General features: G+C 41.6%; 3 protein-coding genes and 1 pseudogene across 8 annotated transcripts; 3 read left to right on the top strand and 1 right to left on the bottom strand.

Annotated features, from left to right (window-relative positions):
* The first annotated feature begins 10,390 nt into the window (after nucleotides 1-10,390).
* LOC143399779 (15 kDa protein B-like) lies at nucleotides 10,391-13,020 on the top strand. Its single transcript, XM_076856758.2, has 4 exons — nucleotides 10,391-10,564; nucleotides 11,156-11,257; nucleotides 12,332-12,421; nucleotides 12,898-13,020. Exons 1-4 carry the CDS (start codon nucleotides 10,391-10,393, stop codon nucleotides 13,018-13,020), a joined length of 489 nt encoding a protein of 162 aa, XP_076712873.2.
* Nucleotides 13,021-19,241: 6,221 nt separating this feature from the next.
* On the top strand, nucleotides 19,242-19,799 carry LOC143409567 (low molecular weight phosphotyrosine protein phosphatase pseudogene; annotated as a pseudogene).
* A 6,187-nt stretch (nucleotides 19,800-25,986) lies between these two features.
* Klhl18 (kelch like family member 18) lies at nucleotides 25,987-78,945 on the bottom strand. 3 transcript variants are annotated; one of them, XM_076844820.2, is made up of 11 exons: nucleotides 78,492-78,546; nucleotides 71,323-71,347; nucleotides 47,480-47,610; nucleotides 44,929-45,069; nucleotides 42,596-42,794; nucleotides 39,367-39,527; nucleotides 37,938-38,074; nucleotides 36,188-36,425; nucleotides 32,706-32,810; nucleotides 30,276-30,387; nucleotides 25,987-29,400 (listed from the first exon to the last, which is right to left on the bottom strand). In XM_076844820.2, the coding sequence occupies exons 3-11, from the start codon at nucleotides 47,542-47,544 to the stop codon at nucleotides 29,014-29,016; spliced, it is 1,545 nt and encodes a 514-aa protein (XP_076700935.1). In that variant the 5' UTR covers nucleotides 47,545-47,610; nucleotides 71,323-71,347; nucleotides 78,492-78,546; the 3' UTR covers nucleotides 25,987-29,013. The 3 variants fall into 3 exon arrangements, with proteins under 3 accessions (XP_076700935.1, XP_076700918.1, XP_076700927.1); XM_076844803.2 differs by lacking the exon at nucleotides 71,323-71,347 and having other exon boundaries at nucleotides 78,492-78,945; XM_076844812.2 differs by lacking the exon at nucleotides 71,323-71,347 and having other exon boundaries at nucleotides 36,188-36,410; nucleotides 78,492-78,945.
* Nucleotides 78,946-79,064: 119 nt separating this feature from the next.
* On the top strand, nucleotides 79,065-143,782 carry Kif9 (kinesin family member 9). Of its 4 annotated transcripts, none has more exons than XM_076869910.1 (22): nucleotides 79,065-79,114; nucleotides 80,069-80,306; nucleotides 86,145-86,242; nucleotides 88,159-88,324; nucleotides 89,698-89,804; nucleotides 92,734-92,958; nucleotides 104,585-104,668; nucleotides 104,779-104,871; nucleotides 105,625-105,772; nucleotides 106,812-106,876; nucleotides 110,727-110,804; nucleotides 116,175-116,243; nucleotides 116,717-116,821; nucleotides 118,226-118,281; nucleotides 118,937-119,027; nucleotides 120,149-120,282; nucleotides 122,363-122,557; nucleotides 124,119-124,333; nucleotides 126,301-126,477; nucleotides 126,795-126,910; nucleotides 127,470-127,574; nucleotides 143,167-143,782. In XM_076869910.1, the coding sequence occupies exons 2-22, from the start codon at nucleotides 80,270-80,272 to the stop codon at nucleotides 143,371-143,373; spliced, it is 2,571 nt and encodes an 856-aa protein (XP_076726025.1). In that variant the 5' UTR covers nucleotides 79,065-79,114; nucleotides 80,069-80,269; the 3' UTR covers nucleotides 143,374-143,782. The 4 variants fall into 4 exon arrangements, with proteins under 4 accessions (XP_076726025.1, XP_076726045.1, XP_076726034.1 ...); XM_076869919.1 differs by having other exon boundaries at nucleotides 79,081-79,114; nucleotides 80,072-80,306; XM_076869930.1 differs by lacking the exon at nucleotides 80,069-80,306 and having other exon boundaries at nucleotides 79,071-79,114.
* Nucleotides 143,783-144,179: the final 397 nt, after the last annotated feature.

The raw sequence follows: 144,179 nt of genomic DNA, 5'->3' as shown, positions 1-144,179 counted from the left end.
GCTTTACCACTGAACTACATCCCCGGCCCTTATTTATTTATTTAATTAGTTGGGGGAGTTCTCACTAAGTTGCTAAGGTTTTCACTAAATTGCTGAGGCTGGCCTCAGACTTTCATTCCTCCTGTCTCAACCTCCAGAAATGCTGGGACCGCAGGGGTGCACCACCATTCTCATCAGGAGAATGGTCATCTTTGGGGCTGGAAGCAAAGTAGAGATTGGAAACGGGATACACAGAGGACTTTGAGGGAATTCTGAGAATGTTCTGGTTCTTGGTTAGGGCACTGGTTACAGGAGTTTATTTCCTTCAGGAAAAGAAAACAAACTGCACACTTATTCTGAACAATTTTTTTGTGTATATGTTATGTTGTTCAATAAAAAGTTAACACAAAAACTTAATTCCAGTAGATTAGGGACTAAAATGAGAAAGACATATATTTATAATTTTTAGAAGAAGATATAGGAGACTATCAACTCCAGGAGAGAAGGATTTCTTCAACAAGACAAAAACAACAATAATAATAACCAAATAAAAATAAAACAAAAAACCAAGCACCAGTAATGATGGAAGATCAATAAATTAAACTTAATTTGCATTAAGAAATCCCAGTGAGGGATGGGATTATGGTTCAGTAGTAGAGTGCTTGTCTAGCATGTGTGAGGCACTGGGTTTGATTCTCAGCACCACATACCAATAAATAAATAAAATTTAAAAATTCATCAACAACTGGGCTGGGGTTGTGGCTCAATGGTAGAGTGCTTGCCTATCACCTACAAGGACCTGGGTTCGATCCTTAACACCACATAAAAAAATTAAATTAAATAAAGGTGTTGTGTCCAACTATAACTAAAAAATAAAATATTTTAAAAAAATTAATCAGGGGACTGGGGATATAGCCCAGATGGTAGAGTGCTTGCCTTGCATGCACAAGGCCCTGGGTTCAATCCCAGTACCAAAAAAAAAAAAAAATTAATCAACAACTAATAAAAATATTTAAAAAAAAAAAAAGAAAAAAGAAAGAAATTCCAGTGAGCAAAAGACATAAAATACAGGTGCTAGCTTAAAGAAGGATCCTACCTGCCAACTCTGGGACAATTTGAGTATTAAAATAAAATAAGGATAGAAAGAGATTATAATCCATTGAATAAAAGAATATATGAATTTACATAGGTATAAATAAATAAGTGAGGGTAAAAGCCTTTTCCACTGTAAGAAGCCAACAGATAGATGACATTAGAAAATCAATATTTGGCAAGCATTTTAATAATTCAGGCATAATTAATAATGGACATAAAAATCAGTGCACTTGAGAAGTAAAGTAGAGGGTAATTGCCCAGTCCCGCAGTGTCTCCCCACAGGGCACTTATTAGTTACAAAGGGAAAAGCAGAAACTGTGTATGGAGACACCTGGCAAACCTTGGCTTAGCCAAGTGATGAGACTTAATATCACCAGCAATGTGTATTAGCCAAATGGTGAGATTTAGTATCATCAATGAGATAAATCTACATCATATGCCTTCTGGTATAATGCTCTTAATATTTTTTTAAATTTTTAATTGATTATTGTTTTTAGTTGTAGATGGACACAATACCTTTATTTTATTTATTTTTATGTGGTGCTGAGGATTGAACCCAAGTGCCTCACACATGTTAGGCACAATCTCTGAGCTACAGCCCTAGCCCAGATGCTCTTAATCTTACAGTAATTATGAAACAACATTAGACAAATGTAAATGAAGGACATTCTATGACATAATTAGTCTGTAATCTCCAAAAAATTTCAAAATTCAATGTTCTGAAACACAAAGAAGTACTAAACAGACAACAAAAAGAATATAAAACATAATATGGAATTTTTCTTCTTCTTTTTTTTTTTTTTTTTGCAGTACTGGGGATTGAAAGCAGGGGTGTGCTCTATCTACCAATGAGCTACATCCCTAGCTTTTTTTTTTGAAACAGGGCCTTGCTAAGTTGCCCAGGCTGGTCTAGAATTTTCCCCAGCCTCCCAAATAGCTGAGCTTATAAACATATGCCACCATGACTGCTCATGACATGGGATTTTCTTTTGCTTCAAAGGACATTGCTAGGAAAATTGATGATATCTGAATAAGGCCTGCAGATTAGATAATGGTGACATATCACTGTTAATTTTCTGATTTTCATTATTGTCCAGAGGTACTTTTCAATGTAGGGGAATGGTCTTGTTTTTAGGAAATAGACACAGAAGTATTTAGGAGTTAAAAGGCTCTGTTCTTCTCAAGTGTCTTGGGGCTCAGCAGGGTGTGTGTGTTATACTTTTAGAGTGAAAGAGGGAGGGGCAAATGTAAAGTGTCAACATTTGGAGAATTTGGGTAAAGGGTATGATGGAATTCTTGCACTATTGATGTCACTTTTCTGTGTAAGTCTGAAATTATGTCAGAATTAAAAGTGAAAAGAAAAACAAGACACTGTAAAGAAAGTGAACACACAAAGACAAATTGGAAAAAAATATTGCTAAGTCATAATCAAAGAAAGATTATCATCTAGAATATATAAAGAATTCTCATGGGGCTGGTGTTGTGGCTCAAGGTAGAGTGCTCACCTAGCATGCACGAGGCAGTGGGTTTGATCCTCAGCACCACATAAATATATTGTGTTCACCTAAAACTTAAGAATACAAAAAAAAAAAAAAAAAAAAAAAAGGATTCTCATGAGGGCTGGAGTTGTAGTTAGTTCTGGTAGAGCACTTGCCTCACATACATGAGGCCCTGGTTTCAATCCTCACCACCACATACAAATAAATAAATAAAAACAAAGATATTGTGTCCATTTACAACTAAAAATAAAAATATTTTTAAAAATTCTCATGAATTCTCAAGAAAGACAGCACAATAGAAGAAGAGGCATACAATTTGGACAGGAACTTACAGGAATAGCTAAAAATCACATGGAAAAATGTCCCTCTTCATCAGTAACCCCCCCCCCAAAAAAAATGCAAACACACTATACTGAAAGGCCATCTTCAGATGGTGAGTATACACCAGTCAATAGTATGTTGCATATAGTCCGTGATGGGTATGAATTACTTTCATGATCCAAATGAAATTCCAAAAATAAAGCTCTCATAATGCACACACAAAATGATAATGTTGAGGTGTTAGTGAGGATGTGGAGCAACAGGAACTCTGATCTGCCACAGCTGGAATTGTATATGGGTGCCACCACTTTGGAAACTGGTATTATCTAGTCAAATCATCACTATTTATCGCTGTGACCAGCACAGGGCTGTCTTTTTGCCCTGCAAGGAGTCCCACCCACAAACACCAGGAGTTATGTTCAGGAGAATGATTATTACAGCCCAAACAGGAAACAAACAGGTAAGAGTGTTTGCCTACATGTGCAAGGCCCTAGGTCCAATCCCCAGAACCACAAAACAAACAAACAAAAAACATTTACAAAAAGGTAGGTGGGGCGCTCTGAAGAAGAACCAAAAGAGAGGTATCATAGGGTCTTGATTTAACATCTGAGCAGCCATCTTAAGTGTTAAGTTTCACTTCCCTGTACTTCCTCTCACTGGAACTCACCCCACCCCCATTAGTGACCTACCCCATGGTACCATAACTCCAAGCCAATCCCAGAAGGACACGACCCCATGACTCTGGAAAGCCATGGTGCCATGGACCTAAACCAATCCCATGCTATTCCCACCCGCCCAGCTCTGCTGCAAGCACCCCCAGCCTCTCCATAGCGCCACAGCTCCAGCTCCAAACCCCTACCCCACAAAAACTGAGCCCCGAACACCTCACCTCAGGCACCTCTCTCCACTCTATAGAGGGATGGCCTTTATTTGGAAGCTTTGACAAATAAACCTTGGTGTGGATCTCTGCCTGGTCTCAGTCTCACTTTCCTGTGGCTTGGCAGGAGAAAGAAGACAGGAGGAGAGGGAGCTCTCCTGGTCTCAGAGCTGGCAGAGTAGGGGCCAGAGCAGGAGCACTTCCATCATATGCCTGTTCTCCCAGCTACCATCTGGGTTCCTGGAGTTTGGAAGGCAGCCCTCTCCCACAGGCCCCAAACAGTTGGGAACCTGCTCCATCAGGGCAGCAAAGAGAGGCTGCTGGGCCTTGCAGCACAGCCTCTCCCTCTAGGAGGTCCTGCCCCTCCAGAGACCTCAGAGCACTGGACACTTTCTCCTGCCAAAAGGCTCCAACACATGGAATTTGCAAATAAGGAACGGGTCAAAGACCTTTGAAGTCCATCCCCAGAGTGAAAACTGCTCCCAGGGGCTGGGGTTGGGGCTTAGCTGTATGTACGGCGCTTGCATAGCATGTGTGAAGCCCTGGGTTCGGTCATCAGTACCACATATAAATAAATAAAATAAAGGTATTATGTCTACCTACAACTAAAAAAAATATGCATATTAAAAAAATGGCTCTCAGGCTCCCGGGTATTGTCAGCAGATAACCCCAAAACCATAGTTTTGCCACAACACAGCCACAATCCTGGGGGCCTTTGGCTGCACCAAAGTCCAGCAGATTTGAATTATGGGTTTTGGAGGGGTTTTTTTTGGGGGGAGGGTGTTGTTTATTTGTTTGTTTAGGGATAGTTTTAATTCTTGGGTAGGTGACCCCATTGGACCAGTATCTGTGAAGGGAAAGGGAGCAATGGTGGATTTACTCGTTTCCTACCTAGAACAAATTCCCCAGTTCAAGCCATTGATATGGAGGGACTCCAGGGGCCTTTCAGGATTGTCAGGCTTACCCTCCCAGATTGCCTGGTGCTGGGCAGTGAGCAATAGCACAGACAAGTGTGACAGAACTTTTGAGACATCTGGCCCTTGTAGGGAGACCCTATATTCTGGCCAGCATCCCCATGGGAGAGCCAAACCCATTGGGTCAGGGTTGGGGTCAGTCTTGGGTACTCTCAGATGCCACCAAGGTCTCTGTGCCTGGGGTAGTGAAGTAACTGGTGTCCACAGTGCTGGTTTTGGAACAAGAGGTGTGTGTCTCCATGGGATCAATGTGGCCACAACTTCTTTCTTCACCTGACTCAACTTGCACATGTCCCTTGGGTAGTGGAGCAACTTGTGTCCACAATCTGGGTTTTGGAACATCAGGTGTGTGTCCCCATAGGACCAATGTGGCCACAGCCACTTTCTTCATCCCACTCAACTTACACAGGCCACTTGAGCAAGGGCTCCTGGGATCTGTGCCCATCTCCTGACCAACCCAATACAGCAATGGAAAGCTGAGGCCTGAGAAAGATAGGGGCTTTCACAAGGGTCCACTGCTGGACAGGGGGTGGGGGGGTCCTTTCTTCACAATTCCAGCCCTTATGAAAGGTGTAGCTCCAGTCATCTTTTCAAGAGAGGTGTGGGAGTCATGGGGACATTTAGGAAGAGCCCTAGGTCTCTCTTTTGAGCTTGTAGAGAGCACAGGGGCACATGTACCCGTGGAGGGACCACTCACTTGAACAGCAGCTCCTGCCTCCCACAGGTAGAGGACTTCCCTGGGTGTGGGAGGGAGGTACTATATCCAGTGTTTAGGACATCCACTGTCCTAAACCTGGCCCCAGTGGAGGCAAGTCTTAGAGAAACTTCCTGCTGGACACCTGGAATCCTGTCCTCACCTCCGGAAGCTCATCTCCCAGCAACTAGACCAAGACCAGCCCCGCAGCCTCTTCTCTGAAGGAATCGTGCTGCAGTAGATAACTCTAACTTGGGTTGAAATCGCATCATCCCCACTTGCCAGCTCTGTATCTGAACCCGGTTCATAACCTGCTGGTGCTTTAGTGTCCTCATCTGCAAAATCGGGTTAATGATGTCCCCCTTCTCTGTGTTTGGCAGAGGCAGGCACTCGTGTTTGCTAGGGGTCTTAGCTGTGCTGCAGTAAAAGCCACCACACCTGAGGCTCCCTCTGCCTCACAAGCTGGCGCAGGGTCTCCACCCATATCAGCTTTTCTTTGCTTTACAGGCAAGAAAACCAAATCACAGAGAGATTGATTAAAAAGCAGCGAGAAAGTGGCAGAGGTGGGATTTGAACCTGGACGTCGTAATGGGACTATTGAAACTGAGGCAAGGCTCACAGGCTGTACTCTGAAACGGCTCTGGGTTGACTATAAAACACAAGTTATTGAAAGATTTTTATGTAGCTATCAGAGTTTGATCATCTGAACTCACATTCCTAAAGCTTATCTGTCCAAAAAAAAATAAAAATGAAATAAAACACACACACACACACACACAGGGGTCGGGGTTGTGGCTCAATGGTGGAGCGCTTGCCTAGCATGTGTGAGCCATTGGGTTTGATTCTTGGCATATAAATAAATAAATAATAAAGGTCCATCAACAACTAAAGAAAATATTAGTTAAAAAAATCCACGTGCAATGGCACACGCCTTAATTCCAGTGGCTCAGGAGGCTAAGATAGGAAGGTTGCAAGTTCAAAGCCAGCCTCAGCAAAAGAGAGGTGCTAAGCAACTCAGTGAAACCCTGTCTCTAAATAAAATACAAAATAGGTCTGGGAATGTAGTGCAGTAGTGGAGTGCCTCTGCTACATCCTCCTGCCAAAAAAAAAAAAAAAAAAAATTCATCCACTTGAGAGCCTCCCACCTCAGCCCCCAAGGCTAACTCTGCTGCCTTCCAGCCTCAAGCCTTTGGACATGTTTTATAGTCTTAAGGTTTGATACAGTTATAAAGATAACAGGGTCTAGTCCTTATCCCTGGCTATCAGATGCTTGAGTCCTACATTTATTACAAGTTTGTGTTGCAAGTAACAGAAAAACTCACACAAATTGGTTTAGACAGTAAACCTGGAGGCCCTCACCTTCAGGCAAAGTGTGACCCAGCAGCTCAATGATGACAAGGATCTACTTCTTTCTCCCTCTGCCTTCTGTGATGTTGACCTCATCCTAAGAGTGGCCCATCTCATATCACAAGGTATCCTCTTTGTCTCATGTAGTCATGTCTCCTTTTAATTCTGGAAGGAAAGAAAGCCTTGTACTCTCGCCAAAAGTTTTGAGATGTATTCTAATCAGACAAGGTTAATCACATGCCCACCCTGAACCAATGGTATAGTGGCGAGATGGCAGGCACTTGTTGGCTTAGACTAAGTCAAATATTCCACTCAGAACCATGCAGATCCTCAAAAGGAAATCGGGGCCTGTGTAAGTTAGGTTTTCATTGCTATGACAAAATACCTGACAAGAACAACTTAGAGAGAGGAAAATTTATTTCGTTCACAGTCTCAGAAATTCAATTTGAGTTCAACCAACTTCATTAGTCTGGACCCAAGGTAAGGCAGAACATCATAGCAGAAGGCAAATGGCAGAGAAAAAGTTCTCTACTCTTGGGGGCAGGAAGTAGAGAGAGAAAGGGGGAGGGGTCACAAGGAAGATGAACCCTTCCAGGACATGACTCCAGTGACCCATCTCCTCAGTCACTCCCCACCTGCCTAAAGGACTGATTAGGTCACAGCTTTCATAATCAAATCAATTCATCTCTGAATATTCCTGCGTTAACCTAGGAGTTAATCCTATAATACCTCAAATCCACATCACAACAAAACCTCATTGGAAGGGAAAAGAAGTAGGGGAAATAGATGCCCCTCCAGTCTCCTCCAGTTTTCCTGCCAACTGGTTTTCTAGACACGGTTCAGTGTCTCCCAAGCTGTCTCTACCATGCGAGACTCCAGCTGCTGTCAGGGGGCTCTCTTGTTGACCTGTCTCCCTGACTCTCCAACCTTGGGTTCTGGCTCCAGTCCTCTAAGGCCATAGAACAATCTGGTTGTCTTGTTTGTTGTCTTTCAGAAACAAAGTGGTGCATGCCTGTGATTTCAGCGACTCAGGAGGAAGGAAAAGAAAAGAAAGAAACCAAGAGGAGAATCAAGGTCTTCTTGTTGTTCCTCTCCTCCACGTCAGGACCCCCAGTTTCCCATTATTCTACAGCCAGGTCTTGGCTGTGTCACTTGAACAACTTTCCCAACTTTCAGGGGCCTCGTTTCTTCATCTGTCAATGCTGGAGATAATGTGAGCTTCTCAAACTGGTGGGAAGCCCTGCATTAGAGTCTGCAAAGTCCCCAAACGAAACACAATGCAGCATCTAAAACTTTTTTTTTTTTTTTGGCAGTTCTTGGGACTGGACCCAGGACCTTGTGCATGCTAGGCTAGTGCTTTACCACCGAGCCACCCCAAATCTTGATTTTACTGGAGTTTCCCGCTCCCAAGGAAATACAAAACATCTGAAAACACTTATGGACAATTCAACAATAAAATAACAAATAACTCAATTTTAAAATGTGCAAGCTGGTCACGGTGGCATGAACCTGTAGTCCCAGTTACTCAGGAGGCTGAGGCAGGAGGACCACTTTACTCCAGGAGTTTGAGGCCAGTCTGGGAAAATGTGAGAGGACGTCTCTTAAAAGAGCAAATATGCAAAGGACTTGGGGTAGATATTTTTCCCCAAAGATATACAAATGGACAATAAGCACATGAAAAGATAGTCACCTTCATTAGTCATTAGGAAAATACAAATACAAATACAAATTGAGGGGCTGGGGATGAGGCTCAAGCGGTAGCGCGCTCGCCTGGCATGCATGCAGCCCGGGTTCGATCCTCAGCACTACATACAAACGAAGATGTTGTGTCTGCCGAAAACTAAAAAAATAAATATTAAAAAAAAATTCCCTCTCTCTCTCTCTCTCTTTAAAAAAAAATACAAATTGAAACCACAATGAAATACAACTTGACTATTCTTAAAAATATTTTGTTTTAATTGTAGTTGGACACAATACCTTTATTTTATTTTTACGTGGTGCTGAGGATTGAACCCAGCGTCCCTCACATGCTAGGTGAGCGCTCTACTGCTGAGCCACAACCCCTTTTTAAAAAAGAGATAATAACAAGTGTTGACAAGGAATGTGGATTGTATTGGAATCCTCACAGATTGCTAGTAAGAATGTAAAATAATACAGCCTCTTTGGAAAACTTAGCAGTTCTTTAAAAAGTTGAACCATGGGCTGGGGTTGTGTGTGGCTCAGGGGCAGAGTGCTTGCCTAACCCACATGAGGCACTGGGTTCAATCCTCAGTACCACATAAAAATAAATAAAATAAAGGTATTGTGTCCATCTACAACTAAAAAAAGTTAAACCATAGAGTTATCATATCAGAAATTCCACTCCTAAGTGTAGATCTAAGATAATTGAAAATATCTCCACTCGAAACCTTGTACACAAATATTCATAGCAACATTATTCACAATAACCAAAACATGAAAACAACCCAAAGGTCTATCAACTAAAGAATGAATAAATACAATGTATTATATCTGTACAATGGAATACCATACAGCCATAAAAAGGGATAAAGAGGCTGGGTATGGTGGCATACCCCTGTAATCTTAGTGACTTAGGAGGCTGGGGCAGGAGGATCTCAAGTTTGAAGGCAGCCTCAGCAATTTAACAGGGCCCTAAGCAACTTAGCAAGACCCTATCTCAAAATAAAAAGGGCTAGGGATGTGGCTCAGTGGTTAAATACCCCTGGGTTCAAACCCTAGTACCAAAAAAAAAAAAAAAAAAAGGAATAAAGAGTACTCCATACAGATATGCTACAACATAAATGAAACAAAAAAACTGTGCCAAGCAAAAGAAGTCAGAAACAAAATGCCACGTAATATATAATTTCATTTACATGAAATGCCCTAAGTAGGTAAATCATAAAGACAGAAAGTAGATTAGTGGTTGCCAGAGCCTGAGGGAAGAGAAAAGAAAAGAATGAGTGCAAATGGGTGCAAGGTTTCTTTTGGGGGTGATGAAAATATTCTGAATTGTACATTTTAAAAGGATAGGTCTGGAGCTGGGATTATAAAGCATCACATACAGGGCCTAGAGTTCAATCCTCAGCACCCTCCCTCAAAAGGGGGTATGTGTGAATTTTATGCTACATGAAATTTATCTCAATAAAAAGAGTTTTACTAACTTGGAAAAAAGATCCAGTTGCAGATGTATTATGGAATAGAATCCAAGTTCCATGTGGGTAATATCTTTGATTCTGGGATCAAAGCAGATCTACCAGATAGAGACAGCAGAGACCTGTACTGGACTCTCTGAATGGACCTCTTGTGGCACAAGTGGAGAATCAAAGCCCAGAGTGAAGGGTCTGTGTCCAGCCACCACAAAGGTCCCTTGCTCCAGTTCAGGGCTCTCACCTCACTCTAGGCCCTAGGCTGTTGCCAAATCTTCTTGTCCCTCTTGGCCAATGGTATTTCATAACATTGCCCAACACTTGGTTTCTAGCCAAGGAAAGGATTAGCCCCCCTTTCAGGAAGGCCTGAGCCTCATGTGTCACCAGAAGCCTTTAGGCAAGGTCCCTGAGTAAGACCTAAAAGGGGCTGAAGGTGGCAGTGTGTCAGAGAGGAGACAATGGCAGGGGCCTGGAAGGCACTTGTATTGGTGGTGGGCTTCGCAGTAGTGTCCTGTGAGGCCCATCGCCGTCTGAGATATGAAGATTTCGTCAACAGGGCTGTGAACATCTACAATAGGGGGCAGCGGGGAAAGCCTCTCTTCCGGCTGCTGGAAGCCATTCCACCTCGGTTGGTGAGTGTCTGTGGGCTCTACCTGGGAAGCAAGCACCAGGGGTCATATACCCATGAGGCTGATGGGCAGGCAGAGTGCCTGGCACAGGCACAAAGTGCGTGGTTGACATCAGCTATTATTATTATGTTTCTTCCACCTGAAGGTAAAACCAGATTATAATCTCAGCCTGACCACTGCCTGGCTGGCCAGTTTGGTGTTTCATCCAGCAGGGGGTCAGGTCCTGGGTTTGAGGGAATGTGAGAGCCCTTTCAAGTGGACCAGTCTGGCCTTTGGGGGTTTCCAGCTTTCCCATCTCAGCTGTTGTTAGCTCTCTCAGGCAGCTGAGGGTCAGAGCAGGGGTTCTTGTTCATATTTCACAGGCAATGATATTAAGAAGCAAAGGTAGGAAGGTCATATAGGTAGTGAGTGGTATTCTTTGGATTTCTTTTCAAAAGACTGCACACCTTAAATCTGCTGATTTAATCTTAACAAGCCCCAGGTTTGGTAGCAAGTGCTAAGTCCCAGTTTCACCATGTCACCTTAACCTCTCTGTGCCTTCATTCCCTCATCTGTAAAAGGGAGATGGTCATGAATTTTCTGTTGTTTCTTTAGAACTTTACCATCAGGATCCCACTCAACTTCACCATTAAAGAGACAGTATGCATTTCCACCCCAAGGAGCCAGCCACAAGAATGTGCCTTCCGGGAAGGCGGGGTGAGTCTCATCCCTCCAACTCCCAGTCTTGGGTGAGGGGAGAGGCCCTCTCCTCTCTTTGGCTAAACGGGATACTGTCTGCCTCCATGCATCTCAACTGCCCACCTTTCCAGAAGTTTTGAATGTGGAAGCCTTTTTCAAAGTCAGATTTTCCTTATTGCTTATTTTTCCTCCAATATATTGTCAATCCTTATTACAAAAGCAATATACCCTAAAAAAGAACAAAGCATGACCATAGTCCCCCTCCAGACCACTGCATTTATTTATTTACGCTATGAGGGATTGACTCAGGGGTGCTTAACCACTAAGCCATATCCCCAGTCCTTTTTATTTTATTTTATTTCATTTTGAGGCAGGGTCTCGCTAAATTGGTGAGGCTGGCTTTGAATTTTTGATCCTCCTGCCTTAGCCTCCTGAGTCTCTGAGAGGGGCCACACAGGACACTATTGCCAAGCAGGCCTTCCCTACTGTGCCAGGGGAGACCACTGCTTTTTTTTTTTTAATATCTATTTTTTTAGTTGTAGTTGGACACAATATCTTTATTTTATTTATGTGGTGCTGAGGATCGAACCCAGGGCCTTGCACGTGCTAGGCGAGCGCTCTACCACTGAGCCACAACCCAGCCCCGAGACCACTGCTTTAAAAGAAATAAATTGGAAAACAACATTTAAAGTCTTATTTTGGTACTTCACATTTAAAAAAATTTCTGATCAGCAACCCCCACTACCCAGGGACAGTCACTAACCGTTGATGCATCTTCCTCGGTATCTTTTTTTATGCACACATATATTCTAAACAAACACGGTTTTCCTCTAACTCACGGATGCCTTTTCCCGTTTAATAACGTACCTGGACTTCCCTTATTTTCATGGGCATCATCTACTCCGTTGGGACCTTCCCAGCGATGGCCCCGCACTCCTGCTCTGGCTGGTGCCTATGGTGTGAGGATATCTGGGGTTCTCACGGGCTGGAGCCGTGGGGTTGGCGCGGGTGCGGCTCGCCCTTGGGGGCCGGGCAGGGGCGCTGTCGTGGAGGGTGGCTGGACCCTTACAGCTCCCGCCCGGCTCGCCGCAGGAGGAGCGAACTTGCACTGGAGAATCCTCGCGGCGGAGGGTGAGCTTCTTGATCCTTACCTGCGACAGGGTCTGCGAGAACCCGACACAGGTGAGCCATCGGGTGGTGACAGGGACAGCAGGGGCCGACCACAGGAAAGCCGCGGTCTGGATTCCCTGTAGGTACACCGTCCCCTAGGGCTGGCTTTGTCCGGGTGCTACCGTCACCGCGGCGCAGCCACGTGGGTCACTGGCGCAGCGCAGGGAGCCTCGGGGAAACGGGATCCTGCTCTGGCCCATCAAGCTCTAGAGTGCGAGGAGGAGGGATCCGACTTCCTGAGAGATAGTCGTGGCCCTGCGCTCCGCCCGGGAGATCCCTCGAAACTCCCCTATTCTCCCCCAGGCCTGCCCACGGCCTCTGGGCCCGGCGGGTGGCGGGTGGGAGCCGGGGCGTCTTAGCTGCATCACATGCTCCCCGCCCGTGCCTCAGTCTCCTCTATCCCGCCTTGAGGGAGGGCCCCGGGCAGGGCAGGAAAGAGGACGATCCATGACAGTCATGGTGGTGACCATCCAGCATCGTTCCTGCAGGTCAACAGGGTGATACGTTCTGATGATGACCCTGTTGAGGATTTCCTGGGCAATCTGCCGCCTGCGGCCAGGGAAGCATATGAGAAAAGCCAAGTACGACATCATCTCCAACATCCTGAGTAATTTCTAGGGCTGACGAGGACAGCTTCCCCTACCCCACTCATCCACCTCCCTCTGCTGCCTTCGGCACCTCCTTCCTGTACAGTCCAGGGTGCCCCCTTGCGGAGCACCCCCAACCCTGAGCTGAACACTGCACTGTGCCTTTGCACACTGCTTCTCTCTGCCTGGACTTCCTGCCCCTCCTCTGTCTGTAGGTCCCACTAATCCTCCAAGGCATAGCTCATAAGTTACCCCTTGCAGGAAGCCTCCCTGCTCTCCCAGGGCAGAAGTGGACTCCCCTCATCCCTTCACTCACAATTCTCAAAGCCGTGTTGGCATTATCTGCTATATTCCCAGCCAGCTGGCTGTGGAGTGAATTTCTCAATGAGATGCTTCTGGTGTCCTTGGGAGGGCAGTTTCTTTTGTGCAAGACACCTAATACCCTTGCTTCTTGCCCAGTTACTGTGACAACCAAATGCCCCTTCACATATCCAGACTCTTCCAAGGAGATCATATCATCCTTGAGAAGAAAGGGTGGGGGTGTCAATAAAAAGTTTCTGATATAAATGACTGAGTGAATGAATAAACTCTTAGAAACTGGACTGAACTGGATGAACTGGGGTGAGGAGATCAGTGAAATTGGGCCCTTGGTGGGGGGTTAGGGAGATTTGGAATCCCTAAGGTCAGGGCAGGGTCCATGGAGAGAAATGGAGAACAAGGACAGAGGAGCCAGGAAGACAGAGTAGTTGGCCTCCAGCCTCCTCATCTGCCTTTACTTCCTTTATGCCGCCAACTTTATCACAAAGCTTGTCAGAACTTTTCCCTGAACCCTGACTTGTATATCAGTGCCTCCTGGACACTTCCCTGTGGAGGTCCATGGGGAGTCACACTCTCAGTATTTTCCTGCAGCCTACCCCTAGCATGCAAGTGTTTGCTATAGAAATGACTTAATGAAAACTCTCTCTTTCCAGGGGCTGTGGTGTACAACCCCTTGGGGACATTGGATTTTTAATAATGGGGGCAGCAAGATTCCTCTTTGTGAAGCATAATAATAGCTATCATTATCTGAATGTCACATTCCATAAGTGTCTCATTTAGTTCTCAGTACTGTCTTAACAAACTATACACATCATCTGCAACTTTCAGTGAGGAAACCAAGTCATGGTTTCCTCATGGGGAAATTGGTTCACTGCCTATAGCCCAAACTCTAACTCCCTTGCCATCTAAAACCTGGTAACACCCACTGGTGGGTGAGAGGAGGGATAAGGGAGACAACATATAGTGACCTGGAGTAGTGTTACCAAGTGGGCTGAACAGAATAATCTGAGACCTTCAAACCCTATTCCCCATGGTAGAGAAAATGGTATTTGTCATCCTCCTGCCTCAGCCTTCCAAGTTGCTGACATTACAGTTGTGCACCACCATGCCTGGCCAAAACGGGCAACTTAATAAAACCCTGTTTCCTGTTCTCATTGGAGTCTGGAATCCAGTGTCCTTCATGAACACTGTCAGTTATGCCCAGCAGATGTGAAGTCAAATCCTTTCTTGCTCTAAAACTTCCAGGTTAGGTTTCCTTTAGTTTCTTGAAGATTAAGTAAAATTTTGCTCCAAATTAGAGCCCAATTTTATTAAAAGCCACAAAATAAGATCTGGGGCGGGGGAAGGGGCACAGAAAGAACAAGGCTTGTTTGAATTTAAGCTTTAAGAGGTATGAAATTTTATCAGTTTTGTTCACTGCTTTAGCTCCATACCTAAATTTCAGCATTTGTTGATTAAAAAAAAAAAAAATCTGGCTCTGGGTTAAATCCCTAGCATTTCAAGACAATAACAAAAACAAAACAACAAAACAAAGAAACAAAAAAAACTTTAGGGGCTAGGGATGTAGCTCAGTGGTAGAGCATATGCTTAGCATACACAATACCTTGGGTTTAATCTCCAACACCACCAAAAATAAAATAAAATAAAGATCCACAACAAATGATAAGATTTGATATCATGAATAAATCAGTTTTCTTAAGATACATAAATGTAATGCATTAGAATCCACTAGACTCTTAATAGTGTTTGTTTTTGAAAAGAATAAAAATAATCTTAAAATTTACAGGGAAGAATATTTGTTTAAGAATAGTAAGAAAATTGTGAGAAAGAATGAGTTGGGAAAAAGTGACTGTGGCCCAGAAGGGGTAATAGAGGGTCTACTGAAAGAATAGGAAAACCTAGAATCAGGTCAAATATATACAAAAAGGAATATACATCCAAAACAGCAGTTCCATCAAATATGGAAAGGGGATTTTTAACAAATGAGGAGGCTTAACTTGTTTATTGCTGCCTGGAGACAAAATAAATAAATAAAAAACAGCTGAAAAAAAATTCTAACTGGATTTAAAGAATGATTTGTTAAAAACAAAACCATAAAATCTTTCAAGAAAATCAAATGGGGGCTGGGGATGTGGCTCGAGAGGTAGTGCGCTCAGCTGGCATGCATGCGGCCCGGGTTCAATCCTCAGCACCACATACAAACAAAGATGTTGTGTCTACTGAAGACTGAAAAATAAATATTAAAAAATTCTCTCTCTCACTCTCTCTTTTAAAAAAAAGAGAATCACAGCCTTTAGGGACAGGAATCCCCTGTGTTTCTCCTTTGCTAGCAAAGCAATAAATCTTAAAAAAAAAAAAAAAAGAAAAGAAAATCAAATGACCCAAATCTGGAAAAAAAGAGAAACTCATCTGAGGTTCACTGGCAGAAAAATACACCCTGGGACATGACATGGTTTTTAAAATGGATAGCTGGGCATGGTGGTGCACTCCTGTAATCCCAGAGACTTGGGAGACTGAGGCAGGAGGATTGCAAATTAGGGGTCAACCTTAGCAATTTAGTAAGATCTTGTCTCAAAAAAAAAAAAAAAGGACTAGGGATGTGACTCAGTAGTTAAGTGCCCCTGGGTTCAATCCCTATTACCAATAAATAAATACATAAATAGATGGATGGATGGATTAGTACTTGGCAGAAGGTATGGAGAAGATGGAAAAAAGCTTTCAAATATGGATATGCAGACATGTATAAACAGATGGTTTGCATGAACATGGGAAGAAATAAAGATAGTATATTGTGTTAACAAGTGGAGGCTACTGATAAAAATGGCAGGAGAACAAGGAAAATGTCAATAGGAAAGTAAAAAGTGGGGATTTGGTTTAGCAAAGCAGAATTATGAGGCATATTTCTGCGTTTATGTGATATGTGGAGGTATGTTTGGGGTAGGCATGTGCATATGCATAGAGGAATTAAAAACTGCAAAACAGCAAGACTATGCAACATGAAGACACATGTCTGTGTCAAATGACAAAAGAAGGATCTTGAAGTTCACCCATGTGAGAGGACCAGTGATCAGGTTTCACACACCCAGACTCCAGCACAGAAGCTGATCCTCACACCATGGAGAACACAATGCATTTGGAGCCCACAGGTCACTTTATCATCCCAGCCAGACCTCCACCCTGGGACCCAAAGCCTGATATGGTCAGAAGAGGTTCCTCTACTTGGGAAATGACAGAGCAGACCTTGGGGACCCAGGAGCCATAGTGAGAATCAGTGTTCTGCTGCTTCTGAGTCATATTTGACATTCAATTATCTTGCATATACACAGTGTGTGTGTGTGTGTGTGTGTTACTGAGGATTAACCCCAGGGGTACTTTACCAATGAGCTACATTCCCAGCCCTTTATTTTTTGAATTTTGGGACAGGTTCTCATTAAGTTGCCCATGTAGGCTTCAAACTTGTGATCCTCCTGCCTCAGCCTTCTTAGTTGCTGCCATTACAGGTGTGCACCACCATGCCCAGTTGAGTTTTATAAATGGAATCATACAGCATACACTCTGCTGCCTGGCTGTTTTCACTGCGCATCATAATTTCATGATTCACCCATGTGGTTGTATCAGTAATCTGTTTCTTTCATTGCTTAATTTGGACATATCACAATTTGTTACCTATTGATATTTTTTTGCCTTTTGTTGAGTGACATTAAATGGGTCTACTCCTCTTTTAGTTTGTTCATCTATAAAATGTCTCTTCAATCAGGCTGTTGGGAGGATATGAAGAAATATATATATTTACAAAGAATTAGGGAGAACTCTGCTTGGAATGGAGGGACTAAGTACCCCCAAACCCTCTGTCCCTGGGGCCACACATCCTATCTGTTAGGGGAGATGTGTCTCAACTGTCCCCCAAATCATCCCCAATGAACAGGGCCTGAGGCCCTGGGAAGCCACTGCAGGGGTCTTGGCATGCTATAATTTGATTTGCAACTTTATAATTCCACTCTGGTTATTCTGCTGACTAGAGACTGCAGCGGGTGAAAGGGTGGACATAGGGAGACCACTGTAGTAATCCAGGTTCTAAGAAAGATATGATGATTTGGGGCTGGGGTTGTGGCTCAGTGGTAGAGCACTTACCTAGCATGTGTGAGGCACTGGGTTCAATCTCTGGCACCACATAAAAATAAAAACAGATAAATGTGTTCTATCCATCTACAATTAAAAAAAAAAAGATATGGTGTGGACTAGAGTGGAGGCAGAGGAGAGAACTGGATTTAAAATAGGGGTCGGAGATCTAAGTCGTGCCTTAGCTGTTGAGAGGAAGAAGAAGAAATAAGTGACTCTCATCTTTCTCCCCTCCAAAACCCACTGCTGGGTTTCTGAATGAGTAATTGGGAAGGTAAGAGCTACATGATGAAGATGGGGAGCACCAGGGTTGATAAGGGTTGAGGGTAAGGTCAAGGTTTTCATTTTGAACAGGTTATAGTGGGGCATATCTAAGAGAAAATAGGAATCTCTGTTGGTCCAGAAAAAAGACTTTAGACCCCTTACATACAGGAAAGGCTGATATTATCTAGGGAAAGCATATGGGGTGAAATCTGAACCCAGGGATAAACTCAAAGGTTTCTTGTATTTGGAAATTAAGAAAAAGGTGGAGTGGGCAAGAGTGGAAAACAGCAAGATAAGTACCAGAGAAGGGAGAGAAACAATGTGAGGGTTTATAAACAAGCTCTCGATTTACTTAATCCCTGCTAGTAGGGCAAGAATCTCCCTAACTATAAGGATCCAGCTTCCTTGGAGAAGCAGGTGCCCATTCTCAGGGAGACTTCAAGCAAATAGAAAAATTGAATCGGAAATTCTAAATCTCATCTCAATGATAGAGACCCAGGTGGCTTCATTGGTGAATGTCATAAAATATTTTAGAAAAAAAATCCTTCAAAAACTCTTACAGAAATAAGATAAGAAACACTTTCACATGCCTGTAATCTTAGCAACTCAGGAAGTTGAGGCAGAAAGATAGTAAGTTCCAGGCCAGCCTCAGCAGCTTAGTGAGGTACTAAGCAACTTTGAGAGACTTGGTCTCAAAATAAAAAAATAAAAAGGGTTGAATATGTAGTACAGTGGTAAAGTGCCTTTGAGTTCAATCCCCAACACAGGTTATAGTGTGTGCGCGTGTGCGCACACACACACACACACACACACACACATACACAGAAAAAGAAAAAGAAACACATCCAACTCATTCAGTGAAGTTAGCATTACCAACTAAAGACATCACAAGAAAACTACAGAAAAAAAACCTGTTGTGAATACAGATGCAAAAATACTTCACAAAATATTAGCAAATCACATCCAACATCATAAAAATCCCCAACTAAGTGGGATTCATCTCAGAAATGCAATATTGGATCAACATCTTGAAAACTAATTAATGTTATAACTATATGAACAGGCTAACGGACAAAAAACACATCACCTCCAAGATGAAGAAAAATCTTCTGATGAAATCTAACACCCATTCTCAAAAAACTAACAATAGTATGAAACTTTCTCAACTTGAAAAAGGTAACGAATGGGGGCTGGGATGTGGCTCAAGCAGTAGCGCGCTCGCCTGGCATGCGTGCGGCCCAGGTTCGATCCTCAGCACCACATACAAACAAAGATGTTGTGTCCGCCGAAAACTAAAAAAATAAGTATTAAAAAAAAAAAAGGTAATGAATGAAAATTCCATAATTTAACATCAGAGTGAATGGTGAAGGACTGAATGTTTTCCTCCCCAAGATTAAGAACAAGTCAAGGATATTAACTTTTGCTACTTCCAGTCAACCTTGTATAGGAGGTTCTGTCTAGTGGAATAAGGCAGGAAAAATGAAAGATATCCAAATTGGAAAGAAAGAAATAAAATTATCTTTATTAACAGATGATATGAGTGTCTGCGTTTGAAGATGGCGGAGAATGGTCCTAAGTCCGTGCTGTTCGTGTGTTTGGGTAACATTTGCCGGTCACCCATCGCAGAAGCAGTTTTCAGAAAACTTGCAACTGATCAAAACGATTTAGACAACTGGAGGATAGACAGTGCAGCCACATCTACCTATGAAGTGGGGAACCCCCCTGACTACCGTGGGCAGAGTTGCATGAGGAAGCATGGCATCCCCATGAACCACGTTGCCCGGCAGGTGACCAAAGAAGATTTGGACACATTCGACTATATATTGTGATGTATGGATGTATGGATGAAAGCAACCTGAGAGATTTGAATAGAAAAAGTAATCAAGTTAAAAATTGCAAAGCTAAAATTGAACTGCTTGGAAGCTATGATCCACAGAAGCAACTCATTATTGAAGATCCCTATTACGGGAACGATGCTGACTTTGAAGTGGTGTACCAGCAGTGTCTCAGGTGCTGCAAAGCCTTCCTGGAGAAGGCCCACTAGGACCACCTGCCTGCTACCAGCTGGGGACGCTCCCTATCCACGTTCTGCATCCTCATCCTGCGCTGCCACTCCTTTGCCCCAGGCCCCACCTGCCCCTTCAGCTGACTGTTTTCTCTGACCTGACCTGACAGATCATTGTAGGTGGAAACCAGCTGTGTCTACAGAAGAATCAATAAAAATGTTGGACTCAAAGACAGTTTGTAGGGTTCAGTGAGAGTTCTTAGACTAGTGGAGCCTTCGCTTTGCCTTGATTATGCTAGTGGAGTGAGCAGAGAGAAAAACAGCCCCAACCACTAAGTACAAACACCCGAAGGCCCAGGTTAGTCTCTGTGCCCAGTAAGGTTGGATGGCTGGGTCTCCCTGCAGTGATTGTGTGTGGCTGGCCAGTGCCTCCAGGGCACCTGTGCTCATCTGTGTATCCAGAGTCACAGTGACCCTGTCCATAGCGGCTCTCCATGGTTGCAGCAGGTGTTTCAGCTCACACACACACAGTGCACATGATAGGAGACAGACTGATGGGATTGATCTTTAGCACCTTTAGTATTTGTTGGGTTTTGTCTGATTTATTTCACAAAGTCAGCTTATTTGCTCTCATTTGAGCTACTTTGTATCCAAAAATTTAATTATATCTGGAAAGGACACTTGTATGCTATGTATCCTATGGTTGGTTGAGGAGTATGTTTGTTTTATATGCACAGGTAACTCAAATGTAAATTGGCTTAGGTATGAAAAAATAATTTAAGCAGTCAGTTATGTTGGTGACCTTAAGTATTGATATGTTAATAAATGTTTCATGAGTATTTAAAAGCTATAGGCAAATACAGGTAATTTCACTATTATCTCAAATTCACATGGATATGTCAGAAAAGATTGTTTTCAAAATAAACTTGGTAGTTATAAAAATGCAAAAAAAAAAAAAAAAAAACCAGATGATATGATCAAGTATTTAGATGGTCCCAAGGAGTGTACACACACACACACACACACACACACACACCACACAAAAATTTTAAAAGATGAATGGACAAAATTTCTATGTTTACAGAAAGCTTTATATTGTCAAGATGGCAGTTCTCAAATTAATCTATAAATTCCAGTGCAATATCTATTAAAACCTCAAGGGGATGGGGGTATAGTTCAGTGGTAGACCATTTGCCTTCCATGTGTGAAGTCCTGGGTTTGATCCCCAGCACTGTAAAAAACAAATATACAAAAAACTCAGAAAAGACTTTCTGTAGAAACTGACAAGCTGATCATAAAGTTTACGTGGGAAATCAAAGTATCTAGAAAAGTCAAAATCATTTTGAAAAAGAACAAAATTGAAAGCCTTCAGCTTTATGATTTAAAGCCAGAGTAATCAATATTACACAATTATGAACAGGCATATAGATCAATGAAAACAGAAATGAGAGCCAAGAAATAGCCCTTATACTTAGGATCAACTGACTTCTTTTTTAAAAAAATATTCTTTTAGTTATAGTTGGACACAACACCTTTATTTTATTTATTTATTTTATGTGGTGCTGAGGATTGAACCCAGCATCTTGCATGTGCTAGGTGAGTGCTCTACCGCTGAGCCACAACCCCAACCTCTGGTCAACTGATTTTGACAAAGGCACCAAAGCAATTCAATGGAAAGTATAATCTTCACAACAAATGGAAATTCACACATAAAAAGATTAGAGAGTTTCCTTATACCATAAACAAAAAAATAATTAAAAATAAATCATATATCTACATGTAAGATTGAAACTATAAAACTTCAAAAAGTTAAGCTATTACAAACAAAAGCATAATGTGATAAACTAACTTCATCAAAGTTAAAGAAAACTTTCACAATTCAAATTGGGCCCAGTGGTGCACATTTGTAATCCCAGCTACTCAGGAGACTGAGGCAGGGAGATGGAAAGTTCAAGGCCCATCTGAGCAATTTTGCAAGATCCTGACTCAAAGGGCTGGGGATGTAGCTCAGAGGCAGAATGCTCCCAGGTTCAATCTCCAGTACCAACCCTTCCCACCAAAGGCACCATTAAGAACATGAAAAGATAAGTCAGGTGAGGGAGGCTCTGGAAGATCATCACAAATTCAAGTTCAACTTAAGCAGTTTAGTGAGAACCTCAGCAATTCAGCAAGACCCTGTCTCAAAAAAATGAAAGAGGGAGAAAAAGTGAAAGGAGTTGGGCACATCATAGCTCATGATAGAGCCCCCCCCTTAGGTTCAATCTCTAGTATTAAAAAAAAAAAAGAAGGAAGGGAAAAAAAATAAAAGACACAGAGTATATAAAATCATAGCCCTGATAAAGGATTTGTATTCAAAATATATAAAGAATTCTTACAACTTATTAATAAGACACATGACCCAATTAAAAAATGAGCACAGGCTAGTATGCGCTCGCCTGGCATGCATGGGACGCTGGGTTTGATCCTCACCACCACATAAAAATAAAATAAAGATGTTGGGTTCACCGAAAACTGAAAAATAAATATTAAAAAAAATTCTGTCTCTTCTCTCTCTTTAAAAAAAATGAGCACGATTTGAATAGATATTTCATCAAAGACACACAGCTAACAAGCATATGGAAAGATGCTGAAAATCATTAGTTGAAACAGAAATGCAAATTTAAACCACAATGAGATGCCATTTTGACCCCACTAGAATGGCTATAATTAAAGAAGAAAGAGGGGATGAGGTGGAGATGGGTGATAGAGCACATGTTTAGCATGGGTGATTTCCCTGGGTTTGATTTCCAGCGCTGCAAAACAAAACAAAACAAAAACCTGCTGGGTGGGTACGGTGGCCCATGTTTTAATGCCAGCTATGCAGGAGCCTGAGGCAGGTGGCTCACACAAGCCTAGGCCAGGTTGGGCAATTTAGTGAGAACCTGTATCATAATAAAAAATAAAAAGAGCTGGGATGTGGCTCAATAGTAAAGCACCACTGCTTGTAGTCTCCAGTACTACAAAAAGAAGAAAAAAAGAAAAACCTGTATCATAATAAAAAATAAAAAGGGCTGGGATGTGGCTCAATGGTAAAGCACCACTGCTTGTAGTCTCCAGTACTACAAAAAGAAGAAAAAAAGAAAAACCAAAGAACAGGCCTGAGTGTTGGCAAGGACAGGGAAACTATACATTGCTGGTGGAAATATAAAATGGTATAGCCACTTTGGGAAAGTTTAGCAATTTCTCAGAGTTAAACATAAACAGCATATGAACCAGCAATTCCTCTTCTAGCAACCTATCCAAGAGGAATGAAAACATAGGTCCATTAAGACCTATACATGAATATTCATAGTAGTATTATTCAGAATAGTCCCCAATTGGAAACCATCCATCAATTGATGAATAAAATGTGGTATATCCATACACTGACATTCAATTCAAAAATAAAATAAAAGGAACAAACTGATACATCCTACATGAAAGAACCTCAAAAACATTAACCTAAAGTATGCAGCTGGGCTGGGGGCAGTGGTGCATGCTTATAATCTCAGCAGCTCAGGAAGCTGAGGCAGGAGAATTATAATTCAAAGCTAGCCTCAGTAACTAAGTGAGGTCCTAAGTAATTTAGCAAGAATCTGTCTCAAAATTAAAAATAAACAAATAAAAGGGTTGGAGCTATGGCTCAGTGGTTCAATGCCCCTGGGTTCAATCTTGATACCAAAAGAAAAAAATATATATATATGAAGCTGGGGTTGTAGCTCAGTATCAATGGTAGAGCATGTGTGTGCTTAGTATGTGCAAGGCTCTGTTTGATCCCCAGCACCAAAATAAATAAATAAATAAATAAAAAGAAAGCCAGACACAAAAGATCACATATTGTGATTCATTTACACAAAACAAGGGCAAGGGATGTAATCCAGTGGTAGAGTGCTTGCCTGGCCTAGCATGCACTGGTTCCTGGTGGGCCCTGGGTTTGATTTCTGACACTGAAAAGGAAAAGGAAAAAAATAGCATATAAATTAATTCACATAAAATGAACAGGAAAGGAAAACTTATAGAGACAAAAAGTAAACTAATTGCTTGAAGATGGGGGTGGGGAAGAGGATTAACTGCAGGAACTTCTTGGAATGCTGAAAACATTTAAAAATGGTGATGGTTATATAACTCTATACATTTACGAAAAATTAGTGAACATTTAAAGTGGATGAATTTTAAGCTTTATAAATTATGCCTAAATAAAACTACTGGAAAAGCAATGATGTGAAATGGAGGAAGACTAGAGAAGCAGGAGGTGGTGACCAAGGAATGTGGAAATACTTGACTGTAGATATTCCAAGAAGTAGTTATTGAGGCTCTCCTTTGTGCCCAATGCTAGGCACACAATAATGGAGACTTCCAAGGAGCTGATCACCAAGCATGGACTAGCACAACAGACGAGCAAACAGGCCTCTGCGTAGGGACACCAAGCCTACCCTGTTGTTGCAGGGACAACACCTAAACTGAGACCTTGAAGGATAGTTTTAGGGAGGCTTTGTGGAAAGAAGTGCCATATTGTGGTGTCCCTTCTGCCATGAAATGGAATTTAGGTTTATATGAATTGTAAAACTAGAAAAAGAGAATTCACTAGGGAACTGAACTAGTCGTGTTAATGAGAAAAACATCTCTTTACCACATACTTGGGATAATTCTAAGACAACTGGATTAATATTGCATAAATTTTTTGGTTGTGTACAGTTATATTATTATGAAAACCAGCAGTGCTGGACTTTGGGGTGAAGAGAAGTGGGCTCTGAGGCTAGTTGTGAGAGAAGAGTCCAAAGAACAGAACACAAAACAAACTAAAAGCAGATGAGTCTTCTCACCAGTCTACTCTTTACCATGGTTCTGGTGGAGAGAGTTGCTGCTTATGTGGAAAGGCCTGCAAATACTTTATAAGCGTTTGGCTTTTCTCCCCCAGCACAGAGCCCTTAGATAATCTGGCTGCCTGATTTAGCACAAGGTACTCTCTTTTATGATCTTCTGCTCATTGCCCATCATGGTAGGGGCTGAGCTTTCCACACATTGGACCTGGAGGCTGGATGATTCTGTTGCTTCCGGATTGAAGGTGAACCAGACTGAGTATGAACATCTGCTCTTAATTCTTGACAGTACCACTGATGACTCAGGTTAGTTGACAGTTAAAATGAGTGATGTAGCGGGCACAATGGTACACATCTGTAATTCCAGCAATTTGGGAGGCTGAGGTAGGAGGATCACAAGTTCAAAGCCAGCCTGGGAAACTTAGCAATACCCTATCTCCTGAAATTAAAAAAACAGAAAGGGCTGGAGGTATAGCTCAGTAGTAGAATGCCCATGGGTTCAATCCCCAGTACTGGGCAGGGCGGGGTGGGGGGGGGGAGCTTCCTGCTCTTAGGGATTACTGAGAGGACCAAGTGAGAATTGAGTGGTTATGTGTGAAACATGGGGGCTATGTGGGATATAGCACCCTCCCCACAAAAAAGTTGCCATCCAAGAGTATCACCAATGGATGAGACAGACCACAAGCTGACTTTTCATATATATATATATATATATATAAAATATATGTATGTATTCCCCCTCAACCCCCAGTGTTGGGGGTGGAACCCAGGGCCTTGCACATGCCAGGAAAGTGCTCTACCATTGTGTTATACCTTAGCCCACAAGCTGACTTTTGGAAAAGCAGGAGTGATGACTCACATGTGTAACCAAAGAGAACACAATGTAACCTTAGGAAGGCAGATCTGGAACATGGCTGTATTTGGGTAAGTGGAAGCTAAAAGTAGTTCTCATCACCAAGTAATCTGGACCACCTCAGAGTGCTGAGCTGTACCCCAGTCCTGGGAACCCGCTTCTGAGGAGGGACCTAGAAATAAATATGTGGTTTGAAATTGTCCCAGCAGCTTTCATGTGTGTACCCAAGCACTTCTGCCCAAAAGCATAAAAAAGGAGCTGGAGGTATTGGTTTCCAGCAGTCAACAGGGCAGCTGTGTTCCATTAGGGAATTCTGGAGTTTTCTGACAGCTGAATGAAGAGAAGGAGAAACCTGAGAGCGATGGAGGGCTGGACAAGAACACAGATGCAGCAGCAACATACAAATGGAGTTTCCCCACCAGAGCTCATCTGATAAAAGACATCTTTTCAAAAGCTGCTTTTGCTGTATGTACACCTGGCATTTCCCTTATTTTCACAAGACTATTCATATTTTATCCAATATATTTATTCACTGAATTGCAGTAAAAATGATTTACTTATAATAGTTAAAAAATAAATCAGAAAAGAGCAAAAACTATTACTTGTGTTCTCTTTATTTCTCTTTGGTTTCTTAACACAAAAGACATGCGTTCCATAAATAAAAGATATTCTGTGAAATGATAAATTGGGGTGGAGGGGACTGAACTCCTACCCAGTCAGATCTCTCTGTTGTGAAGTCAAGAGGCTGGTCTTTAGCTCCTATCTGGCACAATTTCAGGTGAGACCCAGAAGGGGAGGCTCTGGGTGTCATCCAAGGTGAAGTGTCCAAGGACATGAAAGCCATAGTCCTCTGTTCAGAGGTGGGCTAGACCCCAAGCCCGCTGAGCAGAGTATCTGCCCTACTTTATTTGGGGTTACTGAGGATTGAACTCAGGGGTGCTCAACCACTGAGCCACATCCCCAGCCCTTTATAATATTTATTTAGAGACAGAGTTTTGCTGAGTTGCTAAGAGCCTTGCTTAGTTGCCGAGGCTGGCTTTGAACTCACAATCCTCCTGCCTCAGCCTCCCAAGTCGCTGGGATTACAAGTGTGCACCACCATACCCAGCTGCCCTACCTCCTTGTTAAAACCTTTCCAAGAGGCCATGCCTCTTCTTTTCATGGTGCTATTGGAAAGATTCCAACACTGAAGAGCCAGACCAGCCCTTTGGGATCTGACTGGGTGAGTGTAAAAAAATTAGTGTTTGCTCAGTTGTGCTCAGAGCCCAGATCAAAGCACTGGTTTGATCTTACATGGAAAACAGTGACCTCAGGTGTGCAGTGCAACTTCTACGGTAGGAGGTGGGAGTGGACTCAGGAAGGCCATCACAAGAGCAGCAGACTCTGGGAAATACCTATCATCCACAATGGCATCCTGAGGACCCAGCAAGACCTACTCAACAGCTACTAGATGAGCTCTTCACAATCCAGGCTCATCAGTGCTGCTTCAAATTCACAGACGAAAGGGTCCATAACAAGATGAGCACTGATACACTCTTCTTAACAGGAAATGCAGACCCCAACTTCCTTCAGAGTCTACCTCTGTAGACAAACCAATGGGGAGTAAGAAATGCTGGGGCTTCCCAAGAGCCCAGGCTGTATCAGCTACCAGATTGTTGAGTCTATTAAAATAAAAACATCACTTTCAAGTGCTTGTAGCAGAGGCCCAGCTCCTAAGTTGCAGGCAACAAAGGTCCTTCCCTCTGAGTACATGGCGATTGCACACACAGGTGAACCTGATGGTCCTGGGGTGGGAAGACAGCCCCAGCTCCAGCTTCTGAACAGGCTTCCAGGCCACTCTAGGAAGGCAGCAGAGGACAAGAAACCAAACAGGTGGAGAGTGGGACCCTAAGACTCAGTCTTGTGCTAAAAGGAATCGTATCCTCTTTTAGTCCTTTACTGGAAGAATTTTAGAAAACCAGATTTTGGCAGCAGCAGTTGAAGGACAGCCCCACTGCCCAGTGCACTGGTAATAAAAAAAGTCCTCCTTTTTGGGTCCTGCTGTGCTACATTAAGGTCCCGTCCAGGGGGTAGGAGGAAGGAGCATAGAGTCTTTTCACGAGGTCATTTGCCAAGAATAGAGGAAAAGATATAAAATCTGTTTTTTGCAGCAGCAAAAGATTCTTTCAGCCTTTTGTTTTTTTATGTCATAAAGCCAGCTTTGCTTGAATATAAAGATCCACCTTGCTGGTTGGTCTGCCAAGGAATACAGGGAAGACAGACCCCTGGAATTGGCGATTTGATGGTGGAACAGTGGAATGGCAGGGCAGATGAGGTTACCAGACCAAGCTAGCTCATGGCTGGTAGAAGGAGCAAGCCCCTGGTTAAGTTCTAGAGGTACGAATGGCAATGTGCCCCAGCAACATTATAATGAGGAAAATTATACAAGAATGATACATGGGCAAATAAGAGTCTGTGAAATGCCGTTTCCTGCTGGTCAAAAAAGGAAGGAATGTAAGTGGGAATGGGGAATCTGAATGAGTGCTGTGGTGGCAGTGGGAGATAATCACAGGGGCATCTGGAGCCTTCGGCGACAGCCAGGAGCTCCCACCTAGAAGAGTGGCAGTAATTCAGCAGACTTGCTAAGCCTACAATTAAAAAAGTCCTCTGATGGTGGGTGTGGAAGACAAACCCCATGAGCACCTTGCTCTAGGACCAGTCGAGAACGCACTGATTCCAGACACAGTGGGGCTCAGAGGGAACCCCATCTTCTTTGCGAGGCCTCAGGACCCTGGGATCCGAATATGGGAGTAGATACCGCCATGCTCGAGTTTGACGGTTTTCCGTTTAAATATATATTTGCCTTTAGTGTCTTTATATTTTCTTCCTGCAAAAAATTGTTCACTTAAAAAAAAAAAAGGTATTTTATTTCCAGTTTCTTTCAAGTGTTTCTTTGTTTAAATTTCCTTCAGTTTCTTTCAAGTATCATTTTTCCCTTCTGATTCTCTTGGGCAAGATGAAAAAGATCTCATTGAAATCCCAAAATTAGACATGGGAAAGACTTCTGTCCTCCCTGCTTACCCAGAGACAAGGATGAAATCCTCGGTGCACTACGGTGGAGGAAGAAGCATGCTTGTGTGCCACGAGCACGCTGCTGTAGTTGCACCATCGTAGGCAATAAGAACACTTGGGTGTGTCCTTTCTCTCCCAGCTAGACCCCACAGTTTTCAACAGCCCTGGCCGCTGTAGCCTTCCCTGGCAAACTGGCCACAAAATGGCAGAACAAGCAAGTGAGGAGCATCAGATGGAAGACCTTCGGCAAATGGGCGGCTCGCTGACCTGTGGTGGGAGCGAGCTGGGCTTGGATGGAGCCTGTGGATGCGTAGACCAGCAAAGCAGTTCTGTGTCACTGGCTGTGGGACCCAGAGGGGCTTCTGTCCTGTGCTGTACGTCTTGATGATTCAGGGTCACAAGGGCTGCACAGTGAGGGAGGACTAAAGCACCTGTAAAAACTGTACCTCTGGTAAACTCATATTTCACCCCATCTTCTGGTCCACAACCTCTCCTGAGAGGGATTGTCCCTGGAAGGAAGCGCCTATGTTTGTACCAGGTCCCTTCCCCACCATATCCCATCCTCTGTCTTAGATGGTGAGAAGAGGGATGCAGCCCACACCAACCCCTCCCTCATGGCATGCCATAGGGGCCATGAATGTCCAGCGGTCCGTCTCTGGGTCATACATCTCCACTGAGCTTAGGTTCGACTGCCCATCATAGCCCCCTACAGCATACAGGCGCCCACAGCTGGCCACAAGGGAGACCCGGCTTCTCCGTGTGTGCATGGGTACCATTAGGCACCATTGATCTGCCACAGAGCTGTACATCTCGGTGATGCTGAGGAAGCCAGAGCCATCGTAGCCTCCACAGACAAACATCTTGCTTCCCAGGGAGGCAGCGCCATGTCGACAGCGCTTGTTAAGCATGCCAGCTGCTGGGTGCCAGGTGGCTGTGTGGTGGTTGTAATGCTCCACCTGTAGTGGGGAGAGAGGCACAAGTAAAGGACAGTCAGAGACAAAGCCTGACCGTTAGGTGGCCTTACAGGGCACAGAGGCCCACGTGGAATCAGACTCTGGGGGATCCTGGGAAAGGAGCTTGGCCAGTAAGCTCTGGCTCTGATGCTCTTCCTTGGCTGTGTGCCTGCTCTCAGGCATGTGGAGGCAGTAAGAGAGGATCACTGAATATGACTTCTGGGTACATCCAAGGATGTCCTGCTAGGTAATGACAGAGCTGGGATGAGAGCAGGATCTCTGGACTGTCCAGAGGGCTCTAGGGAACTATTTTTTAAATGGTTGTTGAGCATTTTTAAAAAAAAATTTTTGGTGGTATTGGGATTGAATCCAGGGGTCCTTTACCACTGAGCTATATGCACAGTCCTTTTTGTTTTGAGACAGGGTCTCACTAAGTTGCTGAGGCTGGCTCTGAGCTTGCAGTCCTCCTGCCTTAGCTTCCTGTGTCGCTGTAGCTCAGATTATAGGTGTGTGTCACCATACTCAGTTGCTGCTGAGCTTTTAAAAATCATAATTGTAATTTCAAACAAAATATCCAGAAGAGTTATAACTTTATTCAAATTCATGCTTACTTTGGGTAGAAATTTCAAAAGGTCTTTTGTGGTATTCCACAGACAGCTAAATGGGTTTGGGGGATAGCAGTGACTACACTTTACCCCTCCTTTGTGAACACTGGCTCTCCCTCTCTAGAAATTAAGTATTTCCGAGGATGAATGACACAGGCTGAAACCTCACTAGGTGATGTTTTATCCAGCAATGGCAAGGCTGAAATATTCCTCAAAATACTCTCAAAGATACAAGGAGTAGGTGCCCTTAGCCCAGGAGGAGCTCAAACTCACACTGTTGAAGATCTGTAAACCGTCATGGCCGCCCGAAACATATATCCTGCCCTCAAAGATCGTAACCCCAGCAGCACTGCGGTTTGAGCTCATAGAGGTCACCACTGTCCACCTTCAGAAAAAGTCAAAACAGGAGGAGGGAATGAGATTCAGTTTTCCTGTCCTCCTAAGACAGCTTAGCAAGTTCCTGATGAACTGTGCTAGGTCTCCTGTGCCCTGGACAATCTCCCCACATTTTTTTTTTTTTTTGACAGGGCCTCACTAAGTTGCCCAGGCTGGCTTTGAATCCACTTCCCTCAGACTCCCCACTTGCTGATGCTAGGATTACAGGCTTGTGCCACCATGTCTGGCTAACTTTCCCTACCAGTTATTGCCTTTCTGACCACTTCTGCTGCTTCTCACCTGAGCTTCAAACCCATAGCCCAAGTTCTCTGTTCATCACCATGAACACTCAAAATCAGCATATCTCAAACCGTTTTTCCTATACAGATGCTCCTCTGACGAACTCACTGGTCCTGTTAGTGGAAGCTTCAGCTACCTAATTTCTTTATTTATAAAACCCCAGCATTTATTTGGCTTTTTCTCCCTCACCCTCAACATTCTTGTGGTCCCTAAGTCCTGGCTGGTCTGTCTCTTGGTCATTAGTTGTCCCCATTCCCACTGTCACTGTCTACTTTTGGTCCTTACTTGGACCAAAAAAATCTGGACTAAAAAAAAATCTCTTAGATGGATTGGCTTTCTGACCTTTCCCACTCAAAGCTCATATAGCCAGGGGAATTGTACCTCCAGTGGCTCCTCATTGTCTCCTTTCAGGCATAATCTAAGTTTCTTAGTGTGTTTATTTACCAGATAGTCTTCACCTATCTTCCCTTTACCCTTACAACATACCACCCATATCTGCTATCTTTCTTCCACACTCCACACCCCTACTCCTAGATCCTAACTGCTGCTGTTCTTGATTACAGTGAACACATTCTTTTTTCCCCTGTACTGGGGATTGAACTCAGGAGTACTTTACCATTGAGCACTTTACCACATTCTGATCTGTTTTTTTTTTTTTTAATTTTGAGACAGGGTCTAAGTTGCTCAGGGTCTCGCTAAATTCCTGAGGCTGGCCTTGAACCTGTGATTCTCCTGCCTCAGTCTCCTGAGTTGCTAGGATTACACTTATATGCTGCTGTACCCAGCTTATAGCGGGCACATTCGTATCTGAGCCTCTCTTCTTGTTGTCTCCCTGGCTATCTATGCTCATCATGAGCACCTCCTACTGTCTATCCATAATAGATCTCATGTTAGAAGACATTCCTATCACCTTGTCTTTCCCTCAAAGCCAGGGAAGAAGAGGGCCAAGGGCTCCAAACTCAGGGCTCCACATAGGATGATCACAATGCATCCACAGCCCACCACACTGGGTATTACTTATAGAGTCTTTTTTTTTTTTTTTTGGAGTACCAGGAAGTGTGTTTTTTTTTCCTTGGAGGGGGTTCCAATTAGTTATACATGACAGCAGAATGCATTTCAACCCTTGTACACAAACAGAGTACAACTTTTCATTTCTCTAGTACTTACAGGGTCTTGAACATAAAACTTGCTGCCCAAAGCTAGTAAGTTGGTTAAGAGACAGAATATTAGCTTAAAAGCATTCTGATTGGTCTATCCAACTCATTTGCTTAGGTTTTGCTACATGAGAAGATTCAAATGTTGAAATAAAAAAATTCTGGCTAACCCTGTCAGTGTTTTCCAAAGACTGTTGTGCAAAATTATGCCACAAGATGGCGACAGGTTTTACACAACACCTATTAAACAGAGTTCTCTACCACAGAATTTTCCAGAGCCTTTGCAATGCTAATGTGATTATGGAAAGATAAGGATTCTGGTGGGATAGAAGACATCCACATCTCCCAAGTTTATTTAACTATGTAACTTTTTTCTTCTTTTTCCAAATCATACCCTACTGGCTTTGGAACATACTATACTGTTCATCTATTCTTATCCTCTTTTGCCTACCTTTCCATTAAAATGGGCTGATTTAGCTAAGAGGTACAGACCATTAAATAAATGTTTCCAATTTCTAGGAAAACCATTGTTTTAAAAATGTATCTATCTTGGGCTGGGGATGTGGCTCAAGCGGTAGCCTGCTCGCCTGGCATGTACGCGGTGCTAGGTTCAATCCTCAGCACCACATACAAATAAAAATGTTGTGTCTGCCGAAAACTAAGAAATAAATATTAAAAAATTCTCTCTCTCTTTAAAAAAAATGTATCTAACCATTCATTAATTTAATCAAGGGTTAATAAATAACTAAATTACTAAAAGGGACAAAATAGTACCACATTTTCTACCTTCAAAAGGCTTAAATAAAAAACTGCAGCTCTAATTTTTAAATGGTGTAGTAAGCTCAAGTTGCCCCAGGGAGTTGGGGATCCTTACTTGTCTGTCTCAGGTGAGTAGGTCTCCACAGAGTTGAGGGAAGAGTTGCCATCGTAGCCTCCACAGACGTAGATCTGCCCGTCCAGCACAACTGTCCCCATGGCACTGAAACAGATAGAGCTGTCATCCAAGATGAGCCTTAGACTTCCTAGAGCAGCCTTTCATGCCCACTGAGAAATTAAACTATCACTCTTTCTAGACCTAAATCTCAGGTACATGCTTAAGTAAAGGTGTAAAATTGAAGCCACTGAGGCTGCTCCATAGTTCCTCTTATGCCCTGCAGCCCTGGGCTAGCTCCCCTTCCAGCTGGTTTCAGTTCTCAATCTGCCTGAAATGCTCATCATTCTGAGGTGAGGCCCAGGTCAAATTCCTCTCTCCTCCTCCTCCAAAGCTGTCCTGGATCCCTCAGCCAGAATCACTCTCCCTCAGCCCCATGCCCCCAGAGTGGCTTCTTTATCACAGCACTTGTCACAATCATTCATTCACTCATCAGCAGCTACTCTCAAGGCATGCCATCTTAGGTGCCAGCTTTAGAAGCTCCCACCCTCAAGGGTTTTATGTTCTGGCATGATGGGGTGCCAGGAATCTATTTGCCATCTCTCACCAAGTGGGGACCTTCTGGAAGACCTCAAATTCATCTGTGTGCCCTCAACAGTATTTTTGTTGTGTGTTTTGTGCATAACTGGCTTTCACTTTACCTCTGTCTTTTCACATTCAATTCACTATAAATGTGTTTCTTTACACGCATGACCCTAATCTGTCTCTGTGGGTTGATGCTTCAGCTTCTGCTTGTTGTACATTTATTATATGTGTCAGGTACTCCATGCTTGCTATTTCCAATCCTCACCACACCCTGCAAGGAAGCAAGGATCACAAATTGCAGATTAAGTGAGCTGCTAGCTTGGGGAATAGGGCTTTTTTTTCTCAAGGCTGCCTTGGAAGAGGTGTGCCTTGGATTTAAATGACACAAGCCCAACTCCCTGCTCCTCACCTGATAGGCTCTCTTAGCACTAAAGACGGGGTGGGTGGTGGTCTGGTGCAATCATAATTTTCCACTCTATACAAGCCTTATGAGAAATACCAAGCTGCCGGATTCACTGTTTTTAAACATGATGACTAAAAATGAATCTGGATGTCTAACAAATAGGAAAATAAAATACACCAGGGTTACTGATACCTTTCAAGTATACACAGCAAATTAATTTGATCCACATAATGTCCCTTTGAGGGACACAGTATCAGACCCTTTGAAGGACACAGTATCAGATGCTTTAAACCAGCCTGAAGGAGAAAAGGGACTTATCTTAGACAAGGACTACAGGAAGATGACAAATTCCTTCTAGATATGGACATGAATCTGACATAAAAATTAAGTAATAATTCAAGAGTTCAACAGTGATATGAGAATGAATATATGAGATCAACTACAAAATAAGTGGTAAAGACAAGTGTAAGGAGATAAGAGAAAGTGCTGATTTGTGTGGACTGGCATAGTCTACTGCAGGAAAGCTCCGAGACTGCGGAGAGATGGCATGGAAAATGAGCAGAAAGGAGGCTGCGCTAACTGGCAGGATGGAGAGCTGTGTGGGAGGTTAGGAGAGAAACGACCAAGAAACATTTTAGGTAACCTATAATTTCAAAGGGATGAAGTGGAACGGGGCCCTGCAACCTAATACCAGGGCATTAACCATAGTGAAGGAGAGAAATACCCAGAGGACTTTCTTCCCAGACAACACTTCAAATTCACCAACATTGAAACAAGGAAGTGGCCCAGAACAGACACACAAGGAATGCCAAGTGACTACTGAGACAGCAAAAAAGCCACTTAAGGTTGGGGATGTGGGGCACTGCATCCTTCAATCACAGAAAGTTGCAAAGTGTCCAAGGGGCAGAGGGAGAAACATCAAGGTGGGGGTAGGTGGTGCGAATAAAGGAACTGTGAAAGCATTCTTGGGAAGTGCAGACCTTATGTACATATTTTTTTCTTCCAAAATGAACCTACTTGATCCCTTTGTGAATCTGGTCTTTAATTGCTACAAAGATTCCTCCTGGCTTGTGGTCACATGCTAATACTACTGAATGTGGAACATGTGTATCATGGCCATTAACTTTTATGTGGCAAAGGACTTTCTTGTTAACTCTTCTTCCTTATCACACATACTGTCATTTGATTTCTCTCTTTTTTCCTTTCCAGTCACATGCTCTTACAAGTGGACACCCTGAGGCATGGAAAGGTGAAGGGGTCTTTGAGGCAAATACTTAGATCACAGAATTACAAAGCAGAAAGACCAATAAAGAGCAAATGGTCCCACTGGTTTTCAAATGTCCCTTTAAAAGAAATTCATGTAGCTTCCCCCCTTAAAACGGGGTCTATGTCAAGGAAGCTTAAAATGCAAAAGGGAAAAATACACAGCTGTTCTGGTTAAGTGGGTAGAGACTAGGACTGCTTTCCTTTCTCCTGTCAGTCTTCTGAGGAAAGACATCAGAGCACCATGTGAACCCACTCATTTATTTTAGTGACCTCACAGGGACAGAAGAGCAAAAGAACTTGTCCAGTGACATCCCTTGGGCAGTATGGGCCTTCTCACTGCCCGAGCACATGTCTGACATAAGGAAAAATGCTGCCTACCAGTTCTGCATTGAGAAAGCTCAATGCAGGAACTACTGGGATATCCTCTAATCCCACTTGTTATTCAGGAAATGTGAGCAGGCAACAAGTAGCTAGAATGTGTTCAGTGACGTAAAAACGTGGTCCATCTTGCCACAATACCTATGTGACCCTGAAGTAAAAAACACTACTTTGTTTCATATATTCCCTGGGCAGCGGGAACACACATGAAGCAAGAGTCCTTGGAGAAAGAAAGTATAAAGAAAAACACTTTGGATTTCCTTTTATCACTAAGAAAGTTAAATCCAGGCTGGGGTTGTGGCTCAGCGGTGGAGCACTCCCCTAGCGTGCGTGAGGCCCTGGGTTCAATCCTCAACACCACATAAAAATAAATAAATAAACAAAATAAAGGTATTGTGTCTAATCAAAAAATAAATATTTAAAAGAACTCTCTCTATAAAAAAAAAATTAAAAATAGTAAAAAAAAAGAAAGTTAAATCCTCCTTATTCTTCAGGTTTCAACTTTAATCCCACCTCTTCCCTGAAATCTTCCAGATGTTCCAGTCCAGTTTCTCTCCCTCCTTGAATCTTCCACAAAACATATTTTCAGTCCTTATCTGGCACTTAAATAACAATACAACTTCCACATGTCCATGTCTTGTTTCCCCAGGTTCCTCAAAGGACAAGGCAGGTATTTTATGTTTAAGCAGATGGGGGCTCACTCCCAGGAGGTGCTGGCAGAGACTGGCCTGGCTGCAAGACCTTCCCAGGCCAAAGCTTGTATTTTACTTTATTACGTGCCCCTGTTCGTCTAGCATGGCGCTCCCCAGATGCTCAGTGTGTGTGCTCGGCCTGCACATGGCTTCCAGAATACCTTCTCTTGCTATTCATGCTCCCCACTCTCGTCCATGTGTCCGTCTCTGGGTTGTAGGCCTCCACAGTGCTCAGCCGTAGCTGGCCGTCATATCCCCCGATGGCATAGAGAAGCCCGTTCACCACAGCCACACCCACCCGGCTGCGGGCTGTTGTCATGGGATGGCACTTCTCCCAGCGATTGGCGACGGGATCGAATACTTCCACCACATTCAGGGAATCACCTGCATAAAAATTTGCTACTCAAATTAAAACAAATGAGACCACTTGTTTAGATCATAGCTATTGGGCATTGATTATATGGAACATTTGACTTGATTCTATTAGCTCTCTTCCCATAGAATTACTCAGGGCCCAAGTGCTCCATGCAGAAATTTTAGCCATGGTAAACTCTGATTTTCTTTAAGGAAAATCAGAATCACATAGGAAGCATTTACTTTATTGAGATAGTACTTTTCGGTTACCATCACCTGCCTAAAGTCAAGGATAAAGCAATTGGATACAGTTTCTCTAACTCAGGAGGCATGATCAGAGGGAAGTTGGCATTTGGATCCCAATGCCAACTTTCACTTCTTGATGAGTAAACCTAGGCAAGTTGTTTTGTGTCCCCATTCTGTTTCCTACATGAAATTTTTGGCACAGCTGCCATGAGACTACATGACAGAATAGATACAGTACATGGCTCTAGAATATACTTAGTGCTCAATAAATAATATTCACAGCAGTAAGAAATGATAATTCCAACTCTACCCTTTTTGATCAGGTTTTTATGACAATCAATTAAAATAATTCCTTCCTTGGTATATGCTGCTTTGGGACACTTAATACTTGCTACACTCCAGTATTCACTGAGTTAACAACTTACTTCTTTTGATCATATGGTTAACAAGCAGAAGACTAGTACCCACCTCTCCTTAGCTTTCTTTTTTTTTTATTTTAATTTTTTTAGTTGTAGATAAATACAATATCTTTATTTATATATTTATTTTATATGTGGTGCTGAGGATCCAGTCTAGTGCCTCACATGTACTAGGCAAGTGCTCTACCACTGAGCCACAACCCCAGCCATCTTTAAGTTTCAATTAAAACCAGAATGGCTCAGGACTGCCCACCAACTCTTACTGAAGAGGACAGGGCCCATGGGGCATTTCTGAAAACCTGACTGTATGATACAAGAGCTGCCACTAACACAAGACTTGTGAGTTTTTCACAGGAGGTGATATATAGGGGTGAAAGTAAGAAGGATTACTGATAGTGGCAGAGTAGCATATTTGGATAATCTTCTTTCTCTTGGTAACATTCTCAAAGTCTAACTTCAGAGATCCATTGATTCAATGTGAATAGTCTGATTATAAAACTGGGTCTCTGTATCCTGGCTAGGGCTGAGTAAATGCTATAGTTAATGTGGTATTAGTGAAGCATGATGCTTCGGAAATAGGACATTTGATTTCTAGTCTTTTCTCTGCCCAAAGCAACTTGTGTGAACATAGTGAAAGTTATCTGGGCCTCAATTTCCTCATCTGTAATGTGAAGAGGCTGGGCCTCAAGGATAGCTTAAGGCTCCTTAGCACTGACATTAGGATTCAATAGTATGAATACAGGACAAGTGCTAACCACAGAGCCATTACATCAGTCAGGGGAGGGGAGGTGACAGCACAAAGGAGAGAAAGCACAATGGCCAGGTAGGTTGACTGTACTTCTTTTTTCATGGAGCCCCAGGTAGAGCTCTGCAAAAGGGAGTTGCAAGATACCTGCTGAGTTGAGGCCTCCTACAGCGTAGATAAGCCCAGCGATGGATGTGCAGCAGCGAGGCCGAGTTCTGAAAGCGGGTAGGTGTGGCCGGCGCTCTGGCATGAGGTGATAGTCCTTCGCTTCATCTACAAGGTCCCTGGAATAACATGCAAGGTGCTAGGACAGGAGGTATCCTCAGCCCTTAGTCCACAGATGCACTTCTGAGCCTGGCTTCTCTACCCTCAACTGCAAGAAAACCTGAGAAAAGTTTTCTGGAAAGTTTGGTCTCAAAGAATCCAAGTGAGATCTCAGGAAGCCATGTACAGCTGTTGAGACATGCTCAAATTGAAGGAGCAAGACAAATAAAACTCATCTCAGCTAGCGTAACCAGAACAATTGTCTTCTAATAAACACAGACTGAGGAGTGAGAAAAACAGGGTGTTGGCTAAAACAGCTGGGCTAGGGGAGGCTCAGCAAGCAGTCTGCATCCTAATGCTGGCTAGATCTACCTCTTTCTTTCCACCCCATGACTGAACCACAGCACATACCTTGTAATCAATTATCTCTCACCTGCACTGTGACTGCAGCCACCAACTGTTCTGGATGGATTTCCCTGCCTCCAATCTGCTTCTGCAGCACCCCCTCCACACTATAGTCTATGCTGTTCTTCTAAGAACTTTGATAGCTATGCATTGCCAACAGCATTGTTCACACTCCTCAAGAGCACTCTTGGGACTGCTGGTCACAGGGTGCCAGCTACTTTACATCTTCACACTACCTGCACCAAGCCATTGACTTTCTCCTGAACCAGTTGATCTCAACTAGGTGTGAGAAAATGAAGGAGAGTTACATATGTGCAAAAATCTTGTCAGCAAAGGAGGGAAAAAATTCACTGCTGTGGGTATGACAAGCAATTTGGAGGATGGACATTTTTCTCTGCTGCTCTAATTTTATACACTACGTCATGTCATCAGTGCTTTTCTCTGGACAGAAGTTTCCCATGCCAGTAATTTGTCCTCCCCTCACCCATCACTTAGATGCAAAGCCTACACCCACAGCAGGACAGTGCACTGACCCGTATTTACTGAAGGGGTTAAGAGCCGCAGGAAGTCCCATTTGTACCACCAGTACGGGCAGGGCCAGGGCAGGAAATATAGATTGCTTGTACACTCACAAGAGCTCAGTGGATGAAGACGCTGGAGTATACTCAGATAATTTAGGGGAGAAAAGCCCTTCTGCCTTGATGCTCTCACATGTACATTTTTCTGCCCAGTGTAAGACTCAGGCTCCTTCCACTTCCTCTTCCATTCTAGACAGAGGACAGATCAATCTGTGTGCCATGAATTAGAACACTCCAAATCCTTCCTCCCCTGAGCTGGACTAGGTGGCCAAATCCTCTTCTCTGCATAGACCCTCAGCATTGTCCTGTGCAAGTCTGCCCTTGCTCACCTGCATTTGTGGCAGCAACGCACCAGGTCATCTTGCTGCACTCGATCTGACAGGAACTGGGGCCGGCAGAGAGGCAGGCGAATATTGGACAGCAGCTCTGGCAGGCAGGGCCCCCTCTGTTCCCGGTCATATCTGACCCAGGCCAATGCAGCTTCAAAGACCTAAAGAATGGGTGTTGTAGCAGCAACTCAGAGGATACACCCCTACCCCCAATCTCAAGCCCTCCACTTCCTATACTGAAACCCATCAACGTTTCCTCCTAATTGTCTCCTGAATCTACTGCTCTCTCTCCAACTCCCAGCTACTCTATTTGGCCCAGTCTTTTTTTTTTTTAAAGAGAGAGGGAGAAAGAGAGAGAATTTTAATATTTATTTTTTAATTTTTGGCGGACACAACATCTTTGTTTGTATGTGGTGCTGAGGATCGAACCCGGGCCACACGCATGCCAGGCGAGCGTGCTACCGCTTGAGCCACATCCCCAGCCCTTGGCCCAGTCTTTTGTAATGCAAACTGTTATTCTAACAGCTTCCTAGCTTTCATTATGATTTCCTAATGACAAACTGTCAATGATACAATTTTCATTCCTGCATCACAACAAAATGCCTGTTTCTCTCCTTTCCTGCTGCTCCTGTACCCTACCCCCTCTAAACTCCCTCTACACCTCCCTCTACTCTAGCTAAGCTGGGCCTTGATTCCCCTGTTCTGTGAACATCTCTTAGAATGTCCTCTCCTCTCCTCCTTTTTGTCTAAATGTTTTTCTCCTTTCTCTAAGGCCTAGCTTGAGATCCATGTTCTCCAAGGGTCCTTCCTTAATGGCCCCAGCCACAAAATTATCTCCCTTTAAAAACTGGGCTGGGTTGTGGCTCAGAGGTAAAGCAAGACCTTGGGTTCGATCCTCAGCACCACATAAAAATAAATAAATAAAATAAAGGTATTAAAAAAAAAAAAACTTAGAGCCCTTACAATGCATCACTCAAATAAATGTGAGCTGCCTCAGTCATACTAATTAGCAGAAGAGCTAGGGAGAGAATATCCTATTCTTGGAATAAGGCTCCACTCTTCCCTTCTAAATGATGGTGCCCATACTGCCAAACCCAGGGGTCATTTCCGATCACTAATTAATATTCAGGAGTCAAGGACTCTTAGACATTCAGGAAATTAGATAAGTTGTGCCTAATATGCAACAGTTTTCCTCCCAGACCCGGGGCTCCTGATGAAGCCCAGCTCCATGGCAGGCCACGTCAAGGCCACGTCAATATTTGATATTCAATCAAATATCCCAAGGGGCTTGGCCTTTGGTTAGACTTCTCTATTGACCAGGCCTTTCGGCAGTGAAGATCTTGGTGCCTGCAGGGCCAGGTCCAAACTCCTTATTCTCACACTCAATGCCCTTCACTGCCAGCCCTCCCCACCCTGTACCCAGATATGACAGCTACTCATCATTCTCTTAAGGCAACTTGCACAATGCCTCAGGAACAGAAAGCATTGTCTTTTGTTCCTCTCTGGCTACCAACACCCTATGTTCTCATTTTAGTTTTCCTGAACCATTCCAAAAAGATCTGTCTACTTTGTCCTTGGAGGACCCTGTGGTTGCCTAAACCTCTCTCTGCCAATAGCCTCACCCTCCCTGAGGACTATAACTGGTTTTATCAAGAGATTCCCATCTTCCACAGTTTCAAGTAAATGACCACTAATCACCACCTCAACCCTTCAGTTCAGGAATTGACTCCCATCAGTCTTTGACACTGTTCCCCACCTCCTTTTCAGCTCCCCATATCTAGCCTATTTCCTTGCCTCTCCACCAGCATGGGCTACATGGGTTATTATGTAGGTGCCCCCAATTCTCATGCCACATTCCTCTCTCAGTCACACTCATCTGGAAAAAAAGATCTCTAACCCAGTAAGATCTAGTTCTTCAAGTTCGATTCAACCCTATTCTGTACCGACATCAGTACATGTGGCTGACCACACAATGGAGCTGACCAGTTTATTTTAAAAATTTTACTATAAATTTGCTTCTTTTTCTTTTTTTAATTAATTTTTTTTGGTATTTGTAGATAAACAAAATGCCTTTATTTTCTTTGTTAATTTTTATGTGGTGCTGAGAATCAAATCCAGTGCCTTGTGCATGGTAGGCAAGTGCTTTGCCACTGGGCTACAGCCATACCCCCAAATCTGCTGCTGCTGCTGCTTCTTCTTGTTCTTTTTTTTTTTTTTTTTTTTGGTGATGCTGGGGATTGAACCCAGGGCCTTTTGCAAGCACTCTACCAACTGAGCTATATCCCCAACCCCACAAAACTGCTTCCTATCACCAGGTGTAGTGGTGCACACCTTTAATTCCAGTGGCATGGGAGACTGAAGCAGGAGGATTGCAAGTTCAAGGCCAGCCTTAGCAACTTAGTGAGACCGCATCTTAAAATAAGAAAAAGGCTGGAGATGTGGCTCAGTGGTAAAGCATCTCTGGGTTCAATCCTCAGTACTCCCCAAAATAATAATAAAATAAAAAAATGCTTCCAATCAAGCCCTCTTCATCTGCCTGGCAGTGTCCATTTACTCTCCCATAGAAGACTGCTTCATATCCTTTCATCTCTCCTCACCTTACTCAGAAGAGAATGCCAATAAGAAGCAGCATCTCAAAAAAAAAAAAGCATTTCCCTCTGTTGTACCTGTGTGTGTGCGCACCCCAACCTCTCCTCCCTGCATCTGGGTGTGGATGGCAGTGCTCCTATCAAATACACATTCCCTGCCCTAAACTCTGTCTCTTTTCACTCTAAAATATCACCCAGTAACTATTCTTCCATTTCTCTACCTGTTTTTGTCTCTTCTGGAAAAGTCCCATCAGAGTCAAGTATGTAGTAATTTCTTCCACCTTAAGAAAAACAAACCTCTCCTGACTGCCACAATGTTATCCTCTTCCTCAGAATAATACTCTTTCACAAAATTATCTAAGCTTATTATATCCAGTTCACGGCAATATCATTTCTGATAGTAAATACTGAAAATAGCCCAAATACCCAAGAATAAGGGAAGAAAGTGGGGTTGATAAAATAAACAGAATATTATTTAGACACTAAAATATATGAAAAATTTTCATGAAAATTACTTATAATAAAACCATCTGTCTATATGTCATGATCTTAATTTTGTGAGAAAGAAAATAACAGAAAACACTGATGGAAAGAAGAGCATACACTGTGTCACGTGTGCAAACTGCCACTGTGTCACCGACCTGTTCCTCTGACTTTACATTCAGCTCATCCCGGGACAGGAGCTCGAGCACATCCTCCAAGGGCAGGGCTAGGAACTCTTCTGACATGGACACCTCCACAAAGTGCTGGTGGATGAAGCTGTTGGCTGCGTCGTACAGCACGGCACACATCATTGTCTCTGCAAACTGGCGCACACCCAGGCAATTTTTTGGGTGAAGTCTTTTGGCATAAGAAAAGATGAAAAGAAAAAAACCAGAGGCAAGAAGAATGTTTGATTATTCTAAGGGTGGTTCTGGGTAGAGGTACAGAATAAAAACAAATTTTGGCCTCAATTTTGTTGGAAACCCCTTGTGACACCAGGTGCACCTCTCTGGTACTCAACATCAAAAGTATAAAATAAAGATGGATTATCCTCAAAGGCCTTTGCTTCTTGGACCTGGTGATCTGTGTCAAGGTGGAATGGGCTCTTGGGAAGTCTTGTGAAGTAACTATCAGAGAAGGCCCTGAAGTTCTGTGGACAAAGGCTCTGTGGACCTAACTCTTCAACTCTGAAGAGTTAGGTCCACAGAGCCTTTGTCTGTCTAAAAAAGAATCCCAATGTTAGAAGCATCATCTATCCCCATGGTTTAAACTCATTCTACAACTTCAGGGCCTTTTCTTGGTGACCAGAGGTAGGGTAATGCTCTAGACCGTCAACCAGGAACAGCAGCAGCTGTATGTGGCAGATGGGTTTCCCAGCATGTGGCTCTCCTGCCCGCTTCTCTGACAGTTACTTCACAAGACTTCTCGAGGGCCCAATCCACCTGGACACAGATCACCAGGCCTGTACTCGCCTATAATCACTGTTCAGCATCTTTTAGTGTCTACTAGTGTCTGAATTCACTGTTGAAAGTGAAGACCTGAAAAGCCCCTAGGTGGTGCTGTTGTCCCTTGGCAAAGCTGTGAGAACGGCCAACTTAATCCTTCAAGAACAAACTGTTCTTCAAATTTTATGGGAACAAAGAAATGAACTAAAACTGGTCTGTGTCCTTAAACATAGAAATGAATAGGAAAGGGCTGGGGCTGTAGCTCAGTGGTAGAGTGCTAGCCTCACATGTATGTGGAAGGCACTGGGTTCAATCCTCAGCACCACATAAAAATAAAATAAAGGTATTGTATCCACCTACAACTAAAAAAATATATATATAAAAAAAGAAAGAAATGAATAGGAAAGATAGTTGTACCCTACATATCCCCATGCACCCCTCCAGCCTGACCCAGAAGTCATCCCAAGGCAGGCACAAGCCTGGCTCTGGAGCTACACTGTCACTATTAAGTCTCCATCTACAAAACCAGATATGGTACCATTGAAAATATTCACCTTTCACCTAGCAGATGAATGCCCCTATATGTGAGGCATCACTACCAGTTATCATGACTAAAAGCACACGTTTGTGAGTACCACACAGACAAAATGAGGACAGCAGGTTGGGTCCACATAGCAGCCACTTGAGTTGGTAGAGTGGGAATAGGGAAGGGGGGGGTCAGCTCTAACAGGTGATGAGGTTCAAAATGGCAGAGCTGAGGCAGAAGGAATACTGGTCTTAAGGCAAGTGACCCGGTGATCAGAGGAGGCTCAGGTGAAGGCTGGCCTAGGAGAGCAACATGCAGAGAGATGCTCTTTCAGTTCCACCCTGGGTGTATGTGGCCTAGAACTAACCCTCACCCTCAAACCTCTGGTGGTTAAAAGACCTTTACCTTATGACTAGGCTACTCAGCCTCCTGAGAGGGGAGAGAAAAAGCCTTCTTATTTGTTATGTTACAAGGTCAAGGGAGAACCATGAAGCCCATTGCCAAGCACCAGAAATGAGCAGGGAAATGATCCATGGTCTTTATCCTAAAAAAAATTATAATGATTGCTCCCAGTAGATGAAGGGAGACAGAGAATTATAGGAGGTGAAATGTGGGTGGGCTCTAAAGAGTTAAGTCCTAAAAGGGAAGTCAGGAAGTTTAAGAAATTTAAGGAGGAGGAAGTAGCCAAACAAAGATGGAGATGGTTATGGAATAATAATGAATGAATTAGTTTAGTGAGAAAATTAGCTAAATTAGCTAATTTCCATGTTGATCATACTGGAGAGGGAAGATGAAAAGAGGAACATTTCACAACAAGGGAGAGGGCAGACATGGCAAACTGTGTTCTGCAAAGGCTGATCTCAAAGAGGTGGGCACTGTTTGGTAGTGATTTCAAGAACTGTCGTCTCTGCAGAGTAACCTTCTCACTTCACCCACTTCATAAATGCTATATGCACAAGGACAGCAACCTGGCAGGGATTTTAGAAAGGGGATGACCATGCTCCCCACTACACCACCTCACCGTTCTCTGAGGAATGTGCAGCAGGCGTCTTTGATGCTTTGCAGCTGCAGGAAACTCGCCCCCATGAGCAATGACTGGACATTTTGCTGGTCAATGGCAAGGTTGCCGTTATAAGCAAAGTTGATCAGAGCCTCCAGGGCACTAAAGGAAAGAAGGAAAGCCATGAGAAGTTCTTCAGAGAGGAGTATTGTCCCACAGATGACTCCAGCCTAATGAACTGACCTGACTACCTGGACAACAGATGTGCCCTGTGTAAAAATCCATTTACCCACGTCCTTTGAGACTCTAAGTGAAATAACTACTTCAACATAGCCAAAGACTCACTTTACTTAGCTGTCTTCATTGTTCAAATAATTTTACTGCAGAAAAATTATCTAGGTTAGGGTTGTAGCTCGGTGGTAGAGCACTTGCCTTGCAAGTGTGAGGCACTGGGATCGATGCTAAGCACCACAGAAAAATAAATGAATAAAAAATATTGTGTCCATCTACAATTAAAAATAAATAAATTAAAACTAAAATTAAAAAAAAAGAAAATTATTCACAAACTCCTTATTGAAAATGTCAATGGTGACCGTTTCAAAGTTTGTTTTCAGTCTTTGTTTACCTATATGCAAAAATTATATGGCTATAATCATAAAATACTTATCAAACCCTTTCTTATATTGCTATGCTGGCTTCATATTTATTATTTTTGGTAGCTGCTATATGATATTTCAACATTGGAAATGTGCTACAATTAATTGCCGTTACTGGTAGGCATCATAGTGGTTACTGTCTCATTGCCATTATGTTTCAGATTATTATTATTGTTTGGAGGTAAATTTCTAGAAAGAGACTTCAATGTATTTATTTATTTATTTGCCTCCAATTCACACTGAGAATCAAAGTTAAATTCAGCCATGGGGCTGGATGAGTTCTGACCCCCTCTATCTCTCTGACCTCATTACCTTCTACTCTTTTTTTTTTTTTTTTTTTTAATATTTATTTTTCAGTTTTTGGCGGATACAGCATCTTTATTTTATTTTTATGTGGTGCTGAGGATCGAACCCAGCACCCTGCGCACGCCAGACGAGCGCACTATTGCTTGAGCCACTTCCTCAGCCCCTACTCTTTTCCTTTTGTGCTCTGTTCCAACAACCTGTACACACTCTCACCTCAGATCTTTTGCACTGGCTGCTCCTTTTGTTTGGAAGGCTGTTCTCCCATTTGGCTCATTTTCTCACCTCAGTTAAGGTCTTGGATCAAATATCACCCTACCACTTGGTCGCTCTGAAATGACCCCACCCATCATTCATTAACCTGTACTCTGCTTTACTTTTCTTATACCACGTTCACTCCCAGCCATACCATTTATGTACTTGCCTCAAATTGTGCATACCATAGATGCTCAGTCAGTTTCTGTTGATGAAGCACTTGGATGTTCATAGAACTCAGCATGGCTTGTTCAGACACAGAACTCAGAGAAGAGTGCACAACTGCCTGGAGACCCACTGCTGTCTTTCCTTATTAGTAGCTGGCCTGAGATTCCTGTCTTGCAGTAGGTACAGATAATCCCCAATCATCCAGAGGTGACACACTTTCTCCTAGATCCCCTTTCCCTAGGTCTTACCACCATGAGATTAAGAGATGAGGTAACATATAATCATATGTTATTAATAATAGGATAACCTTGGGCTGGGGCTTTAATTTTTTGATCCATCAAATAACCATAAAATTCTGCCATATTCTAGACCTATTGACCAATACAATAGTCATTACATATGACTACTTAATTAAAATCAAATTTAAAATTCAGTTCCTCTGTCTTACTAGTCACATTTCAAGAGTTCAACAGCCATCTGTGGCCAGTGGCTACCATTTTGGACAGCACAAAAAGACCATTTCCACCACTGTAGAAAGTTTTTTTTTTTTTTCATTGTAGAAAGTTTTAATGAATACTTTTCTAGAATACTGAGAAGGAAAGTAAATGAAGATATTTATTGGAAGAATTATTTTGCCAGCTAATAAATAGTTAGTTCAAAAAAGTACAGAGAGTAATACACTATCAAACTGATATCCAGCCCCAACTTATAAAAATATCTTGGACTTTAATAGTAGAGTAAAAACAACATCAAAACTCCCTTCATGGGGACTGGGGATATAGCTCAGTTGGCAGAGTGCATGTCTTGCATGCACAAGGCCCTGGGTTCTAATCCTCAGTACCACATTAAAAAAAAAAAAAAATCTGCCCATGGGGTGGACTCAGCAACACATTAAAGGCAATAAAGGAGGGGGGGAAAAAGTATTTCCTTAAAACTCCCTTCATTTGAACTCTGTCTCAAGTCACTGGCTGAGATTCTAATGTGTTTACTAATCATCTATTATCTGTATGAAGATACGTTCTTAGATACCATATCCTGTTATATGATACAGGTCCTCAAATGGTCCCAAGTATAGGGTAAAATTGTGCCTGGAAAGCAGCTGGTAAATCCTAATGATGAACCAGATCAATGAAATATCTGGTTGAAATATATGAGGAAAAAAAAAAAATCCTAATAGCAGGATTTAGTACCTTGGATCCATTCCTTGCATTACAATCTCATCCTGCTTGCACTCCATCATATCATTTGTAAACATAGCATGGAAGTACGGGATTGAGGCTGCTAAGACGATCCGGTGAGCACTGAATTTGTGGTCCCCGATCTGTGGGCAAAGTAAAATACAAAGACATATTGAGGAATGCAAACATAAAATCCCAATTTGGCATTCCCACAGCTTACCCCTTTGCCCATTGCATCACAATCAAGGTTTATGATGAAGATCTGGAAATATTTTAAATTCAACATACAGTAGAAGAATGTTATAGTAGAAGAATGTAAACAATTCATTTAAAAAATACTTATTTTTTTAGTTATAGATGGACACAGTAACTTTATTTTATTTTTATGTGGCGCTGAGGATCAAACCCAGTGCCTCATGCATGGTAGGCAAGCGCTCGACCTCTGAGCCACAACCCCAAACCAACAATGCATTTTAATGAGGTGTTAAATGATTAAAACTGTAAGCCTGAATGCTTCTAGTGATAAGTTTTTACTTTAATGGCATTCTCCAGTGTACCCCTCTCAACTCCTCAACAAACTCAAATACCTGACTCCTTCAATGTTAATCACAACCTCAGTTTTATTGGAAGGAAGATGGATGCTAAGTATGGTGGCACACACCTGTAACCCCAGTGACCTGGGAGGCTGAAGCAGGAGGATCACAAGTTCAAAGCCAGTCTCAGCAATTAGTAAGGCCCTAAGCAACTTAGCAAGACCCTGCCTCAACAAATGAAAAAAAATGGACTGGGGATATGGCTCAATGGTTCAGTTCCCCTAGTACCAAAAATAGAAGAAGAAGGAGGAGGAGGAAGAGGAGGAGGGGAAGATGAAAGAGGAGGAGGCAGAAGGAGGTGACAGAGAGAATACACAAACTGTCCAAGAACACTGGAGCTCCTAACAGTATGTTCTTCAATAAAAGTAAATATATAGTGAAAGTAGAGATGAGGAGAAATGAGACCAGACTTGAATAGGGGCTGTTTGTGAAGACCAATGACATAGATGATGCACCATGGGCTCAGAAGTTGGAGGTGGTGGGTGGGTAGGGGGTGCTGGGGCACCAAGAAGGCTGTGGTAGACAAGGAACAGTCCACAGCACCTCTGCAAAAAATAACTCTGATAGCAGCCAGCAGGAATGAACTGTGTTGCAGACAGGTCAGTGATCTGTATAGCCCAAAGGGACAGAAGCCAACTCTCTCTCCCAATTTGTATCAGACACTAACAGACACATGCCTGAAGAATTCTATAAAGTGTTTCACAACTATCTGCCAAAAGGTTATTCCCTTCAATAAGCTTTACCATTTATAGCTCCAAGCTATATAAACATTTCCACTTAAGAACTTTCTGTTCTCTAGAAACAGCAAAACAGCATTTCCATCCCACTTTTCTCAGGTTCCATGTTACAGAAATGCCAGGGCATCTCACTACTTGATGCTAATCTCTGTCACATTTACTCAAGAATTTCAGTTCAAGTTCCATCATTATGTTATCATCTTTCTCTTCCTTTTCTTGTTTTTATTTTTTATTTTTTTGGTACCAGGGATTGAATCCAGAAGTGCTTAACTACTGAGTCACATCACCAGCCCTTTTTCTTTTTTTAAAAAAAATATTTATTTTTAGATGTATATGGACACAACACAATGCCTTTATTTTTATGTTGTGCTGAGGATCGAACCCGGGTCCCGCCTGTGCTAGGCGGGCGCTCTACTGCTGAGCCCCAATCCCAGCCCCCCTAGCCCTTTTTCTTGATTTTTAATTTTGAGACAGGATCTCACTAAGTTGCTTAGGGCTTCCCTAAGTTTCTGAGGCTGGCTCTGAACTTGTGATTCTCCTCCCTCAGTCTCCCAAGCTGTTGGGATAACAGGCATGAGACACCATGCCTGGCCATCACTATGTCTTCTTTGACTTAATTATTATCTTATTATCTGTAAACAGCCCTTCAAGATCATAAACACAATCTTGCAAATGCCAAAGGATTCTTATCAGATTCAAATTCTATTAGTTCTTCAGGTACTAATCTTACTACCTTGCTGGGGATACATGCTTAGGATTCTATTGTAATTTTTTAAAAAATCACAATAATACAATAATACATTTCTCAAAGTTGCTCTAGGAGATACACAATGAAAAACAGCAGTCTGAGTCCACTCCTGAATCCTGCTCCCAGGAACTTCCTTCTTCTGGGATTTAGTTTCACCTTTCTAAATAATATGCTAAAATGTTACTTCTTGAATTTTCACTTAAAGATATCTCCTGTGGCAGCCAGCTCCAAATAGCCTCCAATGACACTGACTCCAGGTATTCATGTCCTTATGCAGTTCTCTCCCACAATGCATCATGGTTAGTGTATGTAACTAATAGAATACAGCAGAAGTGATCTTCAAGAGTAGGTTGAGTGGGCTGGGGTTGTAGCACAATGGTAGAGCGCTTGCCTAGAATGTGTAAAGCACTGGGTTTGATTCTTAGCACCACATATAAGTAAATAAAGGTCCAATGACAAATAAAAAAAAAAAAAGAGTGAGTTGAAAAAGGAAACTGAAATTCCTTTTAATGTCTCTCCTGGGTCACTTACTCCAAAGGAAGCTGGACTACACAGTCTAAGCGGAGGACCCCATGAAGAGGAACTAAAGCCTCCTCCTCCAGCCACCTATCTGAGCTTGGAAATAGAGCCTCTAGCCAGTCAAACCTCAGATGACTTCAGCTGTGACTGATGTCTGGACTATAACCTCATGAGAGACCTCTAAATGGTTTCTGTATTTTTTAAAATAACTTTTTAGTTGTAGATGGACATGATACCTTTATTTTATTTATTTTTATGTGGTGCTGAGGATCGAACCCAGTGCCTCCATATGTGCAGGTAAGTGCTCTGCCACTGAGCCAGAATCCCAGCCTCAGTTTCTGTATTCTTTAGGGAAACTTTGAGGTAATCAATACCTGTTGTTTTATGTCACTAAGTTTTGGTAATTGTTATGCAGCAAAATTACATTGCTAGTTTAATTGCTGTTATAGAATATTAAGAGTCTGTTCTGACATCCTCTTTATATAGTATCCAACAAACTCTATCTTTCCAATTATAATTAGGTCAAACTTTGATTAAATTACGATGTGATTAGGTCTGAATATTATTTTTCATCAAGCCAAGTTGTGAACCATGACTACATTTCTTTTTCTGTATGATGTGATTTTCCCTCTTAGTGAGCTCCTCTTTATTTGTTCAACTGGGTACTCTATCAGTTAGTTGTCTATTTCTAGAGACTTCTCTGCTAGAACTTCCTCCTCCTGGGGGTTTTCTTTTCCTAACCTGTAATGGAACCCCAGTTTCCTGGATCCTCTTCACTTCCCTTCCTTATTTATTTACCTATTCTGGAGGTCAGGGTCTTCTTGTAGGGGTTATATGCACAGTTTGTCTGAGAATGTCTTTGCTATCCTTCATCTTGGGTGACAGTCTATTGGTCAAAAAAAATTTGAACTAGGAATTTTTTTCTGTAAGATTTTTTTTTTTTTTTTTTTTTGGTACCAGAGATTGAACTCAGGGGCACTCAACCACTGAGCCACATCCCCAGCCCTATTTTGTATTGTATTGTATTTAGAGAGGTTTCACTGAGTTGTTTAGCACCTCACTGTTGCTGAGGCTGGCTTTGAACTTGTAATCCTCCTGTTTCAGCCACCTGAACCACTGGGATTACAGACGTGAGCCACCATGCCCAGTTTTCTGTAAGAATTTTGAAGGTGACTTTTAAATTTATTGCTTTTGTGATATCTAATACTGTTCTGAATACTAACCCTGAGTATTCTCTCTAGAAGCTTTTAGAACTTTCTATTCTTGGAGTTCTGAAATTTCACAAGTATTGTACCTTGCTGGCCCCCCCCCCCCCATATATTGTGCTCTATTAATCTAGAGATATTATTTCAGTTCTGGGAAAATATTTTCATACAGCTTCTTTGATAATTTACTCTCCTCTATTGTCTTTATTTTCTTGTCCTAAACTTCTATTAGCCAAGGGTTGGATCTCTTGGAATAATCCTATTGTTTTCTGATCTGTTCTTGCCTATTTTCCATCTCTTTCCTTTACTCTATTATTTAGGAACTTCTTTATCTTGCAGTCATTCTGGGTTGTAGTTTTTCTCATATATATTTTTAACTTTCAAGAAGTCTTTCTTATTTTCGTAATGTTCCATTTTTTTTTTTTTTAAGAATCTTGTTTGTCTGTCAATGTGAGATTTTCTGTTGGTATATTATATAGTAAATGTTTTCCCTTCTTTTCCATCCTGCTTTTACTGTTTCCTTTGAATTATTTTCTTGTCCATCTGTTTTGAACTATCCTTTATATCCTTTGGATACACTTGTCAATTTGTGGGCTTCACATTAGGATGATCAGACAAGGTCTGACCTTCTGTTGGAGACCCCTGGAAATACTAGTATCTTTTCCAATCTCTTGTATGAGAATATCTGCAGCAGATATTCTAGAAACTGGGTGACAAAGGGGATGGTGCTACCATTCACTATTTAGAACTTTATCTTAAAGTCCTGCTTTCAGTTTTGCTTCCCCTTTCAACCTCCTGTGTGGTAGCCTACATTCAGAGCCTCAGGTTCAATGTCTAAGACTAAAACTCCTGCCTCCTGAGAGGGCTAGCGGCCTCTAACTGCTTTTCACATAGATGTTCAACTTCTGTTCCTGTTTTCAGTATCTGGTGTTTCCTAATCTGGAGGTACTCTAGGAAATACAAATACAAATTTGTATTTGAAATACAAAATCCTCTTTCTTCTTAGTTAGACCAAGCTACAAAAGGGTCTGGAAGCCTATCTTATAAGGAATGGCTGAAGGGGACATGATGGTTGTCTCAAATCCTAGAAGGATGGGGGCAAATGGATGGGGCAAATCTAGAAGTTAAAAGGAGACAGATTTTAGTTTATCATAAAGAGTAAGAACCTACCACCTAAGAATGATTAGGGTGTTCCTGGACTGGTTCTAAAACTATGTAACCAGTCAAAGGATCTTCCAATTCTACTATCCTGTGACTACACTTTTGTGAAAAGCTTTAAAAAATCCAAATACTCTCACCTGTAATCTTAGTTAAAAAAATGTTACTTAAAATAATGAGATAACCATTTATTGTGATCTTTTTTATATGCCATAGACTATGCCAAGTACCTCTTGTGCACATTTTATCATTTTAGTCTTCATAGCAACCCTCTAGAGTAGGTAGCTACTGTGAGTCATATTTTATAGAAGAGGAAACTAAGATTTGGAAGTAAAATAGCTTGCCCAAAGTCAAGTAGTATTATGTGAAGGAGAAGAAATTACGTTTGAGAGTTCGAGAATGATCTAGTAGCAAACATCTTTTCTCACAGCTTCAGTTCTCAGGCAATTAAAATATTTAAAATTTTATTTTTTATTTTTATTTTTCTGAATGCAGAAGTTCTCTACCACAGAGCTAAATTCCAACCCTTTTTATTTTATTTTTTTTTTAATTTTTAACCCTTTTTATTTTTAGACAGAGTCTTGTTATGTTGCCCAGGCTGGCCTTGAACTTGTTATTCTCCTGCCTCAGTTTCCCAAGTTGCTGAGATTAAAGGTATGCACCACTACGGTACACAGCAAAAAACAAAAACAGAAACAATAAAACTTTAAAATAAGAACAAAATACCTAGGGCTGGGGTTGTGGCTCAGCAGTAGAGTGCTCGTCTAGCACGTACAAGACCCTGGGTTTGATCCTCAGCAGCACATAAAAATAAATAAATAAAATAAAGGTATTGTGTCCAACTACAAATAAAAAAAATAAAAATATTAAAAAAAGAATAAAATACCTACATATATGATTAAACTGTATAGAATTAAACACATACATATACATAAATGATTAAAACTAAGGAAATCTGAATAAATCGGTAGATTTCATCAGTATCAATATCTCAGTGATGATATTATACTTTCAGTTCCTCTGACCAAGAGTTTCGCAAGATACACCACTGGGAGAAAAATGGGTAAAAGGTGCATGTCACTTCCTTGTATTATGCCTTACCACTGCATGTGACTCTACAATTAACTCAAAATGGTCATTAAGTAGGGGTTAGGGGGACAAGTTGGGCTTTTTGGCTGCATGCCTATAATCCTACCTACTTGGGAGGCTGAGGCAGGAGAATTGCAAGTTTGAGGCTAGCTTGGGCAACTTGAAAAGACCCTGTATCAAAATAAAAAGGGTTGGGAATATAGCTTGGTGGTAGAGTGCTTGCCTAGCATGTGAAAGGCCCTGGATTCACCTTTGGTACTGTTTATTTTATTTTATTTTTTTTAAATTTTTAATATTCATTTATTTTTTTTAGTTCTCGGTGGATACAACATCTTTGTTTGTATGTGGTGCTGAGGATCGAAACCGGGCCGCACGCATGCCAGGCGAGCGCACTACCGCTTGAGCCACATCGCCAGCCCCTTTGGTACTGTTTAAAAACAAAAAAGAAAAAAAAAAAAGAAAGAAAGAAAAGGAAGGAAGTACATACAAAGCAAGAAGGAAATAAAAAAATATATTTTTTACAGATGTAAAATTGTAAACTAGGGCTGGGGATGTGGCTCAAGCGGTAGCGTGCTCCCCTGGCATGCGTGCAGCCCAGGTTCGATCCTCAGCATCACATACAAACAAAAATGTTGGGTCCGCCGAAAGCTAAAAAAAAATAAATATTAAAATTCTCTCTCTCTCTCTCTTTTTTAAAAAAATTTTGTAAACCATGGCTTTGTAAGAGGGCAAGCAGGTTCCCTATTATTAATACCTAGAATTACATAGACTCATGCAAAGACTACTCTTCCACTTATCATGAATTATACACTGTTACTTCAAATCCTCCCTCTTCCCAATCTGTAAGATGGCAAAGAAATGTGAACTGATACAACAGAATTTAGTGAAAAAAATCAATAAGAAACACATAACTGGTTTGTCAGAAAACCATTTGGCACATATCCCTACCTTTAAACCTGCTTTGTTACATACCTACCTCCAAAACAAAACATCTTATAAAGTATTATCAATGAAATGGATTCAGACAGTAAATTTAAAGTATTTGAAATAGTCAGGTTCAAAGTTCAAGACAGGATGGAAAGAAACGAATCTGATGTACATGAAGCACTCTGAAAGAGCTAAACTCATGAACACACTTGAGAGCTGTGAGGCTGGATCAGGACATCAGATCTCCCTGTGTGTACAACAGACGCCAAGTGCCCATGGCCACTCCATCACTTACGGATCATAACTATCAGTGCCCACCATTTAAACACTGTGAGATGATCTGCAATGAATAGTAACTACATAGCAAATTAGGGGCAGTCATAGGACTCCTTTGGTATATACAGTATCCCTGAGTTTGCTTCCAAGAAAAAAAAATCAATTTAAATAGAGAAGACAAAACCACTTCCACTAAAACCACAGCAAAGACTCAGTATTCATGTGACTGGTTCTACAAAAGGTAGATATCAGAACCTCTTTTTCAGCAAGGCTCTGCATAGTATAAGCCCCACAGGCTTCCTCCATATTTGTTTCTTATTAAGCCTATGTACCTTTAATATTTGTTAACAATGTTGTTTGGAAAATTAAAAGAGTTGGTGGAGTTATATGAAAGGGAGGGAGATTAGGTCCTAAAAGTAGATGGGAAACTTAAGTGTACATGTGTTGTAATCCCACTATACTTGGCTTTTAAAATCATGAACAAACTATTACTTTGATAAATGTTAAAGTGGCCTCTGTAATTCTAGTACAGATATGAAAGGAAGAGTGCTATGATGTGAAGTTGAAGAAAATGAAAAGGCATCTAAAAATTTCTACACCTTACTGTTAGATGTTAGAAAATCAGGGAACAATATTAAGGAAGGAATTCCAAGTTTATTAGGCCACTCTGTGGAGGTGGAGCATGAAGTGGAAGGGTAGAGTGCCTGCAAGGAGCAAGGGCAAGGAGCCCACTGCCCAGTCGAGAAGGAAAACAGAAGAGCTCAGCCTGGATGGTGCTGGTGGAGTTGGGAAAGGAGAAGAGGTCAGACTCAAGAAAGGTGCTGAACTTAGACTCACTATGACCTGTGACTCGATACATGGGGGTGCCATACACATAAAAGGACAAAGTCAATGGTAGACAACCAGTAAAGTTTTGAAAGCTGACACTGAGTAGGAGACATCCAAGTAGCGAATACCATGCAGGAAAAGGATGGGTAAGTCTGGAACACAAAGTTGAATCTGGATTCAACCAACACTTTTGACAATCATCAGTGTTGACAGGAGGAGATCACTTAGGAGGAGATCACTTAGGGGGAGAGCTTGGAGTGTGAGGAGTCTTGGATTATGACTCTTGAAGAACTCCAGCATCTGAACTTCACATATCAGAAGACGCACCTGTGAAGGTGACACAGAAAGAGATACAGAAAGGAAGAAAGGGTATGGAAAGAGAAGCAGGGAGGACTCTGGAAGCAGGGAAGAGTGCAGGAGCAGCACTGTGGCATAAATACTAGCATTAGAAGGCTCCATCAGCGTGGCTACCTCAGGCAGGCCTCCTCCAAGTTGGCTAGCAAACTTATAAAATGAGATCATTCCTACTTATCTGACCTCTCAGGAGTTTTTGAGAAGATCAAATATAAAAGTCTAGAATGATCGATATGAACCAAATCACCAGGCCACCCCGATTTCCTTAAGAGTCAATAGGAAAAAACTGTTGTCCTGTGCAGACCAAGTTTATGTTGCTGCCAACCCTGGGTCTTGTTTGGAAGCATACATCTGTAATTTGGCAAATAACAGGATGTGACTCAAAGCTTGTTTGCAAACCTGACAAACAGAGGTGCTTCATAATGGTGAATGAAGGGAATAAATGACTGGATGAATGGGCTCTGGAGCATGCTGCAGCTACTTAGCTTTTTCTGAGAGGGACCTCAGAATTGCAATTTTGGTCTCATTAAATAATATATGTGAAAATACCTAGCATAATGATAGGAACTTAGCAGAGACTTTTTTTTAGAATTATTTTTAATATTTATTTTTTAGTTTTCGGTGGACATAACATCTTTGTCTGTATGTGGTGCTGAGGATTGAACCCGGGCCGCACGCATGCCAAGCGAGCGCGCTACAGCTTGAGCCACACCCCCAGCCCTTAGCAGAGACTTAACAAAAAAGTTTTTGTTACATTCAACTAAGAGTGTCAATCACCAAAGACTAAGACATAAATAACTGAAATACTCACAAGTTCAGCCTGATGAGGTACAGAGATTAAAACTCTTATTATTATTTTATTTATTTATTTATTTTGGTATCAAGGATTGAACTCACCTAACCACTGAGCTACATCCTCAGTCCTTTTACTTATTTATTTATTTTTAAAATTTTGAGACAGGGTCTCGCCAAGTTACTTAGGAACTCACTAAGTTGCTGAAGCTGACTTTAAACTTGTGATCCTCTTGCTTCAGTCTCCCTAATCAGTGGAATTATAGGTGTGCGCCACTGTATCTAGTGAAACTCTGAATTTTAGGTGTAGCTCTATTATAGTTAAAAGCAAGCTGCCCAATTTTACCATGCCTCAGATTTCCAGGTTATAATACAGATTATTACGGATTGGGGCATGCAAAGAATAGGAAAATACTTTTGAGATTCTCAAAAGAAGCACTGAATACTGGTAAATATTATTCAATTAATCACTCTATTAGGCAATATTAGAAAACACAGCATAGCCTTACAGATCAAAATACTTGCCAATCTCTTCACGCTGTGCCCATCTTAGGAGACAAGAGCACAAGCTATATGGTATGTGACAAACTTGCACCAGTTTCCAAGCCAGCTGTTACTTTTCTGTTTGACTTGCGTAAATTTCTTCCCTACCCCTGAGCCTCAGTTTGTTCATCTGCAAAATAAGGGGCTTTAACTGAACCAGGTTTCCCAAAAGACAGTAGTTCTGCGAATGACAATAGCCCAACTTGAATTTAGGAAAGCTCTTGATTTCTATTGTGGTAGGACCCATATATCTTTGAAAAGTAACTGTACATGCACATAAAAAATATTTATCTAGCCGATAGATTGGTACAAATGTGGATTGGTTTGAGGGTTATAATTCTAGGGATTCCCTGTGGCATGGGAACCCCTGCATCAGAGGTGCTCTGAGGTCCCTCTGGTTAGTACAGTCTAAGACTATGAGCAAACAAAAGGAACCAGAAATCTGGAATACTTCATTGTCTGCCTCAGTTTTGACTTGTTCTCCCTCCTCATTCCCTCTCCTTCTCCCTTTCTCTCTCTCTCTCTCTCTCTCTCTCTCTCTCTCACACACACACACACACACACACACACACACACAGTGTGTGCACACACCCCTTCCCATTTCTTTGCTTGAAAGGACTGGAAATATTTCATTCCAGCCTTGCCATGGATCAACAGGGAGAATGCAGTGTGACACCACAAATTCTGTTCCTGTCACAGGCAGGTGGCTCAATATTCAACCAGCTGTGTATTCAAACAGGAAAAGCAGTAGGGTAAAATCTGAGTTGGGAGTAATCTGATAGAGGTGTTTGCAAAGAAAGCAAAAGATACATCCAGAATACATTTTGCTTTGATGGAAAACATGTTGACACAATTGCTTCTACTTTCAAGGAACTCACAAAGAGCATAAATAAAACAAATAGTTAAGTGCCCAGGCTGTACAGACAGAATCCCTTGGGATTAGTGGGGCTAAGACTAAGCTTTTATGCAGTCATAAAGGAGGCTGAAAATGCATAATAAACTATCATTTTACTGAAGCATAAAATTGAGTCATAAATGCTATGAAGTTGGTGCATAAAAATGAGTCTATAAAATGGAAAAGTAATGATCTGGGTTTTGAGGTAAGTACCCATAGTCCATGTTACTTGGTGGGAGGAGAAGGAAGTTTCACTTCAGCTCAGGAATTCAAAACCAAACTGAACAACAAAGGAGACCCTGTCATAGAATAGAAGGGATGACCTATTCCTTAAAATTCCTTTAGGCTCCATAGTTATTATGATTTATTTATTTAGGTGTGAGGAATTCAACTTGGGGGTGCTCTACCACTGAGTTATATCCCCAGTTCTTTTTATTATTTTGAGGCAGTTAAATTGCTGAGGCTGGCCTTGAACTTGGAATCCTCTTGCCTCTGCTGCCCTAGTTGCTGGGATTACAGGCATGGGCCACTGTGTTTGGTGGTAAGTATAAAAAATTTAAGAAAGAGCATCAGGGAGAATAAGAACAGGTATTCTTTTTTTTTTATGGGTGTTAATTTAATTTTATTTTACTTGTTTTAATTAGATACATGGGCTGGGGATGTGGCTCAAGCGGTAGCATGCTTGCCTGGCATGTATTCGGCCCAGGTTCAATCCTCAGCACCACATACAAAAAAAAAACAAAAAACAAAAAAACAAAAAACAAAGATGTTATGTCTGCCGAAAACTAAAAAATAAATATTAAAATTCTCTCTCTCTCTCTCTTTAAAAAAAAAAAAAAAAGAGTACGGGGCTTTAGCTGAAGTCTGGCCTACTTAAAAAAAAATTAGATACACATGACAGTATCATACATTTGAATCAGATGGGGTATAATTTCTCATTTTTCTGAGTGTACAGGTTGCAGAATCACATTGATCATGCAGTCACGAACAGGTATTCTGAAGACAAACTACTCAGGTTCAAATCTAGATCCTATTATTTACCAGCTGTGTAACCCTGAGCCAGTTACTTAACTTCTCTCTGCCTTTAACTTATTAATTTGAAAAATAGGGAAAACAAAAAAAAAATAACCCTATGAGTTATTGTGAGGATTAAATTAGCCAACATCTGCAAGTCATTTAAGACATGCATGGCATATACTAAATACTAAATTAGTACTTGGTAAATAAATAAAAGGGATATCTGCAAATTTGGAATTTTATAGAGGTTATTTCTAAGACTTTAGAGGAATTGTGGGCTTATTTTAGAATGGCCCATGAGTTAAGAATTGTTCACATTTTTGAATGGTTGGGGGAGATTCAAAGTATATTAATAGTTATGATGTGAAAATTATATGAAATTCAAATCTGAATGTACATATATGAAGTTTTATTAGAACACAGACATGCCCATACAATGTTAAAACTGAGTAGCTGTGACAGAGACCAACAGTCCACAAAGACAAAAGTAGTTACTATCTGCCCTTTTATAGAAAGAGTTTGCTGACTTCTGCTCTAGAGACCCAAGGAACAAATACTGTGAAGAGGGAAGTGAACACATTCTCTAGAAAGGAGAAGGTGCTGATCCTTATCCACGACTCCCACCTCTAGCCCACATCATATCTAATTTTCTGCTGGTGTTCCCAGACTCGCCTTGCTGACTAGCATGAACTGTCCACAGATTGTAGAATTCAACACTGAAATGAACTGTGTCCCATACAAATTGCTTGCTCCTTTGTAAAAGCAAGTAAGCTGAGCCTGAAATAGAGGCATTCACAACAGAGCCATAAATGGCCAGTACAGGACTGTGCCACCACCAATGTGCCTTTTTGTTAAACTTTGGTTTCTTAACCATAGTTACACAATTGTTCTTTCTTTCTCCACCTCCCATGGAATTTAAGTGCTAACTAACCCCAGAAAATAATGCAGTCTTGTCCAACAGAAATGTAGGAGGTAAATCCTAGCTACTTGGGAGGCAGAGGCAGGAGGACTGCCAAATTCAAAGACAGCCTGTGTAAGTCAGCAAGATCCTGTCTCAAAAAAACAAAAGAGGCTGAAGATGTAACTCAGTGTTGAGCACTCCTGTGTTCAATCCCAAGTACCAGGTAGTAGCCGGAATGAGGACTCCTTGAACTGTTTTCCTACATCAAGTATCAACTAATCCTCTACCTATTTCAGCAAACACCAAGCACAAAACTAGCTCAGCTTAGCCCTCCGTTCATAACCAAATCTTATTCAGATGTTAGGTAAGTTTATTCTACATTTGAGAGGTAAAAACTTAGTCCAAAACGCTGTAGTTGTCTGTTATTTTTCAACTAGTGGATTTCAAACCCTTGAGGATAATAAGGGTCATGTACATTAACTAACCACCTCAGCAAGAATTTGTTAAAATTAAAATACCCACTTTTCTTCATAATCTCTGAAAAAACTCAAAAGTTAGCAGCCCCCCAAATCAATAGTTCTCTTTGAAAATAACTCTAAAAAAAGATGGCAGTTTCATTAAAGATTATAGTCAAAATGTGGCTGGGGGTGTAACTCAGTGGTATAGCGCTTGCTTGACATGTGGGAGGCCAAGTTCAAACCCCAGTATTGCAAAAACAAAACAAAGAGATTTCAGTCAAATGGACTATAGGTTCTCTAGCCTAAATTCAGAAAAGGATATCAAAGACTAAGCATAAGGCATTATGATTTCCTATTCATTTCCTTCAAGTTTTTCTTACATATACAAAATAGGTATAGTAAATTTTAAGTTCATTATTATCTATTAAATATATATATACACATATATACAAACATGTTCTTTTTAGTTTTAGTTTTTGGTGGTACTGGGGAATGAACCCAGGGGCGCTCTACCACTGAGCTATATTCCCAACCCTTTTTATAAAAAATTTTATTTTGAGACAGGGTCTTGCTAAATTGCCTAGGCTGACCAAGTGGCTGGGATTACAGGAGTGTGGCTGTTGTGAGTTTTCTTGTTCTTTTTTTTTTTTTGCTCTGAGCCCTGGGATCCAAATGGGCTATACCCCCAGTCTTGGATGTGTATGAGAGTGTGTGTGTGTGTGTGTGTGTTATATTCGTGTGTATATACATACGTAAATTGATTTTTTTTTGCAGTGCTAGGGACCAAATAAATCCTAAGTTGTCATTTTAAGAAATTGATCCATTATATCAAAGTTGTCAATTCATGTGGGTAGAGTTGTTCATGCTATTCTCTTTTATCCTTTTATGATTACTATACCTGCTATTTCCTTTTTATACTGGTGATTTATGTCTTTTTTTTTTTTTGTCAGTTTTGCTAGAGGTTTGTTGATTTTATTGACTCTAGTTCAATGGTAGAGTACTTGCATGCATGAGGCTCTGGATTTGATCCCCAGTGCTGAAAGAAAGGAAAAAAAAAAAAAAAAAAAAGAAAAGGCAAAACAATCTAGAAATCAAAAACAAAAACAGGGGCTAGGGAAATAGTTCAGTTGGTAGAGAGCTTCCTAGCATGCACAAAGCCCTGAGTTCAATCCCTACCACCACCAAAATAAATAAATAAATAGATAGATAGATAGATAGATAAATAAATAAATAAAACAATAAAACCCCAGAACTAGTAAATAAGTTCAACAAGGTTACAGGATACAAGAGCAACATACAAGAATCAATTGTAGGGGAGCTGGGATTGTGGCTCAGTGACAGAGTACTTGCCTAGCATGTGTGAGGCACTGGGTTTGATTCTAAGCACCACATATAAATAAATAAAATAAAGGTCCATCAACAACTAAAATAAATATAAATACATATACATAGTCAATTGAAGGGTAGGGAAGTAGCTCAGGGTCAGAATACTTGCCCTGGGTGGGGGATCCTGGGTTCATCCCCCAGCACAGCAAAAACAAAGCAAAACAAAAAAAAGAAAAAAAAAGTGAGAAAAAGGGAAAAAGACATGAAGAGCTATTTCATCAAATATGTTATATAGATGTAAACATGTAAAAAATGTTCAGCATCATTACTCATTAAACAATGCAAATTCTAATCAAGAGCTATTACTACACATTCAATGAATGCTCCAAATAAAAAACAGTGACAATACTAAATGCGGATGAGGAAGCAAAAGAACTGGGTCAGTCGTTGTATTATAGTTTTCCAAAAATAGAACTAATATAAGCGAGAGGGAGAGGGAATTGAGCAATTGGCTCATGAGATTGTAGGGATTAGTAAACCCAAAACCTGTAGTGGGCTGGCAGGCCAGAGATTTAGATAAGATTTGACTTTACAGTTTTGAGTGTGAATTATGCAGGGCAGGAAAGCAGGCAGGAAATTCAGGCAGGTTTCTTTCTTAGAATTTTTTTTTTTCTTTTGTGATACCAGAAACAGAACTTGGGGCTTCATGTTGGACGGGCAAGCACTCTTTCACTGAGCTGTACCCCAGGCCAAAGATCAACTTTTTTTTTTTCACATGGTGCTGGGGATTGAAGCTAGGGCCTCACACATTCTGAGCAGGCACTCTGACACTAAATGACATCCCAGACCTCTCTGCTATCTTGAGGCAGAATTGCTATTTCAGGAAACTTCAGTTTTTACTCTTAAGACTTCAAACCGATCGGATAAGACTGATGCACATTATGGAGGATAATCAGTTTTCTCAACATCTACTAATTAAATGCTAATTACAGAGCTTGGGATGTAGCTCAGTGGTACAGTGCTTGCCTAGCATGCTCGAGGCTCTGGGTTCAGTCCTCAACGCTTAAAAAAAAAAAAAAAATTACCAATCACATCTAAAAAAATACCTTCACAACAGTATCTAGACTGGTGTTTTACCAAACAACTGGGCACCACAGTCTATCCAAGTTGACACATAAAATTAACTATCACACTCATACATGGCAGTAGGAATCTATGTATAGGCAGTTTGGAAAACAGCAATTTATTCTAATACTAAAAATATACTATATTTTGAAACAGCAAAATATCACTAGACATTTATCTCAGAGATAAATCTACTTAGAAATATGAAAGAGAAAACTAATCAACACACACAATAACTTAGAAGCACTTAAAGGGCATTATGCTGAGTAAAAAAATTAATCATAAAAGGTCATATACTCTATTATTCCCTTTATATTATATTATCAAAAATGAGAGATGAAGAATACACAGAACCAAGTGTGATGATGCACAACTGTAGTCCCAGCAATTTGGAAGGCTGAGACAGAAGAATCATTTGAGCCGAGGAATCTGAGATCATCATCTCAAAAGAATATGCTATATTTTAATAGTAATATACATTACTATAATATAGTACTGGTATATAAAACACACTATAGTTTTTTTTTGTTTTTTTTTTTTAATTGAAACCCCATCTCAAAAAAGAAACCAAACAGGGCTGGGGATGTGGCTCAAGTGGTAGCGCGCTCGCCTGGCATGCGTGCGGCCCGGGTTCGATTCTCAGCACCACGTACAAACAAAGATGTTGTGTCCGCCGATAACTAAAAAATAAATATTAAAAAATTCTCTTTCTCTCTCTCTCTCTCCTCTCTCACTCTCTCTTTAAAAAAAAAGAAAAGAAACCAAACAAACAAAAACAAAAACGCGGTCTCCAGAAAGTAAGAAGGTTTGACAGGGAAGAACTTTGTGATCATAGAATAACTGTATCAAGGAGGTCACTGGTAACCTGGACAAAAGCAAATGGTGGTAGCCTAATAGAACCAACTTATCTATTCTTAATGAAGCAGGAGTTCCATCAAGGCAACAATCTTTGTATGCTTCACTTTTCTTGGAACACTCTGGCAATTCTACTCAATATTTGTTGAACAAATGAAGCTTCTGAATGAGTCAATACCACATACACTTGAGTCTAGTCATTTCAGTCCCTATTATTTTGGGGTCCCTACTTTTTTACAAGCCAGGTCAAACTCCAAGCTGGTCCTAATCTACTTCACCCAGTTTTAACCCCCTCCATGCCTCTCTTCTAAGGTGCTGGCAATCCCCCAACTGCCCTATTCCTCTGCTTGTAACCTTATGCCCCATTTTTCTGCCCAGTGAATTATATTCCTTATCCTTCAAGATCCAGCTCAAATGCTCCCTCCTCTGAAGTACCTCTCTGACTTCCAGGCAGGCAGCCCTCCCCTTCTTGCTCAAGACTCCATTACTGCACACATTATGTCGTCATCAATGAATTTCCTTCTCTCAGGCTGAATACTCTTCCCACAGAAAGGCAGATTGTATCCAAGCCCTTAACAAAGCACCTCATGCAAAAGTGTTCTTAATGAATCCCAAAGCCTGTTGGTCCTGCATCTGAGTATAAACAAGTCACAAAAGTCATAAAACTTCTGATGAATTTTACCTCTTTTTTTTTTTTAAACTGTTGACCTTCTAGTTCAGGACTAGTGGAACCGTCAATGTGGGAATTCAAAGGAGGCAAAGCACAGGAAATTTGTCGGCTGAAGTGAAAGTTTCAAGAAAAAGGTGGTGAGGCTTAGGGCCAACTTGTGGAGGGCTTGATTTCCAGGTAAGTAGAAATGAATAAGTAGAAATGAACAAGCTACACTACTTACCTTGTTTAGGTGGGTTTCTAACAAGGTGGCATGTAAGGAAATGGGGGCAGGTAACCTTTCCCCTTAAATGTTGATGAACTGCCTGCCATTCCAGAATATAGACAGAGGTACGCTCATCCATCCATGAGCAAAAATGATCAGTCCTCACAAACCTGTAGGGCCGGGAAACTGATGGCAAGTATAATAAAATATACTAGGGTCACTCTGAGGTTTTGATAGTATTTTAAAGCACACTGTCTAAACACTCTACTGATGGAGTTTTGGTCTCTGCTTTAGGGGGCCCCACTGCGTAGTGTCAGGAAGGGGGTTAAAAAAGGAAGTGGCTAACCAGTTGACACTAAAAAAAGCTCTGTGGCAAATAATCCCACATAAAGAGCTGGTTAAGACATTTAGGCCTGTCCCCACCCCTTCCAAATCCTCCCCCACTGCCCACCATCCATATTCAGCAACATAGAATGGGACAAGGGGGAGGAAGATGGGAGAGCAAAATCCTCAGGAATCAATGAACAGTGAATTGTACCAACGAGGGATTTGAGATGTTCTTTTTTTCTTTCTTTTTTTTTAAATTTTTTTTTTTTTTACCAGTTTAAACTGCTCACCATAAGAATTCAAGTTCACAGTTTGCATTCAACCCACATTTCCAATCTTAACTTCTCACCTTTCACCTTGTTCCTCCATGTCTTTCTTCCTTGAGAAACCATGTTATTTTCATTCCTGGGCCTTTGGATAGATTTTCTACTAGCCTGGAATGCTTCTTCCCATCATGTCTGTCAAAGTCCTACTCATCCTGTAAGGTACCAATCAAATGCCATCCTTTCCAAAGCAGTCACAAACCCTCTGAAATGTAACTGTCATTCTGCCTTATCTCATTATAAACTGATAAGTATCCATCTCACCCACCAATTTATAAACACCAAGAGTCCTATCCATAGCAGGGAATCCCATGCACTGAGCAAAGCACCATGCAGAATTACATGTACTTCTACAGTAGACTGACTGAAGAAGCATCTCAAATATAATACCACAGCCCTTTCAGGTCATTCAGCAAACAAACACCTTTGAGCACCAGAAACATGCCAAGAACTATACTAAATAAAACATGGTTCACATGCTTCATGAGTTCATCCTTAAGAGGGGAAGAAAAACACATATACACTGTGTCTGAACACAGTGGTAAGGGGAACAGGGAATGGTAGTAAGGGGAACACAGTGCTAAGGCAATGTTCATTAAACCTTTGTGTGCACACTATGTAAGAAGCACCAGATTCTAGTTCAGGAGGGCCTGAAATTCTGCATTTCAAACAGGTTGCCAAGCACTGAGAGAAATAAGCCATTATGGTACAAGAGAAGAGGGAGTGATTAACTACACCTGGAGGAACACTGAGAAACTAGTACTCAGAGAAGTGAAACTTCACACAACCCTCCAATGTGACAGAACAGGGCATGTGCCCCTGCCAAACGGAAATACATAGGCTGGCAGGGAGACAGGTGTATAAACTTGTGAAAGACAATGTTAAACAGATACAAATGCAAAGTGCTTAAGGAGAACAGAGGAGGAGTGTTTGGTCATTTCTCTCCCCTTGAGAAAACACAAAAGAAGCCCTGAAGCATGTAGAGGACTGTGCCCAGCATCGAAGTATATATTCCAAGCCAAAGAACTAGGGGAAAGGCCCAAAAAAGGAGAACACAGGTCATGAAGAGAAAGCCAGCTGATGTAGGAGATCATGAGTAGTCGACTAGGGGAGAAGGGCAGAGAGCGGCCAAGTTTGGAAGCCCCCGAATAGCAAATACTCAATTGGCTATCCTAGAAAAGTCAATCCAAAGTGGCTATCAATAACAGGAATCCTTGGGCTGGGGCTGGGGCTGGGGCTGAGCGGTAGAGCCCTTGCTTTGCACACGTGAAGGCACTTGGTTCGATCCTCAGCACCACATAATAACAAATAAACAAAATAAAGGTATTGTGTCCGTCTACAACTAAAAAATATATAAAGAAAAAAAATAACAGGAATCCTTAAGTGCCTTCCTCTTGTGTCTGAGACAGCAGGGACAGCAACAGATTTCTATGAGCAGCTTAGAATAATCAGAGATTTAGTTAAATCAGCAGTCCTTTCCTAAATCCTATAGAAAATTACCCACCACCTGCCGCTCCTGCATTCCCACTACTCCAAGAGATCTTGATGACTTATAAGACTAGTCCATAGACAGGGAAAAAAAGATGAGTTTTACCTTTTAAAACCACCAACAGGGCTGGGGCTGTAGCTAAGTGGTACAGCACTTGCCTCGCAGGTGTGAGACCCTAGGTTTGATCCTCAGGACCACATAAAAACAAATAAGTAAATAAATAAAGATATTAAAAAAATAAAATAAAATAAAACCACCAACAGCTGAGCAGTTCTTCCTGCTCCCTTGACAAGTCTGTAACCTTTGACTTTCACTCTACACAGAATTTCCTTCAAGAACCAGACAGAGGGTTGGGAATGTGGCTCAAGCTGTAGCACGCTCGCACCACATACAAACAAAGATGTTGTGTCCACCGATTACTAAAAAAAAATAAGTACTAAAAAAATTCTCTCTCTCTCTAAAAAAAAAAAAAAGAACCAGACAGAATTAGTTTCTCTTGCTCTGGCTAGTAGAGCAATGAGGGTAAAAATATACATAGAATCTTGTGCTCTCTTCATGAACTGTGGAACAAATATCCTATCTTTCTATACTACAGGTACACCCTAACACTCTGCTTTGACTCTTCATTCAGAAAAATAAGCAGATAATTACTGCTTTAGCTTCATGCATTCATAAAGGTTGTTGTTTCTTTGTTTTGGAGCTGGGGATTAAACTAGGACCTCATGTGTGGTCATGCTAAACACATGTTCTACCACTGAGCTAGACCCCTAGCCATTTTCAAAGTATTTACTATTCCATTCTCTTTCAAGCAAGGACCACTATGGTGGACCTGGGGAAGCTACCTCACTGACCACATGTTGTTTTCTCTCTGATCATTCTATTTTTACCACACTAGCTTCCTGCTGTTACCCCAAAATAACAACTATGTTCCTGCTTCAGGCCTCTGTGCTGCTTCTTCCCTCTACCTGCCTCAGCTATCCTGGACTACTGCCTCCATTCAGATCTCTATTTAAAGAGGCTACTCTAGTCCCTCTAAGAAAAATAGCACTCTATGGGGCTGGGGATGTGGCTCAAGCGGTAGCATGCTCTCCTGGCATGCGCGAGGCCTGGGTTCAATCCTCAGCACCACATACAAACAAAGATGTTGTGTCCGCTGAAAACTAAAAAAAATAAATATTAAAAAAAAAATAGCACTCTGGGGCCCGTTGTCCAGCTTTATTTTTCTTCATAGCAGTTATCACAGTAGAAGTTTTCTATCTGTTTATTGTCTGCTGCCCCACTAGAATGTAAGCTCACATTCACAAAGGTGTGGCATATGCTGCTCACTGTTGTATCCAGATCTTCAGTGTTCCATTGACCAAAGTGAAATGTGAAGCTAAGAGTAGGAGAACAAGATCAGAGAAAACCTGAAAAACTGGGGCTGGGGATGTGGCTCAAGTGGTAGCACGCTTGCCTGGCATGAGTACGGCCCGGGTTCGATCCTCAGCACCACATACAAAGATGTTGTGTCCGCCGAAAACTAAAAAATAAATATTAAAAAATTTCTCTCTTAAAAAAAAATCCTATTAAAAAAAAAAAACCTGAAAAAATCAACTTGTTGGCTGCACAAGTATCTTTTCCTACAGGGTGAACAAGAATTCTCTCAACACACTAGTAAAGTTAAAGGATTCCTGGGTTAGGTAAAAGGTGAAGAGGATCTCAATTAGGACACAGGTTTACTGATCATCTATTATATAGCTACCTCAGTAAATAATTCAGTCACAGTCCTGCTCTTTTGGAGTTTATAAAACTATGTATAATTATGTAATTAATTGTGATAAGTGTCACAAGATATACATAAAAGAAAGAGGATGAGCCAAAGCCAATTCCAGAGTTTTAATCACACATGACTAGATGGAAGGTGTGTCATCCTTACAAAAAGAAAGCAAGAGATGTTTAGAAGGGCAAGAAGATTCATTTTAGACATCATGAGTATGAGGATTAAATTAAATTCTACTGCTTGAGAAAAAAATAAGGCATAGAAATACAGATCTGAAAGCTATTTGTAATGTGTGGATGATGCCAATAAGCCTTCACTTGGAAGAAATGTTAGCATACATGGTCACATGTCTGGTCACAGGACAGCTCCGCCAAGGTAATGTGACATTTAGATTTTACAAATCAGTCAAGAAAAGTAGGCTCACAACATGTGTGAAGCACTTACATGTGTTATCTCTCAGATGCAAATTCCTTTTAAATGATCAATTGAAGTGCAACTATAAATAAGTGCAACTTATACTATTTATAAATGGCATGCACTTGCATATCCAGCTAATAGGGAAGCTGAGGCAGAAGCATTGAAAGTTCAAGGCTAGTCTGGGAAAAATATACAAATAAGTAAATAAGAAAATAAAAATATGAATTACAACTGTAGGACTGAGCTAATACAATCTGGTTGTGTGTGTGTGTGTGTGTGTGTGTGTGTGTGTGTGTGGTGCTGGAGGATTAGACCTAGGGCCTTGTGCATGCAAGGCAAGCACTCTACCAACTGAGCTATCCCAGCCCCTCAATTTGGCTTTTAACAGCTGAGGCAATATGCTACAGAAAATACAGAGTAGGAAAAATTACTCCTTAGTATCACATGTTTCTGATCAGTGTGTTTAGATCCAGAGACAAATTGGTTTTTAGTGTCACAAAGCACTATAAGTAATCTCCTTGTCCACCTGGTAACAAGTTTTCTTGGGCTTATTATCTCTCCCTTTTTTATTGTGATAAAATATTAATAATATAAGATTACCATTTTAACATTTTCTGAGTATACAGTTCTCTGGCATTAGAATTCATCTTGTTCTTATAATCATCAACACAACTTTTTTATCTTCCCAAAATGAAACTTTGCATCCATAAAATAATAACTTCCCATTTCTATCTCCTCCCAGATGCCAGCAACCACCATTCTACTTTTTCTTTGTAAATCTGACTACTCTAGGTACCTCATGTAAGAGGAACCATAGAACATTTGTGCTTTTGTGAATAGTTTACCTCACTTGACATAATATCTTCAAGATTCATCCATGTTGTAGCATGCGTCAGAATTTCCTTCCTTTTTAAAGCTAACAGTCCACTGTATGTGTGTATGTGTGTGTATGTGTGTGTGTGTATGTGTGTGTATTTATCTATGTACAATAACTATACACACAATTTTTGTTTATCTATTTATCCGTTGATGGACCCTTGGTCTGCTTCCACCTTTTGATTATTGTGAATAATGTTACAATGAACATTTTTGTTCTTGAGCTTATTTTTTAAAAGGATTTTTGTATTCTCATCAGATTATCAGTATATTGCCCAGACATACCACTATACTGGGCCACATTTGAATTTCTTTTTTTTTTTTTTTTTTTTTTATATGTATTTCAGATACAACATTTTTTTTTTTTTATTTTTTAGTTCTCGGCGGACACAACATCTTTGTTGGTATGTGGTGCTGAGGATCGAACCCGGGCTGCACGCATGCCAGGCGAGCGTGCTACCGCTTGAGCCACATCCCCAGCCCTACATTTGAATTTCTGATCCTTCACTTATTCCTATCAAAAGCCTAAACTCTGATCTTTACCTTCAAGGCCCTGAACACAAATGGTCTGTTCCACTAGAACACAGGATTCTTCTGGCCTATCATTCTGCAATCACCTAAGCATTCTCAGCTTCAACTGAGACAAAAAGGGAACATGGTGTCTTTAGTTAACACTTTGGAAACATTCTGCTTCAAGCTCCAGCAGAGACACAAAATTTAACAGTAATCTCTCCTTATATGGGTTATTCATTTATCAACCAGTAGAGTCACATGATCACCTGCAGTAGTCTGGAAATTGAGTTCTTCTGATTCATCTGAACTTTTTTTTTTTTTTTTTAAACTTTTTTTGGAAGTGATGCCAGGGCATCACACAAATACTCTACTACTGAGCTACACCTTCAGTCCTTCATCTGTATTCTTTAGCAAGAGATGTTTCCAACTCCTAGATGCTATGTAGGACAATAAAGTAGCTGTACTGCAACCTGCTCCCAAAACAAACTTTACATATTGGGGGGCACCTCATGAAAATCTAAGGGAGATCAGTGGAGAAGAGAGACCAGGGGGGAGGAATGAGAAGGAGGAAAGGGGAAATACTGGGGAATGATATTAAGCAAATTATACTGTAATACTGTGTACATGTATGAATATGTTAGAATGAATCCCACTATTATGTGTAATTATAATGCACCAATAAAATATGAAAAAAAAAAAACCAAAGACCATATTGAAATATAACAGAGGTCAGTACACTACAGTCAACTAGGTTTGGTTTACAGTTGTTTTTGTAAATAGTTTTATTGGAATACAGCCACACCCATTCATTCATATACTGTGTATAGCAGCTTTTGCACTACATCAAAGCTATGTCATAAGAGAAACTGTATTACCCACAAATCCTAAAATATTTACTATTTTTGCCAGCTTCTAGTTCACACCACATACCTTAGTTCACTCCTCTTGTCCCCACCTGGAAAGAAGCAGTGATGTAGTCAGCTGTTTAGGATTTCTTCCTAAGGTCATCCTAGGCTAACCACAGGGAATTTGGCTGGTGCCATGCCAAAATGGCATCAAGATGCCTAGTAGGAAGGTAATGTCGTGCTTGTAATTTAGCAGTAGCTAGAAATAACACCTTTAGAAAAACAATGTGGTCTCCTTTTCCATCACGCTAAACTAGGTGGGGCTAAAGGGCAAGCAAAGGAGTCTCATGAACAAAACAATAAAGGAAATGTCTATGTAAGAAGCACTCCCAAACACAGGCTTTTCACATTCACCTAGCCAAGCCCAAGGGTGAGCTCATGAATGTGGCTCTGCTAGTAACAGATTTCTCAGCCTGCATCTTCAACTCTCTCTTCACTCATATGTCAGGCAGCATTAAGCTCTCTTATCCACCTAATCAGTGTCCAAATTTAACAGCATTACCCACAATATAATTTGAATAAGAAAGAGATCAAAGCTGAATTTTTATGAATATGAAGTTCACATCACAAGTGCTTTGCTCCTTAAGGAGCATACCTTTCCTCTCCACTCTGTTCATTACAAAAAGATAAGGCTGAAGATGAACACAATAACCTGAGAAAAATCAGTAGTAAATCCCAGAAATGAACAAGCAAGTATTCAGAAGCATGAGTTTTCCAATATAATGTCACTTCAAAAATCAAAAGGTGTCAAGAAGTCATGTGTAGAAGACTAACAGACAATACTGTTCAGTCACTGTCATGAACAGATGAGGTAACAAGAAAGTATGAAAGAACAGTTGACCCTGTAGTCACAGACTAGAGTCTATCCCTATTTCTGTGTAATCCAAATTGTGACCTTGAACAAGTGCCTTCCCCTTCTGGCTTAGACCCCAATATATTTTTTTTTTTTTAAAGAGAGAGAGAGAATTTCTTAATATTTATTTTTTTTTTTTAGTTTCCGGCAGACACAACATCTTTATTTGCATGTGGTGCTGAGATTCGAACCCAGGCTGCACGCATGCCAGGCGAGCACGCTACCGCTTGAGCCACATGCCCAGCCCTAGACCCCGATATTTAAAATGCAAGCTACTGTGGTTGGGGCTATAGCTCAGTGGTAGAGCGCTTGTCTTGCATGCATGAGGCCCTGGGTTTGATCCTCAGCACCACATAAAAATGAATACATAAATTTAATAAATAAATAAAATGCAAGCTACTAAAGTATAATAGTGGTCTGCATTCTCTTCTTAACTAAAACCATACCCATCACTGCCCTCCAGGCTCAAAGATGACACTAAAGATGTCCTGTTCCCTGCTCTGCTTCATACCATTAGCAGAGCAGGTGAGTAATGTGACAGAGGATATAAAAGCTTACTTCCACAAATATGAAAACAGCTGTGTTGGATCTCAGCAAATATCAAATATAGCTTTGTACCTTGGGCAAATCCTTTAATAGCTCTAAGCCTCAGGGTTTTTTGTTTGTTTGTTTGTTTTTTGTTTTTTTTTTGTTTTTTAACCTTCTCAATAAGTGGCTTTGATAGAGGACCTCTACAGGCTCCTTTTAATATGATTACTCTAGCTCTATAATTATCCCTGTGTAACTAACTCACTATAGTACACACAACAAAAATGGCATGCATCAACAAGTCCTTATTTCATTTCCTAACATCCTTCTCCACCTATTCTTTCATCACAAGGCCAGTTGTGACAACAAATTGGGCAAGACTCTGGACTCAAATGAGCAGTTCTTGAAGTCAGTTTATGTGAAAATTCTGTACCTGGATTTAGTGGATTAGAAACTATTCTAATACCATTCTTTTCCTTCTGGAGGTAAATTCTCAGATTCTGGCTCAAAAACCTCCACAGGACCTTGGAGAAATGCTGGGAAGATTGATGACCATTTAGCAGTGGTCGCAAAACAAAGAATGTGTACACACACACACACACACACACACACACACACATATCTCCTCTCTCTTCTAAGTTGTGAATAATTTGCAGAGGTCTGGTGACATCATCCTGCTCCCATTCTGCTCTCACAAAAATAGAAAAAGGAAGGGAGTTGAGTGGGGAAAAAACCCCAAAAACCTGGTGGCTACAGATCACCTTGAATCTGGGAAGTCTGTCCAACTAGCTGGACCCAGATGAACCTAACAGATGCTGCCTGAGCCTTGGGCTTCTGTTAGCCCAGAGGAAAAAGAGATGAAATGGAAAGAGGGGATGAGAACCTCCATGGATACAAGCCTCTCTATCTAGACCAAGCCTGATGCAAGTTTGCCAAGGATTCTTGCACTACTATCCTCCTAATCTTTAAGATAAAGAACCATGTTTTTTTTTTTTTTTTTCCTGATAACAGGCTCAGATTACCACAGATACAGAATGTGATTTAAAAAAAAAAAAAAAAAACTAATGTATTACTCTTTTTTGTCATGCCTCTGCTTAACTATTCAATAGGTTTGCTGGGTATTTAAATTTCAAATATTTTTAAAAAATCAAGTGTAGGTTCAAGTGTTGGCAGTGAATTTTGAGAATGTGGTTTGTCTGCAAATGTTCACTTTCACACTCTAAATCTTGGAAAACTAGTAAAAATGATATGCTGCTAAGCATGAGTATAGTGAATGGAGGGAGATTAATTCAAATTCACATGGTAGCCCCTGAAATCAGTTCAGTCACTGTCACAGATGAGATAACAAGAAAGCATGAAAGAACAGTTCATCCTGAACTCAGAGACTAGAGTCTATCCCTATTTCTGTGTAATCCAAATTGTGACCTTGAACAAGTTCCTTCCTCTTCTGGCTTAGACTCTGATATTTAAAATGCAAGCTACTAAAGTATAAAGTGGTCTGCAAACTTTTTTAAGGCAATGAACATTCTGTTCAGATAAAAATCAGCCAAAATTTTTCAGGCACTAAAAATCAATTCAAAATGGCAGATTGAACATACACATTTATCTCCACTCCCTCTAGAAACTTCATTAAATTATTAAAAAGTCAGGAATTGTTATGGACACCTATAGTTCCAGGTACTTGGGAAAACTAAGGCAGGAGGGTCACTTGAGCCCAGGAGTTTGGGGTCAGTCCGCAGAAAATAGTGAGACCCTGTCTCTTAAGAAAAAATTATTATTGACTGGCTGGTGGTGCATACCTGTAATTCCAGCAACTCTGAAGGCTGAGGCAGGAGGACATCAAGTTTGAGACCAGCCAGGGTGACTTAGTGAGACCCCGTCTCTCTGCCCCCACCAAAAAGGACTGAGGATGAGAGCACCCCTGGATTCAATTCCTGGTCACGGTGGCACACACCTATAAACCCATTGGCTTGGGAAGCTGAAACAGGAGGATTATGAGTTCAAAGCCAGCCTCAGCAATGGTGAGGTGCTATGCAACTCAGTGAGACCTTGTCTCTGAAAAAAAAAAAAAAAAAATAGGGCTGAGGATGTGGCTCATTGGTTGAGTTCCCCTAAGTAGTTCAATCCCCAGTACCCCCAACAAAATCTACTACTTACTAAGTATTTACTACATGATTATTTGAAGTGCTTCATTATGTTAACTAATAGAATCCTCACTACTCAGGTAGGTGATGATCCCCATTTTAAGGATGAAGAAACTGAATCACTAGCATTTAAAGAACTTGGGTTCAGGTTTTCACAGCTAAGAAGTAGCAGAGCCAGCATTCAAAACCAGGTAGTCTGGCTCCAAAGTAGGCATCATCCTGCCTCTCATATTAATATTCAAGAAACAGTTAAGCAACCTGGGTGCAGTGGCGCATGCCTGTAATCCCAGCTGCTTGGGAAGCTGAGGCAGGATAATGAGTTCAAAGCCAGCCTCAGCAACTTAGCAAGGTCTTAAGCAACTCACCAAGACCCTGTCTCTGTAATAAAAGGGGCTGCAGATGTGGCTCAGTGATTAAATGCCCCTGGCTTCAATTCCTGGTACAAAAACAAAAAACAAACAAACAAGAAAAACAAAACAAAACAAACAACCAAACAACAACAACAACAACAACAAAAAAAACAGTGAAGCTCCCAAGGAAAAAGAAGCAGAGAAACAGATTAGAAAAATCTACAAAATTTTGGAAAATGGTCAAGTGTGGTGGCACGCATCTGTTATCCTAGCAACTTGGGTGGCTAAGTCAGGAGGATCGCAAGTTTGAAGTCAGCCTGGGCAACTTAATGAGACTTAGTCTCAAAATTAAAAATAAAGGGCTGGGGCTGTCGCTCAGTGGCAGAGCACTTGCCTAGCTCGTGTGAGGCAATGGATTCGATCCTTAGCATTGTATTAAAAAATAAATAAATAAACAAATAAAGGCATGCTGTCTACTACAACTACAAAAATTTTAATAATAATCCACTTGAATCTAATATATGTAATATGAGATGTCAAGAGCTTTGTAATATTTTGAACAACCAATAAAAAAAATTAAAAAATAAAAATAAAAAGGGCTGGGAATGTAGCTCAGCAGTAGAGTATATCTGGATTCAACCTCCATCCCCACCCCCCCAAAAAATAAGAAAAAAATTTAGAAGATGAAAAGCAGACAAAAGAGTAATAACTGACTTATATGGAGAATTCTGAGTAATGCAGATGTAAAGCCACTGCAAATTCAACCACTGGAGCTGCCAGTTTCTTTTGAAGGTGTGTCATAAGGAGGAGCCCAAAACAGGCAGTACTGGTCCCCTCCACCAGGCAACGCTCTGTCACTGCCCTAGCAGAAGACTGGAGATTTACTCTCTAAACAGGATGAACTAGTGATTCCAGACTTGTGTAACTGGGGCACCATTGAAAATAAGGAAATGGCACCATTTAGGGAGACTGACTCAAAGTCTGCCATACAAAAAGGAGAGACCCAAGTCCCCTTTCACACAAGACTCCTGGAATGATAACAACCAGACTTATATCATCTAGGAGGACACCTAGAAGACTGAGGAGTCTGAACACATTCTAGTGAAAAGGCAGGTCCATTATCCTATAGGCCCTACCTGATAAAACCACTGGAGAACATGACAGAAATGTATATTCTTGGGCCCATGCCAGACCTATGAATCAGAATTCAGAGGTGAACTCCAAAACTCAGAGTTTTTACAAGGCCAACAAGGAATTCTGGTGCCTGCTAAAGTTTGAGATCCATTGCCCTAAGGGAGGCCCACTAGTCAACAAGTCATCACATACCAAAAAACTTTTCAGTGCCTGTTTATCTGAAAAACAATCTGGAATTGCCAGAAATTTGAGGAAAGACTATATTTCCTGTGTGTGTGTGTATGGGGGAGGGATGACAAACAAGTTTCACAGCACAGTTTTTGTAGAGGGCAGTGAAATGCAGCAGAACCTGGTATGCTTGCCCTTTTCCTGGCCCTACAGTCACTGAACCACTTCTCAGGCCTTATAGAAAAGATTGGTCTTTACAGTTCTGACCAGCTCTAGCCTAGGTCTATGCACTGGTCCTTATGCCCTTGAAACAGTAATTCAGACTGACACTCAGATGGTACTACATCTGAATGATTTACTTGTCCCTTTGAATGAACAGAAAGCATTTAATTGAAAAAAAAGTCATACAGGCATTTTTTGCTATAAATCTACTATATTTGATATTTTTATAAATGTAGAAGTGAAAGTCACTATTTTATGTAGAAATATCTGTGACCATTCCACTGTCATGCCCTTTTTGCTTCTCTGTGTTTCAAAAGCGTCCCTTAATTCACCATTACAGCTTAAATCTAAATCCAAAAATCCCTCCTTATTACTGCTTTTCACCAGTCTCTATTCACACCAAATGTTACTTCCACAACTAGATCATTCTTCTGTTTACAAATCTCTTGTGGCCTCCACATCTCTCACATTTATTTCTGTGGACAAAAATCTCTCATTTATTTTTACTTCCTCTGCTTCCATTATTCCAGCTCAGTTTTCTTAATCCTCTTGGCTCCTCTTTCTCACCTGAGAAGATCCTGCCCCTTTCTCAGGCCATTGTATTCCTCTCCTGGAAAATTATTTCCTTCAGGAGGGGTTTAAAGGGATGAAAAGGAGAGACCGAAGTCCCCTTTCACAGAGTGAAAAGGCAGGTCCATTATCCTACAGGCCCTACCTGATAGCACCACTGGAGAACTTGGCCAGGAATAAGGCAAAGAATGCCACAAAATTTCTCATTTAATCCTCCCACTAACATGAAGAATTAGGAACCTTACCTATTTTTACATTTGGAAGACTGAGGCTTAGAGAGAATAAATAACTTGTCCAAGGTTACAACTGGGATTTTAATCCAAATCCTCCTGTCACCAAAGCCAAACTCTTAACTATCCTATTTTACCCTCTCCAGCAGGGTAGCTGGTTAAGGAAGAAGCAAGGTTTCCTTAACCATGTAGAAAATAACAGCAAAAAGATCTCTGCATAGTTTTGTTTTTTTAAAACAGGAAGGTCACTCAGATGCTGATAGCCTTCCAGCTAAAGTCCAATAGGGAACACTAATGATAGCACCATCTCCCCACCTGGAGGGTTCCACATGGCTCAGCAGCTTGTTCAAGAAGCAGCACAGCATGTCTCTCCGCAGGAAAAGACTCATGCAATGGAGGGGAGGGCTGGTTTTTGTGACTGCTGGTAGGGAGGGTGGTTAAAATAGACCTTTTGGTGATGGTGGTGGTGGTGGGGGTCTTCCAGTGTGAGAGAGCATCTGTCCACCTCAAAGATTCTAACAATCAAGGACAAGCAATGACCCCTAAGGAGAAGCCTTCACCTCTATACGAAAGCACAGTCAACTTCGAGCGGCACAAAGAAATCTCTGTGTGCACAAGAAGATGCTTCAGTGGTATCCACCCAAATGTGGAGCCGGACACCGCCCCTTCCTCCCAAGAGAAACTGTAAGTACATTTTCTCTGGTCTGTGTGACAGAAAAAGGAGGCGGGCACTTCGGTGTCTCCCACTCTGAGGGCCTCGGCAGCGCACCTCTCAACCTCTCCTTCCAACGGCTGAAAGCTGTCCCTCTTCCGCGCCCAACTTGGCCTTAATAACCCTCTCCCACTCGGCACCTCTCTCCCTACGACAGGGTATCCCTCCACTCTCTTCTCTCCACCCCTCTGCCCGCTCGACCTCCCTTCCCCTGTCACCCGCCCCTCTTTTCTTCCCGCTCGACCCCTTTCCTCTCAGCCAGCCGCCGCCCATCCCGCAGCACCTTGAGCGTCACGTCGCACAGCTTGCCCTGTCGCCGGATCTCCTCCATGACGCCGTAGCCGCGACTAGGCAACTCCGACACGGAGAAGTGCACCAAGTCCTCAAGCTCCTCCGCACCGTCCTCCACCATCTTCCCCCACCGCCGCAAATGCGCAGACCTGGCCGGCCGGTTCCACACTAACCAGGGCGGGGCGTAGGCGCACACCGACCGCAGCTAGGAACGCTGAGCCGGAATAGGACGGGCCTGCGCGGCCGCCGTAATCGCAAATTCTTCTGCGCCGGAAGACCTGCAGCCCCGCTTCCTGGTTCATACACAGCCTTCGTTTCCCCGCTACCTCGAACACGGCTTTGCGCATGCAGCTGTTGCAGTCTTCCTAGAATCACTGGCCACATCTCCTGTTTTTCGATTCTGTCCTGACCTTACCTGTATCCTCGACCTAGAGCTGCGCACTTCATTTCCGCCACCACCCCACGATACTTCCGGAATCCCCGACGCGACCCGTTGCTATGGCGACTTTATACACAGCCCGGCGGCAGCTCTTGGCGTGTCCTGATCGCGTGCAGAGCTTGGGTCTCTGCAGTCGGCAGCGGTCGCACTGGGCGAGTGCCGCTGCCTCGGGAGCGGTAAGCAGGGGCCGCGCGACAGTGGGATTAGGGAGAAGGGAGGCCCTATGGGGTGGTGCGTCCTGGCCGCTGGCGTGGCTGAATTCCCAGCACCACTCTATTTCGGAGTTCCTGGCTTGGCTCGCTAGTTTGTGAAACTCTGGCAGAGGAAGGCACGCGGCTTCAGGGGGTCCTTTTTATTCTGGCAGCGATTTAGGACCTTGGGGCTAATATTCCCAGGTTCCGTGAGGATTCCACGTCGTGCTCCAGACATAGAGGGCGTGAGGCAGGGGTGCCAGGGGTCTTCTGGACTCTTCTGCACTCGTTAATTTTCAAACTGGAGTGACCTTGGGGATCATCAGTCTGAGCCCTGCGCTTTGCAGATGAGGAAACCGCTCCAGAAAAAGAGAGGAATGGGCCCAAGGCCCACTGCCACCCACACTCCTCATGGGGCTCCCGCAAGTTAGGTGAGAAAAAAGAGAAAGGCTACTTTTGCCTACATGCTGGTCTTGTCTCCAGCCCAAGGCCAGGTTGGACCCTATGTTTGGGGTTCAGATGCTTTTGTAGCCTCTGCCCCTGGTTTGTGCCAGAGCGCCAGAAAATAGGGACTGCCTGGGTACCAGTCATCACACCAGATGCTCCCTCATCTCCTATCAAGTCTTCGGGGGCTGTGGGTGGCAATTCCTTCATTGCCCCCCCCTAAAACAAATGAGGAAACAGTGAATCTCTCAATTTGGAGGTCTGCTGTTGGCCACTCAGATTCACTTTATTTCACAGGTGTTAAGGATGGTGCTCCAAAGAGGGGGGTATTCCTCACAAAGCTCTGAGGGAAAAGGACACTACTAAAATGGAGTATATTGAGGTCCTCTAAAATAAACCTAGAAAGCAAGTATCCTGCAGAACAGCTGAGAGGTCAGGGCATTGGATGTGGTTTGGAAGGGGAGTCACATCATCTGCGCCTTGGGACTCTCTCAGTAGTGACTGAAGATGGACCCACACATGGAGATTCACCTATCCTCTGACTTCCAGCCACGACCATCACCACCAACCACCATTTCTTGAGCACCTGCTATGCACTGAGCACTGTTCTGGATATTGTGGGGGGATTCAAAAGAGATAAAAGGCACATTCCTTGCTCTCAAGCAGCTTGTAATTTGGGAGCTGAAATCCACACAAATGAAGCGGCGTAAGAACAGTAACAAGCAGTATTTCAGTAAGTGCAAATGGCATGGGGCCCCCAATGTTTGGGTATTGAGGAGCTGCTGAATAGCAAGCACACAGTAGAGGTGTAGATCATAGGGAAGGCTTATTGCAGGAGGGTATGGCTCATGACATGCTTGGAGCCATAACATGAGCATGAGGAGACCTTGGGAACATGGACAGGCTGGTTGCATGCACATGTGCATGTTAGGAATTTCGTGGCAGAAAAGAGGTAGGTTCTGGGTTTACTTTGTGCTGGCTTGTGCTACCCCTTGCTGTTGGTGGCAGGGGCTTCAGGGAGGGAGGCCTGGGCAGCAGGTCCCAGAGCTCCCCTGCTTCTTTTCTGTCCCTTTTAAAGAGCATCCTGAATGGTACCTGAACTTCCCTGGGCAGGAGGATGGGCCCTTGGGTCTAGTGTGGGGGAGTTGTTTCCAGAGCTTTAGAAATAGAATATTTTAGTCAAAACACACTTTGCTTTACTCCTAGTTTCCCATAGCATAGATTGAAGTGAAATAGGAAATGAAATACTCTCTTCAGTTTTCTGATAGGACTTTGTATTAGAGTTATTGGTGGCTTTTTTATTTCTAGAGCTAAATTTTAAAGACAAATATGACAAATTGGACAAGCCATTTTCTTTGCTCACCTCAATATCTTTCAGATTAATTTTCTAAAAATCAAAAAGTCTGAATGACCCCAGAGTGGCTAGGAAAAGATGATCATGAAATAGTGAATTGAGGAACGTAGGAAGTATATACACACTCTATAGTAGGCAAATATGTAAGTACTATGTTTGCTTACTTGATTTAACAGCAGAAAGACTCATAATAGGTCAGGGTTTTATTTTGCCCCCATCATCAAAAATGTGAGCTGAAAGAGGAGCACCTGTCTCTATTTAACTTGCTTCTGCAGGGACCATTAATGCCATTTGATGATAGTTCATATAATTTTAAGAGAAAACTGATCATTATAAGTTGTGTCTAGAAATGTGGAAGGACATTAATAGAAAAATTTTTGTTAGGTAATTCCTATGTAAAATATTACTATTTTTAATGTGCTTTTTAAAAAACAATTAATTGTAATTGAAAAAAAGAAATCCCTGGGCTGGGGCTGTAGCTCAGTGGTAGAGTGCATGCCTTGCATGTGAAGCACTGGGTTTTGATCCTCAGCATCACATAAAAAATAAATAAAGATATTTAAAAAAAAACTAAATAGAACTTAAAAATACACACACAAAGAAATCCCTGTTGTGCATGGGAGCTTTAAAAAAAAAACTGAAAGGCCTTAAATATTAGGCCTTTAATATTGGATATCAGGGGCTTTAATATTAGATATCAGGGGCTGGGGTTGTGGCTAAGTGGTACATCGCTTGCTTCTCACATGTGAGGCACTGGGTTCAATCCCCAGTACCACATAAACAAAATAAAGGTATTGTGTCCATTACAACTAAAAGAAAAATTTTTTTAAATACTGAATATCATATCATTTTGTTAAAGTACTTTGCAGGTACAAACAAGCTATTTCTTTCTCTCTCTCTCTCTCTCTCCATATATATATATATATATATATATATATATATATATATATTTTCCATTTTCCAAATTGAAGATTGAAATTGAATCAGGTTCCTATGCTTCATGTTTCTCTAACTTCTCATAAATTTAGCAAATTCCTCCCCCCCCCCGCTGCAGGGGTTCAGGATCAAAATCATGGTCTTATACATGCTAGACAAGTGTTCTACTGAGCTACACCCCTAGCCTATGATTGTCCTATTTAAAAGTGTTTCCAGGAGTTTTCTTTTTTTTTTTTTTTTTTTTTTGAGAGAGAATTTTAATATTTATTTTTTAGTATTCGGCGGACACAACATCTTTGTCTGTATGTGGTGCTGAGGATCGAACCTGGGCCACACGCATGCCAGGCGAGCGCGCTACCGCTTGAGCCACATCCCCAGCCCCTCCAGGAGTTTTCTTTAGCTTCAACTCTATCCTCCCCTTGAAAGTACAGGATTTTAGGGGCAAAAGTCACATTCCTTATTGAATTGGTCCAATCCTGATGGAGAGATCAAAAGACAAGTGTATGATGCAATAAACATCCTGCCCTTTGGGCCTTTCTTTTGTCCATTCAAATTAGAATATTAATTCCAAATGGACTTTTTTTAAAGAGAGAAGAGAGAGAGAATTTTTTAATTCAGTTTTCGTAGGACACAACATCTTTATTTTATTTTTATGTGGTGCTGAGGATTGAACCCAGCGGCGAGCGCGTTACTGCTTGAGCCACATCCCCAGCCCCCAAATGGACTTTTAACATTTTTTCTTTATATTCATGGTTGTGTAAAAATGAAATTATTGAAATTTGAGAGCCCTATCTTAGGGTTACATGACTTTAAACTACATAGTGATATTATCAAGTTACGAGGGGGGGGGTCAGATAAAAAAAGGTTAGATTGATTTTAGGAAAATTTATATGAAATTTATATGTAGCTGGGCACAATGGTGCACACCTGTAATCCCAGAGACTCCAGAGGTTGAGGGAGGAAGATTGCAAATTCAAGGCTAGCTTGAGTAACTTAGTGAGACTCTATCTCAAAATAAAAACTAAAAGAGGAGGAAGTAGCTCAGTGGTGGACCACTCCTGAGCTCAATCCCCATTACCAGGGGGAAAAAAAAAGGAAATAAGATATTTATATGTAAAAAACTAGAAATCTTCCGTTTTAGAAGAATTTAAAACTGTATTTTGTACTTTTTCCCAATAGTTTTGAACAATGATGTTATTCATTCAGTGTATTCTCATAGACATTATTATTATTAGGATTGGACCCAGGAGCGCAATACCACTGTGCTACACCTCCAGTCTTTTTGTTTTTTATTTTCAGACATGGTCTTGTAGGAACAGAGGAGGTCAAACACCAAAGAATTAGCAGGAAGCAGATTTATTTGGCTGCAGCCAGGTTCAGAGGGAAAAGCTTTCACTGTAACCAATCAATCCCCCTGAACCCCGAGTTCAAGCAGTTTCAGAACTTTAAACCCAGTGTGTAGGGGAAGGGGTTGGGAAGTTCACAATCTGCAGAAGTTCACACATAAGCAGCTTTTCTTTCTCTTTTCTGGGCAAATTAACCCTTCAAGGTCAGCGCCTGAGAAGGGTAGAGCTTCTCCCCTTTCTTCCCTTCCCCTGCCAGCTGTTACCTTGGAGCCCTATTAGAAACTCTTCTCTTATCTTGAAATGTACACATCTCAGTGAAGCTGCAGCCCAAGGCCAGAGGCCTTGTTAAAGAATCTTTCTTATCACACTTTGCATTTGCAAACACTTCCCCCTTGAAAACTTTTACAATCTATTATATATCTTAAAAAATACTAGATAGTCCCTAATTGTGAAAAACTAGTAAAGGGGTGTTAAGCATTTGGACTGCTGATCTCTTTCAGGCCTATGGCCAAGTAAGATAGAGCAACAGGAAATAGGAAGTTTAGTTAAACATTGAACTCTTTTGTAGATTCTTTTGCTGATAGTTCTAAAGTCAATTATGGTGATGATTTCTGGAGAGGCTTAATTTAAGATTTTCTATGAAAAAGGGGATGCCACTACAGTTTTACAAGGTCCTGAGGGTCTTGCTAAATTGCTGAGGCCAGTCTCAAACTTGTGATGCTCCTGCATCCTGCTGGGATTACCAGGATGCACCACTACATCCAGCTCATAGATTTTTATCTTATTTTTGGTATTACCTAGATTTAACAAAACTGTTGATTCTCACAGATAGAATTTTACTTAGTTTCTTAGAGCTCTTAGCATTTTCTCTCAGTGTGTAAGACTTTATCACTAGGCATGGTGGTGTATGCCTGTAATCCCTGTGATGGGGAGGCTGAGACAGGAGGATTGCAAGTTCAAGACTGCCTCAGCAATTTAGCAAGATCCTAAGAAACTTTTTTTTTTTTTTTTGAGAGGGAGAGAGAGAGAGAATTTTTTAATATTTATTATTTTTTAGTACTTGGCAGTCACAACATCTTTGTATGTATGTGGTGCTGAGGATCGAACCCGGGCCGCACGCATGCCAGGCGAGCGTGCTACCACTTGAGCCACATCCCCAGCCCATCCTAAGAAACTTAACAAGACCCTGTCTCACAAAATATAAGACTAGGGATGTGGTTCGGTAGTTAATTGTTTCTGGGTTCAAAAAGTCCTTAAAGCAATAAAAATCAGTGCAATTGGTTGGGTCTGATCATGCATGCTCTTAACTCCAGCTACTCAGGAGGCTAAGGTTCAAGGCCAGCCTGGGCAACAGGAAGACCCTGTCTAAATAAAGTAAAATAAGATAAAGGGAAATAAAATACAGGGAATGTAGCTCAGTGCTTTAGCACTTGCCTAGCATATATGAGGCCTTGGGTTCAATTATAATACACAAAAAGGAAAAACAGCATAATTATCACCTCTATTTAATCACCCTCTGTTTCTCCACTGAATGTCAGTGTTAGAACCAAAACTTACTGTCTAATTAGTATTAAATATTTTTATGCAGGCACTACCAGGAGAGGGCCAAGTGTGATTTGACTCATGATACTAGTCTCCAAAAAGATATGAGATTTCTTAGTTATCATTTAAAGGATAGTTTTACAAGAATATATTTTAATTGGGCACCTTGAGTTTGCTTAACTATTTATGGTGTTTGTGGCCCTTACCTCTTTAAGAAGGTCTTTTCTATTATGGAACATTTACCTAAGTGACTTTCATCTGTAAGCTTCCATCTTATTCCATATAGCCACCTCAAATGTTTAATATTGTATTTTATGTATAATTATTTGTTATAATATAAATGAAGGAAGATAGATATGTGTGGCTACTTGAAGGAAATTGATGAGAATGTAGTTAGGTTTTAGGAGAGGAAAAGGAGGTAGGGGACTATGGTTTTTCTCTCAATGGACTTTTTGATTATGGAATAGCTTAAGTATACTTCTAGGGCATTTAGTCATAGTAGTATCCTTAATCTGATCCAGCTAGTCTGATAGATGTAGAGGGGATGCTGCATCCTAAGCAAGGTATATTTTTTAAATGTTTTTTTAATTTTGATAGACCATTATTTTATTCATTTATTCATATGTAGTGCTTTACCACTAGGACACAACCCCAGCCCAAGGTATATATTTTTTAAAAAAATTTAGTTGTAGATGGACATAATACCTTTATTTATTTATTTTTATGTGATGCTGGGGATCAAACCCAGTGCCTCACACATGCTAGGCAAGCACTCTACCACTGAGCCACATCCCCAGCCCGCAAGGTATGTTAATGGAAAAAACAAAACTAGAGTGTGGTCGTGCATATCTGTAATTCCATTGACTCTGGAGGCTGAGGCTGGTGGATGGCAAGTTCAATGCCAGCCCAGGCAACTTAATGAGTTCTTCTCAAAATAAAAAATAGAAATAAATTGGCATGTTACTGAATCAGTACTCCTGGTTCAATTCCCAGTACTACAAAAAGAAAAACTACTTTTAGTGTATTTCATAACAAGCATATAATAGATGAGGCAAAGCATAAGGAGACTCATCTTACGCAGAATATTTCTAGAAACAACAGCTTAGAATAGGCCAACTGAAGGGAACATTCTTTCTTCTTTATATTTCAGTCTCTTTTGGGTCAATGGTAGAAAATGATGAAGCAGCCTTCAAAGCAGGAAGTACACATACCTGTTGAGCGGTGCACTATCCAGAGAGCATTGAAAGGCAGAGGTGAAAAGGAAGACTGGCTCTCAGGGGGATAGGGAAAAATGGGCTGCAGGTCACTCTCTTTGGATCTTCTTAAATGAATGACTCCTCTAATTGTTATTTGATGATGACTACTGAAAATTTCATTGTCCTCTTCTCTTTAGCTAGGATGGGTACTAGAAAAAAGGTTCATGCATTTGTCCGTGTCAAACCCACTGATGACTTTGCTCATGAAATGATCAGATATGGAGATGACAATAAAGTAAGTAGAATGTGTTTGCCTTTGCCTTCCTGGGTCCTTCTATCTCTGTTCTACCTCACTACAGTGTGATCCTATTTCCAAACAACTATTTAGGGACCAGGACAGAATTGATCCATCAAATCCAAATCACACCCTCAACGTTGAAGTTAAATGAGAAAGTTCATGAGGTTCCCATCTTTAATTGCCCTTTATTAACAATTTAATAAGTTTACCCTGCATTTTTCCACACCCATAAAATTTTCTGGTGATCGAATCTTCCATTATATAATTTCTCAGGGGTATAGTAAGAATGCATTGAGTTGAAGCAGGCATGGGGGCACATATCTGTAATTGCAGCGACTAGGCAGGCTGAGGCAGGAAGGTCACAAGTTTGAGGCTAGCCTTAGCAACTTAGCAAGACCCTGTCTCAAAATAAAAATTAAAAAAAAAAAAAAAAAAAAAACAACCAAGGGCTGGAGAATTTGGCTCAGTGGTTAAACACCCCTGGGTTCAATCGCTGGTACTAAAAAAAAAAAAAAAAAAAAAAAAAAAGTGTTGATTTGAGTTAATTATTGTTAAATTTATCCAAGCAGCAGGGGAGACTCTTATCAAGAGTACTGAAGATTTATTTACTCTGTACCTTCACCACTGTCCTAAGAATCTTTCTGAAGCCTTTGACAGGCCTAGAATAACCTGAGAGTGTTAGATGTGAAAATATGTACAGATCCATCTGGCCAGCATTGAGACATTTTTTTAAAAGAAGAATTCAAGGGCAATCTGCTCAAGACTTTAAGGTTCTAGCACACAAAAAAGAACTTAAATGTGGCATTATAAAATGTGCCCTACAGGGACTGAGGTTGTGGCTCAGCGGTAGAGCACTCGCCTCGCATGTGCAATACTCTGGGTTCAATTCTTAGCACCACATAAAAATAAATAAGTGAAATAAAGATATTGTGTCCACCCATAACTAAAAAATAAATATATTTTTTTAAAATGTGCCCTACAGTACATGTTTTCAATGAACATAGAAACAGAGCATTTTATATGTGTATGAACCAAACCTGTCTTCTTGGTCTTGGTTTTTCTCTGTGTGGCCAGGTCTTAGCTTTTGGATTACAGCAGCCAGTATATAGTTTCAGCAAGATAATTTTTACATCAGAATTCCCATCAAGAAGCTTGGAATCTTAAGAGGCATTGACCTTACCCAGTATATTCCTAAGCCAGCTGCTGCCACTGTGGCTGCAACGAAGATACATAAATCTAAAAATCTTGATTACAAGAAGGCTGGGCACCTTCAGTTTCCTCTAATACCAGTGAGTGACTGACGGTGTCTGGGAGGCCCAGAGCCTTTTCTGTGGCTACCTCATCATTACTCACGTTGGACTATGGTATATATGTAGAAATAGGTGCTTACCACAATGCAGAGCTGAGGGAGACCTTACCACTTTTAACCAGTGACAGGGCTCAAACCCAGGCTTCTGTCACCAAGTTCACTATTCCCTCTGACCTAATTCAAGGCCTCCTATACTTGTAGGATGTCTAAGTCTTGTTTACTAAGAACATGATAAATTGGTTTGACTCCATTTCATAGATGGGGGAGCCAAACAGCCACACCCTGTAAATGAGGATGAGAGACACAGAAACTAGGAAGTGCTTGTCTTCTTATCTTCCTCCACAGGGTGATATGGCCTCCCTGCAGGTGCTTCCTTCTTCTATACCAAATTGTTCATCCAGAATCTCATCTATATGGGAGTCCCTGCTCATCCTAAAGTTCACTAGCAACCTCAAAATGAGGTTGCTTCCTCGTTTTTCTCCAGGTCAGGCCTTTGGTATCAGTGGCTTTTTTGTACCTGACATATAATTTCCTTCCTTCTTTCTCTCTCATTCCCCCCTCTCCATCTCCCTCTCACCCCCTTCCTTTCTCTTTGTTTTCCTAGAGCATTGATATTCACTTAAAAAAAGATATTCGGAAAGGAGTTGTCAATAACCAGCAAACAGACTGGTCATTCAAGCTGGATGGGGTTCTCCATGATGCCTCTCAGGACTTGGTGTATGAGACAGTCGCAAAGGATGTGGTTTCTCAAGCCCTCGATGGCTATAATGGTAATTAAATTAATTAATTGTTGTTTTACCTAAGAACCTGAGGATCACTTTCTAAAGGAAGACATACAAATATTTTATGGTGAATAAAATAAAATATAAACTCACTAACATTTGTAGGCTCATTTTCCTGTCTCCATGTTCTTAATAGTGGAAAACTTCCTATTTGCTTGATGACATTGTGGGCATGCCTGACCCACTGCCCTAGGATCCTACTTTCATAGGATGATTAGAAGACCCTGGCTTTTTATAGGTTGTAGAGGTTCAACTATTATCCTGTTAAAATGTTAGTTTGACAATATGTCTTTATGATGAATTCGATGAAGTCTAAACATTTTTCTCTTAGCTTCCTGCTGGAAACTATTTCCATTTATTCTAACTTATTGTAATCCCTGTACTGTTCATATTCCAGTATAGAATTATTCATATTATCCCCAAAAGCTTCATCAGTGATTGATTTTTTCTCAACAAAGTAAAAACAGCTTTATTAAGAATATTTTAAAAACTTATTCAGTATAAGTTTATTAATCTTAAAACATGGGATCAGTGGTATAGCTCAGTGGTAGAGTGCTTCCTCTGTCAGGTCTGCTGTGTAAACACCCAGAAGCAGTCTTTGGGATGGGATCAAGCCAAAAGCAAGAGCAGATGGGAGCCCAGGGTGACTACATAGTTCATGTCTCAGAGCCTGGTGGTGATGCTAGACCTAAAGGATGTGAAAAGTACAAATGAAAAGTCTTTCAGGGTATTCAGTGGAACCAGATCAGGGATCAGTAATGAGGTCCATTTTTGGAAGTGACCTTGGACTAACTAGGAGCTCTCTTTGTCCTGTGGGAATCTGCAAATGTTGACAGGAAATGCCCTTTCTACTCTATCTCTTCCTGGAGATTTTAAAAGCCTTTTTTGTTTTTATGGATAAGTTGATGACTCTTGCCAGACCCAGACCCAAGCAGTTCATGACCTTGCAAGAGAAGGATGAGAGTCTAATGCTCCTGTTCCCTTCCTCATCTTTTAAGTAAAAGTTCCCACTCTTCACTTCCCTGAAACTCCCTGTTCTCAGAAGCTCTAGGACTAGAAGCTCCCTCTCTCCTTCTCTAGGCCCAGAACATCTCTTGGTGCATACAGCATTAGAGCACTGGGTGGACTACAAATTCAGGGCAGATACCCATGTTTTGACTGTTTATGTGTCATCAGTTTTTACTACTCCTTTGCTTGCCCATCCTCCTCCATGGTGGAATTCCTAATGTCTTTGGCCAATTCCCACTGGCTACCTTCATACCAAGGGTTCTGCTTGGCACTAGATATACTGGGGAATGGGAGAACTGTCCTTAGAATTATTTTCCTGGATGTCACTGAGATGTGTTCTGAAATGTTTGCAGGTACCATTATGTGTTATGGGCAGACGGGAGCTGGCAAGACATACACCATGACGGGGGCCACTGAGAATTACAAGCACCGGGGGATCCTCCCTCGTGCTCTGCAGCAGGTAGATAGTGGGCCCATGGGTGGGATGTCACATAGATCCCCTCTCTGCCATAGATGCTGACAATTCCAGATCAGCTAATAGAAATAATGGGATCTGGCCCTCAGAGGAGTTGCAGCCAGTACTGGTACCAGTACTACAGACAGAATAAATTCAAATGGTGGGGGGAGGGGGTAGAGGCCTCAGGAGACTAGAGGTTCAAACACCCACACTGTTTCCTCATTTGTAAAAGAGGGAGCAGGCATGTTCCAATAGTTTGTGATTCTGTAATTAAGGATTTGAAATCCTTCCTTGTTTTAACTAGTATAATGTAGGCTCTCTCAGAGCTACTTTACTGGCCGGCTTTGGCTTCTTTACCCAACATTGCCTTTAAAGAGCAAAGACAAGAAGTGAACCATGACCTGAGCTTTCAAAACTGTGTCAACTATGGCTCAGTGAAGTATGACTGAAGACAGAGCATAAAGGCCTTCCTTTGGGGCCTCCTAGCCTGGGTTCTGTGAAGACTATGTTTGGAGGAGGAAGCAAAAAACCTTCCCACTAAAGCATCTTGTGGTTTGACAGCCTTGTCCTATGAGAAGTATAGGTATCCTAGTATATCAACCATCTAAAGCTTCGGTATCTCAGTCTTCAGTTGTATAGTCCAGTGCCAACTAATAGAAATATCATGTAAGTCACATATGCAATTTTGAGTTTTCTAGTAGCTACATTTAAAAAATAAATAGGTGAAATTTTACTTATTTGGGGGATATTGGGGTTTGAACCCAGGGCCTCACACATGTAGGAAAGCACTGTACTGCTGAACTATATCCCCAGCAGTTGGGAGTTGCCACATAGGAATCAAGCACCCCTTAGCCTTGAACAATGAGAATGTGGAGATGTGGCAAGCCAGCCGTGGGCTGTGTGTGTGTGAACTATGAGCACTGAGTGCACAAAGTGGACTGAACCGACGTTGCCCCTCTGTTTAGGCGGGCCTCGCTCTGCTTATGATCCCCACACAGCTCATGAGATGGTCATGGCCTTCCTAGATGTCAGTCAGTCTGCTGACAGCGACATCACGAAACTAGACTCAACCCCCTGAAACCTGACCCCTTGCCTCAATTGAATGACTTCTCCCCAATAAAAGGGTTCAGCACATGCTCCTCTCTCTGTCTTTCCACGGACCCCTAAGGTCAGAGAGCCGTCATAACACCCAAAGGAAAAGTATTTCTCTGTCTCTGTGTGATGATTTCGTGCCAGCCAGGTTCACCTGGAGTGACCTTAAGTTTTAGTCATGGAATGTGACACCCAGCCCTTTTTAATTTTATTTTCAGAGAGGGGTCTCCCTAAGTTGCCCAGGTTGGCCTTGACTTTGTGATCCTCCTGCATCAGCCTCCTGAGTAGCTGGGAGTACCAATATGTGTGCCAACTACACCTAGTGTGAAAATAATTTTAACAATATAATTTTTTTATATTGTACTGGGGATGGAACCCAGAGGGTCTTTACTACTGAGCTACATCCCCACCCCTTTTTGTTTTTTATTTTGAGACAAGGTCTTGTTAAATTCCAAGGCTGGCCTTAAACCTGCAATCTTCTTGTCTCAGCCTCCCAAATCGCTTGGGATTACATACAAGTGTCACCATTCTTGGCTTAATTTTAGCAATATAATTTAACTTGGTATATTCAAAATATAATTTCCAAATGTAATTAGTATAAAAGTTATTGACATAGTTCACATTATTTTTCTATTAATAAGTCTTTGAAATTTTATGTATATTTTATACTTGGGGAGTACATTTCAATTTAGGCACTAAGTATTAGGCAGAATACCTGTATTCATATTTTGTAAAATTTCGAGTTGAAAAAGTAGATTTAGCTGGGTGTGGTGGCATTGTCTATAATCTCAGTGGGGCAGGAAGCAAGTACAAGGCCAGCCCCAGCAATTTAGTGAGATTTGTTTTTATCTTAGAGATCTTGTCTCAAAATAAAAAATAAAAAGAAATAAAAAGGGCTCAGTGGTTAAGCACCCCTGGGTTTAATCCAAAAAAAAAAAAAGAAGAAGAAAAAAGATAAAAAGTAGATTTACATACTAAAGTTGTTACAAACATACTTAAAAGTTTACTGATAAATGAAATACGTTTTAAATTTTAATTTACATAAAATTTTAAATTAAATTCATTTGCATTAGCAACATTTCAAGTGTACAACAGCCATCTGTGGTTACTATCTATCATTCTGGACATCTGAAGTCAAACCTCTTAGAAAATGTGAGACTTAGGATTATCAGCCCAATTCTCTATTTAACAAGGAAGAAAATTAAGGTACTGTGACTGAGGATGTAGCTCAGTAATGGAGTGCTTGCCTAGTATGTACGAGGCTCTGGGTTTAATCCCCAACCAAAAATAAAAGAAAAGAAAGAAAAGAAACTTAAGAGGGGGAAAAAACTTGTCCAAAGTCATGCTGGGGAGGATATTAGGAATAAAGGAAGCTGAATTCTGGCTTTGCCTCTATTCTTATTATCAGAGTGACTATAGAAAATTTTAATGCATGGAACTTTCCATAAATGGGAATTGCTCTTGCCTGCCTCCCACAGGGGATTTGTGAGGATGAAATTAAATAATAGATACAAAAGAGGTGTGTAGATATGGAGAATCCCATATGTAAGAGATCTTCACTTCAGAATCTTTTTCACTCATCATGCCTCTATTTCTTGGGACTAAATGAGTGTTAGCCAATCAGGTAGTCATGCTTCAAACAACTATAAGATGATAATTAATATCACCCACTGGACTAATCATAATAATTATTGATGATGACCATCATGCCAGTTAGACTATGATGAATTCCTTGAGGACAAGAATTGTCTTATACTTCTTGATCTTCTCTCCTGAGATAAGAGCAACCCTGGCTCTTGGAGTTCTGCCCTTGGTGACTGCTGTCCAATCTCCCATCTAGGTTTTTAGGATGATTGAAGAGCGCCCGACACATGCCATCACTGTGCGTGTTTCCTACTTGGAAATCTATAATGAGAGCCTGTTTGATCTCCTGTCTACTCTGCCCTATGTTGGACCTTCAGTCACACCAATGACCATTGTGGAAAATCCTCAGGGGGTCTTCATTAAGGGCTTGTCAGTCCACCTCACAAGTCAGGAGGAGGATGCATTCAGTCTCCTTTTTGAGGTGAGATGATCAAGTCAAAGGGCTCCTTTCCTTTCCTGGCCAACCTTTCCCTCCCACTCTCTCCCTCCTCCATCTTTAGTTTTCTACTTATTTTGAAAATAAATATATTAATATAAGCAAATCCAGTCAGAACTAAATAATATGAATAAAAAAGTTAATTTACAAACTTATTCCCTTAAGGCAACAATAATGTATATTTTAGTTTATTTCCTTCCAGCCTTTTTTCCTGGAGAATTTTTTTTTTTCTTTACAGAGTTGAAAGTATTTGTCTCTCTCACTCTTTCTCTTTAGTTAGCATTAAATTGTGAGCCCTTATAACATAGAAAAAATGAGGATAAACATCTTTAGCTAGGCATGGTGGTGCATACCTGTAATCCCAGATACTTGGGAGGTTGAGGTGCAAGGATCATAAGTTCAAGGCCATCCTGGGCAACTTAGACTATTTCTTAAAATAAAAGTACAAATAAAGCCAGGTACAGTGGCCCACACCTGTAATCCCAGTGACTTGGGAGGCTGAGGCAGGAGGATTGCAAGTTCTAGACCAGCCTGGACAACATAGACCCAGACTCAAAATAAGGGCTAGGAATGTAGGTCAGTGGTAGAATGCTTGCCTAGCATGTTTGAGTCCCTAAGTTCAGTTCCCAGGACTAGAAAACAAACAAAATTCTTACTATAAAAATGCTCTTACAGCCAGACAGGGTGGTGCTCACCTGAAAGGACGATCACAATTTTTTTTTAAGTTGTAGATGGACACAACACCTTTATTTAATTTATGTATTTTATTTTATGTGGTGCTGAGGATTGAACCCAGAGCCTCACACATGCCACACCCCCAGCCCCAAGGATCACATTTTTTTTTTTTTTTTTGGTACCCGGGATTGAATTCAGTGGCACTTAACCACTGAGCCACATTCCTAGCCCTTTTTTTTTTTTTTAAATTTTTTTTTAGTTATAGTTGGACACTACCTTTATTTATTTTTATGTGGTGCTGAGGATCGAACCCAGTGCTTCACACGTGCGAGGTGGGCACTCTATCACTGAGCTATAGTCCCAGCCCCCAGCCCTTATTTGTTATTGTTTTTTAAAATTTTCTTTTTAGTTGTAGATGGACATTATACCTCTATTTTATTTTTATGTGGTGCTAAGGATCGAACCCAGTGCCTTCCACATGTGAGGCGAGCACTCTACGAGTAAGCTACACCCCAGTGCCCCAGGCCTATTTTGTATTTTATTTAGAGACCAGGTATCACTGAGTTGTTTAGCGCTTCTCTAAGTTGCTGAGGCTGGCTTTGAACTCACGATCCTACTGCCTCAGGCTCCTGAGCCAGTAGGACTACAGACAAGCTCCACCTTTCTGGGCCCAGAATCACAAATTTGAGGCCAGCCTTAGCACTCTAGTGAAATTCTGTCTCAAAATAAAACACAAAAAAAAGCTGGGATTCCCCAGGTTCAATCCCCAGTAATCAACAAAGTGTATGTTATTCTTTTAAAAGTCATATAGGCTTGAACTCATACATTATTGGTAAAAATGTGAAATGATACAGCCAGTTTGACAGTTTCCTAAAAAAAGTTAACATATAAAAAATAAAATAAAATTTTAAATGAGACAAAAACCAAAAAACACAAAAAAGTTAAATATCAGGGTGTTTATTTTTTTGTTTGTGGTACAGGTGAATTGAACACAAGGCTCACACATGCTAGGCAAGAGCTCTACCACTGAGCTCCCATCTCCAATCCTAAACATGAATTTTATTACAGGACTTAGCAATTCTGTTCCTAGGTATCTACCCACAAGAAATGAAAGCATATGTATATCCAAAGAGTTATATGCATATGTTCCTAGCAGCATTATTCATAATAGCCAAAAGCTGGAAATAACGAAAACACTGTCAACTGGTGAATGGATAAACAAAATGTGGTACATCCATCCATACAATGGAAAACTACCTAGCAATAAAAAGAAATGGAGTGCTGATATGTACTACAACATGGATAAGCCTCAAACATGCTGAGTGAAAGAAGTCAGTCACAAAGACCACATTATTAAATGATTTCATTCACATGAAATGTCCAGAACGGTCACATCTATAAAGACAGAAAGCAGAACAGCGGTTGCTTTGAGGAGAGAGTGGGAAGTAATTGCAAATAGGCCCCAGGGAGCTGGGGGGTTGATGATGCAGCATTTCTAAAATAGGATGGTGATGATGGTGGCACAATTCTGTAAACTTAAGAAAAATCACCAAATTGTTTAGTTAAAATAGTAGATTTTATGGTTTTTAAATTATAAAAGGACTGGGGTTGTAGCGCAGTGGTTGAGTGCTTGCCTAGCATGTGTGAGGCACTGAGTTCTTTTCTCAGTGCCACACATAAATAAGTAAAATAAAGGTCCATCAACAACTATAAATAAATAAATAAATGTATATATATATATATATATATATATACACACACACACACACACACACACACACACACACACAAACACAAACATACATACACACATATATTTATGTTATTATAATCAGTAAAACTGCTTTGAAAAAAAAAGTCAAAGTCACATAAGTGTCCTCTGGGTGATTTATGCCTGAATCCCTTGAGTCTACCAAGAAGAAAAAGCCTCCCTGGTGGCAGCAATGGGGCATTCTTGTTGTTCCTGACATTTCGTTTTGAAGAATGATGTTTGCTGTAAGTTTCCAGTGACTATAATAAAAGTTAAAAAGGTCAAAGCTTTTGGAAAGTTTTTAAACATGAATAAGAATTTATATTCATACCCCTTAGAAGTAGCCACCATTTTGACTAATAAGATAATCATATAATAATAATAAGATAATTAGCTTGGTCTTTTTTTTTTTTTTTTTTTAATTGGGGATTGAACCCAGGGATGCTTTGCCACAGAGCTACATCTCCAGCCTTTTTATTTTTAATTTTAAGACAGGGTTTCTTTTAGTTGCTTAGGACCTCACTAAGTTGCTGAGGCTGGCCTTGAACTTGGGATCTTCATGCCTCAGCCTTTGGAGTCACTGGGATTACAGGCCTGTGCCTGGTTACTTACCATTCTTGAAAGTATGTTAGCCTGGATCCTCTAAGAAGCAGATGCCAAGATGGGATTAAATATGCAAAAATGTTATTAGGGAAATCCCTGAGTCAAGGAATAGGAAGGGTAAGGCTGGAGGGATCCTACAGACTACATTCCAGCTCTTCTCATGCAAAAGGCAAGAACTGCCATATATATAAGGAATGTTCAGCGAGGCTATTGGGGGCCTTGAACCAAAGTTGGCCCCAAAAGAATGGATATGTATTAATATTCATGTTACACTCAGTCCTTTCTTGGAAGCAGTCCATAAGAGCATAGTGTTTTGATTTCCTAGTGCTGCATAACAAATGACCACAAAATGAATAGCTTAAAATAACATACATAGCCGGGTGAGGTGGCGCATGCCTGTAATCCCAGCAGCTTGGGAGACTGAGGCAGGAAAATCGCAAGTTCAAAGCCAGCCTCAGCAAAAGAGAGGTACTAAGCAACTCAGTGAGACCCTGTCTCTAAATAAAATCCAAAACAGGGCTGGGGATGTGGCTCAGTTGTTGAGTGGCCATGAGTTCAATGCCCAGTACCAAAACAAAACAAAACAAAACACATTTATTATCTCACAGTTTCTGTGGATCAGGTGCCTAGGTTTAGCAAGGGTAGGTCCTTTGCAGGGTCTCATCAAGGTGTTATTGACTGGGCTTTTTTTTTAGGGTCCTCTTCTGAGCTTATATGTGGGCAGAATTCATTTCCATGAAATTCTAGAACTGAGATTCCATTGTTGTAAGCTGGTGGCTGTCCTCAGCTCCAAGAGTCTGCTCACAGTTGTCATGTGGCTTTTTCATTGGGGTCTTCCTAGGGACCTCAAGATATAGCGACTTCTTTCCTCCAAGTCAATTACAGAAAGTTTTTAAAGGCTCTCCTGATTAGGTCAGGTCTTCCCAGGATAATCTCCTTTTGATCTATTTTAAGTCAGCAAATCTCTTCACCTTTATCATATTCAAGCTACAAGATCAAGGAGATGGGGGTGTATACAGAGGCACAGTTGATTGGCAATAACACATGACTTCCATGAAAACATGGTGATAGATTTCAGAGCCTAGCAGCTGAGGGGCTCAGTAAGTTATGCTCCTTATGGAAGAAGAGCTGTGACATGCTTTTTTAAATCTCCAGGTGGAGATTGAATCTCCAGGGCACTTTACCACTGAGCTCTATCCTCAGCCCTTTTTATTTTTTATTTTAAGCCAGGGTCTCTTGTGATCCTCCTGCCTCAGTCTCCCAAGTTGCTAGCATTTCTGGTATGCACCACCATGCCCAGTTTGTTAGATACATTCTTGTGAGCAACACAAAAAAAGTAATTTTTGTGTGTGGTTGCTTTAAAAAGTTTATTTTAGCTTTTTTTTTTTCCTGCAGTCTCACTATAAATGATGTGATTTGTAAAAACTTTTTTTTTGTCATATTACGAATTTATTGGTTCTCCTGAACCTGTGTATTGTTAATTTTTATTATTTGGGGGAAATTTTTCAGCCTTTCTCTGTTCAATAATATTTTTTTCATTCTCTTATTCATATTCTTCTTAACTCTAACATAAGACCTCACACCAATCCTCTACGGCTCTCACTCCATTTTTTCTATCATTTTGTCTGATCCCCCACCACACACAATACTAGGGATTGAACCCAGAGGTACTGTACCACTGAGCTACATCCCCAATTTTGAGACAAGGTCTCACTAAGTTTCAGAGGCTGGCCTGGAACTTGTGATCTCCTTGTGCTAACCTCCTGAGTCACTGGGATTATAGTCATATACCACCATGTCTGGCTATGATGCATTTTTGATACCTTTGTGATCTTGCTTTTAGTTAACTAATTCTGTCTTCTTCTTGTCTAATCTGCTGTCAATCATATCCACTAAGTTTTTAATTTTGGATATTGTGGGTAGGGTTTGTTTCTAGGAGTTTTATTTAGTTCAAAAGTGCTATGTCTTATAATTTTCTCACATAAAGATAATTTTAAACTGGTTATTTCTTTTTTTGTTTATTTATTTAAACATGGTAAATATAATTATTTAATTTTTTATATTTCTAATGACTGAAGTCTGTAGGATTTTCCACTTATTCACTTTTACAGTTTTTTTAGTATTTATTTTTTAATTTTTTTTTAAAGAGTGAGGAGAGAGAGAGAGAGAGAGAGAGAGAAAGAGAGAGAGAGAGAATTTCAATATTTTATTTCTTAGTTTTTGGCAGACACAACATCTTTGTTTGTATGTGGTGCTGAGGATCGAACCCGGGCTGCGCGCATGCCAGACGGGTGCGCAACCGCTTGAGCCACATCCCCAGCCCAATATTTATTTTTTAGTTGTAGTTGGACATAATACCTTTATTTTATTTATTTATTTATTTATTCATTTATTTTTTGAGAGAAAGAGAATTTTAATATTTATTTTTTAGTTGTCGGTGGACACAACATCTTTGTTTGTATGTGGTGCTGAGGATGGAACCTGGGCCGCACGCATGCCAGGCGAGCGCGCCACCACTTGAGCCACATCCTCAGCCCCTATTTTATTTATTTTTATGTGGTGCTGAGGATTGGACCCAGGGCCTCGAACGCACTAGGTGAACGCTCTGCCACTGAGCCATAATCCCAGCCCCTACATTTTTTTTTTATAGTTGTAGATGAGCAGCATGCCTTTATTTATTTTTGTATGTGGTGCTAAGGTTTGAATCCAGTGCCTCACACATGCTAGGTACTTGCTCTGCCACTGAGCTACAGCCTCAGCCCTACAATTTTTTTAATATTTATTTTTTAGTTGTAGTTGGACACAATACCTTTATTTTATTTGTTTACTTTTATGTGGTGCTGAAGATCGAACCCAGAGCCTCTCATGTGCTAGATAAACGCTCTATCCTTGAGCCACAACCCCTACCCTACTTTTACAATTTCTTATTTTCTTGTATGCCTATTTATCTTTGACTGTGTGCTAGTTATTGCTATTGGAAAATTATTTGTGGAAACTTCCCACTGGCCTAAGAAGAATGTGCATTCCAAAGAGAGATTTTGAATTTGCTTCTGTCAGAGCCTGTGGGGACAATATCATCGAGGGACCACCTTAGCTTTAGGTTCTCAGGCCCACCAGACTGGGCCACAACTTCTCAGGGGAGGTTTATTTATTTATTGCTCTTCTTTCCCCTTTCTTCTTTGTCCATTTATAAAATGCTTCTCTATATTATTGTAGAGTTGACTGTTGGGGTAGATTGTTTGATTTCTCTCTTGCCCGGAGGGTAGAGTCTTTGGAGTGTCAGCTTAATGTTTATGTGATTGGGTTGGTTGGAGGTCTTCTCTATGAATCTTCTTCTTGGGCCAAGTGCAGGCTTTGATTGTTTTTTCCCCTTACCCAGTGAAGCTGTTGTTGAGGTTTTCTAGTATGGACAAATATCCTTAGGACAAAAAACAACCTTAGTGCTCTGATTGTATCATTACTTCTCTGGAACAGGATTCTCCCAGAATCCTGTTTTCTACTTATCTTGTCAGCTTTCACATTTTAAAGATGATGTTAGGGATATTTTTATCAAGCACCTTTTTTATAGGAGGATTTGTCTATATAATGTATCTGCTATTATTTCATCCTCATTGAAAGACTGTGTTACTAGGCATAGATTTTGAGACTGTTATTTTTTTCCTCATCATTTTGAAGGTGGTATTTCTCTTTCTTCAGCTTCCATAGGTGCTCTTGAGAAACCAGCTTTTAGTCTACCCACCAGCTGTTCCTTTGTGAGCAATTTCTCTTTTCTTCCTGGTAGCATTTAGATCTTTTCTGGGTCTTTTGGCATTGTGTAGTTTCCCTCTGATGAAGGTATTGTGCAGGTTTTGTTTTGTTGGGGGGTACTGGGGATTGAACTCAGAAGAACTTGACAACTAAGCCATATCCCCAGCCCTATTTTGTATTTTATTTAGAGATAGGGTCTCACTGAGTTGCTTAGCACCTTGCTATTGCCGAGGCTGGCTTTGAACTCATGATCTTTCTGTTTCAGACTCCCAAGCCACTGGGATTACAGGCATGCACCACTGCACCTGGCACCAGTGCAGGTTTTTAAAGTGTCCTCCTTGCAATTTGTTATGCTTCATGAAGCTGTGGATTCATGTCTTTCCTATCACAGAATAGATCTCAGCAATAATTCTTTTGAGTGTTAGTGTCCATTTTTATCTTAGTTATCTCCTGGAATTCTGATTAGGTATACTTGTCTTCTTACTTTGTCCTTCATATCTCTTTGTCTCTCTCTCTCTCTCTCTCTTTTGGTGATACTGGGAATTGAACAGTGTTAGGCAAGCACTCTCCCACTGAGCTATATCTCCAGCCCTTTTTGTTTTATCGCACCCAGCCACATGTCTTTTTCTTGTTATCTATTCTTTTGTCTCTCTGTGATTCTTTCTTGGTAATCCCTTCAGATTTATTTTCTAGTTTCCTAATTCTCTCTTCAGTAGATTAATATCTAATCTTCTCTTTAGGATCAGGTACTATATTTTCTCATTTCCAAAAATTCTATTCTGTCTTAGGACATGTCAGGAAAAATTTGCAAGAAGAAATTGATGCCTTAAAATTCAGACTGAAATCACTTCATTGGGTGTTAGTAGATTTGAAAGTTTAGTTATATGCAAATTTTGGGAGCAGTATAAACCTTGAATGTAATGAAAGTTAAACTTTTTATAATACTTTTAAAAATATGTTTAACAGGGCCTGGGGGGTATAGCTCAGTAGTAGAGTGCTTGTCTGATATTTGTAAGATCATGGGTTCAATCCTTAGCACACACAAAAAAATTGCTTAATAAACTTAAATATTGTTTAAAATTAAAAGTTTTATTTTGTTCTTTTTTAACCCTATTAGTTATTTTTGAGAGAATTTTATTCATTTCTCATGTTTTGATTCCCTTTGTTAATCTAAAAAAGGAGTCAAATAATCAAGAGATTCTCCAAAGAAGAATGACTTTTGGAAGGGGAGAATGATAGAGTGCTATAAGGGAATACACATACCATAGTAAACCATGGACATACTTGGAGAGATGGAAGTTGGTATAGGGCTGGTAGCTCAATGGTAGAACACTTGTGAAGTTCCTGGGTTTGTTTCCCATGCACTGCAAAAGCAAACACAAAACAAAATAAACCAGGAAGTTGAGGCAAAGGGAATGTTGTTTTATTTGTGTGTGTTGCAGGGGTGCAGTGCCTCCCTTGTGCTAGAGATTGAACCCCAGGTGCCTCCTTCCTGCTAAGCATGTGCTTTACCCCCAGTCTGCTTTTACTCTGGAATATGAGCAAATTCTCTCTTGGAAAAAGATAAGATCTTGATTCTGGAACGTAAAAACTTGGTTCTGAGAAAGAAAGATTTTATTACCCTTTGAGTGGGAACAGATGGCTTGGGTGGGTAGGTTCCAGGTCTTCCTCCCCTAGAATGCAAAGAGCAAAGGGCTCTAGAAGAAAAGGAGACATCTCAGTTTCCTACCTCAGCACAACAGGGAGATGTACAGAGAGGACTGTCTACCAGCAACAGTCTGCAGGTGCCCAGGGCAGTAAGAATCTTGGTTCTTGCTTATAATCCTTGGATTCCTGCTTTGAGTCTGGTCCCTGGCAGTTATTCAAAAGGAAGTTTCTTGCTTTCTCAGGCAGTTATTCAAAAGGAAGTCTTAAACTGCCCATCACCTTCATGTATTTGGCAAAAGGATTTCTAGGTATTTAGTCTATTATATTGCCCAAAATAGACGCCTCTGTCTTGTTTGGGGCTAAAATACAGTACAACAAGTATATAGAACTTGGAATTAGGGGACCTGGGCTTCAGTTTAGGTTTCTTTAAAGCTATAAAGGCTAGTTGTGAGCAAATCATTAATCTCTCATAGTCTCGTAATCTCAGTTTGCTCATCTGTTGTAGTGTAGATACTGATAGTACTTATCTCAAAAGGTTCTGAGAATCAGGACCGGGCACCCTGAGCACTCACTGCAGTGCCTTTTACACAGTAGGTCTCAGTGGATGCTGCTCAGAAGTATGATTAATGTTGCTCTAGCGCTCACTGGATGTAGACTTAAATATAGGCACTTTGTTAATAGCAATAATTTCCTCAAACCTTGATGCCTTCCAGGACCATGTCCTTGCTAAGCTCTGGTGATGATAGGACAAATGCAAGGCCTAAAGAAGCTCACTCTGAGATGGGCAAGAGAGTGGGAAAATCCTACAACAACTATAGCACAGTGTGAGCCCTATTCCAGGAATGACAGTCACCCCAGTGGATGCAGGGCAGGGTCAGTCAGCAGAAGACTCTGCATGGAGGAAATGGTACTTTCTCTGGCCCTTTGCTAAATAAGAGCCAGGAAGTTAAGGGGAAAAGGTACTTGAGAAGAAGGGGCCTGACAAATAAAGGTGAAATAAGCCAATGTCACTGGATTTGTAAAAAAGGTAAACAGAAGATACATTGCCATAGGGGTCCACCAGACTTACTCCTCAACAGGGGAAAGCCCCTCTCCCCAGATGCCCATGGCAGCACTGCTTGGGGCTTGTTCATAGCACTTCTCAGGTGTCTTTTAGGAGACAGGAATTCATTCTGTAAGGAGTTTTTTCTCTAAATACAGCCATTGCTACTACATCCCCTTGTAAATGTATTCTGATTTTAGTGTCAAATCCTATGAATTAAAGATAAGGGCTGACTGTCCCTTTAAAAATATGAATTATTGCCAGGCTCAGTGGCTTATGCCTATAATTCCAGTAACTTGAGAGTGGCTGAGGCAGGAGGATCACAAGTGCAAAGCCAGCCTCAGAAACTTAGTGAGGACCAAAGCAACTCAATGAGACCCTGTCTTTAATAAAATATAAAAAAGTGCTGGGGATGTGGCTCAGTGGTTAAGTGCCCCTGGATTCAATCCCTGGTAACAAACACACACACATATATAAATTACTTATTTTTCCTATATTTAAGAAGTACAGTAGTACCCCTTTATGCATTGGAGATACATTCTAAGACCCCCCAGTGGATATCTGAAAACTCAGATAGTACTGAACCCTATATACACTATGTGTTTTTCTTATCCAAATAGACCTATGATAATTTATAAATTTATTTAATTTATAGATTAGGTACAACAAGTGATTAGTTAACAATCACTAATAATAAAACAGAACAATTATAGTGATACACTATAATAAAAGTTATTTAAAACTTGTGAATAGTTTATTTCTGGAATTTTCTATTTAATATTTTCAGACCTCAGTTGACTATAGGTAACTAAAACCATAGAGAGTAAAACCATGAATAAAAATAGATCATGTAATACATGTTTACTGTAAAAAATGTGAAGTACAAATGGTAGAGAAAAAATCCTATAAACCCCAACTCAACTATAAATCCCAAAACAACTATTTTTAACATCTTTTTTGAATTTGTTTTTAGAGCTAGGCATGGTGGCATACACCTATAATCCCAGCTGCTCAGGAGGCTGAGGCAGGAGGATCACAAATTCAAAGCCAGCCTCAGCAATTTAGGAGGCCCTAAGCAACTCAATGAGACCATATCTCTAGATAAAATACAAAAAAAAAAGACTGGGATGTGGCTCAGTGGTTGAATGCCCCTGAGTTTAATCTCCGGTATTAAAAAAAAAAAAAAAAAGTTGTAGATGGACACAATATCTTTATTTTATTTATTTATTTTTATATGGTGCTGGAAATCCAACCCAGTGCCTCATATGTGCTAGGCAAGCACTCTACCACTGAGCTATAACCCCAGCCCTATTTTTAATATCTTGGTAGTAACATTCTTCTTATTTTGTCTGTAAATGTTTTTGTATCCTTTAGATCATACCATAGTGTGATTTTAGATTCTGCATTTCTCAGGTATTAAAAAATGTGTTAGTATTTTCCTGAATGCCTAATATTCTATTGTACTGATTGATCTCTGATTGTTGGATGTGCAGGTTGATTCCAATTCAATATTCATGAACATTTTAAGGCTCTTTTTTTTAGTTGTAAATGGACACAATACCTTTATTTTATTAATTTATTTTATGTGTTACTGAGGCTCAAATCCAGTACCTCACGCATGCTAGGCAAATGCTGTACCACTGAGCTACAATTCCAGCCCCCATTTTTTTGTTGGGGGAGTACCAGGGATTGAATTCAGGGGAACTTGACCACTGAGCTACATCCCCAACCCTATTTTGTATTTTATTGGAGACAGGGCCTCACTGAGTTGCTTAGCATCTCGCTAAATTGCTGAGGCTGGCTTTGAACTCCTGATCCTCCTGCCTCCACCTCCAGAGCTGCTGGGATCATAGGTGTGCACCACTGCACCTAGCCTCCAGCCCCCATTTTAAGGCTCTTGATTCTTATCGTCACCTTGCTTTTCAGAGAGCAATACCAATTTGCACATCTGTAGCACAGGTAAAAGTATAGGTCTAGACTCCAATTTCTCTCCTTTTTATTAGTTTATAAAAGAGGTTTTTCTGGAAGTCCCAACTGATTACAGTGATATGAGATCACTTGTGTAGCTATTGGTATAATTTAAAGAGTTATTGGAATGCCTTGTTATTTTCACTTTTCAGTATGTGTACATTTCCCTTCCTCTTCAGGGAGAGACCAACAGGATTATAGCTTCCCACACGATGAACAAAAACTCGTCCAGGTCACACTGCATTTTCACCATCTACATGGAGGTGGGTGCAGCTCTGAATAGCTTGGGAAGGGCAGTCAATTCCCCTGGGGACCGTCTGGTCAGATGCTCCTCCCTGGGACCATTTAACTTCTGTTTGGATGTTTTTTGTAGGCACATTCCCGGACCTTATCAGATGAAAAGTATGTTACTTCCAAAATTAACTTGGTGGATCTGGCAGGCTCAGAGAGACTGGGGAAGTCTGGGGTAAGTGAGAGGAGCAAGAGGTTCCTTTTCAGCCAGACATGGGACTTGTGTCTGGCCCAGTGCCTGTGCATATGGACTGTCCCTCACTGGGATATAAAGGCATAGTCCTGAGCCAGGTGAAGTGCAGCACATCCATCTGCTTGCTGGAGGGACAGAATTAGTACAGGTGGAATGGCTGCTACAGAGGAGTAATTCGGCTCCATGGGATTTTTCTGAACCTTAAATGAAATGATAGCCCCTAAATTATTAGCAAGATGCCTGGCTCAGTAAACACTCCATTTTAGTATAGTGTTTCTCTATGTATGAATATAAATATTTACATGAGTGTCTGCATGAGTATTGCATTTCGAGAAAAAGGAGTGTGTTAACACAAGTATTCATAAGAGTATTCCACATGCGTATTCACATGTTGCTTTGTATTGGTGTTTGTGTGAATGCTCACAAGGTTACTTGCTTAGCTCTCTGTATAAGTATTCCCATGTGCATTTATGTTAGTGCAAATCTTTGAATATTTATATGAATATTCATGTAAGTATTCATATTTTTTGCGAACATTCACATGAATGTTGTCTTAAGTTCCTGAGTATTACCATTATTAGCCCCAGATGGAATACAACCCCACAACATTGAGGGAAGACTCTGGTTCTGGGAAGGAGGTTTTAGCCTGCCTGTAAACATGCAGTATCACCCCAAACCAGGAGGGCAGCCATTCTTAGCTATTCCCTCTCAAGTAGAACTGCCTTTGCTTTGTAGTCCGAGGGTCGAGTTCTGAAGGAAGCCACCTACATCAACAAGTCGCTGTCTTTCCTGGAGCAAGCCATCATTGCCCTTGGGGACCATAAGCGGGACCACATCCCTTTCCGACAGTGCAAGCTCACTCATGCCCTGAAGGACTCCTTAGGTGAGAATACGATTTTTGCCCAGAAAGGAGGATTTGTGTCCCAGGGAGGGCAGGCCTGGCACATCTGCCACTGTGGATTTTAGAACTGCTCCCTCACAAGGGCCTGAACTTACCCATAGCCCTCTCACCGTGACTTCAGACACACCTGAAAAAGCAGAATCAAACCCTCTTGCATCCAGCACATGCCATTGCAATTCACTTCTCAGAACCTTTACTTAAGATTTTGCCTCTGCTGGGAATACCTTGTCTTTTTCCCTTGTTCCTAAACCAGAATCCTTCATGGTCTCAAAGACCAGGGTGAGGACCTCACCCATCATGTCCTTCCTTCCCCTTGCAGCCTCTGGGCAGAGCAGTGGGGCCTATGTCTTGTCATTCCCATGGTCCTCAGGCCTTTATGTTGGGCCTAAGGACACAGTCACTGTTTTTTGATTGTTAGGTGAGTGATGCCCTGAGTGGAACCCTGGCTCACATCCTCTATCCTGACCCTGTCCCCTTCCCCTGCCCACTGCTGTCTACTATTCTCTCTTGGCTCCTCTTTTAGGTACATCTGATGGCCTCTTTCTCTCCCTCTGCATTATACAGGCTTAGGTTGTCTTATCTAACTCTTAGTTTGGGCTGATAAAACAAAATATCATAGACTGAGTAATTTAAACAATAAACATATTTCTCATAGTTTTAGAGGCTGGAAGATCAAAGTGCTGGCTTATTTGATTTCTGATGAGGGTCCTCTTCTTGGCTTACAAATGGCCACCTTCTGGCTACATCCTCACACAGAAAGAGTATTCTAATCTCTTTTCTTATAAGAACAATAATCCCGTTATAGTAGCCCCACCTCTTCTAAATCTAATTATCTCCCAAAGTCCCTACCTCCAAATACTGTCACACAGGTACTTGGAGATTGGACTTTGAGGGTTAGGGCTTCAACATAGGAATTTTGTGGAGATACAAACATGCAGTCCATAACAGAACCCCACCAGCCCCAAGGGAGTCTCCTAGCAGAAGATCCACATGATTCATGCCCTTCTGTGTCTTTCTACAGGGGGAAACTGCAATATGGTCCTTGTGACAAACATCTATGGAGAAGCCGCCCAGTTGGAAGAAACGGTATGTAAAGACAGCCACTGCAGGCTGGGGTTGTGGCTCAGTGGTAGAGCACTTGCCTAGCATGTTTGAGGCACTGGGTTTGATCCTCAGCACCACATATAAATAAATAAAATAAAGGTCCATTGACATCTAAAAAAAAAAAAAATCCATGCAACTAGACTGGAGTCCCTCTTCATGAGTGCCAGAACTGGGTAAGACTGGCTCCTGATTGGCTCAGTTGCCACACTAACCATAGTCATTATCAAGGATCTCAGGGAGGAGTTTGAGCTAAAATTTCCCTGAGGGGCTCAGGCAGGGATCCAAACACCAAGCACTGAACTGTGTTGAGGAAGAGGACAAGGCAGGAGGCTGGCTGGGCAGGAGAGATTATCAAAGGAGGGAAGGCACATGCCTCCTGGGGGGGCTGCTCTTCTGAGTTTGGATTGAGAAGGACAGTTGATTGTTCTTTATGATCACACATATTTGAACATCTTGAAAACACTACAGTGTTCCAGGCTATACTTCTAAGATAGGTATCAAGACCTGCCATGTACCAGTGGTAAACAGGGATCAGCTTGGTAGAGATGAGTCATATCACTCTGGCTTTGAGCTTCAGAGTTCCCAGCCCAGGAAGAAAGAAACCATGGCCCTAAGTAATGTGAAAGGCCAAGATGGAGGATCCCTGTAGAGGAGTCCAGGGAGGAAAGAAGGGGGACTTTTCCTGAAGCTATTGGCACTGAGCTGGCTGGAGTTTAAGGATTGGTGATAGGATGAGCAGAGGCAATCTTGGCAGAGGTAACAGTGGGACTGAAGGTGTTACCCATGCCAGGAACATCTGGCTCCTGCAGAGGAGGGCTCAGGAAGGAGAGAAAGAAAATTTGCAAGACTGAATGGGACCTGGTCACCAGGCTGAGCACTTGGCTATTCTCCTGTAAGTGTCTGGAGCCACCACAGGGTTTGAGTAGGGAAGAGCTATGGCCACAGATTAACCCAGTGGCATGACCCATGTGACCAGGGGAGGGGAGAAGCTCTTGGGAACCAGAGGCAGAAATAAGGTCCAACACAGTGACTCAGGTGAGTTCACACCGTTGGACCCCTCCAGGCTGGGGTTCCTCCTCTCCTTTGAAGAGCCTCTCATCATAAAGAAGACAGGTCTAGAAGGCCATCACTAGATACGTTACTCTACAAGTGTGAATATTTGATTGGATGCTGTGGCAGGAGGATCACAAGTTCAAGGCCATCCTGGGCAACTTAGGAAGATCCTGTCTCAAAATAAAATGACTAACAGGTGTAACTCAGTAGTCAAGCACCCCTGGGTTCAATCCTCAGTACAGGGGGAAAAAAAGTGTGAATACTTAAGGCAACCCTTTTCATTTAGGTGAAACAGGATGCTATGGGGCAGTGCACACCTGCAGGGCCTCTAAGTGGTGTTCATTAGGTACAGTCCTAACTTCCAGGGGGAGTACATCTGCCATGAATCCAGTGCCCTGGGACTTGGGAGGCTGGGGCAAGGAGCTCCAGCTGACGTGCAGGTGGCATCCCCAGAGGAAGGCTACAGGAATCTCTTGGTCTCATCTCATAACAAAGCATGGTGAAACCCCAAGGGGAGTCATAAAAAACGGGTCTCTTGGATGCCTCATTAAGAAAGACGTCCTCTGGGCTGGGGTTGGGCTCCGTGGTAGAGCCTGGCATTCGTGAAACCTGGGCTCCATTCCCCAGCACCCCACATACATACTCCTGCACATGCTCTCCATGACAGTGGAAGACCCCTTTCCACAGCACAGGAAGCACCTCTCCTGGTACCTACAGGGCCTAATGCCCCACCAGTCAGGGTCTCTATCCAGGAGAGCCCACAGACCTATAGGGAGGGCCTCAGGTGTTTGGGACAAAGACATATGAGGGTGTGGAAACTAATCATTCTCTTCTACAAATGTTTTAAAACTACAAAATGTTTCTACCAAGCATATTGTGAAGAATTAAATTTAAAATTAGTGTTCATTATTTTCTCTAATTAGATGACTAACAGTGGATAAATTTGAAATTTAGAAGAAATAATTTTTTAATAACTGTGACCCTTATGTTTAACAAATATTTTGGTATTGCAGATTTGCTTGTCCCAATAGAAGAGTAACAAAAGAAGAAACTATGGGAGAAAAATTTTAGGCCATTTTTTTAATATTTAAATTTTATTGTTTTAAACCATAATTGTTCTCAGAACTTCTTTGGAATTTCTAACATTTTTGGTCATTTAATTTAAGAATGAGAGCCATAATGTTTTGATTTCTAAAGGCAAATTTAATGCAAAGTGGGTAAGATTAAATCCATAGCAAAGTTTTCTATTAATTTTTTTAATAGATTTTTTAAAGCTAATTATGTCCTAATTGTATTTTGGGGATTAAACAGCAACAAATACTGTAAAAAGAAAAAAAAATGTTTCTGGCACGGATTGTGTTACTTTGTGCACCAACATGTGTGTGTGTGTGTGTATGTGTGTGTATGTGTGTGTAACCACAGCAATGGAGTCATGACTACACTTGGCTGCTGTGTTTAGAATAGGAGGGTCTGATTTGGCCCTTCACAGAAGTAATACCATCTCTCACAATAGGGACTTCTGAGGGCTGACATTGTATACTTTGCCACTAAGCCTCCCAGGGATCCCACAAGGCAGGGCTCCCTTCACTTTACAAGGAAGAGGGGAGATCTATCTGAGGTCACACAAGTGGTGAGTGGAAGAGTTCTTAATTACCAGACCTGACAGCCAAGGAAGAATCCTTTCAGTTCTTCCTTGAGGGACCGCTTCCTTGAGGCAACCCATCCCCTTTCTAAACCTTCCTTATTTCAAGGCCCCTTTGGTGACAGTCAGCCTAGCATGGGATGAGGCTGGAATCTCCATGTCTGCTTCCTGATGCTTCTCTCTGCTTCTTTCTGCCAAGAAGGAGCACTCCAGCCCTCATCTGACATCGTGCAGTGGGGCATAGCATCTGGGCCATTTTGAAAATACCTGCTCATGTGGCCACCTCATAAGTCTCCTTTCATAATTACCCCTGTCTGGCTGCCCCTCCAGAGGGATTCTGGTGGAACCTGGTGGGCTTAGGAGGCATGTGGAGCAGGTTTCTGTTTAGGGTTCATCTTTCACAGTGGTCTCCTTTTGTTCATTTTACAAATATCTCCACCCACTGTTTTCCAAAGACAGAGGCCAACCAGTACACATGCACACACACAGTTTAAACTCTGCTGAGTTAGATTTTTGGCTTTACCACTAAGTAGCATCCCTGTAGTGTATAAACTGAGGACCAGGCTACATTATGTACTCTCTGTCAACTTTCTGCTCTCCCTATTATATTCCCTATCCCACTGGGGGACACTTTTGTTTATTTATTTTTATTTTATTTTATTGGTACCAGGGATTGAACTCAGGGGTGCTTAACCACTGAGCCACATCCCCAGCCCTTTTTTATATTTTCTTTAGAGATAGGGTCTCACTGAGTTGCTTAGCACATCGCTTTTGCCGAGGCTGGCTTTGAACTCCTGATCCTCCTGCCTCAGAGTTGCTGGCATTACAGGTGTGAGCCACTGTGCCCAGCTAACCCTTTTTATTTTTTTATATTATTTTTTGATTCTGGAGATTGAACCCAGGCCCTGGTACATGCTAAGCAGGTACTCTCCTGCTGACCCCCAGTCCTACCCCTCAAACTCCCTTCCAGCCAAGGTTTCCTGAGGGAAGAGAACCAACACCAGTTGACAAGGTAGCCTGAAGAAACAGGAGAGGTCTCTGAATAAGGCAGCCAGGGTCTCTGAGTAAGGCAGCTTTCTTGGGGTCTCACTTGAGTGGGAAGCCATCTGACATCCATCTGCCTGGTCTGTTTTTCAGTTATCCTCACTGCGATTTGCCAGCAGAATGAAGCTGGTCACCACTGAGCCTGCCATCAACGAAAAGTACAATGCTGAGGTACTAAGGGGCTTGTAGGCACTTGCCACTGTGGGAAGATGGGGGTGGGTATGCATCTGTGTGTGTATCTTTGGTTGAGGCAGGAAACCACACAAGCCTTTAACCAGAAAATGCAAATTAAAATGTTACATCCTCACACTAGCAAAAATTGGAAATTTTCTGAAAAGGCAAAATGATTTTTTCTAGACTTTTTTCCCCATTTCTAGTCAGAATGAATTTATACAATCATTTGGGGAGCATTTTGTCAACATCTGATAAAGCAAACACATTTACTGATAATTTGGCTTTCTATTAAGATGCCTGCAGAATCATAGTTTTTGAAGGCAGGGACCCTAAGCTCATGACAAACCAGTTAAACTTTCCAGGTTCTAAATCCTGAAGAAAAGGACAGTCCCATGGCACTGTAGAACTAACTCATGGTTTGAGGTAGTGGTTCTCAAACTTGCCCAGCCATCAGAATCACCTGGCCAGCCTGCTGTGGGTTCTGGATCCATTCCCAGAGTTTCTGATTTAGTCTGTCTGGGTTGGGACCTGAGGATTTGCATTTCTAATAAGTTCCCAAGTGATGAAGCTTTTGCTGCTGCTGCTCTGGGGGCTATGCTTTGAGAACCACTGGCATAGTAGTTAAGAACTGGACCCCTGGGCTGGACCGTCCTGGAGAAATAATAGAATTCCACTCTCAAAAGAGATCTTGTGAAGAATCAGAATATGTGTACAAACTTCTTAGCCCAGTGCTGTCATGGAGAAAATGTTCCATAAATATTAGCTAGCACTCTCCTGTCAACAGAGTAACAGTGTCACTTCTAATATATAGTCTAGAGATACTCCCAAGAATGGTGCTCACAGTGCTTATTATTATAATGAAAGGTAGAAACACTACCAGTACCCTTTCTTTTCTTTCTTTTTTTTCTTTTCTTTTTTGGTACCAAGGATTGAACCCGGGGTGCTTTACTACTGTAACTATTGAGCCACATCCCCATTTCTCTTTTTATTTTTTATTTAGAGACAGGGTCTCAGAAAGTTGCTTAGGGCCTCACAAAGTTGTTGAGGCTGCCCTCAAACTTGCTATCTTCCTGCCTCAGCCTCCCAATTCACTGGGATTATAAGAGTACACCACTGCACCCAGCAATCAGTACCTTTCACAGGAGAGGAACTCAAATGTTATAGAATGAGGAAGCCAGAGCTAGAGTTACCAGCATGAGTAAACATCATGTGAGAAAACAACTTGAGGATTAAAGTGGATCAAATGCCAGCATGTATTATTTACACTAAGTGTAAAAACATGCAAAATGATGACAGTTATCATCAATGGATATATGTGTGCAGTAGAAGAGAAGATGCATGGAAATGAAAGACCACCTGAGGCCAGAGGTTACCCTGGGGTGGTAGGGGAGTAGACATGGAGTGGGGTATGCAGGGGCTTCACATTTATCTGGAAAACAAACAAAAAACTGGAGCCTCTATAGTACTATCAAAGTTAGATTTAGGGTGGCCACCCAGGTTTCACTGGCATTCTTTCCTGTAGGCTGGACATTTTCTTTATTTGGTTGCCACCTGCAACCAGTATTTCTAGGTATTTGTAGCACTTTTTTCAGTATCATGCCTGTTTTCCAGGGGTTGGAATAGCTTCTGCAGAATTTCCTTGGCTGGTGGGGCTGGCTGTGAGTTGGGGGACTGGGTTCCTAATCTACTTCTGCTTCCAGCTTTCTGTAGTAAGCTACTCAGACTCTCTGAGCCTCAGAATCTTCTTCTGTGAACATGGAGGTTAGACTGATGCTATCTGGTGACCTTCCTACTCTGTCAGTCTGTGAATCTCCGAGGTGGTGTGAGCCTCAGGCATAAACAGACAACAGAGACAAGCTCAGTGTTTCTGCCAAGAGGAAAAAACAAAAACAAAAACACACACAAAAAAACTCCTTAGGTTTCAGTGTAATCAAAATGGAGAAGATGTCTTTCCTGAAAGTTACCCAGCAGCCTGGTGTAGGATTGAAGCAGAACTCTGAATTATCCTATTACATTTGAGATAGAAATGCCTAGGCATCAGGGAACTTATATGAGTTTGTGCCATTTCCAAGGCATTTTTCTTTTTCTTTTTTTAATATTTTATTATTTTTTAGTTTTAGGTGGACACAGTATCTTTATTTTATTTTTATGTGGTGCTGAGAATTGAACCCAGTTCCTCGCGCATGCCAGGCAAGCGTACTACCACTTGAGCCACATCCCCAGCCCCTCCAAGGCATTTTTCTATCCCCAAAAAATGTTCCTGGTGTAAAAAAGGAGTTGGTCAGCCAGGAAGTGCTGCTAGACCCTGATCTGTGGGGTCTGCTGTTCCACCCCTGTTTCCAGGAAGTAGAAAAGGCTATTATGCCTACCAGGTCTTAGAAGAAACATCTCATGAGTTCTCATAGTGTGAGTCAGATGCTGGTGCCTCATGGGAGTAGATGGCTCATTTCCCCATACTATCCTCTGATTGACCCAAGGTGTGCCACACTGAACTGTCATCCAACTAGAGTTCCCAACATCTCAGCCAGACTTTCCCTACCTGGGGCACAATGCATTTTCCAGAGCTGGGAAGAGGGCATGGGGATAATTGGGGCTGGCCACCAAGCCTCTCCTCTTGACCACACAGGAAATCCGTGCCTGAAAGAGACCTACATGGGACTTCCTAAGGAACTGGGCCAAAGTTTGAACTCTGATCACGTACCTTGAGCCCCAGGTTTTGGGCCAGAATTGTCACAGAGCCACCTTAATGCCAGATGTCTGGTGCCTCTTGCTAGGTGAGGGCACAGTGACTGGTGGACCTCCGTACCCAGATGATCTGGCTGGATGAGGACTGTATTAAGAAAGCCAGTGGGGCTGTGAACTAGTCACTAGTCCCAGGATCCAGGTGTCAGGGGCTCCCTCCAGTGGCCATTTTGTGACAACAAAAGAAAACCCTGTTCACAGTGAAGGTTCTCAACATCTTTTATGAAAGACATTCAGGTAATATCTATCAAATGATGTAAATGACTTAACAATTCTGCCTCTGGTGTCATTTCTCCACTTGAGTCTAAATCTATGAATGGAGTCTTTATTAATGTGCCAGTACTCTTTGAAACACACGGGACACAGAGCTGCATGAACCAAAATAACAGTCTCTGCCTGAGCTTTACTGTGTTAGTCAGCTTTCCATCACTCTAAGAAAATACCTGAGCTGGGTATGATGGTGCACAACTGTTAATACCAACAACTTGGGAGGCTGAGGTAGGAGGATTGCAAGTTTGAGGGCACCCTCAGCAACTTAGCGAGACCTAAACAACTTAGCAAAATTCATTCTCAAATTAAAAAATAATAAAGGTCTGCAGATGTAGCTCAGCAGTAAAGCACCCCTAGGTTCAATACCCCAATACCAAAAATAGAAAAAGAAAGAAAGAAAATACCTGAGATAATAAAAAAGAGAAAAGTTTATTTTGGCTTATACTTTTAGAGGTTCCCATCCAGGGTCTATTGGCTCCGTTGCTTTGGGCCTGGGGTGAAACAGCACATTAGGGTGGGAGGGGCATGATGGAGCATTCTCAAATGTCATGGCCAGGAAGCAGGAGAGAAGGCCAAAGGAGCCAGGGTCCTCATATCCCCTCCAATTGCAAGCTCTCAATGATCTAAAGACCTCCTACGAGGCCCTACCTCTTAAAAAGTTCCGCCATTTCCCAATAGCACCACCCTGGGGACCAAGCCTTTAACACATGGGCCTTTGGGAGATATTTAAGATCCAAACCATAGCACTTAGAGTCCACTGGAAGTAGAAGAAATAGATAATAATAAGCACAATAAATAGGTAAGTTCTAGGGCTGGGGAGTGGTGCTCAGTGGTAGAGCACCTGCTTAGCGTGTGCAAGACCCTGGATCTGATTCCCAGCATCAAATTAAAAAAATAGAGCTTCATGTCCAATGCAGTAACCTCTACTCATGTGGTATTCCGTAACGTTGAGAAATTTGTTTCTTCAGTCACACTGGCCACATTTCAAGTGTCTAATAGACAACACAGAGAACATTTTCATCATTACTGAAGGTTCTGTTAGACAGCACTGGTTGAGAGTATTTTGGAAGGTAATATGTGCTATAAAAATAGAGTGAGTTTTTTTTAGAGTAAAATTTTTAAAAACAGTGGTGTGAGGGCTGGGGTTGTAGCTCAGTGGTTGAGCAAGCGCATGTGTGAAGCACTGGGTTCAATCCACAGCACCACATAAAAAAAATAAATAGGGCTAGGGTTGTGGCTCAGCGGTAGAGCACTCGCCTAGTGCTTTCGACGCCCGGGGTTTGATCCTCAGCACCACATAAAAATAAGTAAATAAAATAAAGGTATAAAAAAATAAAAAACAAAGAAAGATATTTTGTGTTTATCTACAACTAAAAAAATTTTTTAAAAAAGAGTGGTGTGGAGATGGGTAGGGGACTGCAATTTTTAAAAAGTTGACTGGTACATCTAATTGAGAAGCTTTTGAAGAAAGATTTTAAGGAGGTTTTGGAGTGAATCATGGAAATACATGGGAGAAAAGCATCCCTAGGCAGAGGAGTAGGCATGCACAGGCTTGAGTACACCAATTTGGTGAGAATAGAGTGGGCCAGGAGAGAGCAGTAGAAAAGGGATAATGGGGGCAGATTACACAGAGCTGCACAGATCACTGTTATCTTACAGAAATCTATAAGGACACAGAAATATTAGCATAAAGACATTTTTACGGCGGCAAAAAAATAGAAGTGATGGAAGTAATCATTATTAGTATTTTTTGGCGGGAGTGGGTATCAGGGATTGAACTCAGGAGCATTCAACCACTGAGCCATGTCCCCACCCCTAGTTTGTATTTTATTTAGAGACAGGGTCTCACTGAGTTGCTTGGTGCCTTGCAGTTGCTGAGGCTTTGAACTTGCGATTCTCCTGCCTCAGCCTTCCGAGCCACCGGGATTATAGGCGAGCGCCACAGAAGTGATCATTACTGGGGAATGGTAACCGGTTTATGCAGTGGTTGGCAAGGCTAAGGATGCATAGCAAGCATCCTGGAGCCAGTGGGCTGCAGTGAAAGGGCTGTTATGCTCTGTGATTAGGAAAAGCCTGGGGCCCTGGGGAGTCAGGGTATGAGGTGGAACTGTGGCCTGTGTTCTCTCTGTTCTCAGTTTACTCTGTTGGATAAGGCAAAGGCAAGGGGAGCACTAACGCCTCTCAAACCCTACTCATTCTTGTTGGGAAAGGGTCACGAGCAGGGAGGGAATGGCCTAGAAACTGAGCATAAACCCTGGGGATTGCCAGGATGTCTGGGCACAGAATAAGTAATTGTGTGGAAGAGGGAGGGTGGCTTCTCTGATGATCTCCCCTTCTTTTATGTTTCCCTGGCAGCGAATGGTCAAGAACCTGGAGAAGGAGCTAGTATTGCTCAAGCAGGAGCTAGCCATCCATGACAGCCTGGTAAGAGATTGCAGGCAAAGGATGCTAGAGGGCCTGGGGCCAGGGGCATACAACATATGGGTCAAGCTCAGGGGAGGTGGGACAGATTAGGTGAAGGGGAAGGGGCAGCAGCAGGGGTTATGAGGAAGTGGGCAGGGTGAGGTCCTGCCTGAGCTGATGTTCATGGCCCTGAGGGTCTTCAAAGCAGAGGCAACTTATCCCATTTTGTGGTCTACTGAGATTTAGCCAGTAGAACATTCTGGAGCATCAGGCTTCAAGTCCAGTGGTCTTTCCTTCCCTCACCCCATCATTACCTTTCTCTATCCCAAGCACTTGGCCCTCTGTGAGAACCAGATGGTGAAGCAAATAGGACCAGCTTTGGCATCTAGGGGATGTGCCCAGTCTCCAACTTTGGTTCTCAGAATGACCCCAGCTACTCCTATTTGGGCTCAAGTCCTAACTATTTACCTACCACATGTTCTTCTTCCTTCAAGGCCAACCGCAACATTGTGACCTATGACCCCATGGATGAAATCCAGATTGCTGAGATCAACTCCCAGGTGCGGAGGTACCTGGAAGGGACACTGGACGAGATTGACGTAAGGAGCCCATTTATAGGACACCATACTCAGTTGACTTGGGCCTCCCTGTCCTAGGCACACCTGCTTTGTGCTCTGCTGGCTTTGGAACCTGACACTAAATGGATGTAGTGGGCTGGGGATGTTGTGCTGGACCCCTTCAACCCACCATAGCCTCAGCTTCAGTGTTGAGGGTTTCAAGGCTGTGGGGCTCCACAGAGTGTGCTCTTAAACACACAATGTACGTGAGGTGGTCTGTCTCAGGGGTGTAAGCATAGGCCCTGGAGCTAGGGTGCCTGGATGGAATTCCAGCTCAGCTGTCTCCTGCCTGAATGACTGTCAGATACTTCAGTGGCTCCATGTGCATAGTGAGGAGGGAAACTGAGCTGTGATTAACTGAGCTGCTGCCCCTCAGGTGCTTGCCAGTGCCTGGTGAAATGAAATTGATAAAGCATGGCACTAAGACTGGTTGTCTACAAGGAGGACTCCCAGGGCCCATGTTGGAAAGGGCCAAGGAGGAGAAACAGCAGATACACAAGGAAGGGCTCTCGGGGGAAAATACATCCTGTTCTTACAGTGCAGGCCATCAAGTCCTCACCAGGGAGCCACATAGGCCCCTACCTTCCCTGCTCCCCACCTGTTAGTGTTGGCAGTTTGCAAGAGTCAAGTCTGGGACATCTGAGGGTTGGGCTCTTATGGCTTTCTCAGCAGGGCCATTCTTATATTTTTTTCTTTGTTTATTTGTTTTGTTTTGGTACTGGGTATTGAACCTAGGGATACTTTACCACTGAGCTGCATTCCCAGCCCCTTTTTATTTTTTATTTTGAGACAGGGTCTCACTAAGTTGCTGAGGCTGACCTCGACCCTGAGATCTTCCTGCCTCAGCCTCCCAAGTCACTGGGATTGCAGATGTGTTCCAGTATGCCTGGCAGGGACATTCTCAAACTAGCTTTTGATCAGGGGTAATGCCATAAGCATTAGGGCCAGGAGGGAAGCTAGTGACTTTTCTCCAGCCACAGATGTGCCCACACCTAAATGTTTGTTAATGGGGTCCATCTGAAAATGGCAGGCTGAACCTTTTGGAAACAGGAGAGAGTTGATTAAATTTTATTAAAGTTTCTTTCTTAGAAAATGTTTTCAAGAACCAAAGATCTCTGCTTAGATTTTATAGAGATCTTCACTTAGAAAAAGTGGTTTTTATAAATTTAGCAAATATTTAGTCTTAAAGCTATTAATCAGGTATTTCTCTGATCTTGAGGAGGGCTTGACTACCACTTTCCCGAGAGGCTGTTTGCAGATGACTCATTCTCAAAACAAGATGGTCTGGAGTCAGCTAAGGGATACAGATTTCTCTGCTAACATAACCACAGCTTAGTCCCTTGGTGTACCCATGATCTAACTTCTGCCTTGTTCACTTCCTTCCAGATAATCAACCTCAGACAGATCCAGGAGGTATTCAACCAGTTCCGGGTGGTTCTGAGGTGAGGGACTTCTTTATGGCCCCCCCATTCTCATTTCAGGCTACCATTTTCATTTCCTGTGGTCTGGGAACCTGCCTCCAAGAACATCCCCTTCTTTCTCCCATAAGAGGAGCCAGAGCAGTGTTTGGGGATGCCCAGGTCCTGGATGGATGTTTATTGAGTTCATTATTTAGACAGGAAGTCTTATGGAGTGCTAGCCCTAAATGTGCCCAAATCAGGGATCATGAATCTTTCTCATACCCAACCTCAGGAGGCATTTATGGTTTATTTGGGTACAGGTATACCCACAGCCTGAGTAGCTCATATTGGCTGATGTCACAGAAGCTGGTCACATGATTCTGAGGGGCCTGTTCAAGATAGAACCTCTGAGTCAGTATGATCTCCGGTCAGGCTTAAAGCCTTTATTAAGTGTCATCTTGGAGCAGATGCATTTGGTGCAAAGTTGGCCTGTTCAGGTTTTGGAGCTGGATAATCCTATGTGAATTGTAGAGAGAAGATGAGCCCTTTTGTCTGCTTTGTGCTCTGGCTCATGATGATAGGGGTTACCCTTATCACATACATGGGATTTCATCCAAACAACCTCTAATCCCAATACTTGGTTCATGCCTGAGCTTATTCAGCATAACCACTATATTCTCTCACTTTCTTTCCCAAGCCAACAGGAACAGGAAGTGGAGGCAGCCTTACGTAGGAAGTACACTCTTATAGACAAGAATGACTTTGCAACAATTTCTGCTGTCCAGAAGGTAAGCACAGTTACCTCTTGCTGAAAGTACTTACCTCCAACTTTCCATCTTCAGTCAAACCTTTACAGAAGCAGTACGTATCATGTATTAACCCAGAGCTAGGATTGCCACAGGGAAGGTAACGCCGGAATATGAAGTGGCTAATAATAAACAAGACCAATTCCTGGAATTAGGTTGGCAATAGGTGTTAAGATCCTCAGGAATGAGCTGGGCATGGTGGCACACATCTGTAATCACAGTGACTCAAGAGGCTGAGGCAGACAGATCTCAAATTTGAGACCAGCCTTAGCAACCTAGTGAAACCCTGTCTTAAAATAAAATAAAATAAAATCGAAAAAGGACTGGAAATACAACTCAGTGTTAAAGGTGCCCATGAGTTGTTTCCTAGTACCACAAAAAAAAAAAAAAAAAGAAGAAGAAGATCCTCCATCGCCATCTATCCTAGCTGGCGACCTAATGCTGGATTCACAAAATCTGACTATTCCAATAACTTAAGAAAATGATTTAAAAAAAAAAAAGCACACAAACACACAGAAGTACTTTCAAAATCCATGACATCTCTCCAACCTTAAGAGTCCTTCAAAATCCATGATGTCTCTTCAACCTTAAGGGCCCACGGAAAGAGAGAAAGCCACTGGAATTCTTTATACTTATCTAGGGGACACACAAGGGAAGGTTCCATGGAACAATCTATCCCCAAAAGGGCAAAGGGGTAGGATAACAAAGGAACAGTGAGTATAACTCAACCCCAGCAGGTGACGCCTACTCTTGGAGCCACACCTTGGTAATGCCCAAGTTACTGCAACCTGGCACTACCCTCCCAGACTGAAGGCAATAATTGTTCAGAACCCTGGTGCATCAGGACTTAAAGGTGTCTGCATCCAGGGCAGCTCCCAACAATCCTCAGGGATGGATTAGTCAGTGCCTTGATATGGAAAGTAAACATTCATTAGGGTGGTCAGGGACAGCCCTGTTGAGAACAGACTGGCATCAGCAGCAGCCAAGTCTTGGTTTATGGGGTGAACATACCCTCCCCAAGCCTTGGGCCATATACACTTGTGTTGATGAGGGACCCAAACTTTCAATCTAACCCAGACCCTTTGGCTGACCTTTCTGTTCAGGCAGGGCTTATTGATGTTAATGGCCACCTAGTAGGGGAGCCTGATGGACAAGGCTTTGGACTTGGAGTTGCCCCTTTCTCTACCAAACCTGGGAAGAAATCCAAGTCCAAGAAGACAGTCAAAGATCCACCCAGGTGAGTGCTCTTCCCGCTCTTCTTGCTTAGCACCTGGCCTCTTGGTGGGTAAAATCTGTGTCTTCCCCTATCCTGGTGTCTCAGCTACTGGGTAGTCACAATGGATATTACTACTGTCAATGCTAGTATATCCTTGGGGCTCAGGTTGGGACCAGTTTGGAACCAGCCATAATACAAGTGTCACCTCTAACCTTCACAGCAACCCCGAGAGGTGGAAATTAATATCTGTTTTACTAATGAGGAAACTGGGGCTCAAGAGGAGAATTCACTTCCCCATATCATACCATTGTGGAGTAATAAAGTTGGGGAGAGGATCTCAGCTAGCATACAGAGCCCATGCCCTCTGGTACTTCCTGTGGTCCCCCCATCACCACTTCAACAGAGTGCTTCCACTGTAAAAATCACTTAAGTCTCCAGTTCACCTTTCAGGCAAGACTCATTTGTATGTACAAGGTAGGAAAAGTGTTTAGGTCCACGTAATATGCTATGTCCAGGCTGGGCTGTGTAGCAGGAGACAGGGGTGCAGACTTCAGAGTGATGTCTGGCCTCACCTCCCACTCTGGGCTTCTTAGAACCTAGTAATCACTTTGAATAAGAGGTATGAGAACCCATCTATGTCTCTGTTTCCTCATCCTTAAAATGAGAATAATAAATAATAACATCAAAGTCATTGAGGGCATTGTGAAGATTAAGTGAGTGAGTATAGTCCATTGGCACATGGGCCAATGTGGATTGTAGAAAAATGTCACATGTAGGACAGGAGTCATGTAGCAGAGGATGCCAATGACCCTGGCCACTACCTGCCCCTTTAGGAGGAGCAATCATATCCCAGCTTTCTCTGTTCAGTAATTGGTACAATAACATGCATTAAGCTTGATTTTCTAAGCAACACTTGTTACAAGAAGAGGAGGAAATCGTGGAGTGAGCCAGGGCCTGCTCTTGCCAGCAGAGTCCTGCTCAGATGTGCTGCTCCTGAAGGGAAGGCACATGAAGTGCCATCACTTGGAGAGGGAGGATGGCTATTTTTCTGGGAGCTGGTATGGGCACTGATGCAGGTGGGAAGCACAGACCAAGGACTGGTCAGAGTCACAGGGCAGACCTGTCCTAATTTGCCATTGGTTCCACAGACAGGCCTGATGGGGTTTCTTCCCAGGGCATAGTGGTTTCTGAGAGCTTGCAGTCTGCCCCACAGGTCCACATGATTTGAAGCCCATGGAGAGTGTGTCAGTCAGCTTTCTGTCACTGGAGCAAAATATCTGAGATAAACACCTTAAACGAGGAGAGACTTATTTTGGCTTAAGGTTTCATTTCATGGTCACTTGGCCCCGTTGTTCTGGGCCTGTGGTGAGGCAGAACATCCTGGCAGGGAGCATTGGCAGGACAGGGCTGCTTATATCATGGCTGTTGGGAAGCAAAGAATGAGAGACAGAGGAAGGGCTGGGGATAAATGTAGACCCAGAGAGGATGCCTCCAAGGACCTACTCCCTCCTAAGTTTTTAGCACCTCCCAATAGCTCAGTGAATTGTGAATCCATCAATAGATTAATCCTGTGATGAGCCCTCAAGATCCAATCACTTTCTGAAGGCCCCATCTCTGAGCACTGTTTTGAGGTGCTGGGGATTGAACCCAGGGCCTTGTGCATGCCAGACAAACATGAGCATTGCTATCTTGGGGACAAAGCCTTCAACACTTGAGCTTTAGGGGGATATTACAGATCTAAACCATAACAAAGACAACCTGTTCTTCCTAGGTGTGTCCTGCTGGGATTGCTGAGGGATCCTCATTCTGATAAAAGGAGAAAAATGCTCTCCTTCTCTTCCCCGTCTGCATGGCTTAGGGTCATACTCTTTTTCCTTGGGACATAATTAGGATAAGAGCTGGCGTGGCAGAATGTCTGCCTAGCATGCACAAAGTCCTGGGCTCTATCCAATGCCAACACCAAGAAGAAAAAAAAAAAAAAAAAGGAGCTGAGTGAGGTGGATGCCTGGTGGAGTGAGGGCTGAGAAAGGTCACACCTCCATGCCTGAGTTACCTTACTGCCCATGACTGAGCCCTGGGGTTTCTTTGCTTCTTCCTCCAGCTCATCAGCAAGAAAGGAAGGTGCTAGCAGCCCGGTGAGTGGCAAGGACCTAGATATGATTTCTACCTCCAAGACCCAGTTAGTCCCATCCTCTAAGGATGGGGATGTCAAAGACGTGCTTTTGCGGGATCGGGAAACTTCCAGCATTGAGCCCCTTCCCTCAGACTCCCCGAAGGAAGAATCACGCCCACTCAGGTAATCATATAAAGGACAACTCCTGTACCAGATCAACTCAAATCAGAATGTGATCCTCAATACATAGTATCTTCAGATAAAAAAAGAGAAATAAAAGCCAGATGTGGTGGCACATGCCTGTAATCCCAGGGGCTGGGGAGACTGAGACAGGAGGATCGCGACTTCAAAGCCAGCCTCAGTAAAAGAGAGGTACTAAGCAACTCAGTGAGACCCTGTCTCTAAATAAAATATAAAATACAAAATAGGACTGGGGATGTGGCTCAGTGGTCGAGTGCCCCTGAATCCAATCCCTGGTACCCAAAAAAAGGGGGTGGGGGGCGGGGAGAGAGAAATAAAATAGGGAATACTGGCCCAGACTAGGAGCAAGTCCAGAAAGAAGAAACTTAGGCTGGACACAGTGGTGCACAACTGTAATTCCAGTGACTTGGGAGGCTGAGGCAGGAGGATCATAACTTTGAGGCTAGCCTCAGCAACTTAGCAAGTCCCTAAGTAACTTGGTGAGACCTTGTCTCTAAATAAAAAAGGGCTAGAGGTGTAACTCAGTGGTAAAGCACCCCTGGGTTAAATCCCCAGGACCAAAAAAGAAAGAAAGATTCAACCTCAGGAGTCATCCAAGATACACAATTAAATCATTTCAGGCTCTCCATGTTGCAATTATTTAAATAAAGTTAAATATCTTTTACATAAATAATACATTCAAAATATACTAAATGTCAAGGTATAAGAGTATAACTTCTTCCTTTTCCTTCATTCACCTCCCTGGTGAGTCAGTAATTGAGTTTTTAGGAATCTCTTCTAAGGAAATAGAGATATGGATAATATTCATGCAAAAAAAGTTCATGGCATTATTAATTTAAAAAGCAAAAATAAAATGTGTTTGAAATACCTGCAGTAGGCCACATTAGGGAAAAGACATTAAATTATTTCTGTCTTTGGAGTGTTCAAGGATGTGTATGAAGAACTTTTTTCTCAGCCTATGCCCATTTCCAAACATTCCAAGAACTTGAAGAATTAGTGAATAGCCATACACTGAGCACTCTCTTAATTCTATAATTAACATCTATATACTTATTTCATCTTGAGTCTAGCCCTCTTTTTTTTTTTGCAGTGCCAAGTAAGATGCCAATATCCATCTATTTCCCCCCACATCAACATTTCATCTTAAAACTAGAATTCTCAAAGAGTTTTTAATAGTATAAAAGATGCTTTGGTGAAAAGATGTAAAATTATATATACTGCATTGGCCTCAGACATTTCAAAATATATAAAAGAAATCCCAAGAGACATATTGAGGTGTGGTTGCTAATAGGTAGTAAGTGGTTGTGTTGTCTGTTTCTTATCCTTACTTAATTTCTGTGATAGGCATGCACCCTTGTGTACTGAGTAAAACAGAAATTAGGGAATGATTGCTACATAGTTTGGCTCCCATCTGGGGAAGATGGTGCCTAGAACTTTTGCCTCCTGCCCCCAGAAGCCACAGGGAATAACTATGGAGTACCTGGTGCTTCTTAGGTAGCTGCCCAATTTCTTACTTCTCCCTGGCCTCCCCCTTTGACCCCAGGCCTACCACCCCACCCTCCAAGCTGATGGCCTTTGAGGACTTTAAGAATGAGCGAGGAAGTGAGATCAATCGCATCTTCAAAGAAAACAAGTCCATCTTGAATGAGCGGAGGAAAAGGGCCAGCGAGACCACACAGCGCATCAATGTCATCAAGCGGGAGATTGACGTGACCAAGGAAGCGCTAAACTTCCAGAAGTCACTACGGGAGAAGCAAGGTAAATGTGATGGGAAAGATGGCAGAGAAGATGGCTGTGGGGTCTTAGAGTTATCCCATGTCAAATGGGGCAACCTTGGGTACCAAAGGACCAGATTGGGGAGGGATAGCAGAGGGCACTGGGAAGGAGCCTTCACTCTTGGGTCATATGGCTTGGCTCTGGTCAGTTCCTTAGGGACCACAGAGTCTTTCCCTGTTGGCCAGTCTCTATCTGTCCCCATTACTGCATTATCTCAGATGGTAGGCCTTCCATCTGAAAAATGCTGCTGTCCATGAAGAATCTGGCCCTTGGTCCTGCAAAGGTGTCCTCAGGATATGGGTAGCTGGTGACCCCTTACAAGGTCCTTGGGTCTTGCTGGGGTCTCTTCACTGTTCTGGGGAGTCAGATTGCATCAAGGATGCTGGTAGGGACTATGGAAAACTAAGGAGGGAAATGAGAATGTGGATGCCAGAGGGCCAAGGAACTCACTGTCAGGAAAACCGTTCCCTATGCTGAACCCCTGACATCTGTGCTGGTTTGGCAGTCTTGTTTCCTAGGGCAGATGACATGTTGCCCAAAAATCAGAGGGTAGAAACCTCTGCATGGAGACGGTGCTTACCTGGTTGCCCTGACTCAGTGCCCTTGTCCCTGCCTACACCCTCACTGTGGCCAAGCTTGATTATGCAGAAGACTCATCTGCAAGCGACTGTCAAGTGTGGATCCCCAGGTCCCCAGCCAGTGTTCCTGTACAGGAGATATAGAGCAGGGTCCAAACCCTGCATGTTAAAGAGTGTCCACCCTGACTCTGAGAAGGGGTTTAGAGGCCACCATGACTCACTTTCCTGGCTCCATCTCTTCATCTTCTTCCAGCTAAATTACAAGAGTGATCTCTTAATGTCACATGATTTATTCCTGCAGGCTAGATGAGTCATCTCACCATCAGGGAGTACACTTTACTTATTTATTTCTCAGAGAATAACTTTATTTTCAAAGTCTTGGAGCCAGTCCACTCATATCCCACAGACCAACCATGACATGCTATTCCAAAGGGCAGAGCCCTCCAAACACCTGGGAATAGTGATGGTGACTCCAAACACTCCCTCACATAGAACCTCAGGAAGAGAATATGATGAAGTTCTTACAGGACCAGCAAACATTTCTTTGTTCCCTCTGCTTATACCTTTGAACATACAGCTCCTTATCATGTATTTGCACATTAAAAGTAAAATGCCTGCATGCTATACTGACATATCATTTACTCCTAAGTGTACTTTTTAAAAAAAAAATTTACTTATTTGCTTTTAATTATAGGTGGACACAATACCTTTATTTTATTTTTATATGGTGCTGAGGATCGAACCCAGTGCCCCACACATGCTAGGCGAGCACTCAACCTCTGAGCCACAACTCCAGCCCCTCCTAAGTGTACTTTAAAATGGACATTTCAAAGGCTGAAATGAAGAAGAAATAAACAGTATTTTAAAATATCTTTTTGGGTGGGGTGGTAGCTCAGTGGTAGAGCACTTGCTTAGCATATGTGAGGCACTGGGTTTAATTCTCAGCACTGCATATAAATAAATAAAATAAAGGTCCATTGACAACTAATGATATATATTTTTTTAAATCTTTAAAATTTTTGTATCAAAAAAAAGTTTTTTTTCTCTTTCTTCCCCAAAGCAGTTTTACATCTGTTGTTATTAATAAGGAACCTTGCCCAAATGCCTTATGGTACTAGCCAGTGATGAAAGTTCACATACATCATTTGCAAGAAAAATAAGTATTTGCTTAATAGAAGAACTACTGAATATTTTTTGGCCGATGAAGTTTAAATAAGCATGGTGGATGGGCCATCTCCTCTGCCCACCCCTTCCTTTCATCCTAAAATGATTTGCCAGCGTTTTTCCTTCTTTCTTGGAACCTGCCCCCACTCCCCCGCCAATGCCAGGTGGATGCTCTCTCATTCCCTGACCTACTCCATCACCCTGCAGGTGAGTATGAGAACAAGGGGCTGATGATCATTGATGAAGAGGAATTCTTGCTGATCCTGAAGCTCAAAGACCTCAAGAAGCAGTATCGAAACGAGTACCAGGATCTGCGTGACCTCAGGGCTGAGATTCAGTACTGCCAACACCTGGTGGACCAGTGTCGCCACCGCCTGCTCATGGGTGCGCAACTTAGAAGGGTTGGGTAACTGCTCAAGGTTGGGAGGCTCAGTGTAAGGTCCCAACCCAAGTTCTGAAAATCAGAAGATCTCAGAGCTGCTTACTGACATAGGCAGGGCTGGGAAGGGGCTTCAGGCATGTGGTTCCCAGGTCCTTGAGGGCTAGAGATGGAGATGAAGACAGGGTGAGACCCTGGAGCAGGAAGTGTATGAAACTGAGTCTGCATTGAGAACAAAATACCTTGGTGCATGCAGCCTTTACCTGCTTCCTCGGGGGCTCCCACACCTCACCTCAAAGTGCTATCTTCCACTTCCTCACAGAATTTGATATCTGGTACAATGAGTCCTTTGTCATCCCTGAGGATATGCAGGTAGCACTGAAGCTGGGCAGCAGTATCCGGCCAGGCATGATGCCTGTGAGCAGGATTGTATCTCTGGTGAGTACACAGTGTAGGGGCATGGTGTGGCAATGACCGAACTGGGGAATGGCAGTGTCTGTACTCTCCGTGAATGTCAGTATGCAGGGCTCTATAGCTTCTTTCATGGCTGCCCCAGACAGGAGGCAGAGAGGTCTCTTCTCAGTTATTGAGGGATGGGGACAGAAAGAAACACCATTCTTTTTTTTTTTATTTTTTAAATTTTTTATTTAAAAATGTTTGTAGTTGTAAATGGACAGAATATATTTGTTTTGTTTATTTTTTTTTATGTGGTGCTAAGGATCAAACCCAGTGCCTCACACATGCTAGGCATGTGCTCTGCTACGGAGCTCCAGCTCCAGCCCAGAAACACCATTCTTATTACTGCCCTCTGGGGCCACTCATCCTGCCCAGGTGGCAGTTACAGGGAGTCTGTGAGGATGCTACAGGGTTGTGAGATTCCTGGGTGGGGCTTTCAAACCCAGAAAGGGGACTCTCTTGATACCTACCACAGGCCCTGCCAGGGATGATTCTGACAATGCCAGGCTGAAGGGACTCTACTATATTGGGCCTCCTCCAGGGAGAAGATGACCAGGACAAATTTGCTCAGCTTCAGCAGACAGTGCTACCTGAGGGACCTGATGCCATCTCCTTCTACAATGCCAAAATCAAGACAGAACAGAAGGTAACTTGTCTGTAGGAAGGGTGGGGGGTCTTCAGGGACCTCATTACTAGGGCACCCAAAATCACACTTCCTACTTTAGAGCTTCAGGGGAGGAATGGTGCCTACCCAGAGAGATCAGAGTTGCTCTCAGTCAAGAGTGTCTTCTGAAGCTGAAGACAGGGACAGGGCTAGACCATAGAAGGGTCCCACAGACCATTGCCAGGCCTGAACATGGCTGAGCCATCCTGTGGGTGGTTACAACTGAAGACAAGATCCAGGGATCCCCTGAGGCCACTCCCCTGAAGACCTCTCCAAGGGCAGGCCACTCTGTGCAAGTGGCAGAGGACAGAAGATCACACTCAGCCAATGCACAGATAGACATGGTCTCAGCCTTAGGTTGGGCCTGTAACTCTTCTTCCTGAGCAGGTTGGGCTGTAGCAGAGGATCTCCACTCTGCCAAGGCCCAGCCTCAAGCCAGAATGCCATGTACCCTTCTAAGTCCAGAGGCAATTTGTATACATTGTGGCAGTTGCACATGGGATCCCTACCCAAATGAGTACATTCTTTATATTTTTACAAACCAGGAGGCTGATCACTTGAGCCCAGGGATTCAAGGTCTGCATGGTCAACATAGTAAGACCCTGTCAAAAACAACAACAACAACAACAAAAATAACCACAATACTTTTTTTGTAGTTATTTATTTACGTTTTAATAGGTGATTCATTTGGGTGTTTTAAACTTTAAAAAAGCATGGTGGGAGGTTGAGATTGTGGCTCAGTGGTAGAGCACTTGCCTCTCACACGTGAGCACTTGTCTCTCACACGTGAGCACTGGATTCAATTCTCAGCACCACAAAAAAAAAATGAATAAATAAGATAAAGATATTGTGTCTGTCTACAACTAAAAAAAAAAAAAAGCATGGGTTGGAGGAGCTGGGCGCAGAGGCACATGCCTGTAATCCCAGCATTTTGGGAGACTGAGACAGGAAGATCAAGAGGTCAAAGCCGGTCTCACCAAAAGCGAGGCTCTAAGCAACTCAGTGAGACCCTGTCTCTAAATAAAATACAAAATGGGGCTGGGGATGTGGCTCAGTGGGTAAGCACTCCTGAGTTCAATCCCCAGTACTGAAAATGAAAAAAAAAGCATGGGGGTGCAGCTCAGTGGTAGAACAAGGAAGTACAAGGATGTGGGTTCAATTCCTAGCCCTGCAAAAAAAAATAATAATAGTAATAATTTTTAGCTGGATGTAGTGGTACATGCCAGCTACTTGGGAGACTGAGGAAGGAGGATCCCAAGTTTTGGGCCACCTTGGCAACTTAGTGAGACCCTGTCTCAAAATTAAAATAAATGTGAATGAGTGGTTAAGCACCCCTGGCTTTAATCCCCAATACTGCAAAAATTAAAAAATTTAAAAAATAAAAAATAATAATTAACCAATGTGATTCTGAAATCTTTGTAATGTTTTGAATAAAAAAAAAATAAATAATAATTAAAATAAAATAAAAACAGAAAGGGCCTGGAGTAGCTCAGTGGTGGGGCATTTGCCTAGCATGCATGAGTTCAATCCCCAGTACTGGAAAACAAACAAACAAACAAACAAAAACATGAAAATACAAGCACATCTTTTAAACTCCCATTGACTCTCTGACAGGAGAAACTTGCTTTTCCTATTTAGCAATACAAAAAAAAAAGATCATTCCAGGTCAGCCTATGAGGATGTATCAAATATTTTCTTTTAGTACTGGGATTTAACCCATGGGCATTCTACCACTGAGCTACATCTCCAATCCTTTTTATTTTTTGTTCAGACACAATGTCTTACTAAGTTGCTGAGATTGGCCTTGAGCTTGCCGAGTCTGGCCTCAGCCTCTAAGTGACTGGGATTACAGGCATGTGCCACCACGGCCAGCCTCAAAAGGTTTAACCCAACTTATATTAATGAACATTTAAGAGTTTACAGTTCTTTTTTTTAATTATTTTTTTCACTTTATGGTGCTGGCACTTAAACCCAGGCCCTCTTTTTATTTTGTTTGTGATACTCTTTACTAATACAAGTATAGCTGAGCTCTTACAAATGTGGGTTTACACATATGTATGACTATACATGAAAAGCAATTTTGTAGAAGTGAATTTCTTGGTTAAAAGGTCATTTGTATTTTTGATGGGTCTGCCAAATTGCCTGCCTAGAGTTAAACCCGTCTGTACCCTTACATCAGCCTATAGGATGCTCACAATAAATAGTATACCATTTTTGTATTGTTTTCCAATCGGAAGGGTGAAAAATTTTCTCAGTGTTGCTTTGTGTTTCTCTTACTACAAGTGAATCTCTTTTAATGTTGAAGCACCATTTTATTTTTTTGCAAACTAATCTTTTATTTATTTATTTTTTGCAATACTGGGGATTGAACTCAGGGCTTCACACATGCTAGGTAAGCACTCTAGCTACATCCCCAGCCTCTTGCTTGTTTTTCTATTGGTTGTAAGGTTTCTATTTATTCTTTTTTTTTTTTTAAAGCATGATAGTTATACATAGTAGTTGGGTTTATTTTGACAATCATACCTGTATGGATTTTGATTATTGCATTCTAATTCCCATTCCCTGATCTTTCCCTCCCTTTTTTCCTCCTCCTTGTTTCCTTCCTCTACTTTACTGATCTTCCTTTAATCTTTAAGGTTTTAGAGTACTGGGGATTACACTCAGGGACACCTGACCACTAAGTCACATCCCCAGCCCTATAGTTGTTTAGCGCCTCACTTTTGCTGAGGCTGGCTTTGAACCTGTGATCCTCCTGCCTCAGCTTTCCAAGATGTTGGGATTACAAGCTTATGCCACCGTGCCAAGCTGAGAGAGAGAGAGAGAGAGAGAGAGAGAGAGAGAGAGAGAGAGAGAGAGAGAATTTTAATATTTATTTTTTAGTTTTCAGTGGACATCTTTGTTTGTATGTGGTGCTGAAGATGGAATCCGGGCCACACGCATGCAAGGCAAGCGCGCTACCGCTTGAGCCACATCCTCAGGCCCCTGTTTAGTTATTTTTGATTGGTGCTTTCTACATATACATAAAGGTGGAATTACTGTGGTATATTTATATATGTACATAACATGATTTTTGTTAAATCCATTCTGTATTTTCTCCTTTCCTGTCCCTCCTCCCTCCATATGTCTTCCTATAACTCTACTGATATTCCCTATATTGTTATGATATCTGATCCCACCCCCTCCTTCTTTTTTCCCTTATTTTACTCTAGCTTCCACATAGGAGAGAAAACATTTAACCCTTGATTTTCTGACTCTAGCTTATTTCACTTAGAATGACATTCTTCATTTCCATTCATTTACCAGCAGATGCTATAAACTTTATTCTTTTATTTCTTAATTGTAGGAATTTGTTATATATTAGATTAGTTATATTTTTTGTATGAATTGCAACTACTTTTTTCTATTTGTTTGTCTTCCGACTTTACTTTTTTGTTATTTTTTTATTGATTTTATTACATTGAACATCTTATTTGAGCTGCCGTAAAAAAATATATTACACTGGGTAATTTATAAAAAAGCCAGAAATTGTTCTTGGGCTAAGAAGCCCAAGATCAAGGGTTCAGCAGTCTAAGTGTCTGGTGAGGGCTTTCTGCTTAAAGATGGCACCTTCTAGTGTGTGGCAACTTACATGGTAGAAAGGCAAAGGTCTAACAAACTCTCTCAGGCCTCTTAAAAGGGCACTAATCCCATCCATAAGATCAGAGTCTCCATGATTTAATCCCCTCCCAAAGGCTTCACCTCTTAATACCATCACCATGGTAGTTATATTTTAACACATGAATTTTGGAGTGACACCAACATTCAGCTCATAGCACAAGTTTTGTCTTTCTTAGCTTCTGGATTTGGTAGCTTGACTAGAAAGCCCTTCCTCCAGTTGAATTCATTCTTTCCATTTAGGTGACATCTTCACTGATGACTATGAGGAGCTGAAGCCCATTCAAAGAGGATTGAGTAAATGGGGGTTGTTATATGAAGGGCCCCCAGAGCTGCAATTCTCATCCTATGTCATATACACAAATCACAGGGATCTTGTTAGGATGCAGGTTCTGATATAGTAAGTCTAGAATGGGACTTGAAATTCTGCATTTCTAATAAATTCTCAGATGATGCCCAGGATGCTAGACTAGGGCCACACTTTGAGTAGCATTCTTAGAGGGTCTGTCTTAGGATCTGCCTTTATTAGGTTGCAGATGTTCTCTTCTGTTCTTAGTTCACTGAGTATTCTTTTTTTCATCATGATGGGATATTGGGGTCATATTTTTTTGCATACTGCCTTCCTTTTCTCTCCATTAGATATATTTTAGGCATTCTCATTCTGTCCTCTCTCTCTCTTAAAAATCTCTCTTGTTTCTTCTAGCTCCTCATCTCTCTATGCTGTAATTGGATAACTTCTTTAGATTCCTGTTCCAGTTTATTAATACCCTTCTCAGCTGTGTCTAATCAGCTATGTCTAAAAATTCTATTTGATTCTCCTTCAAATATGCTTGGTCATGTGTTATAAACTCATTTCTTTCTTTTAAATTCTTTTTTTTTTTTTAGTTGTAGATGGACGGAATGCCTTTATTTATTTATTTTTTATGTGGTTCTAAGGATCAAACCCAGTGCCTCACACATGCCAGGCAAGCGCTCTGCCACTGAGCTATAGCCCCAGCCCATACCTTATTTCTTGCTCTTTAAAAATAATAACTTTTTTGATATATAATACCATATATTTCACCCTCAAAATTGTACAACTCAGTAGTTTTTAGTATCTTCACAAATATGTGCAACCACAGTGAATTTCAGAACATGTCATGCTCTGCTTTTTTTTAACTCATAAATGTTTCAGTGTTCATGTCTTAAACAAGGACATTCTCTTAAATTATAATGATGTAATAATCATAATCAGGAAAATAAACAGTAAAGCAATAATATTATTTAATCCAAAACCCATACTCAACTTTTTTGTGATATTGAAGGTTGAACCCAGAGCTTCACATATGTGAGGCAGACACTATCTCTGAGTTATACCCCCAACCCTTTTATTTTGAGATAGAATCTCACTAAGTTGCCCAGGCTGGCCTCAACTTACAACCCTACTACCACAGCTTCCCAAGTAGCCGGGACTACAGATATATTTCACCACACTTGGCTATTTTTAATTTTTGGCTATTCCAAAAATGTCCTTGACAACTATTCTCCCCTCTTCCCTTGGTCCAAGATCCAATCTAAGATTACATATTACATTTTGTTGCAATGTCTTCTCAAATCTAGAACAATTCCCCATTCTTTCCTTCTATTTCATTATCTTGATTTTTTTGAAAAATACAGGCCAGTGTTTGGTAAAATGTATCTCAACTTCAGTTATGTATTTTCAGCAAGTGTTAACAAAAATTATGTTTTTCTTGGTATATTATATCAGGAGACACATGAATTTGCTTTGTTCCATGACTTACTATTTTAGAATCTGCATCCTAACAAGACCCCTGTTATTTGTGTATATGACATAGGATATCCTGAGAATTGCAGCTCTGGGGGACCTCCATATAACAACCCCCATTTATTCAATCCTCTTTGAGCTTCAGCTCCTCATAGTCATCAGTGAAGATGTCACCTTAATGGAGAGAATGAACTCAATTGGAGGAAGGGCTTTCTAGTCAAGCTACCAAATCCAGAAGCTAAGAAAGACAAAATTTGTGCTATGAGCTGAATGTTGGTGTCACTCCAAAATTCATGTATTGAAATATAACTACCATGATGATGGTATTAAGAGGTGAAGCCTTTGGGAGGGGATTAAGTCATGGTGACTAATTTTGGTCAACTGGTTGAGGTCATCTTGAATATATAAGAGGATAATATATCAATGACTTTGGAGAAAGAGCTTCAAAAATTTTATTGCTTTATGTAAATTAACTTTCTTGGGGCTGGGGATGTGGCTCAAGCGGTAGCGTACTCGCCTGGCATGCGTGCGGCCCAGGTTCGATCCTCAGCACCACATACAAACAAAGATGTTGTGTCCGCCAAATACTAAAAGAATGAATATTAAAATTCTCTCTAAAAAAAAAAACTTTCTTTAACTAGCATAAGTTATTTCAAGATCATAGAAAATATGAATAAAAACAATTTGCAATTTGCATGATTACCATCATGAGTTTCTCTCTTGGTATCGTAGATAAATTTTGCATTTTCTTTCTTTCTTTCTTTTTTTTTTTTTTTTTGGTGGAGAGGGGACACTTTTATGTTTGTTTGTTTTGGGTACTGGGGATTTAACTAAGGCGTTCTACCACTAAGCTACATCCCCAGCTCTTTTTTAAATTTCTTTCTTTCCTTCTTTCTTTCTCGCCTTGTCTCGTCTCGTCTCTTTTTCTTTTCTTTTCTTACCAGGGATTGAACTCAGGAGCACTTGACCACTGAGCCACATCCCCAGCCCTATTTTGTATTTATTTAGAGACAGGGTCTCACTGAGTTGTTTAGCGCCTCACCGTTGCTGAGGCTGGCTTTGAACTTGTGATCCTCCTGCTTCAGCCTCTCAAGTCACTGGTATTATAGGTATGAGCCACCACACCTTGCTCATTTTTATTTTGAGGCAGGGTCTTGCTAAGTTGCTGAAGCTGGCTTTGAACTTTTGATCCTCTGCCTCAGCCTGCTGAGTTGCTGGGATTACAGGAATGCACCACCATGCCCAGCTCAAACATTGCTCTTTTATTATTTTCTTTCAAACATTCAAAAAAATTTAAATTGTAAATCATTAAATAGAGGAACCATGTGTTTCTACAGGTCAGACTTCTATTCCACTATCTCTAGGAGAACTCTTCGTATTGGCCATTTTTATATAACTGAACCAGTTATACTGGGTGTATATATATATATATATAGTTATATATAGTTATATAGTTATATGTATAATTATGTAGTAAATATAGCTATATAGTAACTATAGTTATATAGTTTTATATATATAGTAATTATACTATAGTTACACTATATATAGTATATATAGTAATTATAACATAGTTAAATATACATAGTAATTATAATTATAGTTACTGTTTATAGTTACTATATATGATTATATTTAACTATATAACTATATATAGTTACTATAAGTAACTATAGCTACTATATATATAGTTATAGTTACTATATATAGTTATAATTACTATATAATAACTCCATATATAGGGCTGGGGATGTGGCTCAAGTGGTAGCATACTCGCCTGGCATGCATGCGGCCCGGGTTCGATCCTCAGCATCACATACAAACAAAGATGTTGTGTCTGCTGAAAACTAAAAAATAAATATTAAAAAATTATCTCTCTCTCTCTAGAAAAAAAAATAATTCCAATATAGTATAGTAACTCTATGTAGTGTATAGTTACACTATATATGTGTATGTATATATTCAACATACACACACATACACATGAGATCAGATTTTTTTCAGGATCAAAATTTGTTTCCTGTTTTACTGAGTTTCTTCCATAATTGTGTGTGTGTGTTTTTAAATCTTTAGTTTATTGCAAGTTCAAGGCCAGTCTCAGCACCTTAATGAGTCCCTAAGCAATTTTGTGAGACTCTGTCTCAAAATAAAAAAATCGAAAGGGATATAGCTCAGTGGCAAGATGCCCCTGGATTTATCACCAGTACCAATAAACAAACAAACTCATAAATAAATAAGTCCCCAGTACCAATAAATAAGTAATAAATCACGAGTTAATGTTTTATTGCTTAAACTCTAGGAGTCCAGAGCACATATGTTGAAATTCTGAAAGGGTTTATTCTTGTTTCTTGCAATTAGCAAGGGAGCATCACCAGCCCAGGACATTTTAACCCCATCAAGAATCTAGCATTGTGGGTTCATTCTTCTGCCTTGTGCGGGAACTTAGGATTTGGCTCCATATTCCAAGCTGGTTTTAACATGTACTTACTAACTGCCCACTCTTTCTGTTTCAGCTCATTTTTCCCACCTGCTTTCTAAAAGCAGAGCAATGCAATAAAAGAGTAGAATATGTGAACATTTATGTGATTGCAGTTAAAAAGGGAAGGCCTTTCAGAGTTCCTTGACTTTGACTCCTCTAGAGACAGAATCCTCTTTTCCTTTTGAACCATTCTGTTAAAAAAACTTTCAAATAGGTCCCTGAAACTTTGTATCAGAGATTGAACTCAGGGGTACTCAACCACTGAGCCACATCCCCAGCCCTATTTTGTATTTTATTTAGAGACAGGCTTTCACTGAGTTTGCTTAGCAAGCCTTGCCATTGCTGAGGCTGGTTTTGAACTCTCGATCCTCCTACCTCAGCCTCCCGAGCCGCTGGGATTATAGGCATGCACCACCGCACCCAGCACCTGCAGATCATTTTTTTTTTTTTTTAGTTGTAGTTGGACACAACACCTTTATTTCACTTATTTTTGTATGTGGTGCTGAGGATTGAACCCAGGGTCTCGCACGTGCAAGGCGAGCGCTCTACCACTGAGCCACAACCCTAGCCCTCCTGCAGATCATTTTAATGCAATTTTACATATTTTCTTTAGGATGAAAGAATGAAAATGTTTGAATGTAATGTTATTTCTCATAAAATTGGTGCTATTCATAGGGAATCCTTATCCAGAAACAGTGAAGTTTGCAGGAAGAATGATGAGGTGAATGTGAGTGACATTGTTTTAGAATCCCTGTTAAGTCCACACCTCCTGATTTCCCGTTTTCTTTTTTCTTTGTCCAGCATAATTACTTGAAAACCATAATGGGCCTCCAGCAGACACATAAAAAATAGTCTTGCTGCCAGTAGCTTGAAGTTCCTTCAATTCCAACCTGCTTTAGTGGAGCTACAAAACCATCTTCTGAGAGCTTCAACCACTTTGCTCCAAGTCTGTGACCCACCACAGAGAACACATAATGGCCTGCCTACTAGGAAGGGTATCGTCCAAAGGACAACCTGCTCAACTCCACAGAACCCTTTGGGTTTTAATTTGCTGTCTTATATGCAGGAACAGGATAAAATTACTTTCTAGTTTGGACTTCTAATGTTCATTGAAGAAATTTGTTTTATTTCCTGTGTGAAAGGATATCTTCCCTCTGTACAGGTGGGCTTGGAACTGAGTGTACAGTAGGAAAGCAAAAATGTAGCTCAGCCAGTTTCCTCCTAGTGGGATTTATCCCTCTGGTTAGCCCCTTTCCTTTACTGGATGGAGATCCTGGGGCAAGCTTGGCCTTGGTCTCATAGTTCCCTCAGACCGTAAGTTCTATAAGGGCATCCTTTCTATGTTGTTGAGCCAGTGGATGCAGGGGGAGACCCTCCTTCCTTGGCAACCAGGAGAGAACCTGTTCTAGCCAGTGGTCCCAGGAAGGAATAAGGCAGATCTTGGTCCATGTGACTGGAAGTGAGTGAACAGCTTCTGGGAGACATGCCCTTGGTGTTACCAGCACATGTGTGGGCTAGGTGTCAAGGTCTCTCTCTGTCCCCCTGTGACCCAGATAAATACAAGTAAAAGTGGCCAGGATTCCCTGGATAGAAACAGGGATCATCACACTGGCAGGGCTGAATAGGAAAGAAAAGACATTACTGTCCAGTCCAGTTCTCAAGTATGGCTGGTGCCCCTCATTATATTTCCAAAGAGTGCTTTGCTCAGAGGAAAAATAGAGACTCAGGGAGTCTCAGGGCTTCCAGGATGGCTGATGCACCTCTCTGGGCTGGGAAATTCTCAATGGAATAAGAAGTTTTAGCTTCTTGGAATCTTTCCTCTTACATCCACTTCTGTTCTTATGGCTCAAGGGCTCAGCGTTGAGTATACTCTGTGAGTGCTTCCTGAATACCCCTTGGTGCTGCTATGACTGGGGCCAACAATGGGAGAGGAGGATCTGGTCACCTGTGAGGACATGAGAGATAACATCTGGTGGTGGTATCTGGCTCTAGGGCCACTTTTTATGAGGAAAGAAGGAATGAACTGAGTCTTCTTACCTGAAAAAGAGAAATGTGACAGCATCCCAGGGGATGTGCCAGGTAGAAGGGAAGCAAGGGGATTTGATTTGTGTGGTCCACAAATGTAGAATGGAGGCATAGGAGCAGACATTTCACCAAAAGGTAGAAATGGCTGAAAGGCAGATTGTCATCTCAAGATAAGAAGAGGCTTAAAATGACAGCAGTCCTGGCATGAAGTGAAAGCCCACAGTAGTGGGCTATCTGGCAAGGGGGCTGTTTGTGGTGGGAGGTTCAGCTGAATGGCATCTACAGTCTGACCCTACCATTCTGCTCTTCAGCCCATCCAGCAATGGAGGTGGGTTTTGTTAAAGAGAAAGCAGAAAGTCTTTCTTTGAGATCCCTGCGCTCTTTCCCACTCACTTTCTCTTTCACTGAAGGATAATGAGTCCTGAAAAAGGTTTCAGAGATTCTGGGCAGAGGATTCTAATTCCTTCCCTTGCTGGCTGTCCTTACCATTACAAGGACTTGTTTGGGGTTTCTAGATCTTTGGGGGCTTCTCAGGAAATGGGACATAGTAAAAAGGGGATACATCTTGTTGGGGCCAAGGGAAGCAGATGTTTGTGGTATTTCTGATCTCTCTTCCCTTCACCTCCCATAAGTGGATGGAATGGCCTGGTCCTGCTAGACCTCCTGTCCACCAGAACCCTTGGACAGCCAGCCCTGAAGTTCTTTGGCAAGGTCAGTTTGGGTCTTTGTAATGGCAGTTGATCCTGGATGGTGAAACATTTGTTTCTAATTCTTTTTGTTTATCACATAGGCCTCTTTGGTCAGTACTGGCACAACTGAAGCAAATAATCATCAGGGTAGGCACAGTCATAGGAATAAAATTGATCGTACCCAGTAGATTACCATCCTAAAAACTCTCAAGAGAAACCAATGCTTACAATATGACAAGAAGGTGGGGGGCATTATGTGAATGAAATGGGCCTGTCGCATGGGCATATCATTCCAGAAAATAGTTCCTCCTAAGTTCATATGACCATCCAAATCAACCGTGATTTCCAATTCTATCAATGAGATACCTGAGATAACTTGAACATATTTCTTCTGCATACAGAGAGGCTGGCTAAAATATAACATTTTTTTGAAATGCAAAATTAATTTGCAGTAAAGAAGGAACTGCCAGAAGCTGGAGAAAAGGAAACTGAAAAATAAAATGGTAAGGACTGGGATAAAGTGTGTGAATGGATTGTTGGACTTGAGAATTAATGTCCAAGCAAGTATGAGAAATAAGACATTGATCCATGCCAGATAGGAAGTTGGAAATCAGACTCCCTGCATAAAGATGGTACCCTAAAGACTTCATCCTTAAGAAGAGTTAAGCTATAAAAAGTTCCCTCACTGGTACAGAGAAAAAGGAATTTTTACAAAAATGCAAGGGAACAAGTTCCGTGAGAGTATGCAACCATGATTTGAGATTCAAACTTACACTGTGTGGGCCACAAACCACCAGGCTGAGAAATTAGCATGAAAATTATCCCCAGGCTATGGATAACCCTGAAATACTTAGAAGAACCAAATTAAAAAATCTACTGTATATGCCCTTTCCTGAGCCATACAGCATTCCCACAGACAAAAGCTCTAGATTCACTGTGGCATGGTGGTACACACCTGTAATCCAAGATACTTAGGAGGTTGAAGCAGAAAGATAACAACTTCCAGGTAAGCCTGGGATACTTGAAATAAAATTGGGCTTCTGGTATAGCTTAGTGGTAGAGTGCTTGGCTAGTATGCACAAAGCCCTGGGTCCAATCCCAGGAGTGGGGAATGAACATATATGTATAAAAGCTTCAAAGAATAAACACACAGAGAAACAAACTACCATGTTGGAGGCACATTGAAAGTATGTCAGTCTTCACGTAAATTACTGGGAAAAGATAATATATGTATGTATTAGATGTTTTAAATAAAGTAAAAAGAAAAAAGGCTAAAAAAATCTGATTTTTTTAAAAAAGAAATACTAAGAATGAAAAAATGGCCTATAAATTAAAATGACACACTAGAAACAGTAAAAGAGAGAATTAGTATCCTGGAAGCTAGATCTGAGGAAATTGCTGAGAAAGCAGAATAGTGGGACAGAGTAGTGGAAAATTGAAAATGTGGATAAGAGATATAGGTGGACAGAGGGAGAAGATCCAGTATATAGTGGCAATAGACCACTCAGTGATCTCATCCAGTCTTATGGCTTTAAACATCTCTATTCCAACTCTAAATTTTATATATCTGGTCTAGACCACACTCCTAAACTCCAAATTTATATAGCCAACTGCTAACTTGATATTCCCACTTGAATGTGTAATGGACATATACAAATCAGTGTGTCCAAACATGCATGAATGCCTGGGGTGTGGCTCAATGGTACTTTTTTTAGAGTGGTACATTCTAGAGTACTTTCCTAGAATGCACAAAGTCTTGGATTTGATCCCCAGCACTGCAATAAATAATGCAGAATGCATAATTGTCCCCCTAAACATATTCTACCCATAAAACCCTTAGGTCAGTTACTTAGGTTAAAATCATAAATTTTGTACTTCACTTCCCTCTTTCTCTCACACTCCACATTGAATGTGTCAAGAAATTCAACAGACTTCACCTTGTTGCTACATTCAAAAGCTAACCACTGGGCTGGGGATATGGCTCAAGCAGTAGCACGCTCGCCTGGCATGCGTGCGGCCCGGGTTCGATCCTCAGCACCACATACAAACAAAGATGTTATGTCCGCCGAGAACTAAAAAATAAATATTAAAATTCTCTCTCTCTCTCTCTCTCTAAATAAATAAATAAATAAATAAATAAACTGCCTTTTTTTAAAAAAAAAAAAAAAAAAAGCTAATCACCACTTCTGACTTACCTGATCTAGGCCTTTATCATCTCTTGCATCAGTTTCCTGTCTTCCAGCTTCCAGAGCAGCAGCCTGGTTGATCCTTTTGAAATATGTTAGATCACATCACACTTCTCAAACTTTTAATGACTCCCAATTAAAAAATTTTTTTAGTTACAGTTGGACACAATACCTTTTATTTATTTATTTTTATGTGGTGCTGAGGATTGAACCCAGGGCCTTGCACGTGCTAGATGTACCACCAAGCCACAACCCAGCCCCATGACTCCCTACTTCTGTCATGGTAAAAGCCATGTTCTTTTTTTAAAAAATATATTTTTTAGGCGGTGATGAGGATCGAACTCAGGGCCTCACCTGGGCTAGGCAAACGCTCTACAGTTGAGCCCCAACCCCTACCCCCACCCCCAGCCATGTTCTTAAAATAGCTCACAAAGCCCTACATTATCTTGCCTGCTATGACTCTTCTGCCATCATCTTTTCTACTCTCATCTTGCTCACTTTACTCCAGTCACATTGGCCTCCTCTCTGTTCCTCACACTGCCAGGCAGCTTCTGCCTCAAGGCCTTTGCAATAGCTATTCTCTCTTCCTGAAACATTCTACCTCCAGATATCCATGTGATGCACTGTCTCACTTCAAGTGTTTGCCTACATGTCACCTTTTGTAGCAGATGCTATCATGCCTTGACCACAATCCCTTACATTTGCCATGTCTGCTAAAGGTTTCCTACTGAAAGCATCTATAATTTTCTATAAGAAGGTTTTCTAAACATGAGTGCTCACTTGCTTCATGGTAGGCCCAAATATCAGGAAGTTAACACTGTTAGGAGCACCCTTCAACCACTAACCCTTGCTTAGGAGTCAATGGAGGGGGGCTGAGGATGTGGCTCAAGTGGTGGCGCGCTCGCCTGGCATGCGTGCGGCCCGGGTTCGATCCTCAGCACCACATACAAACAAAGATGTTGTGTCTGCCAAATACTAAAAGAATAAATATTTAAAAATTCTCTCTCTCTCCCTCTCTCTCATTCTATCTCACTCTTTCTTAAAAAAAAAAAAAAAAAAGGAGTCAATGGAGGAGTCCCCCTACCTCCTGTCCCCTTGGGTGGGCCAACTCTGAGGCATTTCTCCAGTATTTCCCAGGACTTTACAGTATAAATCCAAACTCACACACAAATAGAGTCAAAGGGAAAAAAATAGTTGATATATTGTTAGTAGGACTGTCAAGGAAATAACATCTTAAAATATTTAAAAATAGTCATTTTAAAATGTTATATATCATTAATAATATGTTTCATAATCATACAATGGAAAGGATAAGGTTGACAGAGTATGGCACCCAAGGTTTCTTTCTAAAGGTCTGATGTTCAAGGTGACATGAATTCTGGAGAGATTTTCCTCTGTTCTACTATCTAAAACTCTTGAGATATTAAGGTGGGACATGAATTCTGGAGAGCCCCTCTCTGTTCCACTGTCTTTAATCTAAAGGGCTCAGATAACTCTGTTGCTATTTCTTCCATCATCAAATAGAGGTTCCAATCCACCAGCTGAACCTAGAGAGTATTACTGTGAACTTGACTTGTAGTCATTGTACCATAATTTTCTGAAGCATTACAAAATTGGGGTAGAGCATGGGCTTTGGGACAAAGACATCGGAGTTTAGATAGGGACTCTATATCTTACATGGGACCTTGGGTGAGTTGTCCAAATTCTCTGCCTAATTTCTGATAAAAGAATTATGGGGCTGGGCAATGGTGGTGCATACCTGGGATATTAGCAGCTTGGGGACGCTGGGGTTGTGGCTCAGTGGTAGAGCGCTTGCCTAGCATGGGCAAGGTCTTGGGTTTGATCCCCAGCACCACATAAAAATAAATTAATTAATTAAAGATATTTTAAAACAGTCTTAGAAGCTTGGGAGGCTGAGGCAGGAGGATAGAGAGTTCAAAGCCAGCCTCAGCAAAAGTGAGGTGCTAAGCAACTCAGTAAGACCCTGTCTCTAAATAAAATACAAAATAGGGACTGGGGATATGGCTTAATGATTGAGTGCCCCTGAGTTCATGCCCTGGTACCCGCTCCCAAAAAAAGCATGGGGCTCTGTGAAGTGAAGGAACTAATTTACATCAAATTCATAGTGGGTCTCCTCAACCAACTGTAATAGCCATGACAGTAACAATAAGAAAATGCGAATGAGGGCTGGGGCTGGGGCTCCAGCGGTAGAGTGCTCACCTAGCATGTGTGAGGCCCTGGGTTCAATCCTCAGTACCACATGAAAATAAATAAAATAAAGGTATAAAAAAAGAAAAGAAAATGTGAATGTGCCCAGCATTAATGTCAGATAGGTGGTGAGCTCAAATGCTAAATCAATATTCATCACCTAAATCAGTATTCAGCTTCAATTTCCACCTCACCAAATGGATTTGGGACCTGGAAAGGCAGCATTTGGGCTGACATTATCTCTTTCCAATTAATGCTCACTGTGATGACTCTTTAGGACCAAAAGGTAATTTTAATAGAGTGAGGTTGCTTCTAAAAATGTGCTCAGTGCTATCCTGGACAGTGTTAATGGAAATCAGGTGTCCTGGATCAGGGAAGCAATAGTCCACTTTTCTGGTTACACTTAGAATGTCATAACAGGGTGTGGAGGCAATGTGGACACATACTCCAGGGGAAGGTGACCCTGCAGCACAGGAGGCTCTGAAAACTGTCTAGCAAGGAATATTCACAGAAACTAGGGACATTCGATCTGAGATGAAAAATCCAAAGGGTTTTTTTGTCATTTCAGGAGGAAAAAATGGGAGTTTTCCAACCCTGGAATGGATGGTCTTGCAGCAAACTGGGCTCCCAGATTCTGGAGGATGCAACTTGTGTCTTGACGGCCCCAGTCAAAGCTCATGAAAGAGGAACTCTCAAACCAGGAGGAAAGGGCTTGAATGCCTCTATGTTCCTTCAAAATCTAAATTTTGTGATTATATGTGTTTCTAAAGTCTAACATAAACCAGGATCTGCTAAACTATTGAGGGACATTAGCAAGGGGGATATTATGGTGCTTAGTTGTTTGCAATTCTTTCAATCTTTTCATCTGAACTTTGTGACCATCGTGTGGCCATTCTAATATTAGTAAAGATGTCTAATTAGCTATAACAGGGCTCATGGTCTCCAGCCAATGCCACTCTCCTAAAAAAGTACTGGTGGCAAGAGAAGGGTTAAGATGTTCAGCCATCCTGTGATCCTGGGCATTTAGGCTTCTAGATCAATTCCCTCTCCCCATCACTCACCTGTTCACATACATATAATTAAAAAAGAGGGGCTGGGGGTGTGGCTCAAGCGGTAGCGCGCTGGCCTGGCAGCATGCGGCCCGGGTTAGATCCTCAGCACCACATACAAACAAAGATGTTGTGTCCGCCCATAACTAAAAAAATAAATATTAAAATTTCTCTCTCTCTCTCTCTCTCTCTCTCTCTCTCTTTAAAAAAAAAAAAAAAAAAAAAAAAAAAAGAATTCAAGGGCATGTTCTTACACCAAGAAGACTGGACTCTGAATACAGAAAAAAAAAAAAAAAAACACGTGTTGTGTATATGCACAAGGAAAAAAAAAAAAAGCAACAAAAAGGGAAGGAGACCCATGCTTTGTGTATAACTCCCATGCTGTGATTTCCCCCTGTGCACACTAATTTGTATACCTTTTTCCATATTTTTTTTAAAAAAAAGGTGCATTTTTGAGCTCGGACAGCTGTTCTTAACCCTGGTACATATCATAATCATGCAAGTTGCTTTTGTAAAATCCTCATGCCTCAGC

Source organism: Callospermophilus lateralis, chromosome 1 (genome assembly GCF_048772815.1).
Source record: "Callospermophilus lateralis isolate mCalLat2 chromosome 1, mCalLat2.hap1, whole genome shotgun sequence".
In the NCBI taxonomy this organism is placed as follows: domain Eukaryota; kingdom Metazoa; phylum Chordata; class Mammalia; order Rodentia; family Sciuridae; genus Callospermophilus; species Callospermophilus lateralis.
This window is presented reverse-complemented; position numbering and strand designations above follow the sequence as displayed.

Excerpts from the sequence above, each read along its gene's own strand:
- LOC143399779 (XM_076856758.2), top strand. The coding sequence starts at position 10,391 with ATGGCAGGGGCCTGGAAGGCACTTGTATTGGTGGTGGGCTTCGCAGTA. Across the intron at positions 10,565-11,155 it reads AAGCCATTCCACCTCGGTTG|AACTTTACCATCAGGATCCC; the intron begins GTGAGTGTCTGT and ends TTGTTTCTTTAG. Across the intron at positions 12,422-12,897 it reads TCTGCGAGAACCCGACACAG|GTCAACAGGGTGATACGTTC; the intron begins GTGAGCCATCGG and ends TCGTTCCTGCAG.
- Klhl18 (XM_076844803.2), bottom strand. The coding sequence starts at position 78,620 with ATGGTGGAGGACGGTGCGGAGGAGCTTGAGGACTTGGTGCACTTCTCC. Across the intron at positions 36,426-37,937 it reads AGGAGGCCTCAACTCAGCAG|CAAATTTTTATGCAGGTGAT; the intron begins GTATCTTGCAAC and ends TAATTTGAGTAG. Across the intron at positions 32,811-36,187 it reads AGCATGAATAGCAAGAGAAG|TGCCATGGGGACAGTTGTGC; the intron begins GTATTCTGGAAG and ends TATCTGTTTCAG.
- Kif9 (XM_076869910.1), top strand. The coding sequence starts at position 80,270 with ATGAAGCGGCGTAAGAACAGTAACAAGCAGTATTTCA. Across the intron at positions 89,805-92,733 it reads TCCCTCGTGCTCTGCAGCAG|GTTTTTAGGATGATTGAAGA; the intron begins GTAGATAGTGGG and ends TCTCCCATCTAG. Across the intron at positions 116,244-116,716 it reads TAGCCATCCATGACAGCCTG|GCCAACCGCAACATTGTGAC; the intron begins GTAAGAGATTGC and ends TCTTCCTTCAAG.